Source organism: Diospyros lotus, chromosome 4 (genome assembly GCF_014633365.1).
Source record: "Diospyros lotus cultivar Yz01 chromosome 4, ASM1463336v1, whole genome shotgun sequence".
NCBI lineage: Eukaryota > Viridiplantae > Streptophyta > Magnoliopsida > Ericales > Ebenaceae > Diospyros > Diospyros lotus.
In genome coordinates, this window is record NC_068341.1 from 16,767,046 (window position 1) to 16,887,369 (window position 120,324).

Below are 120,324 nucleotides of genomic sequence, written 5' to 3' on the forward strand. Positions count from 1 at the left end.
GCAGGTGATAAAGACTCCAGAAAATCCACTACAGCTTACTTCTTCACAATAGGAGGTAACTGCATCAGTTGGAAATCACAATTGCAGCCCTTGGTTGCATTGTCTTCCACTGAAGCAGAGTATGTGGCAATCACTGACGCCTTTAAGGAAGCCACATGGCTTCAAGGCCTCCTGAAGGAAATCAACTTACTTCAAAGTAAGGTGGTGGTGTTCTCGGACAGTCAAAGTGCTATCCATCTCAGTAAAAATCCGATCTATCATGAGAGGTCCAAGCACATTGAGGTAAAATTTCATTTTGTCCGGGAACTCATAGCAAATGGCACTGTAATGATTAAAAAGGTATCCACTGAGAAAAATCCAGCTGATGTGGGAACCAAGATTTTGACTGCAGCCAAGTTTAAGCTTTGCTTGAATTTGCTGCACATTGATGTCGGATGATCCTTCAACTGACCAGAGCGATGATGGTAAGGAATGGAAGCATGCTGCACTATGTTCTGAGTATTTGGGTTCTCTCTTCCCTTGATGCTTCAAGGTGGAGATTGTTGTGGGTGAAGCATCAAAACGCTGTCGTCTTTTGGAGGGCATTTTAGGCAACCTCAGCAGTCCACATGGACGGCTGATGGATGGCCAGCTTGCAACCTAAAGACGCCGTCTGATACCCGACGCCCCTTGATTGTCCTTGCTCTGCCCGATACCTCTCTCGATTGTCCTCTCTACCTTTGCTGTTAATCGTGTTCTACGATTATCTAAGGACCATCGATGCTGCCTTTATCAACCTCAATCCCAGCCGCTCGAATCTCATATAAATGGTACAGTGCCTCGGGATGGTGAATACACAGAAAGATCGAAAGAAAGAAAAGAGAAAGAAGGGGATTATCGGGATAGGGTTTTTCATTTTGAGTAAGCTCTGTTTATCTCTGTATAGATTACTCCTCTCGTTGTAATCTCTGGTTCTTAGGTTTGCTTGTAATCTGTATTTGGTGATTGTGAGGTTGTTTTGTTAGAAGAACCATTGATGTACAGTCTACTTATTCGTATTCTTGTAACCCTACTCGATATAGTGCAGTGAGCTCTTTCTTACTGAGCTCAACGTGGACGTAGCCCATTTCGGGTGAACCACGGTAAATTTCTTGTGTCCTCGTTTTGCTTTTCAGCCCTTTTATTTCTGTTTAGGGTTTATGTGTTGATTGCTAATGGTTTCTGTTATGATTCTTGTTCTACCGAATATGTTTGAGATTCTGACTTGTTGAGTCTTCCGCTCTGTCCAACAGATGTTTATTCTAATATTCTAAAATTCTTTTAGAATTATAATTTTTTATTAATAATTACCTATCTCTTTCAAAGAATTTTTGAAAAGATTTTTGAATATTAAAATTATGTAGTTTGCGCGTTGTGTAGAGCACCCCCAGATTATGGGAAAATTTACAAAGCATTTATGAATCATCACATACATGTCTATTATATAATTGATTTGCGAATTTGTGATATCTCCAATTTTGAATCCTATTGCATTGTCTGCTTTTTATGTATTTCGTGTAATGTCTTCTTTTCCAATTGTTTTTAATTCAACTTTCTGCAGTTTGAAATTATATGAGAGTCATTGTATCATTCTTAATTTTTTTGGACACTTCACATAAAAAGATGTCAATTGTTATTACTAAAATATAACAATAAATTTATTTGAATAGAAACGTAATCGTCAAATTGGCTGAGCCTGTAAGAAAAAAAAAAAAAAAAACAATCAAAGGGCGTGGGGAGATTCTCGCGCAAACACTCCGATACTTAAGTCATATACTAAAAAGGATAAAAATTGTATTAAGAGCAGTATCAGAGTCATACTTTTTTTGTGACAAGTGTCTATTTATTTGCATGGGGATATGGAGTAATTTTAAGCAGTCCATGATTAGGATTCTTATATTTTGAAACTCATTAAGATTTTTATGCATGATGTTTATCCTAATATTTTGAAATCTTTTTATAGAATTTTTGAATATCGTATTTATCTAATTTGTGTGTTCTGCTGGACTCTCTGGTTATGGAAAAATTTACACATTTTTAGAGTAAAAATTTATTTTAGGTTTTTAGACTTTTAGTTTTTAATAAAATTTTGCCTATAACACAACAACAAGGATAGTATTGTCCTTAATGGTTGTGTTATTTGTACAACTAGGGTGTTAAAAAACAAGTAGAGAGATAATTAATGAAGGCGGTTGAAGTGAGACTAAGGATAAGTTTAGGATAATAAACTTGTGCTTGGAAAAACCCTATGTGATATAATAATGTAATCTATTATTACCATCGAAGTGGTGATTCAGTGGCTAAAAATGCGTTTGGCTAGAGATGAGTCCTAGCCATCTCTACCATCACCTGAATTTAAAGGATGAATAAACAAATGAAACGATGACGCCATTAAAAAAAACAACCAATTTATTAATTTGTAAATAGTACGCTGAGCGGAGGACGTAGATATTTTTGTGATGAAGTTGAGTTTGAATGAAATTCCATCCAATGCAACAAGCAGATCGACTACATGACAAACCTCAAAACAACACACGTGTAAGTGTGGAATTTGTTTGGCGTCTGTGGCGGCACCACCATGCACACCAGACGCAACCCAGAAGAGGAGAGTTCTCGGACGACTATGAATTTATCCACCAGCACAACACTGGCGGTTGAACGCCGTATACGTGTCCACTCCAAAACTCCCCAGATTTTTTCTTGGACCTTGCTTTCCGATTCTACAAATTGTGGCAAAACCCTTAACGCAAACAGAACCCGGGGAGAAGACTCACGGAGAAGAGATTTGCATCATTGCAACGGACGAACGCTTCCTTCTCGGGCGACGATCGGCTCATCGCTCTCAGGTGCTTTTCCGAATTCTCTCTCTTATGTTTGCGTTTCTAATACTTTCAAACCATTCCGTGCACAATCCGATCAAAACCTTCTTTTCCCTATCGTCTTTGTCTCTGATTGATTATGCGTAGAATCGATGGCTTGGCTTCTGTACGTTTCCTGTTTCCATTATTGTCGATTCGTTTTGTTTCTATCAGATAACTCTTCAAATTCAAGGAAAAATGGAGTCTTTGAAATGAAACTCAATTTGATATTGTGAATAAGGGATAAGGGTAGACATAACAGATCTGTTCCTTGTTAGAGTTGTTGTCCACAAATAGGAATTTCTAATTCACATGCTGATTGGCCACACCAATAATCTATTGGATGATGTAGCCAGATGATTAGAATTGTGCCCCCAGATTGTGTTCCACTAGAGTCAGAAAACAGAGTCCTCAGAGTGTGTGGCTGGTTATCTGGAGTAGTAACGTGGATGATTTCCGGCTTTATCTTGCAAATTTAGTGGATTATCTTATTGCCTTGTGCAAATTTATTCATACAACATCAACTCTTCTTTTTTTTTTTTTAATATTGTTTTCCCTTCATTTCAATAGGATTGATGTGCACGATTCGATCCTAACCGATTCTCTTCACAAATTGGTTTAATCTCTGTTAACTTTGCAGTCAACAATGGCAGATGGCCGTGAAACTGATAGGAACATCGAGATATGGAAGATCAAGAAGCTGATCAAGGCGCTGGAAGCTGCAAGAGGCAACGGCACCAGCATGATCTCTCTGATTATGCCTCCGCGAGATCAAGTTTCTAGGGTTACAAAAATGTTGGGCGACGAATTCGGAACCGCTTCGAACATCAAGAGTCGAGTGAATCGCCAGTCTGTTCTCGGCGCCATAACCTCTGCTCAGCAGAGGCTCAAGCTCTACAATAGGGTTCCTCCCAATGGCCTTGTGCTTTACACAGGCACAATTGTGACCGAAGATGGCAAAGACAAGAAGGTAACAATTGATTTCGAACCTTTCAGAGCCATAAATGCATCTCTGTATCTCTGTGACAACAAGTTCCATACAGAAGCTTTAAACGAGCTCTTAGAATCAGATGACAAGTTTGGTTTCATAGTGATGGATGGAAATGGGACTCTTTTTGGGACGTTGAGTGGCAACACAAGGGAGATGCTTCACAAATTCTCGGTTGATCTCCCAAAGAAGCATGGAAGAGGAGGGCAGTCGGCTCTGCGATTTGCCCGGCTTCGAATGGAGAAGCGCCATAACTATGTCAGGAAGACGGCTGAGCTTGCCACACAGTTCTTCATCAATGCTGCCACCAGCCAGCCCAATGTGGCAGGGCTAATTCTGGCTGGATCGGCCGATTTCAAGACCGAACTGAGCCAGTCTGATATGTTTGATCCCCGGCTTCAGGCCAAAATCTTGAATGTGGTTGATGTTTCCTATGGAGGCGAAAGTGGTTTCAACCAGGCCATCGAGCTGTCCTCGGAGATTCTAGCCAACGTGAAGTTCATTCAGGAGAAGAAATTGATAGGCAAGTACTTTGAGGAGATCAGTCAGGATACAGGGAAGTATGTTTTTGGAGTGGATGACACCTTGAAAGCTCTTGAAATGGGGGCTGTTGATACTCTCATTGTTTGGGAGAATCTCGGCATTACTAGATATGTCTTGAAGAATAGCTCGACGGGCGAACTTGTTGTCAAACACCTGAACAAGGAGCAAGAGGCTGATCAGAACAACTTCCGGGATTCAGCCACCTCCACTGAACTGGAGTGGCAGGACAAGATGTCGCTCCTTGAGTGGTTCGCTAATGAGTACAGGCAATTTGGCTGCACGTTGGAGTTTGTCACGAACAAATCCCAGGAGGGGTCTCAGTTCTGCCGAGGATTTGGTGGCATTGGGGGAATCCTCCGATACCAGCTTGATATGCGAGCATTCGATGACCTTTCTGACGATGGAGAATACTACGAAGACACTGAATAGCAATCAATGAGCCATTCCCCTGATCTGGTGCACGTAGACAGGGAAGAAGCCTGCCCGGATGCTGTTTATTTTTGTGCTTCTCTCTGCTGCCCCACCGATGCAGCACCAGAAGTTCCTACTCCAAGCATATTCCTGATTAAGGTTTTCCCAAAACTTACTTGCTACAAGTTCCAACTCGTAGTAGTTATAGCTTTCGTTCTTGATCTTCTTTCAACTTTTCTTTCTCTTTTGAACTTGAATAGGAAATTGCAGTGCCCACCTGATGATTTGAGGCTGCGGGATTAATCTTCTGGATCCAAGGTTCAAGTTGATGAAGATAACTACACAAATGACCAGAAACTTCTTTCACCTACTTACCACTCCCATTGTGGAAGTATTACTGCTGCTCTTTGAATAAGTTTTGTGTGCGCTTTTTGAGCCAAATATTACGTGCTTTTCCTGGGGCTCTTATGCTGAGCAGCTTATGTTATGTCCTTCTAAGGCATCGCACACACACACACACACATATATATATGGTATCCGTCTCACTCTAGCAGTGCTTATAATATATATGATATAATGGGTGTATTATTATCTCTATTTCACTCTATCAGTGCTTATGTTACGTGTTTGTATTTTCTGAAATGTAAACTCTTGTGCATTTAAAACATTCTGGTATGAATGATAAAAGGGTTGTTTGGCAGGAAGATGCCTAATACAGGGGGAATTCTTCTGGTCTCTGTGTACAAAAATAGAACGTTGGCTAATATCTTGGGAGGTTTTAGTAGGATTAAAAATAATTCAAGTAAAATTACCTGATTATCTCTCTTTACTTGTAAAATAAAATAATCTTGACAGCCCCAACACCTTAGAAGTGAATGACTTGCATCTAGTTAGCAAATTCGATGATGATGAAATTTAAGTTAGGGGCACTTAGGCTTGCCCTTAGAGTTCTTCATGTCCCTATAGCAAGGACACTCATCTTTGTTTCCGAAAGTTCCAGAAGGAACACAGTGACACTTTTCGCAGCAGATGCCACAATACTTGAGGCACCGTTCCTTCCGACCGGACTTGGAGCATCTCACTGCACACTTGCAGTCACACCAGCTGCTGCTGCCGCCGCTGCCGGTGTCAATGCCATCACGAGCAGCAGCAGGAGAAGAGGCAATACTAGTGAAAAGCCTACCTCCTCCTCCTCCATCATCCGAAGAAAAACACTAGGAGGAGTAGGAATATAGGAATAGGAGAGTAATGGTTTTCATGTAAATTCAATTCATGAATTGAAGTTGATGAAGGCCTTTTATAATAGACGCAATGAAGATGAAAATAGAATAGAATAGAATAGAATAGGGGGGTTGGTTACTCACACCATCCGTGTTTGCCCAATGCCCACCCTACCCAAATTGCTCCTAATATCCCTTGCGTAGAGATAATCATAATGTAAATGAGCTCTTAATTCTAGATTCTACATTACATTGCGCTCATGAATAAGTTCAAAATGGCAAGTCTGTTTGTTTATACGGTAATGGCGTTGCATTTCCCGGATTTGACTATAATTCTATGATTAAGTGCACAAGGTTGATTTTATATAATTGAATTATTTATAAGTGCATAAGTTAAGTTTACCCTAAATTAAATTTTGACGCCCAAAATTATACCTAAATTAGAGCTCTAATTTTGCATCATAAATAGTCTATCATTAATTAGTGTTTTTGTGGTTTTTTATTTCTAGTTTTGGGCAAAGTAGGGTTTATCTATTACAGATTGAATAATTCTATAAATGTGACTGTGAGGTGCGACTGCCATTGAGAATTAGCTCTGGACTCAAGTTTAGGTTTAAGTTAGGTTATTATTTTTTATAATACAACTGTTTTTGCCTTCAAGTCTAAAAATACAAGAATTTTTATTTAATTCCTTTAAAAATAAAAATATCAATTTAACCTCGGATCAAAATACATATGCTGGTTTGACACTTTGCCACTCTGTTTAATGATAAAAAGGGGGGGTTGGTTGTTTGTCGGCAGAAAAACTCCTCACAAAAGTGGAATTATTGTGTTGTGTGTGCAAAAATAGAATGTTGGCAAATATATTGAGAGGTGTATTAAGGATAAAAATAATTCAGGTTTTGGTTATGGCTTGACAGAAATCATCTGGCTATATCTATCAATTCCCTCTTTGTATGTAACATAAAATTAGCTTAGAATAATAATCATCTGAAGGATCGGACAGGCACAAAAAACAATTCATTATCTTGCCAGTTTAAAATATAATCTTTCAACAATTTTAAAGTACATGAGTTTAAATAGAAATCTAATAATATTTTAATAAGATTAAACCTATAAATAATATCTCTGAACAATCTTTGAATCTGAGACTTAAAACGGCGAGGGCTTAAGATTGGAGGATTTAAAATTTCAGAACTTTAAGTTTCAAGGTTGTACATATATGGTTGAAAATTTAAGGTTGGCTTGAACTCATGGGGAGATCCAGGGAGTCGGTAGGTAGTGGATTGAGTGAGATGCACCGATGATTGAGGTGATTTGAGGCTGGCACGGGTGCCGTTCTTTTTATTTATATTGATGTATGGACAGCTGAGACTAGCTCGAGTTGAAGCCCAATCCAGCCCCCGCAATTTGTTCCTGACTAAATTATAGTTGGGTTGACTTGATTTTCACCTGGTTGGGATAGGCAGGGTGTTGCATGCTGTTGTCTTTCACCAGACTCAGGCCAACCCACTATCAACTTTAAATTTTTAGTGTATTTTTTTTTAATAACAAGTTAGATAGTGTTTATTAATCAAGATATGGGGTGAAAAAGTTAAGATATGAAAAACATCATAAATTTTTGTCTTTTTTAATGTATTTGTTAAATTTATCTAATCATTTCTAAAAAATACCCTCACGTGACTTTTTATCTGACTTTTTATAAATAAATTTATCTGATCGTCCTCTAGATAAATTTATCTAATATTTTATAGATAAATGTAAATTACTTATATGACCCTTGTATAAAAGCCTCACCGATTTATTTTCTATCATGTTTATTGTTTATCTTCTTCTTCACATTCATCTTCTTCCTTGCAGTTATTGTTCATTTTCTTGCTTGCTATTGTCCGTCTGGCTGCCAATCTTCCTCACGTTTCATCTTCTTTCTCGCCACCAATCCGTCCGGCCATCGAACTGGTTGGCCACCTATCTTCCTTGCCTTTCATCTTCTTCTATCTCTACTATGGGTTAAATTGTAACCTGGTTGAGGCAGGTGTGGTTTTATGCATAAATATGTGGATGGCTTCTCAATCTCTTTGTCGATGGATTCATATAAATATATATATATTTATATAATAAAGGATAAGAATTTTTAAAAATATATAAAATGTATTAGAGACACATTTCGTTTGTGTGGCTGAGATGAATTTTAAATGTATCAATAATGAGATTAATAGATGTTCTTGCCCAACAATCCTCTCCCTAAGCATCACGAATGATTTGCCTCTCATTTACCTTCTGTCTCCCCACCTTCCTTCTCTATCTCTCTCTCTCCCTATCTTAGCTTTTGCCTCTCATTTCTGTGTTCACCCTCTCTATCTCTCTCTTCCTTTCTGTTCTCCTTCTTGAATTTTAAACATTTTGTTTCCTCTCTCAATTTTTGCCTTCATCAGAGCTCACTTTGATTATGGACCACTCTGACCACTCTCACCATTGTTTACTCTGACTGCGACATCACTTCGACTGCTTGATTATTCATTACATTAATTTTTTTATTTTTGTTTCTGTCTCTCCTCCCTTCTCTCTATTTTTGCTAACGGTTGTGTTTGGGAATGTCCTATTGTATTTTCAGTGTGTTGAGTTTGTTTTATTCGGAATACTTGGTAGTTAGTTTAAATATTTTATTTTTCCTATGAATACTTTCAATATATTTAAATTTTTATCAAATTTTAGGAACTGTTTAAAAAAAAAGTGAAAGTTTATTTTTCAAATAAATGCATATGTCTCTCTCTCTGTGTCTCAGGATTCAAAAACCAAATAAATCATTCATTCATGAATTTAACAAGCAAGTAATATATGCAGAAGGAAATCCTAAAAGAATATAACTAAGCATAGATTTCTGTGCTTCAATTTCATTTGCTATTTGCCACTTACCTGATGCTGCTGGTGGTCCTCCTGCTTCTGGATTTCTTGATGCAGTAAAGAAAATCAAATAAATAAACACACCCAAGAAGATTTTATTAAGGTAAATTACGCTCAACTTCCTATAAATTTAAAAAAATACAAAAAAAACTCTACATATTATTATATCATGTATATGTATATTTATATATTACTTGTATGTAATTGTTATATACATATGTTTTTACAGATTATTGTATAGATGTATATGTACATGTATGTGTCTCTCTCTCTCTCTCTCTGTGTCTCTTTACACATTATTATTTTTTTTTATAGTTAATTTGTTGTGAAGTTATTTAAAAAGATAGTGAAAGTTTAAATACATTAAAAATATTTATTTGGATCTATTTAAAAAAAAAAGTGAGGGTGATTTGTTTAGCTGATCTTCCTGCAATAAAAAAAATTAAACTCACACACTAAAAAATATGTATTTAATATTTTATTATAAAAAAATATACGATTCAAATGTAATATATTTGCTGTGTAATTCTAAAAGGAAATGGATTATTTTAACATTTATTTGTAATATGACAAGAGTGTTCATTTTTTTTTTTTTGCACCTTTTTAAGAGAGTATAATATTCTATGTTATATTTCAAAAAATTCTGGTGAATGTATATGTGTGTGTATTACTTTAATTGCCTTTATGAAATAATTATTCATTATTGCTTATAAAATGACTTTGTTATCTGTTGAATTTTTTTTTTTTTTGGTCATAAATTTATGTTTGGACTCTCCAAGTGATAAATAGTGATCTTGGTCCCTTAGGGTATAGTCACTCAATAGGGGGGTGACTAGGAGGGTATAGCCACTCAATAGGTCGTTTGGCTAGGGAAGTTGCACTAGGATAACTAGGTAGTTCATGTGAAATTTTGGAGTTGAGATTGTATAGTGGTTCCCGGATGCTTAGAGTGGAAGCGTGATCTGGAGAGTTGCGTTGGCTTGCCCATCTTAAGCTAGAATCGCGTCGTGTTGTCGAGTCGGTATGGTGGCATAGCTTTTAGAGAGATTGCTCTTTTCCCGTGGTAGGGTTAAGTGCGTGGGATTCTCTTGGGCTAGGCTTACCGGGTGTATTGGTTTATTTCATGTCTTGCATTCATTTATGAAAAATGTATTTTGAACTCTCACTTACATGATTTAGCATTTAATTTGGACTATGTTCTTGAAAAATTCAAACGTTCCAGGTGAAAGCAGCGGTGCGAAGAGAAAATGAATTGCCGAGGAGTGACGGCGATTAGAGAATGTTTTTTTTATTATGTCCTTTTAGTTATGTTGTTTATTTTGAGAACGTCATGTAAACGTTGGTGCAACTTTATATTATAAATAAAGTGGTTTCGGTTATGACATGTTAAGGTTTCGATCTAGCTTCCGCATTTGAGTTGGTGAACCTGTCTAAGTTTATTGATGGTTCATAATTGATATTCTGAGAAAGTGTAACAAGATCTTCGGGGAATGACTTTATATTGAGTTTCCGTTGTTTCATTTGGAAAAAAAAAATATCCCCGAAATCTTACGTTACGTAACGCCCTTCTGGGAAAGTAGGGTGTTACAATTGGTGTCAGAGCGAAGGTTTGAAATTTAAGGGACTCTAATTAGAGCAAGGGTTATTTGAGGATTATAGATTTCGTCGAAAATTTAAAAACTATCGATTTGAGGTCAATAGTTGAAATTCTTACGTGGAGTAATAGGATAACTAGTAGTTATCGGGAATAAACGAGATAGAAATAGTTCGGTTTGGATCGAGGATCCTAGGGATATTGAACTTAGGATGATTTGATAAGTGTTGTGGAGAATCGAGTTCAAGGATTTTGAGGATTGATTTTTATGATAGGGATCTCGAAATAAATGTGTGAGGATCGAGGTAGGGTTACCTCAAGGAAACGACTCATGGGAACGAGTCAAGTATGTTTAGTTCAAATGTTTACTTAGAGAATGAAGTGGTCGGGTGTAGGATTAAATCCTATAATGGTTATTGGAGATTAGGAATTTTGATTATTCTTTAATTAAGATTCAGACAGGGTACCTTTGATGGTTGTGGGACCCGAAAGAACGATTAGCAAGATTGAGATTATCTTTAAGTGAGATTTGCACTGATTAAGAAAAGTGTTTTTCTTTTCAGATAGTGAAAACTCGGAGAGTCATGGATCTTAGCGATCAAGGCAAGAGTGACAGTAGTAGCAGTCATCGCAGCCGCTTTGCGAATCATGTCACGAACAATGGACGACAAGAGGAGCAATCAGGTCCTAGTGAGAATAGACTTGACCGAATGGAAAGAATCTTGGAAGGCATGCTGACACATGTAACGAGGAACGAGCCGCCGAGGCATACCACTCATGTGTTGGATCAGTATCGCCGACAAAGACCCCTGGTGTTCAGGGGAAAAGCAGAAGACGACCCTTGTATGGCGGAGTTCTGGATGGAGCAAACCGAGAAGCTGCTCCAACATTTGCAGTGCAGTGACGAAGATAAAGTTAACTGTGCTACTTTTATGCTAGAGGAAGAAGCCGCACGATGGTGGCAATTAGCCTAACAAGCTTTGCAGAGGACACCTAGGCAAGTGGAGCAAGATCCAAGGCTAAGGCAAGCTCAACCTGTGATATAGGTAAGATTCAAGGAAGCGATTGACGCAAAATATTTTCCTCGGAGCTAGAGAGAAAAAAAGACTTGGGAGTTCATAAAATTGAAGCAAACTGACGAGATGTCGGTGACTCAACATGACATCAAGTTTACTCAACTGATAAGGTACGTGCCTATGTACGAAGTCAATGAGTGGCAGAAGGCACAGAAGTTTATGAGTGGACTTAAAGTGGGACTGCAGCAAGCTCTTAGCTCATGGAATTTGGACACCTACAATGAGGCGCTTGGTAGAGCCTTGTCCACTGAGATTAATTTGCTACGTGTGGGTTTGATTAGATTGGACGAGAGGAAGAAAGATCTGAAAGGTGGGGAAAATAAATCAGATGGAAGGAACTCCAAAAGCAATGAGCCATGTCCCCGATGCAACAAGGTACACTCAGGGAAACAGTGTTTCCAAAAACATGTCCGCTATTTTACGCGTGGTGAAGAATGACCCAAGGAAAAAGATTGCCCTAAGAATAAAGAGGCACCTCCAACCGGGAATCGAATGAGAATCACATGTTTTTCGTGTCAACAACCTGGTCACTACTCGAGCGAATGTCCAAAGAGGCAGAAGGTGGAGCAAGTGGGAAAAGCGAATGAGGCTCAAAAACCTCGCCCTGGACGAGTTTTCTATCTATCAAGTGATGACGAAGATATCTACTCGACAATGGAGAAAGGTACACCGAGTTAGTTCAATGTTATCAATTTTTGTGCAATCATGGTAGCTGAGTTAGTTCAATGTTATCAATTTCTGTGTAATCATGGCAGTTGAGTTAGTTCAATGTTATCAATTTCTGTGCAATCATGGCATATGCATTAGTATAAGAATGGGTTGAGAGAATTATTAGTCAAATAAAATGGGTTTTAAAAATTATTTTGGGAGTTGTGTAATCGCCTATTCAGAGCTACAACGGGATATTTTGGAAAATAAGAAAGATGTCTGGAAAGCATGGATCGTGTTAGGATGTAAGTTATAAATGATTGCTAAGGATTAGGAATGGTATTTAGGACATTTCAATTGGGAATTAATAGCGATAGTAGTGATACAATTATCACGGACCAAATTTCGAGGACGAAATTTACTAAAGGGGGGAGAATGTAATACCCTGGAAAGATTTGAGGTTATAAATGATATTTAATGACGGGCATAAATGAAATTTGCAGAAAAATGAGACTATAGGGTACACTAACGCAGTTTTGGACGATCGAATTAGTCGGAGGGAGTACCCCGGACCCTAGACGATTAAGGAAAATGATATAGTATCAATGAGTGATTTAAGTTATGATTTTTAGTGATGAAAGAAATTGGATTGAGAACAGTTTTCGGTACAACTGTCGACCGGGCTGAGAAAATTGAATCAACATAGGAGATGTCTAGAAGATCAACGAAGCATGTCAAGGACTAACATTTTATATATAGAACAACCCTTAAATGATTTCGAGTTAAAACGAATTGATTTATGGTCAGAACGACCAGCCGGGCCTAAGTGTAATTTTCTAATTTTGCCCGAGAGAGGTCCAAAACAGTAACTTTTTGAAAGTTTCAAGGATCAAATGAAGAGTACAAGACTTGTGGGCCTTAGTGATGGTGTTGGAAAGATCAGGGGTATCATGAAAGGGGCCAAAATAAGATTAGATGAAAACATGGGGTGAAAGTGCAATAAAACAAAAATTTGCAATGTGAACGCAAGGAGGATTTCGGTTGCCGCATTGCCACTGCACATGGAGGCCATTTCTGGCGATGGGACGGCCAAGGGTGGCTTGGGGAAGGTTGTATCCGGCGGTGTGAGGCTTGGGGACCAAGCCATGGCCGGCGATTGGTCGAAAATAGATCGAATTTTGGGTATAAATAGTGGCCAAAACTTCAAGGTTTTTGGCATCAAATAGCTCGCATTTTGGTGAGAATCGAAGGCAAGGGATAGAGGGCTTTTGGTCACGAGGCATCAAGGATAATTTTGGGAGCATTTTGAGGCATTTTCGTGTTCGTTTGGTGGCCAATCGAAGCTTGGCCATGAGTGGGAGGCGGACCGCCTAGGGCTGCCTGTAAATCAATTTTGGAGGGCTTTTTGGTGTTGTTTCAGCCTGATTTTGGTGCCATTGTGATCAACATTAAGAGGGCTTCAAGGGGGTACCTTTGTTTTGGCCATCGAAGCAACCGCCGGCGGCTGGTTCAACGAAGAAGATGGTGGCGCGTGCAGTCATGCGCTAGCCTTCACTCTCACACACGCGCCTAGCGCGTGAGCAGGGGCTTTTTGGTAATTTCAATTCTAAAATTTTTATTTAATTATTTTAGGATTTATCATGTTGATATATTTGGAAAAATGTTTGAGGAAATAATCATTTTGGAATTATCAAGGTGAAAATTGGGAGAAAATATAGGAAACTATGGAAAAATTGAGAAAAATGGATTTTGATGCTTCCTTAATTAAATATGATGTTTAAGGTGTATCTTGGCTTGAGGTTGGAAATAAATTCAGGTGTTTATGATTTGACACGCAAATCGAGGTTGGGCATGAGGATCGAGATGATCCGAATACGTCGAGGTGAGTGTTCTACCTGGAAAACTTGGTTTTAAGTTGTGAGTGTTCGCCCCCAAAATTTGTTTACTGTGAGTTGTTTACTACAAAAACTTGGTACTTATTCTATCTAAATGTATTGAGATTTCATGTAAAATGGTTTTATGCATTGAAACTGTAATCGGTGACGGTTGGTTTATGAGGGAGGTTCGTTCCTAAATATTTTGAAATTGTGCATTGCATTTTATAAAACTGTTGTTTATATGATGCATTGAATTGTGAAATGTAGCATTGTCTTGAGTTTTGTGTATACGTATGGAATGCCAGTCTCGGATGTTGTCTGGATAGTGTAGCCATAATTCTCCAAGAGCGTGACAGAATAATAGGGGTATTTGATGTTGCTGTGCATGTAAGGATAGCCGCTTTGGTTTCCGTGTCAGACTGTTTGGTCAGGGAAATTGCTCTAAGACGACTAGGTGGTCCATACTGTGTTGTTCATGTGAGATGTCAGCCTAGGATGTTGTTTGGATAGTGTAGCCGTAATTCTCCAAAGACGTGACGGAATAATAGGAGTATCTGATGCTGGTGTGCATGTCAAGATAGCCGTCTTGGTTTCCATGCCAGGCCGTTTAGCCAGGGAAGTTGCACTAAGATGACTGTCCATGTGAAATTTTGGAGTTGGGATTGTATGGTGGTTCCCAGATGCTTAAAGTGGAAGCGTGATCCGGAGAGATGCTTTGGCTTGCCCCTCTTAAGTTAGAATAGCGTGGTGTCGTCGAGTCGGTATGGTGGCATAGCTTTTAGAGAGATTGCTCTTTTCTCGTGGTAGGGTTAAGGGCGTGGGATTCTCTTGGGCTAGGGCTTACCGGGTGTATTAGTTTATTTCATGTCTTGCATTCATTCATGAAAAATGTGTTTTGAACTCTCACTTAGATGATTCAACATCTAATTTAGACTATGTCCCTAGAATATTCAAACGTTCTAAGTGAAAGTAGCGGTGCGAAGGGAAAAGGAATTGCCGATGAGTGACGACGATTAGAGGATGTTTTTTTTATTATGTCCTTTTAGTTATGTTGTTTATTTTGAGAACGTCATGTAAATGTTGGTGCAACTTTATACTATAAATAAAGTGGTTTCGGTTATGACCTGTTAAGGTTTCGATCTAATTTCCGCATTTGAGTTGATGAACCTGTCTTAGTTTATTGATGGTTCATAATTGATATTCTGAGAAAGTGTAACGGGATCTTCAGGGAACGGCTTTGTATTGAGTTTCCATTGTTTCATTTGGAAAAAAAAAAAATATCCCTGAAATCTTACGTTACGCAACGCCCTTCTAGGAGAGCGGGGTGTTACAGTTATGGATCAGGCTGAAAAACTAAATTGTCGTAGGAGACTCCCGAGAAGATAACGTAAGCTTTAGGAAGCTTCGGTTCATCGAGTAGGACAACCCTTCAAAAGTTTCGGGAAGAAACCAAGAGGTTTAAAATCAAAACGAAAATTTGAGCCTAAGTGTAATTTTTCAAAATTGCCTAAAGGGGTCAAAATGACATTTTTTCGAAAGTTTCAAAGGAGAAATGGAAAGATTAGAACTTGAGGGACTTAATGGAAATATTCGAAAGTTGAGGGGCTTTTATGAAAAAGGGCCAAAATAGAAAAGACAAAACAATGGGGCAAAAGTGTAAAAAAATGAAAATATTGGCCATGGAATTCGACCAAGCCACGAGGGGTCGCTAAAATCCACTGGGTTCGCATGGGGGGTGGTCAAGGATGGCCAAGGAGTGATGATAAGCCGACAATGGCCACCGGGGTGGCCGGATTTTCGAGAAATTTAGCCAAGAAAGCTGGCCGCGATGTCAAGCACTGCAACTTGCTTTTTCGATCGTGTGTTGATGCTTTTAGGTCGATCTAGGAGAGGTGAGGACGTTTAAGGCAATGGGTGAGGAGGCCAAGGCCATTTCGAAGTTCGGTTTTCGCCTATAAATAGAGCTCATAGTGGCCGAAAATTTTAGAGAATGAAAGCTCAAATCAAAGGCATTTTTTATGAGCTAAGGATAGAGGGATTTTGTTGCCCATGTGTTGAAATCCATTTCTAGAGAATTTTGTAAGCAACAAAGCAAGGAAGAAGGAGATCAGAGGCCTCATCGGAAACTTAGGAGGACTGCCTGGCCAAGACTTTGAGTCCTCCGTTGAGCCACTTTCGAGCCTCCTTTCAGGCTGATTCAGGTACCATGTTGAGCGATTAAGCATGTAGTTCGTCGTGGTGTAAAAATCCAAGTTTTCCGGTGTGCCATTGCTGGAGAAGATGACTGGCGCATGGGCTGCATGAGCTAGTCTCACTCGCCCCATCACGAGCTGGCACGTGCAGCCATGGAATTTCTTGCAATTTTTTTTAATATTGTTAGAAAATTATTTTAGGATTTATCATAGAAAAATATTTGGAAAAAAAGTGATGTAGGTATTTATTTTAGATTGTTAGAGAAATTCATTGGAGAAAATAGAGAAAATGGCAAGAAAAATGAGGAAAAATAGTTTTTATTGATGATTTAAATAATTATCTTGCCTAGGGTGCCTTGGGATTTGATGTGAAATAATTGGTGTGAATTTCAAAGTTGGCACAAAAATTAAGACGGTTGCACGCTTTTTGAGGTAACCCGAACTTTGTGAAAGGTGAGTGGTTTGTCCCCATAACCCATATACAATATGATTACCTTTCTATGCATGATATTCATGTATGTTATGATCATTTTTGTTATATTTGTTCATATACTGTTGCATGGGAAGTCGTGATGTATGCATGACATGATATTATTGTCATATTGAAATTCGTGCATGGGATTGAGATGTCACCCTAAGAGTGTAGCCATAATTCTCCAAGGGCAATTGATGGAACAACGTTAGGCTTATCCTGTAGAGGTTCGGGATTCTGCCTAGGGTTCCGTGCTAGGCTGGTGGGTTAGGGAAGTTACACTAGGGTATCTGTTTATAAACGTCTATACATCATTCATTCATTCATGCTTATATAACCCTCACTTGGAAGATTTCATCTTCTAATATTGGACTATGTCCCTAGAATATTCTATGTTCCAAGCGGGACAAGTAGCCGAAAGGGCAAGGAAGTGATCGAGGCATGAGCTTGACGGAAATTTTATGGGCCCCATGTAAGGTCAGGACCATCTATTACATTCAGTTGTATTGTTTAGGTTTTAGCAATAATTGTAATATTATGTCAGGTGGACGATGTGTATATACCCAAGTATGTTATGTTTTCGAGGTGTCTTACAGGTTCTGACCTTGCTTCCGCTTTCGTTTAAAGTGTATCACTCATTCGTTATGTTTGGGAGTATTAATGAATAAAGGTTATGTTGAGGATTTATTGTTGGTTTATATTTGAAAAAAAAAAAATCCTAGCATATATTAATGGCCTGGAAGGCGGAGTGTTACAGAATCGACGACGGATACAGAGGCAAGAATGGTCCAGAAGGAGGAAAGAGGGAGAAGAGGGAAGAAGAAAGGGGAAGAGGGAAACCTGGGCTCTCCATGGCCGCCGGCAACCATGACTGGGTGTGTGTATACATATATATGTGTATGTGTGTTTATATATACGTGGTGACGTGACAGTGCTAATAAGGATAATAAGAGTGACGTGGCATGACATGATGGTGCTGACGAGGTAAATTTAACCTCTCTTTTAATGACTGTTATGTTAGGGTCGAAAATATACAAATTAATTTGGTCTAGAGATGAATAGTGAGCATTTTTTTGTACAGGTCCTTAAGGCCATTTTTTTTATTAGTTCAGGGATGAAAAAATGCATTAAGCCTAAATAGAATTGTAAGTTGTAAACCCTAAATTGGAAAGCAATTGCAGTAACTTACTGAAGGTTTGGAATAGCTAGAGAGTGACCCATTGCCGTTCCAGTCATCGCCTCGTCATCAACCGCTGTTGTATCCTCCATGTCTGTTGTTGTCTCGCATCTCTTACCATCAGCGCGTCACCTTGGCTCGCCATCTCACCGTCGTCTCGCCGAAAGTCGTTGCATCATCTGCTCTCGCCTTGCTGTTGCATCCTCTGCTCTTGCTAGAAGCTTGTGGAGCTCCAGCCTAAGCTTGGGCTTGCCAAGGTTTGGCAAGCTCGAGTATGGTGGCGAGCTCGAGCCCAAGCTTGGCTTGTCAACTGAATTGATGAGACGAGCTTGAGCTTGAACTATGTTAACCGAGCTCGAGCCTGAGTTAGATTTGTCGAGCTGAGCCGAGTCAAGCTTCTCAAAGCTTAGTTTGGCTCGGCTTGATTGCGACCCTACTGTTTGGCTTATCATTTTTTTAATAAGCTTATAAGTTCTTTTACTTATAAGGTGTGTAAAGCTTAAAAATTGACTAGCATTTAAGTTGATAAAGCGTTTGCATAAATGCGCTTTAAGTTATTATTTATATATTTATATGTTTAGTTTGAAAAAACTAATAAGTTATTATAATTTAATAAAAAGACTAAAATGGACATACTGCTGAATAATACAAATAAAATTCATATAAATAATAATTTGTAATTAAAATAAATTATAAATTAATATTTAACTAATAAAATTGTTATAATTACATGTTAATAAATTATAAATAATTATTAAAAAATATACTAATACAATACTTTATGTTTAAATTTAAATTTAATTTACACAAATATTAAACATATTAATATATATATGTTAAATATATATCCAGACCTATAGTGAGGCCCATGAGGCTGTTGTGTCAGCGCCCATAAATTGTCATTTTTGGGCCCCATAATTTTTTTCTAAGCCCACCCCTAATTAGCGCCTTCTGCAAACCCTACTCCTTTTCTGGCTCTCTTGCCGCTCCCCCTCGTTCTTGCCCTCGCTCTCACTTGTTGCCTCGTGGCTCGCCCTCACCCTCGATCTCGCTCTCCCCTCTCGCTTGCTCGCTCTCTCTCGTGGCTCGCCCTCACCTTTCGCGGCTCGCTGTCGCCCTCGCTCTCGCTTAACGCTTGCTTTCTCTCTCTCTCTCTCTCGCTCTCGCTAGCATCTCGCCCTTGCCTCTTAGTCGGTAACTGGGGAGGTCGCATCTATGGCTACTAGCTCTCTAACTCTTGCTCTCGCTTGGTGACTAGGTCGCTCGCCTTTCTACGTTGCAATTTGGACTCTTTGGTTCAATCTTTTGAGGTTTGGTTCAATCTTTGGTGTTGTGTTCTATTCGGGGTTCAAATTCAATACTAGTAACAAAAAAATCTCTTGGTTCAATCTTTGGTGTTGTGTTCTTGGCAGGTAGGCAGTGACCACTGGCCAATAGGCATCCCTTCATACTCTAGAGACTAAGAGACTAGAGGTAAGTTAATTTATTTGATTATGTTTTATTTAATGTGTATTTTTATGTTGTTTTGACTAATTTTACACCTATAATGAGTTTAGAAATTATGACTTTAGGCTTTTTACTAATTGTTATTTGACTATTTCATTTAGTTAGGGATTGTCCTAGCTAAATTGTGTTAATTGTGATTGAATATTTGAATTGTCTATGCTAAAATTGTTAAATTTTCGATTTTATTCTTTGACATGATATGAATATTTATTTATTTTTTTGATATTTTATTATAAAAAAATAAAATTTAAATGTATACTACGATTCAGAGACTCATTTTACATTTCGACTTAGCGCCCCAAAATCTCAAGTACGGCCTTATATATATATATATATATATATATATATAGAGAGAGAGAGAGAGAGAGAGAGAGAGAGAGAGAGAGAGAAGAGGTAGTGGGTGGCGAACGATAGAAAAGGCGACAATAGAGGTGATGATTGGAGATGGAAACTACAAATTGGTGAGGGCCAGCCATGGAAGAAGCTGTGATGATGGAATGCAGAGGGATGAGAGAGTAATGTTGGAAATAGTTGAGTCGTTTGAGGGCACATTGGTAATTGACTTGGTTAATGAAATAAGCTACCAACAACTTATTTGGAAAAACTAGGGGTAGCTTATTGAAAATGTTGTTACAACAGCTTATAAGCTTGACAACATTTAAGCTTTTGGATTTTTAACAAACGGGTAATAAAATAAGCTATACAAGGTTTAAGTTGTTACAACAGCTTATAAGCGATCAAACCGTGAAGCCAAACACCCCTTAAATGCTGTTAAGCTTATAAGCTATTTTAACAACATTTTGAAAAAGCTACCCCCAGCTTTTTCAAATAAGTTGTGATAGCTTATATCGTTGACTAAGTTAGTTACGAATTTGCCCTCAAACAATTCAAATATTTATAACTTTATATCCCTTAAAACGTTACACTCTGTCATCCTTATTCTCTGGTCTTCTTTTCTCCACTATCGACTTTCATCATTACCACCTCTAGCAGATCAATTGCCACCTCCAGCCCAGCGTCGTCGCCTTCGTCATTGTCTCTAGCTTCTAGATCAACCGTCGCCTCCAGCCTAACATTATTGCTGTTGTTGTCACCTCGATCTCCTTCAGCCCCGTTGCTCCATCCCCTACCCTTATTTTTTCTCTCTCTCTCTCTCTCTCTCTCTCTCTCTTTCTATATATATATATATATATAAAACATATATATATATTTTAATGTCGCAACCTATATATTTAACATTTTTATGAATTAAACTTAAATTTAAATATAAAACATTTTATTAATATATTTTAAAATAATTTTATATAATTTATCAACATGTAATGGTAAAAATTTTATTAGTTGAACATTAATATATAATTTATTTTTATTAAAAATTAGTATTTTTATGAATTTTATTTTTTATTATTTAGCAACATGTTTATCTTAGTCTTTTTGTTAAATTTTGATAGTTTATGAGCTTTTTTAAATCAAACACATAACTATATAAATGACATTTTAAAACACATTTATTCAAAAGCGTTATCAACTTAAATGTTAGCTAATTTTTAAGTTTTACACACCTTATAAATAGAAAAGCTTATAAGCTCAATAGAAAAGATAAGCCAAACAGACTCTTTATATGTTTTATCTTTTCTCTTTTGTTCTTTTTTGTTTCTCTATATATCATGTTGGAAGCCTTCTTTTGACGAATGGTTATAATGGTCGAAGGTGTTGCAAAACATAAAAGCTAAACTATTTTATGCAACTCCAAAACTCGAGTACATCCAAACTCATAATCTCTTTGATATTTTTCAACTAACATCTTGTCACAATGTAAGAACTATAGTGACTCTAGTTATAGACAAAAAAAGTTAGAAATCTTAAACTCATTAAATTTTAGATCAAATATCTCTATCATATTTTAGAAATTTTGAGGTAATGTTTAGGTGAATTTCACCCGGTGCCTTCGGGGGCCACCGTGTGGATTCCACCTGGTGCCTTAGCCTTTCGGGTGAATTCCACTCGGGGGCCTTCAGGTGCATTCCACTTGGTGCCTTCTTTTGAACCTCGATTCCCTCTATGAATTTAGGATACAACACTAACAGATTTAGGTATTCATGCAACAAAACTATCAAATAAATTAAAGCACAAATCGTCATTAATGATTAATGGAGAGAGATGCTTATAGATAGAACTAGAGAAGAGATGCCCAATGACAATACATGTTTGATTTCATGAGAACAATTTGACCAACACGAATGTTGTCTTTTCAACATCTTTCTCTAATGTTTCCCTCTTTTCTTTCTCTTTATATCTCTATTTAATATCTCTCTCGCTTTCTAGAGCTATTATATAATGCACAAATTCGACAATGTATTGGAAGACTCATCATTGTCGTTAATTAGTCATTTTTAGAGTATGTTGAGGTGATTTTAGTCTAATAATACTATAATTAAGTTATTTTTCGATAACAGTTCATCATTGCTTAATTTTATGATTAAATTAATTATATTAATTGTCAACTTTGGAAAAATTGATCTACGATTTTAATTGTTTTTTTTTTAAATTTCTATTTTCTTCTCACACATAATGATGTGCATTTCAACAAACTTTGTTTCCCAACTTTTAGGTGAACGTAAAACACGAGAAATATGAATTGTGGACTGAAGACGATAAATTCTCTAAATAAACACTAATGTTTTAGTCCTTAAAAACTTTGGGCCACTTAAAATTCAGAGGAAAAGGGCCAAGTCGAAATTTTAAATTAAGACATGGGCTGCCCTGAATGGTCAGCCCACCCGTTTATATTATGAGCCTCGCCCAAGAAGCAAGGTGCGTAGCATAGGGCTGGTTAAGAGATAAAATGGAGCAAAAATTTCAATCCAACCTAAGATCAAAGAAATTCATCAAAGTTTTCACTGTGAAAATACTAAAAAATGGGTTGAGTATAATTTTTAAACGAAGACTAAAATTAAAATAATATAAATAAAAATTAAACTATAAAAAATTGTCCAAATTAAAACGGGCAAATTGAAACAGGCCCTTGTGCGAAACCAAAACCCTCTCTACCCTTGAGAGATCGACTATCAACGCCTGCCAGCACTCCATTGTCGCCATTGCCATTGTCGACTAGAAGAGAGAGGGAGATGAAAAATGAGAAAAAAAAATTCTTTAAATATAAGGCTATTTTGGTCAATTTTCAATGTTTATTAGGGGTTAACAAATGATCATGGATAAATTGTAACGTAACATTAAATCTTAAGGGTATTTTTTTATTTTTTTAAACTTTAGATATAATTTTTACAATTATCTTAAAATTAAAGGTATTGCATCTAATTTTTTTCAAAAAAAAAAAATGGAGTATATAATTACATTGGCATGTTGGGCTGTTCTTACCTGTTAAAACCCGCGCAAGAGTTTTGAAATGAAGATTTTGACTCCCTTGCGGGGTGGAGCCAGCATAGGCCCAGTGCGGGCTACGCACTGGGCCTTGGCCCGCCATTAATTTTGGCCCGCACTGAGGCCTGCCCACAAAATCTGCAAACCCTCCCACTCTCCTTTCCTCTTTCGCTCATGCGCCCGCCGCCAGCCGCCGCCCACCCCCCTGCCCTTCGCTCTTGCCTCTGTCTGGCTCGGTGGCTCCGTCGCTCGCCGGCGCCGCCTTGGCCTCGCTCTCACCGCCTCGGTCGTCTCGTCGCTCGCCCTCGCCGGCCGCCGGCTCTCCCCTCGGACCTCGGTCTCTCGCAGTCTCGATCTCGCTTGCTGCTGCCTCTCTGAGCTCTCTCGACTCTCTCGCAGCCTCGCTCCGTCGCTCGCCGGCTCGCCCCTCCGGGCTCCGGCCCTCAGTTGCTCGCTGTCGCCTGCCTGACTGCCTCTCCGGCTCTCCGTCTCGGACTCTCGGCCCTGCTTCACATAATCAGTGAGCAGCACAGCAGTAAGCTTCTGCTTCACCAATTTTTGTTGTAAAATATTTCTTTTCAATTTTAAAATTAATTAAGTGAACTTGAATTTTGTTAACTGATGTTGGGTTAATTGATGTTAGATTTCTCAGAAATAAGTTTGTTAATGTGATGTTAAGATTGATAAATAAGTTTATTAATTGCACAAGCGCACATAATTTGATATTTTGATTGTTGGAGCAATTATACTGGCGCACATAATTTGATATTTTGATTGTTAAGCCAATTGCATAGGTGCACATAATTTAATATTTTGATTGTTGAATCAATTGCACAATATTTTGATTGTTGGATCAATTGCACATAATTTGATATTTAGATTGTTGGATTAATTGCACAAGTGCACATAATTTGATATTTTGATTGTTGGATCGATCACATAATTTGTGAATTTATGAATTTATGTATTCTCTAATTATCATTTGTTATATTAAATTTGAAATAGTCATGGAGAGATTTTTAAAACAAAAATCTCCCTCAGTTGTAAAAGATGTTGATAGGGAGAAATTAAATAAATTATGTTAATTTTTAATATATTTATATTATTTTTTATTTTTTTCTATAATAAATTTCGCCCTCACTGAAAAAATTTCCTGGCTCCGCCCCTCTAACTTCTACGTCTCTCTCTCCTCTCTCCCCGAACTGAGAGGGTTTTTTTTTTTTTTTTTTTTCTGTTTAGAAGTGATACTTTCTTTACTCTTAGCTAATGGAATGAAAAGAAGAGAGAATCATCAGGCTTATTGCAAACAAAACCAAAAGCAAGATGTCAGGTTGAAATAAAAATCTCCTTGTTAGGCTCACTTACTTCCTTTGGGTGTGAATTTTTTTGATTATTTTTCATAATCTCTGATCTTTGGTTGCACCATCTGATGTTTGAATTCCATCTCAAGTGTTTCAACCTCAAATAGTTGTAATTTCCCACAACTTGAATTGGATACTGTTTATGGTGATTATAATTTTAGTATTGAAGAGGCATTGACGGTTCCAGATCTGGAATTTTCATTCCAAATTCCAGATCTACAACCAGCATTCTAGATTTGGAACCTTCTAAATGGTGGGACGATGGCAATTATTGAATAGAGATGATGGTGACATTAAGTCTCTCTCTCTCTCTCTCTCTCTCTCCCCGCCTCCCTCCCTTCCTTATACCGCAAAACCCTGATCTTCAAGGGTTCAAAGATCTTCAAACCTAGATCGATGGTGACACTACTCTCTCTCTCTCAAGCACCATCATTTATCTTCATCAAGCACCGTCATTTTTTCCTACATGAACAGATAAAGGCTTTAGAAGGATATAGAAATTTATAATTTGTTGGAACCTTTTGGAGCCGAAAGAGCCCAAATAAAGGCTTCAGAAAAAGTTTTGGAATTGAATTGGTGTTCTGGTTGCCCTCATCCTTTTCTTTGGTGGTCATTTGTACTTTTTGTGAAGTTTCATTGTTCTCGTTTGATAATTACTATTCTTGATGCAGCTTTCTCACCTTGTTGTCCTATTGAAACAGGAAGGCATCTAGGGCACGTTGGGAGGATATGCCTGCAAAATCGAAAAAGCTCTCAAAAGCAGCATTGAAGCTCTCATATGCTGATCAGTCTGCATCTCCTCCGAGCTCATCTTCTTCAACACCACTTCCAGGACCAGAAGTTTGTGAAGAAGATATATTGGGCTCTATTGATGAAGCAAGAAATAAATACCCATGTCTTATAGGAAAATCTTCCTTTATGGGTCAGGTTACTGATGTCAAGGCTGATGCTAAAGGCTGTAAGATATGGCTTTCAGAGGCTTCCATGGTTTCTTCCTCTCTTTCTCCTGGTTCTACCGTCTCGGTAATTCACTGTTGCACGTGTTTGCTACTTGATGCCTTGCTGTTGATGTCTGAATTTGACTTTACGCTGTGCTGTCAAAGCAACAGTCACTGATGGAAAATGGAATTGGGTGTTTGTTTTTATAACCTAACATACTTACAACAACAATCGCATGCCTTAATCTCACTAGATGGAGCTGGCCACATGAATTGACGTCCAGGCACATTAGAACAATAGAGCGACCCTTAAATTATTGTTGGTGAGGATATGTGAAATAAAAAATCCGGATTCTTTGCTGCCACCAGAAGCGTAAAGCTCCTTCCAGCACAACATTTTAGCTTTTGTAGAGCCTGGTCTCTTTAGGTGTCCTGTTATATCTGTAATTGACTGAAGCTTGAAGTGCCAAGTGCATTGTAATTCTATGCAAATGTACTAGGAAAAGGGGGTTTATTATAATATTTGAACATTTGTGTGTCTATGGAAAACCAATGCTGAATTGGACAGTGCCAAGTATTCTTTTCAATTTGTTTAATGCTCTATACATTTGTGTGTATATGTATTCGTATTATTGTCCGTTCATGTAGGAAAAAATGATGGTGCTTGATGAAGATAAGTTATTCCTACATTTATGTCCTCACATCTGTCGAGTTGCCAAATTTTTCATAATTGGAGACAAGCTAATATATAATAAAATTTGATGGGACTTTAGTGTAGGGCATGGGTATGAGGTGTATATTGCTAAAGGCTGCAAATACATATGAAATTACATGTATCTAGCCTGGCACTTCAATCCCACATTTGCTAGTTGAGACCATCCTTTTGGACACTATCATCATCATCATCATCACTTCTCTTTAGGTAGGGTTGGTTACATAAACTCTAGCTCTCTAATCAATTTTATATAAAAGTCACTTTGAAAAATTTAATCATTTTTACGTTGAGTGTGATAAGGAGGAAGACTTTTCAGTACTAGAAGTGTTGAGGGGATTAGTCAAACCTTAGGCAGAGTTCTTGTTTTAGGAACACCACAATAAACAATGTTTATACATGCTTTTCTATTATAATACACAACATCTACTTAAGAAATCGTTTTCCACTTTCTACATAGAGGAATTTTTTTTTTCTGGGGTACGAGGACAATGTGTAATGGTCTATTAAATGTCTAAAGTTGCTATTAACACAATTTATGATTGATATTTATGCTAGAACATTGTACTATCTTCTTTCTTGTTTCTTGTTTGATTAGTATTATTTTTTCTGCAACTACAACTTTTATGATGCTCAATTTTATATTCTTATGTTACTTTTCCTTGTTTCTTTGGTTATTTCGTCTATGTTTTTTGTGTGTAAGTGGCTAGTTTCAGGACTTTTGAGATTTTACACCTTTGCATAAAATTGTGTTTAATTTTTGTCGTTGATAATGGTTTTATCAATTCATTGACAGGTCTCTCTTCCATCTCCTAAGAAGAAATCTTCTAATATGTCTCCTCTCTGCTCAATAGCTGATGAATATGAAAAGCAATTTGGGATTGCCTGCAGCAATAAAATGGCTACTTTAGTGGGGAACTACTTTGCTTTAGCAACAGTTTATCCTTCTTGTAAGGTATGAAGGCACTTTCTGTGAGCCATTTTCATTTCTCATTAGAAATCTTGAAATTTGTTAAGATATTTTTGAACTTAGTGATGCTCTCTTCTAGTGTGCATATATTTCTCTTAAGATATTTGTTAAGATATATGTCTTTTGTTTTTGTTTTGTCAGGTTTTGATGAATGGAGTTCGGTTATCTTCAAACCTTTCATCTTCACTGGGTTGCCCCACTTCAGGGAGGATCATATTTGTTTCTCTTATTCAAAGTCAATCTGCAGTTGGTGTTAATGGGAACAGCAAGTTGCATAGCCCCTCAAGTCTTTCATCTTCTGATTGCAAGGAATTATATTTAGAGCTGGTTTACTCAAAAAATGATTTCACAAAGAACAGTGATATATTGTGTGGAACAGATTTTACTGGAAAGAGAGCCAATGGTCAATTTGAAAATGGAAAGATTTCATCCCCCATGACACCATCTTACTCTAAGTCAAAGCTTAGCTCTCTTGCTACTGGTCAGTTTAGTTCAACAAGATATGAAGAGTCAATATCAAGATCACCCAAACCAAATGTATCATCTTTTAATTCATCTGATGTGGCAGAAGTATTAGGAGATGAAAGTGCAAAACTACTTCTTGAATCTTGTGCCACTTCATGGTTATGTTCTCGTACTCTACTCCTTGGAAATTTTGTGACAGTTCCAATACTTTCAAAGTTTTGCACTTTTCAAGTTGTAGATGCTAGTGGAATTTCGGTTGATTGTACTTCTCAGGATGCCACAGAGAAATTTAATTTTGAATTTTCCTCTCATTGTTCTGATCTGATGAAGAATGTTAATGATGCTTTTGTGATAAACCATAAAACAAAAGTACTTTTATCTTCACCTTTGAATTCTGCATTAGAAATTCCACAGGAAAAAGGTTTACCTTGCCTAGAACTTGAATATGTTGATACTGAAGCTGATTGAGTGAATAAAAAGTTGGGTGGTTTGTCAAAAGAATATGCATTATTGAAGGATATAATAATTTGCTTATCAGCGAAAGACACTTTCTCAAGGTATGTGTTTAACATCCTCTTTAATTCAATGTTTAGATGCAATTTTGGTTTTGATCTCATCATTTACATAACAAGTCAAATCCCCAGGTTTTATGGAACTGACTTTTATGATATCATACTGTTCAAGGTCAAGACTGGGTTTCATTTTTCTTTTTCACATTAGCTTTCTGAATTTTGTGGAATGTCTATTTGTCCCTCTAGCTAGTTGCTCATCAAATGTCCTTTGAAGAACTTAGCTTGTGTCATTCATACCTTTTGAATAGAAGATGATATGCAATCTCTTTTGCTTAGTTTTGTGTGTTGATTATTTATGTAATTGTTCTAGTCTGGGTTTGCGGCCTACAAAAGGAGTGCTTCTTCATGGGCCACCTGGCACAGGAAAGACTGCTTTGATTCAAAATATTGCACGTGATACTGGTGTCAACCTTTTTACTGTGAATGGACCTGAAATTATTAGTCAATATTATGGAGAAAGCGAGCATGCTTTGGTTGAGGTCTTCAATTCAGCTAGACGAGCAACACTAGGAGTGGTTAGATTTCTCCAAACTCTCCTCACCCCCCTTGAAACAGAAAGAGAAAAAAAAAAAAGACAAAGCAATTCATTACATGATACCTTTTAGCAAAAAAAAAAATCTAGATATTGTTTCTAGTTCTCTGTTTGGTATACTTGCTATGCACTTTTTGATAAATTTCATTCTGTACTAATTGAACCATCTGTTGTTATTCATCAACATGTTGATTTTAATTAACTAAAAGTTATAGTATTCTATATCTTAACATTATGTTTTGTCTATAATGCATCAATTGAATTGACGCAGTTGTGGTATATCTCTTCCCCTCCCCCTTTCTGCATATAATATTTCAATGCATCTAGTGTAAGAGATGCCTTAGGATCATGTTACAAATTATGGATTGAACACTCTCGCTTGCCTACAATGGAATGTTGATTGTGTTAGTTATCGTAAAAAGGAATATGTTTTTTCAAACACTGTTTAAGTTTGTATCTTTAAATGTGGTCTCCTTTCCAGAATTCTTGATTTTGTCACTGACCCCTGATTTTCTTCACGTATTATCTAAGACACATAAATTATGCATGTGGCTTTGAAGGAAACTAATGGATTTCTGTTAGGCAGGTATTCATCGATGAGTTGGATGCTATTGCCCCTGCACGTAGGGATGGAGGTGAAGAGCTGTCCCAGAGAATGGTTGCAACTTTACTGAATTTGATGGATGGAATTTGCAGGACTGATAACCTACTTGTCATTGCTGCAACAAACAGGCCTGATAGCATTGAGCCTGCACTCCGACGGCCTGGTAGACTTGACAGGGAGATTGAAATAGGTGATCAGAAATCTAAGTTCCTTATTTCCTCAAGCTCTTACAAAAATATGATTATTTTCTGCTTGGCACTCCATGTTATTGTTCAGTCTTTATGGCATGAGGTTGATTTTTAACCTAAAAATGTGTTGTAGTCATTGTTGCTATCACTAGTGAATCCTTTGGTTAGTAACTGTGCTTACAGATTAGTTTGACAATTTTTTTATGAGCAAAAAAAATCAAGGGAGTAATTCTAGTAGTTATTACCTTGGGAGGTCCAAAAGTTGTAATAACCATAGAAAATGTTATCTTAAAATTATTACTTCAAATTTACTGTATAAGAATGTCGAAAAAAAGATTTCGCAGGGTTATTATTTGAAAATGATATAATAGCTTTTTTAAAGGCCATCTCCAATGTGAGGCTCCCCACTTAGCAAGGGTTAGGGGAAGGTTGTATTTGTGCATGACCTTACCTTCTGCTTTTTTTTGGCAAATGGGCTGTTTCTTTTAAGTAGAACATTTAAACTTATGGTTTCGAAGGGGTAACCTCATTTGTATCACTCGAACTTTTGACCTTTCTTAGATATTTGTTCAATTCCATCAACTGTCATGTACCAAACTATCTTAATCATGTCACACACACGTTGTCTTCAATATGAGCCACTCCGATCTTATTATGAAAAGTCTCATTTCTAATTTTATCTTTTCTTGTATGGCTACATTTTTATCTTAATATTTTCATCTTTGTTACACTAATATTTTGCATATGTTGGTGCTTTGTTGCCCAACATTCTGTGCCATGAAATTGAGCTAATGTTATATCTGTCCTATAAAAAGTCTTTCTTTGTAGATGTCTTAAAACTTATCTAAGGTACAAGAAACTCTTCATGTCCAGGTGCTTTATCTGTAACTGCTTTCCCAATGTTCTTTATATTTATGTTTTGTAATATCCCACAACATCTGTATGTCATCTTCAACTTGCATAACAACTTGTAGCCTTGAATAACGATCTACTTGGAATATTTTCTTTTCTGTCCGTTTATGTTTTGTGTTACCAAGCAAACATGGTTGAATGCCCTTCCAATACAATAGTTTGTGCTTTTGTTATTTTTTTCTTTTGTAGTTGCATGAGGTTCACATACTTTACACTTAGGTATTGCTCAAACACATGAATTGACTTGTACATACTATTAAAGGTTCAAATCCAATATATTGATACACCTTTGGTGTTTGCTTCCTGTATAATGTTTTACAAATGAAGTATAATGGTTAACAAATCCAATTTTATTAGAAATTTACACTTGGAAGCTGATGGACAACATTCATATTTTCTTTCTTTTTTTTTTTTTTTTTCTGGCTAGTGAACTTCAACATTCATCTTTTTCTTCCTTATTAATTATTATTATTATTTTAATAGCACAATTGAAACAGTGGGAAAGCTTGGAACTATGAAACTGACATACAATTACAAGTTAATCTTATATAATTAAACTTCATGCTCTTTGTTATACATGTCATAGTTAGATTTGATTTGTGGGGCCTTAGTTGGACATGTAAGAATTAGACTCTTTTATGGTTAGTCATTACTTTTACACAAGTGAGCTCTCAGATTGCTACCTAGAACTTTGTTTTGACCAACATTCATCTTTTCTTTCCTTTTTTTCCCCTGATATGTAAACTTCAACATTCTCCTCTTTCTTCCTTGTTATTGCCATTATTATTTTGATGGCACACATAATTTGTTGAAATAGTGGTAAAGCACGGAACAATGGAAATTGATAAGATACAACTACCAAGTTAATCTCATATAATTAGGATTTTTGCTCTTTGTTATAGATGCCATGGTTAGAATTAATTGGCAGGGCCTTAGTTGGACTTGTAAGGATAGATTGTTTTTTGGTTGTTAGTCATGGCATTTAAATAAGTGAGCTGAGCTCTCGTATTGTTTTGATCAATACTTGCATATGCAGGTGCTCCTTCTCCAAAACAACATTATGATATGCTGCTTGCTTGTCTCTCTAGCATTGAACATTCTCTTTCAGACATGCAAGTTCAACACCTTGCCACAGCTACACATGGTTTTGTTGGTGCCGACATAGCAGCTCTCTGCAATGAAGCAGCCAACATCTGTCTTAGGCGCTATGTTGATTTTTCAAAATCTGGTGATGCTTCAGATAACAGAAACTCTGTTGGGTTTGAGAGCTGTTGTACTGCTAGAGAATATGGCTCTTGTTGCGCAAATGATACACTGGATTCTGCATCTTCGTCTATAACATACCAGTCTATTTCGTCAAAGATAGAAAATGCTGTTGATGTTAGGGAAAATGAGGCTTCTACAGTAGAAGAGTTCAGTTTGGAAGTAACATTAGAAGATTTTGAAAAGGCTAAAATAAAAGTTAGACCAAGTGCTATGCGTGAGGTATGTTGAGACTTCATACTGTCTAGCAAAATGTAAGTAATCTGTAAAATGGGACAAGTCAAGCTTTCGATGGTTCATGACTCCTCTGGAGTAACTAAAGCATACAAACGATACAATGAATTTTTCAAACTTTGTCAATAGCATGATGTTGGCACACTAATTTCATATTTATAAGTTATCGAAATGATGAGATTCCAAGCTTCTTGAATATTTTTATTACTCCTATGTCTTTACTTTTACGTATAATTATTTTCTTAGACTTTTCAATGGCCGTTTGGAAGTTTATTTGATTAATATGTATAAATGATATTAGATCTTATTTGTTTCACTTCTAGGTAATGCTGGAGTTTCCAAGGGTTAACTGGAAGGATGTTGGTGGCCAGGAGGAGGTAAAAGCACAGTTAACGGAGGCAGTAGAGTGGCCTCAAAAGCACCAGGATGCTTTCAAGCGTATTGGAACCTGTCCACCAACTGGGGTTTTGATGTTTGGTCCTCCTGGATGCAGCAAAACGCTTTTGGCTCGTGCAGTGGCTTCTGAAGCTGGGCTGAATTTCCTTGCTGTAAAGGGTCCAGAGCTTTTTAGCCAATGGGTTGGTGAGTCTGAAAAGGCTGTAAGGTCTCTGTTTGCAATGGCAAGGGAAAATGCTCCATCCATCATATTTTTTGATGAAATAGATGGTCTTGCTGTTATTCGTGGGAAGGAAGGTGATGGGGTTTCAGTTGCTGATAGAGTTATGGGTCAACTTCTTGTTGAATTAGATGGTAAGTATTTAACCATAATTCAAAACCTTGTAGTAGAGGTTTTGTCTTGCTAGTACTAGGCTTTTTTTACCATGAGTGCTATCCTCTGCATCTCTTGAAATTGAAGTGCATCAATATTGCGGTATTGCTTGAGATTTGGCCATATTAACTAATTTTTTGAGCTTTCCTGGTCGAAGTTTTATTAAGCAGGAGTTGGGAAAGTACTTTTGTAGTATCCTAGATTTCCTTCAAGTCGCTTTAAGGAGACTCCTAACTCTATGGCAGTGAAGTAATATCAACGATCAAAATCTTTTTGTTCCCAGAAATTGTTAAGGCAAAGGGACAAGACAAAAATAGAAAGGAAAAATAATCTCCTTAAAAATTTTCCCCTATAATTTTTTTTCCATAAATGGTCAGAAATCTGGAAAGTTTTACCCACTCTCCCTTCTCTCATGAGTTTTTCCATCTATCCATGCAGTTTTTATGGTAGTTGAAATGAGAGAAAATTATTGTCTTTGCATGTTGTCTGCAGGCCAGCTACAGTTTTTAGGCATTTTTGCAAGATACTCAGTACTCTTTAACTTGAACTTGTTTATCTGCAAAACTGAATGGACTGTGTCTGTCAATTTAGGCTTGCAACAAAGGGCTAATGTGACTGTTATTGCTGTAACAAATCGACCAGATAAGATTGACCCTGCCCTTCTAAGACCAGGTATCACCAATCTCTTCATTCTTTGAAAATTAGATAGTGTTTATTCAACTGATAATTAAAATTTTGCCAGGACGCTTTGACAGACTGCTATATGTAGGGCCCCCCAGTGAAATAGACAGGGAAGATATATTCCGCATCCATTTGCGCAAAATGCCATGCAGTCCTGATGTCTGCATTAGAGAACTGGCTCTCCTCACAGAAGGGTGTACTGGGGCTGATATATCATTGATTTGCCGTGAAGCAGGTCTTGCAGCCATGGAGGTCTGGAGTTTTTATTGCGATTATGCATATTGCTTTCAGAATTATCATTGACATATTTTCTGCATTGATTATGTTTATGATACCAGGAATCTCTTGATGCTTCAGCAATAAGAATGATACACCTAAGGACGGCAATTAAGCAAGTACAGCCATCTGAAGTCCAGTCTTATCAGGATTTGTCAATAAAATTTGAAAGGCTTGTCTACTCTAGTACTAAAAGAGACGGTGAGGGTGTTCAGCCTTGCTCAGGAAGATCAATTTGGAAGTCTTTTTGGTAAGAATCCTCTTTTTGGTGATTTCTTTTTACTCTTGGAAGTGTTCAACTGGCACTGTCACCCTGATGGGGGGTTATCTCTTGGGTGTCCAGTGCACTAGCTTCAGGAACCAAATAAACTGCTTTTCTTCAGTGTGTTTAGTCTTTATGAACGCCCCCCAAAACTTTAAGGAGCTGTGTTAGATAGCTCCAAGTTAGTCTGAAGAGAAATTGCTCCCAGTCAATAGGCCCCACTCACTAGGGCTTGAGCTATCTGCTTGTTCATTGTCTTTGGTTTTGTAAACCAAGAATGGAATCCAAAACTTGAAAGAACAGTGCTGAGCAGTTTAGAGTGGTTTAACTTGTATATGCTTGTGTGGTTAGTCATTGGTTCCAGATGTTTTAGTTGTCTACTAGGTACTGTGGGTTGCAAATTGTGCACAGCCTTCCTATATGATGCTAATATTGCATACATGTAGGATTCCACTACAGGAACTCGTGCATTAGGCTACTAACTGTTATGAGTTCTTTAGTACTTCTGGGAGAATTTATGCTAGGTTGGTTTTCTTGCAGTCTTTCATTCCAGGTTGTCAAAAGTAACTGATCGTCCAATCTTATTCCTTAGGGTAGAATTACTTGACTATATACAGTTGGTCAATGAAGAAACTAATCTCTAAATTAGGCAATTGCCTACTTATATCCTACTGAAATTAGGACACACGGAGAACCTAGAACACAGTTGGAAAGATGCGGTCAAGATAATATCTCCTAGGAAAAGAAATGGAAATATGGAAACATAGATCTCGAGCAAATGAATCTTGGTATCTTATAACACTCCCCCTTAAGATTGTGAGTGAATGTCTTGCATTCCAATCTTGCTCAATAATCTTCGACAGGGCTAGGAAGTCCTTTTGTAATAATATTATTTGCAAATTGATCATTAGTAGGCACAAATGGGGTGCAAATCAGGCCACTATTTAGTTTCTCTTTTATGAAATGTCTATCCACTTCAACATGATTTGTTCGATCATGCTGTATCGGATTCTGCACAATGCTGATAGTTGACTTATTATCATAGTAGAGTCTCATAGGTGCTTTCCACTTGATTTTTAGGTCTTCCAAGAGTATATTGATCCAAAGTAATTCACATATTCCCAGGGCCATTGATTTGAACTCTGCTTCAGCACTTGACTGAGTTACAACACTTTGTTTCTTATTTCTCCAAGTCACAAAATTACCTCCTAAAAACATTCAATATCCTGATGTTGACCTTCTATCAACAACTGATCCTGTATGATCAGCACCAGTATAGTCCTCAAGAGACAACTCTCCCCCTTTCTAAACAATATGCGTTTACTGGGTGTCCCTTTTAAATAATGTAGAATAATGTACACTGCTTTTAGGTGAGCTTTCTTAGGATTATGCATGAATTGGCTTGCCACACTTACTGAATAAGCAATGTTTGGTTGTGTATGGAGCAGGATGAGATGCTAATATTTTGCCGAGTGACAAATCAGTTAGTTTTCATTTTTTTTTTTGGTGCTTGAATGACGATCAAATTAGTTAATAAACAGTTTTGAAGCCATCAAAAGGTTAAATTGCAAGGAATAGTCAAATATCTTACATTTGGAATGCAAAACAAATTCTATAGGGGCACAGGCTGTAGATCCTACATCTTAGCTTGGGCTTTAATGGGTATCCCTGCATGGACAGGAGTAGGGTTCAATCAGGCTACTGAAACAAATTCTGTATCCTTTCATTATCCAGCTCTTTTGAGGACGTTTGCCCCCTCCACTAATTCAAGTGATTGAATTTGGTAATGCAGGATGCCAGTGATATCTACTGTCTTGTTTTTCAGCGGATTTCTAGCTACACTTTCACAGAGAAAATCACCCTCGTATGGTTAGTCACGTTTCCACTGTAAGTTACTGTCAAGTTTGACAACCACCAGTCTGCAACACGCGCAAAACTTGATCCCGGAAACAAGAACCACCCATTCAGCACTTTGAAAGTGTTTTCAGGCACTGGAAACTGAAGATGCTGTTTCAAACTTGGCTGTAGTAGCGCGCCCGCACAGTTTTCTGGGAAATAATGTTAAAACAAGGTAGTTCTCTTGCCTTCCCCAATTTAGGATTAGTTTTCCAGTGGCTGGAAATTTGAAGTCGAAGAGGACTTTTTTGACTTCTTTGCTGCAATGGAAAATAATATTTCAAAAGCACATTATGTTTCATTTTACAGGCACACTTGCTCAATCAACCGATGTAAGAGTCGGTGATTGAGTAACCAGACTCGGTAACTCATTCAATAGCTCTTTTAGTTGTTCGCTTGAATTGCTTATCCAATGATCGGTTTTGTTTGATTGGATCAGCGGTTTTGTTTCATTGAATTTGCAGTTCTCTCAAATAGAGTCGTAGACTTGAATGATACATGGGAGTGCTAAACAAATAATAGTAGTAAAAGGTGAATTGTTTTTCTTCGATAAATTATTAGAGGGATCACCATAATGGTGTGGTGATGGGAAGTCTTTTTTGTAAGCAATTTTTATTCATTTTTTATATTTAGAGATTTGGGTGATTATTTATCATAAGATAATGACCATGACAGGGTTCAAATATGGAGGAGTTAATAATGTTATTATAGAAATTAAACAAGAGCATTGTTGCTGCGAAGAAATGAAATGTTATTACAAAATTGGCTCACTGTTAATGAGTGGAGTCAGGAGTGGGAGATTGAGAGATAATGCGCTGTTTATCTATACTAAAGGGTATATTTGATTATATTATTTAGAATTTAATTTTAATTAATAATTATTTATAAAATAAAAATTACTTTAAACTTTTGAAAAATAAATTTCATGGAAAGAAGTTTTAAATGTTTGTATCATATATATATTTTTTATAAAAAAGTTAAGAGTGTTTGATTATTTTTATAAAAAATTTATGTAATAATTATATATTTTTTTATGATAAATGTGTAATTAAACACAATAAGTATTTTTAAATTTCATATTTTTCTCTCTTTTTACTGAAGGAGGAGAAAAAACGATTAGAGGGTATCTATTGACGTGAGATAAATGGCAACCTCTTCCTGGTTCCTACTAACATCCTTCACTATCAGATAGAATGATTCAGGGACAATATTCTCATCTACTACACGTCTGCCATCTGTATTGGCCTATATTATATGGGGGGGGGGGGGGGTACATGGCCTTTATTTTTCAACTTTAAACAATCTTTTTAAAAATTTTCAGAGTCCCACCGCCCCAAAACAACCATGGGGTGTGCAAATGGACAAAACATCCTAAAAAGCTAAAACAAAGGTTCTTTGCATGGGGCGAGCAGCTCCGTTTGGACTTCTTCCTTTGCCACGTGAACCCCGTCTCACTATCAGCCCTCTAAATCCTGCCTGGCAATTTATTAATTTTACTTTTTTAAGATTGAGATTAATTCTCAAAAAATCGTTAACCTTCCATCAATAGTACACAAATATCATGATTTGAATGAATTATTCTCTACAATTTACCACAATTGAATATAATACATTACAAGAATTTTGGATTTTAGTGATGAAAATATTTTATCATTAAAGCCAAAAATCAATCACTAAATCAATTTAGCAATGGACAAATCGCTAAAGTCATCATCGCTAAATTTTTTTTGCGACAGATTTATCGCAAATTTAGCGATGGATTAGCGATGTAAATATTTTTGTCGCTAAATGTAATTTTTTAAAATTTAGCGACAAAAATATTTTTATCGCTCATACTGTAATTTTTTTTTTTAAATTTGGCGACGAAAAATTTCATTCCTAAACATATTAAAAATAAAAAAATTAAAAATTATTTAGCGAAGAAAATTTTCATCGCTAAGACAAATAAATAATTAATTAATTAAAATAATGATTTTACTAAAAAAATTAAAAACATATTTAGCGAAAGAAATGGGCTAAACTTGTGTCTCAAACCATTGAATGTATGATAGATCGGAGATGAATAACAATCTCAATATGATCATATTCAGCTTCAAATAGATAGCAAGTTTCAATAACTTCTGGACCCTTTGAAGATTAAGCATTATCACATTGTAAAAAAAAAAAAAAATTACAATCTTGGCATAAAAGAATGCAAATTGAGTGAGATTAAGTTAAGCTAATTATATTTAGTGTGTTCTATTATTATATACTGAATTTACACTATTATTGTTAAAATATAATAATAATTTCTTTTTATGTGAGAGAATGTCTCAATCAAGATGCAAGAGAGTGTCTCTTGACATTTTCAAGAAGCTTGTAAAGAGAAAAACAAGTTTAGGGCGTGAATGAGATCACCTGCTGTTGTTTCATGAAAAATTGGAAGAAAAAAAAATGAGGATTTTTTTTCGAAACAAGAGAATAAAAAGTTTAGCCACGAGGGCCAGCCTCATGGAGGGTGCTGGCCGCAGAGGCCAGCCTTGCAGGCTACGAGATAGTGCTAGCTACAAGGGCCAGCCTTGCGACTAGGCTGGCCGCAAGGGCAAGCTAGCAGCAGTTTGCAGTGAGCCAGGGCTGGTCGCAAGGGCCAACCTCATGGCTAGACTGGCCGCAATAGTTAACTAGCAGCAGTCTGCTGTGAGGCAGGGCTAGCCGCTAGTTGCCTCATGGCGATTTCGTGGCAATCTCCCTCTTCTTTTATTAAATTCGACCTATTCAATAATCGACACGTGTCAACACCAGACATCCTTAAGAGTTGTGCCCTATAAATACCCAACTACAGGACATTAATGAAGACTTCCAATTTCGATAAAATTTAGACACTTTGAATGCATATTTACTGTTTTCATAAATAGTCATTGGGATTCGAGATTAACTTTGACATCAAAGGGTCTTCATGGGAGAAAATTCTTGTGAGTCTTCTAACTCATTTTCTAAGTATCAACAGAACCAAATCCTTACGGCAAAACCTAGCGACGAAGGCAAAACTTTGCGGCGAAGACAAAACCTTGAGGTGAAGATAAAATCTCGTGGCAAAAGAATTACTGGCGAAGCCTTGTGGTGAAAGAGCTAGTGGCGAAGCCTTGTAGCAAAACCTTGTGGCGAAAGAGTTAGTGGCGAAGCCTTGTGGTGAAATCCTTGCGACAAGCATCCTAGCGGCGAACTCCCTTGAGGCATTTTCTCTTACGGCAACCTAAGTTCACCCGACACCAAGCTCGAGTAGACCCCACATCATAAATTTTAATTGTTGTATTTTTGACAACAACATCTACAAACCTTTTGATGCATAAGCCAATCTTGTATTCGAAGTGAAATTATATTTTCATTAAAATTGTGAGCATATCTTAGTTTAGGAAAATATTCTCCTATTTATAAAGAAAAAGAGATTGAAAAGGTAGTCTCTAGACTTCTTTCTATATAATACAATCTTTCGATATTGTATCATTTTTGTGATTTTTAAAATTTAAAATAATAAAGATTTTAACAATATTATGAGTTTTAAACTTTTTATTTATTTTTCAAATATAGTGTTTGTTTACATTTTGTACTCATTTAATAAATATTACTAATAATTAATTATTATATATTTAATATATTTTATATTTTATGCACATAAAATATATTAATAGATATATTTAGAATTTAACAATATTATGTTTTTTAAACTTAATATATTTATTTAAATTAAAAATTTTAAATTTTACAAATTAATTTGTTTATATTCATCTCACGTTGAAATGTATATTTAATTTTAATTTTTTTATATTTATAAATTAATATATTTAATTTTTTTTATAAAATTTAAATATTTATCTCAAGTTTAAATATTTATAAATTAATTGATAAAAAAATCAAAAAATAAAAAACAAATTAAAATTAACTACCCATTGAATATTCTGTCGTTAAAATTATTTATTTATTTTTTTAATTTAGCGACGGATTAAATTTTTGTCACTAATTAGAAAATTTATCTTTAATTTTTTAAAATTTATTTTTAATTTTTAAAAAATAGCAACAAAAATTTAGTTTGTCTCTAAATTTAGTGACAGAAATAATAATCCATCGCTTAATTTAAAATAAATAAATTAATTTTAATATTTACTTAAATAATGAAAAAATTAAAAAATAAAAATTTAATTTTAGAGATGAATTTAGAGAATCTGTCGCTAATTTAGTAATGGAATATAAAATTTGTCTCAAAAATTAGCGACAAAATATGTTTTCCGTCGCTAAATACATAAAAAAGAATTAATTTTTTTTAATTTTTAGTGATGGACAATTTTTCGTCGCTAAAATTAGCAACAGATTTCATATTTCGTCACTAGGTCAGCGACAGAATGAAATTTCCATCATTAATTTTCAAAAAAAATTTGTTTTTAATTTTTTTTATTACTTTAGCGACGAAATATTTTTTCGTGGCTAATTTGCATTGCTAATCCATCGCTAATTTTATGAAAATTTTTTCCTTTACTTCGTTGTAATTCTGTCGCTATTTCGTGGCTAAATAGTGATAAAAAAAATTTTCACTAAAACTCAAATTTCTTATAGTGATAGAGACATCAATCTCAACATTTTTAACTGAACACACAATTTTGTCTGCGTGTAACGATGATATTAGTGATATTAATATTACTGCGTTGAATATCTTTCTAGAAAGATTATGTACTTATCTTGCAGCAGATAAAATGTTTGAAGATAATGAAATTGATCCTACAATTACAAACAGATATCCTAATAAATGTTTAAATTCATTGGATACGACTGCGCTGCCAACTTTTAAGTTAGAGTTGAAAGTTGTCTTATAATATTGTTGAGAAAGATTGCACCGAAAGATGAACTATGTAATAGTATAAGATTGATGGTTATTAGGTGCAACACTCGCATAATATAAGCTTAAATTTTAACTGGAGAAAAGTTTGGCAATTTGGCATTCATACTAAGGATATCTTTGACACCATTTTTGTAATACCTGAGAAATTTGGGTTAATTAAAAAGAAGCAATTTATTAGAGAAATGAGATTTCAGAGAAAATTGGTATCTGAATAGCTAGAAAAATTGACCAAATTGACTATCGGGAGTGCCCTGGAGCCGAGATACCAAAGAAAAATGATGTGGCATTAATGAGCACCCCGAGATAGGATTTATGGTGCAGAAAGAAATCAGATCGGGAACAGTTTTCGGTACAGCAAAATAGCAGCTGCCAATTAGGCTACAATACCGAATTGTTATAGACGACTTCTCAGAAGTCAACGGAGGCTTGAGGGGGTTTCGATTTTTTATAAGGAACAACCCTTCAGTGGTTTCAAGAAGAAACGAGAAGGTTTGAGGCCAAAACGAAGATTCGGGCCTAAGTGCAATTTTTGGAAATTGCTAGAAGGAGGCCGAAACGATATTTTTTCGGAATCCTCAAGGGTCAAGATGATGTTTTAGGACTTGAGGGTCTTAAATGCAATTATGGAAAGTCAAGGGGTTAAGTGGAAGAGGGCCAAAATGAGAATACCAAAAGTCCAGGGGCCAAAATGCAATTTTTCAAAAATGGCTAGCATGGGTGAATCTGACCGGTCGGCCATGGCCGAAATTGGGCATTGGGCTAGCACGAGGGTGGTCGTAGGACCAACTTTTGTAAAGGCCTGGCCGACAACAGCCATCATTGTGGCCGAAAAAGTAAGAAAAGTGGCCGAAAGTTGGCCAAAGTGGTGCACGCTTGCAACTCGCTTTTGTGATCGGATAAGGGCACCTCGAGGTCAATCTAGGGTAGGTAAACCTTCCTAAGACAGTGGGTTGAGCGGCTAAGGGCGTTTGAAGCATCGAAATGGCCTATAAATAGGCATCCATGGTGGTCGAAAGTTGAAGGAAATGGAGCTTCAAATCGACCCAATTATTGAACAAATTGGTCGTCCAAAATAAGGGGCTTTTGAAGCCCATAAGTGGTAGAAGTATTCTGGAAACTTTGAGGCATTTTGGAGCAATTTTGATGGGGTTTCGGGCCTCGCTGGAGATGGGAAGTGGTGGTTTCGGCCAAGGCTTTAAGCCTCCGGTTGGACCCCCTTTGGTGGTCCTTTGGGGCATCAAGATAGCCCATGGTGATCGATTCAAGGAGAGGAAGAAGCTGGTAGAAGAAACCAGAATCGCCGGCATGGCCGGCGCCGGAGAAGAAGGCCGGCGCGTGACCTTCGCGCGTGGCCTCCACGCGCTGCCTTCACCCGCAGAGCCACGCGCCAGCCCATGGGGGTGCGTGCAAGGGCCTAAAAATTAGTGAAAAATCCTAAAAATTCGAGAAAATTATTTTATGGAAGTTTGTGCAAAAAGTTTTGAAGTTGGGGTTCCCGATGTCTCAGTTTCCGCACCAAAGAGCCTCATTTTGCATGAAAACGCAACATCTGGGTAAGTCCAGTATTTTTCCTTTGAATTTTATAGCATATTATGAATTTTTGTGAAGATAGATTTGAGGAAATAGTCTCGATGTAATTATTGAGATTTTTAGAAGGAAAAATGAAGAAAAATAGGAAATAAATGGAATATGGAGGATATTTAGTGATTAAATATTATTTTATGATTGAGGAGATCGAGATTATGTGATTGATGCAACTTTCGAGAGTTGGCACGAAAATCAAGGCGGGCACGCATATCGAGACGATGCACGCTTTTCGAGAAAATGTAAGTTTATCTCATAAGGTGAGTTGTTCTACCCTAAGTATGATTTGGTGAGTGATTTTATCCCTATAACTCATATATGATATGATTTCCTTGCTATGCATAATATTTACGAAAGATATGATTCATTTTGTCATACTGCATGAAAAGTCGTGATAATTACATGGTATGATATTATTGTCACGTTAATATTTGTGCATGGGAGTGGGATGTCGCCCCTAGAGTGTAGTCGTAATTCTCCAAGGGCATTGAGGGAATAACGTTAGGCTTATCTTACAGAAGTTCGGGATTTGCCTAGGATTCCTAGCCGGGCTTACGGGTCAGGGAAGTTACACTAAGGGCAAATGTTGTTCATGTTATTACATCATGCATTCGTATATAGGTTTTAGACCCTCACTAGAAGTTTCATCTTCTAATGGGTTATGCTCTTGGAACATTCCACGTTCCAATTTTAGACTTGTAGTTGAGGCAGGGAGCAGGTTGAGATATGATGGCGCGGCCGATGGATCCAGCAAGTTGACTCGGATATTTTTAACTGATATTTTATTGATGTTTAGCCTTGTTAGAATATTATGGAATCTCCATGTATTTATGTATTTCAATATTGAGGATATGATGTTAATTATGGTACGAATTCTTATGTTGTAAATAAAATGAGTTGATTATGTATCATATCAGGTTTCGATTATCGCTTCCGCATTTTTAATAATTTGTTGGGGGTTTTGTTCGGGACTCGGTACTTAAGGTTTAAATTATGTACCGGGAAAGAAAGAAAAAAATAAATTATGTATGTTTTGGGCCCCAGCATAGTGACACGCTCGGTAAGAGAAAAGCGGGGTGTTGCAATTTTCTTTAGAAATGTCTTTCCAAATAACAAGATATCAATTTTCAGTCCGATTGACATATGCCTTGACCATTAATAAATCTCAAGAACAATCTATGAAATTTGATAGGGTTGATTTACGCATACCATACCAGTATTTAGCCATTGACAATTATATGTGGCATTGTCCAGATGTATATCCTTTGATCGTATAAATATTCTCCTCCTTAAAGATGGTTTGGATTCTACTACAAATATTATTTATCTTGAAGTGTTATTGTAGTATTCTATGTAGATTAAATCACGTTTTATGAAAAGGTAACCATGTAGATTTATTTCTATTGATTATATATCTTTTTTAGAAAATTTTAGTTTAATAATAATTTTAAATATGAATTTTTGTAAGATTTGATCGAAAAATCTATGGAGTTTAAAAGGAGAAATATAACTAGTTTGTTTTGATGGGGATGTAATAAGGTAATTCCAATCTCAAAGTATTTTGATATGTATATTTCCAACAAATGTACTAATCTATATTCTTTTTATTTCTACAAATTACCAGATTGTTGTGCATGTTCCTCATTGGGGATCTATACAAATTGATACAAAGACTTTTTGAAAAGTAATGAAGAGGAAGTTTGGGCAAACACGTGTTTAAAGATATTTTATTGACATATCTTTTGTAAAACATACATATTTTGGAAAGCTTTAACCTACTTTTTGCAAAGTTTTAACCCACTTTTTTTATGTATGACAATATAATATTTATTTTTCTTATGTAGTTATAATTTGATGTCAGTAACACTAACTGGTGTGTATTTTAAGTTTAATTTCTTTTAGATTGCAGAGTATTGACTGTTGTGCATTATTTGATATTTAATTTTTTTAATATTTGATTTGTTTGGAATTGTAGAGTACAAATTGGTATTTAATTGTAGAATATAGGCTGGTAAAACACTTACTGATGTGTTTTATTATATAAATTTAGTAATTTTTTCTTTTTATTATAAAACGTTAACAAGTATACAATAACTTTAATTTTTTTTTTTTGTTCAGTGTTTATAATTTTTTTTTATTTTTATATTTTGATTTACAATATTAATGAACATTATCAATTTTATATATTTGTTTTTTATTTGAGTTTTGTAGAGTGTTTAATACAAGTAAAATTATTACAAATTCTTCACATATTTTAATATAATACCTATAAATTATAACTATATTTTAATCTTAATATTATTTACACCATACTTTTAGCATGGGCATATGTTAGTATATATATATATATATATTATAGAGTGGGTTTTCTTTCCCTCAATTTTTTTTGATCATCACACATTTTTCCATTCCTATGCATATTCATATATAAAATCGTCTTTTTTGATTGAGTTATAGATTGAATTTTTTACGTCTCCCCCCTCCCCATCTCTTAAAACATATTTAAAGTAGAATGAATCTGGTAAGCTTTTAAATTAATTTTATATTTTATTTATATTTTTTGACAATTCACATTAATCATAAAATACTATTTTAATTATAAATTTATTGTTGATGTTAACATATAATTTTGAATAAATTTGAGAATAATGATATTTTGATAAAAAAAACTCTTATTTTGATACTTATCTTATAAATTAAAAATATATAAAAAGAAAAAATATAATTTTTAATAAATTCCAAAAAAATTCTTAAAATATTTCACAATCTATCTTGACTATTCTATCATTTCAATTTGACTTTCCCTTTATCAATCCCATTTCCAAGCGCAAAGATGCACCTGGGCATCCATCCTTTTGCGTCTATTCAATTTTACTTTTTCAAGCTTTCACTTTTTGATTTCAATCAGTATTTGTATTACGAAAGAAACTGTCAATTAATATATTATATAAAAATTGAACCCAATTCGTCGCGGCTCTCTTATCTTCCTTTTCTTCAATTTTCTAGCCATTGTCACTGACATCTATCTGTATTTGTTCTTTCTCAATCCAATTTACTTGACAACTACTCTACTTGTCTTCTCTTTAGCGATGATATTTTTCTCTTTATCCTCCCTTTGTGTGATCTAAGAGGTATGTTTCACATTTTTTTCATATGATATATATTTTTTAATTTTCTATATGAATGAATGATTAATAAATAGTGACTTTCTATTTTTTTTTATTTACTCTTAAATTATCAATTAATTTTGTATATATATTCTAATATTTGTGATCTTTCTATTATTATTATTATTATTATTATTATTTTTAGAAATAATCTCTCTATTTTTTTTGTGTTTCCTAAATTATCAATTAATTTTATATATATTCCAATATTTGTGAAGCCATTAGTCATCCTAAAAGAATTGTATTTAATAAGTTAGGAATTTTTTTAATTTATTTTTGATTAATTACAAATTAATGAAAATACTTCAATTTTCAATGAACAACATCAATCTATACCAATTGTTACTGTTTAATTTTTGAATTATATAAAAAATTTATTATATTAATTTTTAAAATATCAACCTTCCCAATGTAAATTTCATTCCTGAATTCGCCCCGACCTGATGTGGCGAGGAGTGCATGCTGACGAAGCCGCCGGCCAGCGGAGGCGTTCAGCTCGGCGGGGCCCACTACTCTCTTCTGCCGCCGCCTCCATTGTCCATGTGCTCTCGACTTCGATCATTTTCTCCCTGGGGATCAAAGTGCAGGTTTTGTGGAGTGGACGCCAAGAAATCCAATCAACACATCAAAGTTTATTTATTTATTTATTGATTAAATTAATTCATTTGTTATCTTATCATTATTTATTGACTGATAGTGTCACAGTCTCGCACGATACTTTTTTTTTTATTTGTACAGTGTGGGATACTTTAATACTCATATTTTTATTTAAAAATTCTATTTTAAATACTTATATTTTAATTTTTAATTTCAAATTATTACATCCAAAAATTGCACTCACCTTTCTTGAGAATAAGTAAAATTATATACAGAGATAATCTGTTATCCACGTGTTATCTGACGCAAGTATGCAAGAGAATAATGAATGAGCTCCCTTCTAAATTTGTCTATATCAAATAAATATTATATTATCTGATATAAAAAATATAATATTTTACAAATTATACATATTAACCTTTAAAGAACATAGGATGATTATTTTGTCCCTAATCTCTCTCCCCTTCTTATCTCTTTCCACTCTCCTTAAATATATTTTTATATTATAAAAATATATTATAATTATCAAAAATATGTATAAAATATATTCTAAATACAAAATTAACATATATGTTAATTACCAAAAATATATACAAACTAAGAATATATTTCAAATTACCTATCAAATATAAAGATAATATATATTGGTTAATCATAAAAAAAAACTCATCTTTTATTGTATTTTTAATTATATATCAAATTTTTAATTTTTTTAATATTATGTTTAAACGTTCAATTTGTATTGATTATGTACTCTTATCAATATATCGTTAAAAGGACTGTTAATCTCTAACATGTCATTTTCAATTAAATGACTTGATTTATAAAAATATTAATTGGTCAAATAAGTTGGCTTGAAATTTCATATTACTTTCCTTAAAATCTCCTATTGACTAAATATGATGGACCAAATTAGATATTTGGGTGATGCCAATCAAAAATTTGATACATTCACCAAAGTAAATATATGTAACATTCAAGATTATTAGTTTTTTTAACGAATAATTCTTAGGAAACACTAACCCTAGTACAAATTTAAAATAAGGGTAAATAGCAAAAAAAAATGTAAATCTTCTTGTGAATTTGCAATTTTATCAAATCATTTTAATTTTGGTAACTATATCCCAATCGGCTCTATTAGGTGTAATTTTATTTAATACTTGAAATCGATTTACGAGGTATATATAATTGTTGACGTAGCATGTCACGTGTCATAAAATAAAAATATGAGTAGGACTCACATGTATACATAATAAAAAATAAAATAAAATTTAAAATGACTAATTTGAATTAATGGGTTTTATAGTTAATGGGCAAGGTTTTATTTTTTATTTTTTTATGTGTATATATGAGTTTAACTCATGTTTTTATTTTTTATGACATGGGGCGTGCTACATCAACAATTATACACGTTTCGCAAATCGATTTCAGATGTTAGATAAAATTACACTTAATTGAATCAATTAGAATTTAGTTGCCAAAATTAAAATGATTAGATCAAGTCATAAATTTGGGAAAAGGTTTAAATTCTTTATTTTTTTTTTTTGCTATTTTCCCTTAAAACAAATGGAAAGTTTAACAATGGTATTGAAAAAAAATTAAAAACTTATCTGATTTTATTAACTTTTAAAAATTTTATGCGATATAGTTGACCTCAAATATGATTTTATTAACTTTAATTTTTAAAAACTACTTTCTATAGAGGCTACTAAAATTAGAGTTGTCAATAATATTCTATAAGTAATATATGCATTTAGAAATGAATCAACTCTTTTAATTTATAATATTTTGTATTTAATTTTTTAATAAAATATTTATTATTAAAAAAATAAATATATATATTACAAATTTTTAAAATTAGAAAGCTTTCAATTTTGAAGACTTTATGCCCTGGCATGTATGGCTTCACTGTTGGGCCAACCTGATTATCATGATAATTAAAGCAACACATAACCATCATAAAGTAACACATAATAAACCATCCATCAGCCAGTACTGAATTTGTGAACCCACCAGACCATATGTAAAGTCTGAGAGAAAACAATTCAATCCAACTCAAATTACAGACCAACATGCACAAGGCAGCCTTGATATAATATTACATAGTTTGCCAGAGCAAATTGCAACTTATATATATATGATTCAGACATTGATTGAGTTTATTCAGTCAGCCCCACACTTGAAAGAGTAGTGTTTACGCAACCAGCTGCATCCTTTCTTTTACAAGAATCGGCCGGTGGGACAGCGGCAGCGGTAGGATGGATCTTCCTGAAGATGCCGCAGAGGCAGCCGCCGGAGTCCTTCATCGCTGCCGTCCTCGTGGTCTCATCATGATGATGATCTGCAGCCTTATCCATGCTCTTCATCTTCTCCCTGTGGAGCTTCCTCATTACATAAGCTTCAGCGAGACTAGAGCCAGCCATGGAAACAACTATCCTCCAACCAGTTGATAAATTAATGGCTGAACCAGTATATATATAGAGAGAGCAAGAAGTCTGGGCTTGGGGAGCAAGGAATCAAATTAATTTGGGAATTTAGAGAGAGCTTAATTTGTCGTCTGTTGCTGTGTCAGTGGGCCGGGACAGGTTTTGTGGAGTGGATGGCAAGAAATAGAATCAAAGAGAAGATCGGAGTCTCATGAACGTAGTATGGTTGGTATCCGAATAATATATTACAGCCAATAATATAAGTTTGAATCATGTCAATCACAGTGTGAGAGTTTCACTCTTTTACGAGAATGACTCTTTATAAGTACTATGCATTATATTTCCTATCTAAGAGACCCTCGTATATCGTGATTTATCCCTCTTACGCACATGAGATAGTCGTTGATGGGTGTTTAAGGGGAGAGAACTCACCTTCTGCAACCAAAACAGAAGAGTGGATTTTGATTATGTGTTACCATCATTCCTCTAACTCAAAAGTCAAAAAGTATGGAGGTGGGACTGCAATACCACGTGGGGAAGCGATTTCAATTATAAGAATTAATTAGCGATTGAAATTAAGGAGGGTGGGTTAATAGAGTTGCATGTTTATTGCGCTCATGGGACAGTGGTCTCAAATCCTAAGGTTTTTATAGATAGAGTGGTTGGTCTTAGAGAATTTTCTACGGCCTACAAAATAATTTGTATCACAAAAGTAATAATTTGGTACAAAACTAATAAATGCTAACACTTTTTTTTAAAAAAAAAATTGTATGAACATAGTGGGTTAATCAATCTTATTTTAATTTCATATATTACAATAGCATTGGCATCTCAGGTTTTATAAAGTCAACATGTGTGGGCCAAAGATTTAGAATGACAGACATCAAATCAAATGCGTTGATCTCACATTAAATATATGTGTACTCGCTATGATAGCAAACATTGAAGAAAACCTAAAAAAGAGTAATGCTACTCATGGAGAAAAGTTTAGAAAAAGTTTTATTGAAATATTTTAATTTATTTTTTATTTAAATTTTTATTTTTCTCTTTCTTCATTCTGAAGTTTGCTCTCACTCTTCTTTTTTTTTTTTTTAGATTACGCTCCATTACTGACACACTCTCCCTCTCTTTAATAGTAGTCGGGAGGGGGTGGTAGTTTGGTTGTCAACAAAAAACTTCCTAACAAAAGTGGAATTCTTGTGTTGTGTGTGGATGTGTACAAAAATAGAATGTTGGCCGCTTACAAGTATAGTGCAACGGTAAAATAAGAAGAAATTATCGTTAGGGCCAGGAGTTTGAATCTCACTCATGTTCTAGAGAGTTTGAGCACTGTCGGGGGCTACAACGTGAAAAGGTTAAAATGATTGATACTGAGGGGGTGTGAGCATATTGAGAGTCAATTCTGAGTGTGTATAGAATGTATTTGTATTCGAATTTATCTGAAGAATACATCAGAAGAGAAAGTCACTAATTTCTAGAGATTAGTCGGGTGAATCTCGAAGACCCTAGGACAATAAAAAATATATATATATATTGGCAAATATATTGAGAGGTGTATTAAGGATAAAAATAATTCAGGTTTTGGTTATGGCTTGACAGAAATCATCTGGCTATATCTATCAATTCCCTCTTTGTATGTAACATAAAATTAGCTTAGAATAATAGTCATCTAAAGGACCGGACAGGCACAAAAAACAATTCATTATCTTGCCAGTTTAAAATCTAATCTTTCAACAATTTTAAAGTACATGAGTTTAAATAGAAATCTAATAATAATATTTTAATAAGATTAAACCTATAAATAATATTTCCACTGCTGAACAATCTTTGAATGGGAGACATAGAACCGTGAGAGTTTAAGATTGGAGACTTAAAACTTCAGAACTTTTAAGTCAAGGTTATACATATATGGTTGAAAATTCAAGGTTGGCTTGAACTCATGGGCAGATCGTGAGACTTGGTGGATAGGGGGCTGAGTGAGGTGAGCAGAGGACTGAGACGATTGAGGTTGATATAGACGGCGTTCTTTCTATATATATTGATATTTAGAATGTTAAAGACCCCCCCATCCGTCCCTGGCTAAACCATAGTTGAGATGACTTGATTTTCACCCCGTTATTAGATTTAGATTTTTAGTGTAATTTTTTTTTTTTAAAAACAGCTTCCGTAGTGTTTGTTAATCAAAATATATGGATAAAAAAAATTAAAATATAAAAAACATATCGAATTTTTGTCTTTTCTAACGTATTTATTAAACTTATCTAATTATTTTTAAAAAAACCCTCACATGACTTTTTATTTGAATTTTTACAAATAAATTTATCTATCTCTTTTAGATAAATTTATATAATATTTTACAAATAAATATAAATTACATATATGTTCCTTGTATAAAAGCCGCACCTATTTCTTTTCTCTCTTGTTTATTGTTTCTCTTCTTCCTCATGTTCATTTTCTTCCTTGCAGTTATTGTTCATCTTCTTGCTTGCCACCATTTGTTCGACCACTGATCTTCCTTACTTTTCATCTTCTTACTCGTCACCGATCCGTCCGGCCACCAATCTTCTTGGCCATCAAATTGTTTGGCCATCTATCTTTCTTGCCTTTCATCTTCTTCCATCTCCACCTCGTCTTTCATCTTCTTTCATCTCTAACATGGGTTCACTTGTAACCTGGTTGGGGCAAGTGTGGTTTTATGCATAAATATGTGGATGGCTTCTCAATCCCTGTGTCGATAAAATCATATATATATATATATATTATAGAGTGGGTTTTCTTTCCCTCAAATTTTTTTTATCATCACCCATATTTTTCCATTCCTATGCATATCCATATATAAAATAGCATCTTTTGATTAAGTTTAGAGATTGAATCTTTGTTGGGAGATTCAATTTTTTAGGTCTCCCCCCTCCCCATCTTCCATATCTCTCTTTCCACTTTGATATTATTTTTTGAATTATTTTATTTAATTTTATATTTTATTATCTAATATGAAAATATATTTTGACAATTACAATTATAAATTTAAAAAATATTTAAATTAGAATGAATTGGTAAATTTTTAAATTAATTTTATATTTTATTATTATTTTAATTATAAATTTTTTATTGATGTTTACATACAATTTTGAATAAATTTAATAATAAGAATATTTTAATAAAAAATCTTATTTCGATACTTATCATATATATTTAACAAACATATAAAAAAAAGTATAATTTATAATAGATTTCAAAAAATTTAACAAACAATCTGATAGAAATCTTAGAATGTTTCCCACTCTTATCTTGATTATTTCATATTTTAATTCGAAAAGTATTTTAATCTTATTTTAATATTTTTTTATCTTACTTATTTTAACAAATATTATTTTAATTTAAAATAAATTACAGCTCCTATCAAAATTTATTACGCATAACTCTTCGCTCCTGATTATAACTTATTTATAAGTAAAAATTGCAAGTCCAACATTAAATTCACTTAAATTTTATTATTAATTTTAAATAAAATTAAGTAATAACTTATAATTTAAAGTTGGAATTGTTTTAAAAGTCAAAATACATTGAAAATTTAAAATTGAAGTGGGTGGCTAGGATCGAGCATCATTGCAATTCATTTCAATCTGACCTTCCCTTTTATCAATCCCATTTCCAGGTGCAAAGATGCAACTGGGCACCCATCCTCTCCCGTCTATTTAGTTTTACTTTTTCAAGCTTTCACTTTTTAATTTCAATTTCAATTCGTCTCAATCTCAATCTCAATTTTGATTTTAATTGTTATTATGAGAGAGACTGTCGATTAATATATTATATAAAATTTAAACCCAATTCATTACCACTCCGTCGTTTTCTTTCTCTTCAATTTCTTAATCATTGTCAATGACATCGATTTGCATCTATTCTTTCTCAACGTAACCTACTTGACAACTACTCTACTCGCATTATTTTCAATGGTGTCATTTTTCTCCTCATCCTCCTTTTATATGATTTAAGAGGTATGTTTTGCGTTTTTTTCATATGATATTTTTTTAAATTTTTTGTATGAATAAATGATTGATAAATGGTAACTTTCTATTTTTCTTGTTTATTCCTAAATTATCAATTAATTTTATATATATATTTTAATATTTGTAAAGTCTTTAATAATCTTAACAGAATTGTGTTTAATAGGTTATGAAATTTTTTTAATTTCTTTTTTGGTTAATTGTAAATTAGTGGAAATACTTCAATTTTGAGGGAACAAAATCAATCTACCCCGATTGTTATTATGTTATTTTTGAATTATATACAAATTTTATTATACTAATTTTTTAAAATTTCAACCTTCCCAACGTAAATTCCTGAATTCGCCCCGACCTGATGTGGCGAGCAGTGCATGCTGACGAAGCCGCCGGCCAGCGGAGGCGTTTAGCTCGGCGGGGCCCACTACTCTCTTCTGCCGCCGCCTCCATTGTCCATGTGTTCCTGACTTCGATCATTTTCTCCCTGGGGATCAAAGTGCAGGTTTTATGGAGTGGACGCCAAGAAATCCAATCAACACATCAGAGTTTTTTTTTTTTTTGATTGATTAAATTAATTCATTTGTTATCTTATCGTTATTCATTGACTGATAGTGTCACCGTCTCGCACGATACTTAAAAGAACAAATAAAAAGACTATTTTGTCCCTAATCCTTCTCCTCTTCTTATCTCTCTCCACTCTCCTTAAATATATTTTCATATTATAAAAAATATGTATAAACAAATATGAATAAAATATTTTCTAAATAAAAAAATAACATATATGTTAATTACCAAAAATATATACAAACTAAGAATATATTTCAAATTACCTATCTAATATAAAGATAATATATATTGGTTAATGTGAAAAAAAATTCATCTTTTATTGTATTTTTAATTATATATCAAATTTTTAATTTTTTTTCAATATTATGTTTAGACTTTCAATTTGTATCGATTATGTACTCTTATCGATATATCATTAAAGAGAAGTTGATCTCTAACGTGTCATTTTTAATTAAATGACTTGATTTATAAAAAAATTAATTGGTTGAGTAAGTTGGCTTGAAATTTCATATTAGTTTCCTTAAAATCCTCCTATTGATCGAATATGATGGACCAAATTAGATATTTGGGCGATGCCAATCAAAAATTCAATACATTCGCCAAAGTAAATATATGTAACATTTAAGATTGTTAGTTTTTTAACGAATAGTTTTTGCGAAAGACTAATTGTGGTACAAATTTAAAACAAGGGCAAATAATAAAAAAAATCTAAATTTTCTTGCAAATTTGCAATTTTATCAAATCGTTTCAATTTTGTCAAGTGTATCTCAATTGGCTCTATTAGATGCAATTTTATCGAACACCTGGAATTAATTTACGGGATGTATGTAATTGCTAACGTAGCATGTTAGTGTCATAAAATAAATATGAGTGATACTTATGTGTACACATAATAATAATAAAAAAAAAATTTAAAATGGCTAACTCGAGTTAATGGGCAAGGTTTTATTTTTTATATTATTTTTTATTTTTCTTATGTATACATATGAGTTTCACTTATATTTTTATTGTTTATGACACGTGATGTGCTACGTCAACAATTACACACGTCTCATAGATCGATTTTAAGTGTTGGATAAAATTGCACTGAATTGAGTGAATTAAAATATAGTTGTCAAAATTAAAATGATTGAATAAAGTTGTAAATTTGCAAAAAGGTTTAAGATTTTTTTTTTTTTTTGTTATTTTCCCTTAAACCAAATGGAAAGTTTTAGCAATGGTATTGAAAAAAATTAAAAGTTTAGTACATAATTGAAAATATGGCAAAAAATGAGTTCCTTTTTTGGGTAATTAACCCTCTGTATATAGAAAGAGGGGTTGCCGGTGGGGGGGGGGGAGAAAAGCTTGAGGGTATCAAAGAAATGAGGGAGGGAGAAACGATTTTCATAACAGCCATATGATTTGTCATGCCCCATTGTTATTCAAATCATCAGCAATGGGCTGGCTACTTCTAATGAGCCAGCTAGCTAGAGGTGGGAGGAGATAAAGAAAAATATGTCGTTGTTGCTTTCAACACTGTCAATTAAGGAAGGGATACGTTTTGGTTAGTGACAGTGATAAAAGTGAAAAAGAGAGGGAGAAATATAATTACTCATGAATAAAGAAGAAATTAAGAAAGGTCCTCCTTTATTATAAACTTCCCAATCTGAAGCCTGCAGCTCGTTATCATCATGATAATTAAAGCAACACAAAACCTTCATAAAGTAACACATAATTAACCATCCATCAGCCAGTACTGAATTTGTGAACCCACCAGACCATATGTAAAGTCTGAGAGAAAACAATTCAATCCAACTCAAATTACAGACCAACATGCACAAGGCAGCCTTGATATAATATTACATAGTTTGCCAGAGCAAATTGCAACTTATATATATATGATTCAGGGTTACAGACATTGATTGAGTTTATTCAGTCAGCCCCGCACTTGAAAGAGTAGTGTTTACGCAACCAGCTGCATCCTTTCTTTTACAAGAATCGGCCGGTGGGACAGCGGCAGCGGTAGGATGGATCTTCCTGAAGATGCCGCAGAGGCAGCCGCCGGAGTCCTTCATCGCTGCCGTCCTCGTGATATCATCATGATGATGATCTGCAGCCTTATCCATGCTCTTCATCTTCTCCCTGTGGAGCTTCCTCATTACATAAGCTTCGGCGAGAGTAGAGCCAGCCGACGCCATGGAAACAACTATATATCCTCTCCTCCAACCACTTGATAAAATTAATGGCTGAACCTGTATATATATAGAGAGAGAGAGAGCAAGAAGCCTAGGCTTGGGGAGCAAGGAATTAAATTAATTTGGGAATTTAGAGAGAGCTTAATTAATTTGTCGTCGATCTGTTGCTGTGTCGGGACAGGTTTTGTGGAGTGGATGGCAAGAAATAGAATCAAACATACATTGGTAGAAGACTGGCTTTTTTTTTTTTTTTAATTTGTATAAACATAGCGGTCTTATTTTAATTTCAAATTACAATGGCATTGGCATCTCAGATTTTATAAAGTCTTAACATGTGTGGGCCAGAGATTTAGAACGAGAGACATCAAATCAAATGCGTTGATCGCACATTACATTAAATTAAATTAAACAAGGGATGAGCTTGAGGATGTGAGTTGCTTGCCTCTATCTATGGCTGGAATTTAGAGGACCAAATGAAGAAGAAAGCACGTTTCAGCAACTGGATTTTGATTTTGACTTGGCTTCTCTCTCTCTCTCTCTCTCTCTCTCTCTCTCTCTCTCTGCACCAAATTAAATTAAACAAGGGGAAGAAATTTGATGTTTATGGTGGGGTCCGTGAAGGATGAAAGATATATGCTCAAAAACTTATTATATTTTTGTTTCCATGCTTGTGTGAGTATTTTTATTTTTTTATTATTTTAATTATACTTTTAAAATTATATTTTAAAGTTAATTTAGCCTCTGTATTTTAAAATTCTTTTTCTAACATTTTAAAATACACCTAACATTTTATATCATACAACAAAACTAATCTAATTATTTTATATTTAAAATTTTTGCTTTAATGAAATCTTACCAAAAAAAAAAAACTAGTGCCCTTTTGATTTAATCATCGGCCTTAATTATAAGTATATGCTAGCAATTATGATGAAACAAAACAAGCTTATAATTAAGGACAATAATTGCACTTAGAAATCATGCCAATTCTTAATTGCAAACTCAACAGCATTGCATTGGTGGTGTATGATTTCTAACTGTGACAAAAGTACGTAGGAGGCTAAAGACAAAATATTGGAGGAGGACAAGAGAAAATGGAAGCCGACAAACAAAATGTAAATCTGATGGATGGTACTAATTTAAGGAATTTATTTGAAAAGATTTTGGAGCCTCCTTGATGCTTCAATGATGGATTGTGTGTGTCCAAATGCTCCAAGTCTAATGAACTCTTCCCCTCCCGGACCAAAGCCTCTGCCTGGAACTGTTATTATGTGTGCTCTCTCAAGAATCTCAGCAAAGACATCCCAAGATCTCAAGCCTGGAAATTGAACCCAAATGTAAGGCGCATTTTTGCCACCATATACATTAAACCCGAGCGACGAAAATGTGTCGAAAATGATCTTGGCATTCTCCTTGTAGTGATCAATTACAGCATTCAAGGCCTGGAAAGGAAATGAAAATAGAGAACCAACCACGCTGTAACGAGTTGTAAATGGACAAACCAGTTGAGCTTAACATGCTTGTTTGATTGGAAAGCAGTCGAATGATGGGAAAGTTTGGAGGCAAAACAGTGGCAATATTTGAAGGAAGTGTAAGCTCATCTGCGACTTGGAACACTAAGTAGAAGAAATCAGGGAAAAAGACTGGAGGGTGTTTAATAGTTTAGTTTTGAGAAGTGGATGGAGTGGAAACTAACCTGGTAACCCTCTGTGGAAAGGCATGCTAGACCACCGGCCTGTGCAATGCTAGATGCGCCATTGAAGCAGGTGCATATGAGGCGGTTAAAATCTTTCAAGACGGGAATCCTGTTTGCATATAACAGCTCTTCAGGGACCACAGTCCAACCAAGGCGAACGCCCGTGAACCCAGCAAATTTGGAGAAAGATGAAATCTCAATGGCAACCTGTAGAATGAAAACCATGTAAATGTAAATGTAATATGGGAAGGGCTTGGCTTTCGACATGTTCGTTCTGGTAAAGTAAAGACAAGGCGAAGGCAGGCCTAGCCTCCAAGTTATATACCTCTGTGGCACCGCGAATTTTGAAGATAGATTTCGGGCTTTCATCTGTGATATAAGCAGCATATGCAGAGTCATAAATGATAATGGATCCATTAGCTCTTGCAAATTCCACTAGCTGCTCCAGTTGTTGCTGTGATGCAGCATAACCAGTTGGATTGTTAGGTGAGCAGAAGAAAATTATATCAGTCTTTGGGGTGTTGGATAAGTCGGGGAAGAAATTATTTTCCGGCCTGCAGTTCATGTACACTATGTTCTCATACTTGCCGGTGTCCTCCAGGAACTTGCCAGCTTGACCGATTATAACTCCCGTGTCTATATATGCCTGTTTCAGAGCAATTTTCATATTCCCAGTGGAGTGATAGGGTTCAAATTTCAGACAGATTTTGAAGTGTAGTAAATTTAGAGAGAGAGAGAGAGAGAGAGAGAGTTGAATTGTCATCTATATATTATTGTAATAAAAACCTGCCAGGGATGACACTCGAACATATCAATTGTCACGTAAAAAAGGACTTTGTAAATTATAATATTACCGGAAAGGATGGGTCCTGCACTGCCATTGTCACATTACATCCCATGAGCATCTGCAGCCCGAAAAGATAGGAAATGGACAAAACAAAATACAGCAGAAAACAGAGAAAAGAAAAGTCAGGACCAGGAGGACCATTCACCTGTTTTTTTTTTTCAAAATGAAAATAATGTAATGTTATCTCATATGCTTTTTATTTGACAATGACAACCTGTTCGCTAAAAATACGATACTGGGATGCTTAATTACCTGAAGGCGAGAAATGTCGCTTTGCGCCCCATCTGATACAAAAATCTCACTGCTTTTTATACTCGTATCTTTGTAAAATGTTTCTGCGATTGTATCTCTTAAGTCCTGCCAATGCGACAGATTATTTTGTCAAAGTTCCGGCATGTTGACAGCAAATCAGACGAGGAAGAGGGCAATTGATATGGCAGCTTACAAGCTGGGCTAAGAGATGGAACATGTTTGTTACGCACTGCTATAAAGCAGGATACATGCTTTCCTTCCATTAGTGACAAACTGAGAAGTTGGCTAAACACGCAATTTTAATTGATAATCCTTTAGAAAAATGGTCTGCTAGAATAAGATTTTATTGTTTGTCAACTCCAAGAAATAAGCTTGTACAAAGTGATCGTTGAGTGTATTATGCCTGCTTGACTTCGAACTGATAGAAGGCACAAAACCCCAACCGCACACCTCATTAGGCAGCAATGGCACTCCCTTTTCCATAGTTAATTTCCTTTAACGAAGGGTCTAATTAAGCTATTCAATCTAAACTGAGCCAAGCTTTGGCGAGCCTGGTTTTGCTTCCAACTTTGTGTTGCAACGATTTGATACCATGAAGAACTATGGCAGTTGGATACTTCCGGTTTGTAGGCACATATGAAGGGGATGCTTTAGCACTATTGTGCATATAATCCTTTGGAAGTCTCATAATTCGCCATCAGAAGTGTATGTTCCATCCAATCAACTTCATGCTACCATGAAAGTGTCACTTAGGTCATGCCATACAAGAAGTGATAGAAGAAACAAAAGCTGGTCCATGCATAATCACCCACAAAATATCTAGATCATACATAAGGACAAAAGAACGAAAAAGGAACCGAGCACCAAAACTACAAACAAGAAGCAAATGGAGCTTTTAGCAGAAAATGATGAAAACAAGTAATCGTTATACTACCATGTTCCCTTGCTCTGCTCCATACCCTTTGTAACCTTTGACTGTTGATAATGCATGTACATGCTGCAAGACAGAAGAAACAGATTTATAAATGATGATCCTTCATTGACATTATGGGGTTCAAAATAGCACATGATGTAGTAGAAGATATCCCAATTCTGTTCAAGGACTCCAAAGGCTGGTTGTGAGCATGAAAAATGAAAGCTCTGAGTACAAAGCAAATTGCCCCTCTATGCCTATTTGCTAACGACTACACATTCATCAATCATTATAGGATTCATGCGATTAATATGGCTGAAGTTTTTCCCTCAGATTTTGGTGCTAGGTTTAAATATTACTATAGGTAAAGTTATTCTTTCGCATGAAACTATAAAGCATAAATAGCCTTTGTATATGTATGGAATGCTACCACGTTGAGTCCAGTAGTACAGTAGTTCAGCAGGATAACTCCTGGTTAAGACATAAGTAAATAAATTCTCTCAATATAACTTCACAGTTTTAGTTTATAAATAAGATGACTACTTATCAAATAATTCTGGGATCAAATAGTCGTTTGTTATCAACCAAGTTACAAGGTTTCAACTCATCGTCTCTATACCACATGAGATGCGCTTAGAGAGATGGTTGATATGCGTCTTCCCATGTCAGCTTTCAGAAACAATAACACTCTTCAGTTGAACTAACCAGAGCTCCTTGGGCCAAATTATAGCATTTTATCTTTTGAAGTCCCCGAATTGTAGGAACATGTGGTCTAGACCAAGGAACTGAAGACGTGCCGATAATTTCAGTCCATCAAGTTGCGAACAAAAGATATTAAACGAAATCAAATACAAAACTAGCACTTCCCCTCCAATAAATAAGAAAGAAACACTTCTAAGACAATAAATGAATTGGCTGTATCCGGTTCAGGAAGCGAATAAGTCACCTCTGCCATAGCTGCTGTTATGATCTCCGGTATAGGCTCTGTAGTGTCACCAATTCCAAGTCTTATCAACTTTGCTTGTGGATATTTCCGTGCGTGCTCCATCTCACGCGCACATATCTGGGAGAAAGAACATGCCATGATAATATGAACAACGCCGTAGTAATCTTATGAAACGGGAAGGTGCACTATGATTAGCATCAAATAGGTGGTTAAACATGATTGATTAGGAGAGCTTAATATATTATCACCAATGTAAAATGAGAAATAATGTGCTCTGGAATTAATCAATATAACATACTGAGTAAAATAGGCCATAGATTCTACTGACCTGTGGAAACAAGTATTGATTTCGCAGATTCTCCATATTGGTGTTACGGGGAACATTAGTGCAATGACCTGTGATCACATTGCATGCATGTTAAGCATTTACATAAAGAGTAAAAGAATAATCAGAGTGCTGAAAGTGAAAATAACACATCTTAAATTTAATTGAAAAGAGTATATCAGAAAACGCCCAAGTATTTTTTTTAGCCAATCCAATGACAAGTTGATGTCCTGAAATTAATGCAGTGGAAGTACGTACCAATCCTTGTCTCGGTTTCCACAGATTTCACACTGGAAAAAGAAAAACTGGATGTGAGTTGACATAAATATTGCGATAAACTAAATAATATGAAGAAAGTAGATCAGGTGTATGAAGGAAGTGCATTTTTTCTCCATGAATTAATTATAATCTACACAACAGTTACCTGGTCCCGGGTTGCATGAGAATCGCGCCTGGCATGCAAATGCCAGACGACAACTGTGAATGATACATGATATAAATTCGAAAGGGTTATGATGGTATCAAATTCCTTACAGTTCACACACGGCACTGGATGTGGGACTTGATGCATCAACAGCAATTTATATACTTACCGTGCCATGTCAAGCCATAAGCGTGGTGTAAATTTCTTCGAAGCTGCTCCTGCCCTAGCAATTTCTAAGTACAAGTCCCAAATAGAATATCCTTTTCAAGTTTTTTCTTTTTCTTTTTGGTGATCACAGGTTGTTGGACTACGACATCCATTGGCACTTCCGTCCAACATTGAATGGAATTGCCCAGACTATCTTCCACACTCCCCCCAGACTATTTTCCACTCCAATAATGTACATGCAGTGAACTAGGAGATAATAGAAAGCAACAATTGAACATTATTTTATAGTTATAATTGTCAGCAGAATCTGTTAACAAGATAATTAAATAATTATTACAAATACCAAAATTGCTGCAAATATCAAGTAATAACTGCAGCAAATAATCAGGGTGGATCTAGAAATTTATGTAGGGGGAGACTGATTTTTTTTTTTAACATATAAAACTATACATCATAAATTTTGGGGTGGGCTATAATTTTTTTAAGATTAATTTATTATTAAAAATTATTTTTTATATTATAAATTATTTTTTTAATATAAAATTAATTTTAATTGTGAGCCCAAAGCAGCTCAAACGTAGATCTGCCCTTGTATATAAAGCTATGCCACTTAAATCCGGGATTATCAAGAAATTAATTAAAATTCTCTTATTTTTTTATATCCATTCTCTATTTCCCTGCATTCTTTTCTTTGTTTTCTACATAAATTCTCTCTTTTCTCTCCCTTTCTTTTCTCTTTCTCGATTTTCAACTAGAAATCCAAAATTCAAAATCTAGGGTCATGACAAGTCAAAATATTTAATCCAAATTGGGTACTTTTCCTGAATGTTCCACTACCTTATGAAGTGATCAAATTTCTCAAAAATGTTGCCATAATACTAGTTCTAGTAGAAAGCTGGTAGAGAAGTTCATGAAAGCTATATGTAATGTGGGAAGACATAAGAGAACCAGCTTTGCAAAGACAAATTCTAATTCCCGCATATATAGGACATTTTCCTGAAGCCCATGCGAGGAATACTGGCTGCCATAGAACCTTCTAGCAAGCTAACTTGTGTGTTCAAAAGCCATCGTACGTAGTAGGCTTGGATTACCTAGAAAAAATTAACTGAAAAAAAAAACTTGCCCGTCAAAAAATAACAATAATAATAGTAACGAAGCCCAACATCTTCCTAGCAAATATTTCCAACTATCTTCGACTCCGAAAGATCAAGTCCCAATTTTCTGGCATCTTGGCTCCAAGCTACTTTCCGTGAAATGTCAATGAAGATGATGCATGTAGACTAGTAGTACAATAAAAACAAAAACCATGCAAACAAACTGGTTTCAGTGACTTGCAAAGGAACAGTCCTTTTCTGCCATTTTCCAAGTGCTTCTAATCTTTCACTTGGGATAGGGAATCCTACCACCCCATAGAATAGTCCAAGAAGGTTCATCTTTTCCACAAAATGAATCTGTCCATTTCCCTATCTATAGCACGACCAACTCACTAAACCAATTTGGTCCATAACACACAGACGTAGGGAAAACAAATAACATTGCCTGTCTTATCCTATAGCTGAATGCAGCCGGGCTCACAAAATTTAAGGCTCCATTCTTTTTGTTGTTTTCAGTTTATTTTAAATTTTTAATTTTTTAAAATATTAAAAACGTATTTACTTTACTATTTTTAAAAATATATTTTCAAATTGGTCCATAACACACAGACGTAGGGAAAACAAATAACATTGCCTGTCTTATCCTATAGCTGAATGCAGCCGGGCTCACAAAATTTAAGGCTCCATTCTTTTTGTTGTTTTCAGTTTATTTTAAATTTTTAATTTTTTAAAATATTAAAAACGTATTTACTTTACTATTTTTAAAAATATATTTTCAAAAATAATTTTTTTTTTTTGAAAGAAACTGTTTTGGGTGTTTTCTGAAAACACCCAAGGGAAAAACATATACCCCCTCCCTCCAAAAAAAATCTCTCAAATCTCTCTTCTTTTCCTTCTCAAGTCTTGATCATTGATCGCACCAACCATCCCCATCACCACCACGAGCCACCATCAATCTCGCCTGCCACCACTATCACCATAGCAAGCCACCATCAACTACCCCGTTGTTTGATCTTGCTAGTTGTCTTTTATCTTCTCTTTCTTCTCTTGTTAGTTTTTAAGTATGTTAGTTGATGGGATCTTAGATGTCAAATCGCCTTTGAACATCGGAAATCACTGGCCACGGTGGCCAGTGACGACTGGTAGTGCGTATATAGGCAAGTGGGTCGAACGTTTAAACTTAGATCTAAGGAGATTTAACTGTTGGATCTTGCTGATTTTGGTTATGTTGGTCAATTAGCCCTTTGGTGTCGGGCGATTGCCTCTGATCGTCGGAAACCACCGACCACGGTGGCCATTGACGACTAGCAGTGCGTTTTTCACTTGTAACAGAAAATTAAAAATTAGATTTACAAAAATTCAACCATTAAATTTGACTAATTTTTGTATATGTTAACCCCCTTGATTTGAAGTTTCTAATTGTAGGTTCTAATTGTGTGAATCTCAGGCTAACAGTGGTCGCCGACAACGAAGAAGGTGTAAGGCGTCGGAGAAGAAGAAAAGAGAAAAAAAAATTATTATTAAAATTTGAAAATAAAATTATATATTTATTTAAAGTTTAAAAAATGTAATATATATATATATATATATTATAATTAAAAATATAGGATAAGATATAGTATATTATTAAGTGTATAATTTAATATAAATTATTGTTAAGATGTATTTTAATAATTTATTAATCAAATTTATTGTTTTATTTTAATAGTAAAATTTTATTAAAAAGAGTTAATTTTGTTATTTAATAATTAAATTCATTAAATAAAATATCATAAAATAAATTTTTTCAAAATTCTAAAGGAAACGCATTTTATAACTTTTTATTTTAAGAAACAATTTTTTATGGTAAAAAGATCGCGTTTTTAAAAAATTTAAAATATAAAAATAAAAATAAATTCAAAACTGAAATAGAAAAAAATCACCTAAAATTTGGCAATGGAACCATTTGCAAGCTACTCCAGGCTTGTTTGGCGTCATCAACAGGCTGCTGCAAAGTGTCGTCAAAGTCTGCTCCATGCACCAACCAGTCTCTAACTCAGCAGAGGCCGGAACTCAACAATCTCAAAGAAGTATTCCTTCCTTCCTTACCCTTCAATTATACATCTCCAGAACAAAAAGTTGCCATCTATGATTCTCCCGTAATTTTTCAGACTATCAATGATTTCAAAAGGGGCAGCCGAACATCACTAGAAAGATCATCATCAGAAACAGAAATCGCACACTAGTATTGACAGAATGTAAGAAAATGAAACAAAGAGAACAAAATCAGAAATTCATTATTAGTTACAAAAGAAAGAAAAATAATACCCAACAACAAGCCCATCTTTTAGTTACAAGCCCATCTTGTAATTCAGTTTCCCCTCGGCTAATTTTGTAATCTAATCTTGTGTAGTCTTCAGTTCAATGACGGCTACTCAATTGGATCCATCCCATCTATCTTTCCCCACCAATTTCACTGTTTCGAATGATTTTCTTTTTTCTTTTTCGTTGGTCCCATTTTCTGCCTTATATTGCCCTCAAACACAGTTCGAAGTTACAGCTAAATAGAAAAATAAACAAAATTTTCATCCAGCCGCAATTTCATAAACTTCATCAAAGATCTTCCGAAGATCAAATTACAACATTATCAAGGAATTTAACAATTGTTCCTTGCAAGAGTGATCTAAACTCATGTGAAAAATTATCAAAACATTTTCACTGAACAGTCAAAAAAAGTCAAAGCATCTTTCTCTCTGTAGGAGCCCCAAAGAAAGACAACGGGAGGGAAGATGAAGCAATCAAGGAGGGATGGCGACGCGGCCAACATGATCCTTGATACTTGTGTACAAGAATTCTATGCCTGACAATAAATTCTAGCACATCCCTCCCAGGTTAAGTTGCCTGAATACAAGTAGCTTTTCATTCAAAATCTGAGTGCTTGCGCCTCACTTGTCCAGATTGAAGTATATTGCTCAAAGATTCGCCAAGATTGACTCAACCAGCAGGTCTCTCATACTGTTTTCTCAAGAACAATGCACCAGTTTGACTTGTCATAAAATCGATCAACAATTACTGCATTACTGATATCAGAAGCTAACCTGCAAAAAGTAACCCAGAAAAAAGAAAGGATGAGGACATTAAACATACCCAAGAACAACAAAGCATGCCATATCCAAATCAGCCTCCTCTCCAACCAAAAAAAAGAGGAATAAAAAGATAAATAAAATAAAAAAGGAAAAAAAAGGCTATCACAAAGGGGTGAAATTTATATTGAAAAGAAAAACCTACACAAAACTGGTAAGGTGAACATCAAACTTCACCCATTTCAGTAGTAATATGAAGTCCAATAGAGATATTATGGTTCAGTATGAATTTAGCACCCAAAGTGGTTCTTAAATATTTTATTAATTATTTTCCTAAAATTTCAAAAAGAGTAAACAAAATTGAACTACAATATAAAAATAGTGAAGTTAGTCAAGACAAAAATGTACAAGTGAGACATAATGTTACTAGAAACACAGTATTACATGACTAATTTTAAGAATCAATATTGCATCAAAGATCTAACTGGTAGAAACTCACCAATTATGTAAGGCAATTGGGACCACATTTTATCGCTTTTAGTTTACTTTATTTCCATTATAAGACAAGTGAGACACAAATAAGATGGTTTGAACTTGTAAAAAGATGACCAATAGAGCTCCTGTGAGGAGAATGGATGGAATGGAACAAGTCTTCAAAAAAAGGAGGTTGAGGAAGAACAAGAAAAACTTGGGAGAGACTCTTAGGTATGGTATGAATAGTAAGGGACTCATAGAAGAGAAGGCCATAGATAGAAATGATGGGCATGCTACAACTCATGTAGCCAACCCCACACGGTGGGATTAAAGCTTGATGTGTTAATATAGTTTATTTCCTTTCGTGTTGCTCACGTGAAAATAATCAACATTCTAGGTAACAAAGAGTAAAATCACAAGAAGTCATTTAGTAAGGTATATTAACTTCAACTATTTGCAGGATTCACATATAGAAAAACATTGTGAAAAAAAAGATTTTATAAACACAACAACTCAAGAGAAACATGCACTTGCCTTTCAAGTTCACCTTCACTGAACACATGGTAATATCTGTTATACACTACTGCACCTTTTTTATCATCTTTCTTTGCCAAGCCGTTTGCAAGGGCACAAGCAGAAGCTCCACTGACTTCAGCACGGTGATAAGGTAAGTGCCAAGGGACAAAAAATTCTTGCTGGTTTTCACCATTTTTCCCATTTCCACAAATGACAGAATGATTTTTAATTTGAGAAGAAAACTGCACAGTTTCTGGCAACTTCTTACCCAAATAAGTCTCCTTCAAGTCAACATGTTCGCCCAAATTATTTTCCTCGGCTTCTGGGATACTTTCCAAGGTGAACGGGGTAGAAATGCGCATCCGGGGGCTACTTGGTTCTACCCACTCCTCTAGATACTTCTGCGTGAGTGGAGTCCATTTGTTAACCAGTGATCTATCCTCTTGTTCAACAGCCCAAACAGTAATCAGCACAAAACCACCCTTTTTAACAACCCGAACTAATTCATCTATTGCTTTTTTCCTCCTATTCTCTGTGCTTAAATGATGTAACACAGCAATAGAAATAGCAGCATCACCATAGCCACTCCGGTAAGGAAGATTTACGGCATCAGCAACCATAACTTCATGCCCTCTGTCTGCACAAATTTTGATGAGAGGAGCGCTAATGTCACATCCTATAAAGAAACAACCAGGATTCAATCCCAAATATTTCCCATTTCCACATCCTGCATCCAAGACAAGAGACCCAGGAGGCAAAGAATTCAAAAATGTGGCTACTTTTGGCCACTTGGCGAAACGAGTGGAACTGAAATGGGGAGCAATTGCATCATAAACACGGTGAACATACTTCTTTTCAATCTCTGGGGTGGACTGAACACTTGAAGATGAACATCTCTGGTTTGGGTCTGTCATTATAGTATGCTCAATGTGAGCTTCTCCATTAGAGCAAGGAGTACAAAGACCAGAAGCACTATCCTCTTTGACTTCATTCATCATTCTGAAAGTTTTTGGATGACACGCGCTTACAAGAGAAGAGAGGATGACCCAACATCCATTAAGAAATCTCCTTGTTCTTCTAACATCAGAACAACCAGTTTGAAGCATAGACAATAATTAGTTGTGAGCCTGCTGAAAGAGAAGAAAAAATAAAAAACAAAAGAACAGAAGGCTAAATGCAAGTCAAGGCCCATCCTGGCAATAAGGTCGAATTCATTTCTATTGTCACAAATGGGCCAATTTTTCAATGAGGTTCTAACTTATAAGTAGGATTTTAAAACCAAGCATCCAGCTTGTACAAGAACAGTTTGATATCTAATGATCCCTTATAATTTTTCTTACAAGGCTACAAAGAAAAACAACTCCCTCGAGGTCAGCTCATGACCAGCCAGATTAAAGATTGTCTACAACTGGCTCCAATTGTTAATCAAACCAAACAAGAGCACCTCTTGACTCTTGAACACCACACTACTGCTCATTCATAGAGGCTTACTAAAAACTACTCTCAAAAAGAAAACATAAGTATTAACTGTCAGATTCTCGATCTGACAAGAGAATTCTCAATTACTTGAGAATGGCTGTCGCGAGGGAAATAGAGAATGTAGGGGGAAAATAATTGAGAAATAGGGAGAGAGAAATGAGAGTTGAGAGGGAAAGAATTGAAAAAGAATTGGGAGAGAAATTGATGTCCAAATTCATTCAACATAACCAGCTTAGGCGCGAATCAGTATTTTTATACTGATCTGGGCTGAGTTAGGAGCCAAAACGGTTGCCTCAACTTGTCCACATGCGCTTACAACTGTCTAACGGCATGTTGGAACATTCCTCTAGTTATGCCAAACAGGGTCTCATTATTACAAGCAATAACAGCTTAATTACAAAGACTACTTAGCTAACTACCCTAACAATCCCCGCCCCCCCTTAAAGCATTTCTTGTCCGCAAGAAATGTGTAGCAAGCTTGCTGCATTAGGGAATTGCTAGAGGAGTTCTAGCAAATATTCCCATGTGTTGTTGTCCAAGTGGAGAGAGGACCACTGGACTAGCACCTCCATGAGAGGGGCTCCATTTCGATGGATCACCTTTTTGTCTACAATAGCTGTGAGTACTGCATCTGTTGGGGTTTCTTCCATCATAGGAGGCAATGTGGGGGTGGATCTCTTTGTTCCAACAGCTTTCTTGAGAAACGAGACGTGGAAGACGGGATGTATCCTGGCATCTTCTGGCAGTTGTAGCAGGTAGTCTATTGCACCTATCTTCTCCAAAATAACAAATGACCCATAATACTTGGGGCTCAGCTTGGTGATGGGTTGTCTGGTCAGTGTCGAGGTGTTGCTGGTTAAGCTTCAAATAGACTTCTTCCCCTACTGAGAACTCCTGTTCACTCCTCTTGTTTGCCAATTGCTTCATTCTGTTCTTGGCCTTAGCCAATTCTACTTACTATTCTCATCATGTCCCGTCTTTGTTACAAATAAGCCTCCACTGCTACCACTGTAGTGTGTCCTCCTATAGCTGGTAGTAAGTCCAGCTTGTAGCCATAGAGAGCCTCAAAGGGGGTCATCTTGATAGAGCTATGGTGGCTTGAGTTGTACCACCATTGGGCTACTGGTACCCATTTGTGCCATCCCCTAGGTTGTAAGAAACTTAGGCACCTTATGTATCCTTCCAAACACTGATTAACTCACTTCGTTTGACCATCCATTTCCAAATAGTATGCAGTGGATGTTAGAAGCTTGGTGCCTAATGTTCTCATGAGTTCCTTCCAAAAAAGGCTAGTAAATACCTTGTCTCGGTCTGATATAGACTGTGGGACTCCATGCAACTTCACCACATTTTTCGTGTAGGCCCTAGCCACTTCTTGTGCTGTTGTAGCCATAGAGAGCCTCAAAGGGGGTCATCTTGATAGAGCTATGGTGGCTTGAGTTGTACCACCATTGGGCTACTGGTACCCATTTGTGCCATCCCCTAGGTTGTAAGAAACTTAGAAACCTTATGTATCCTTCCAAACACTGATTAACTCACTTCGTTTGACCATCCATTTCCAAATAGTATGCAGTGGATGTTAGAAGCTTGGTGCCTAATGTTCTCATGAGTTCCTTCCAAAAAAGGCTAGTAAATACCTTGTCCCGGTCTGATATAGACTGTGGGACTCCATGCAACTTCACCACATTTTCCGTGTAGGCCCTAGCCACTTCTTGTGCTGTAAATGGGTGGGATAACCCTATAAAGTGGCTGAACTTAGTGAATTTGTCTACCACAACCAAAATACATCTTTTCCCTCAAATTTTGGGAGGCCTTCTATGAAGTTCATGTCGTGACTCTAGGAACAATAGAAGGGCATTATTGTAATAGGGTTACAATAGTCTGTAAGGAGATATTTTACAAGTTGTTAGAAGCACATGGGTGCTGTTAGAAATCAGTTAGCAGCTAGCTAGGCCTATATAAAGGCTACTTGTAAGAGGTTGGATATGACGTGAAATGAAACTGAATTTCCTTTTCGTCTAATTTCTCTATCCCTATCTCGTTTCTTCTCTAATTCCTCTCTCTTTTTGCTGATTTCTCCCCCTCCTTCAAGTTTTCAATTCTGATTTCTCCCCTAATTCTTATCACAACCCTAGCTAACCCTAGAAATGTGACAATTGGTATCAAAGTAGTACCATCCTCGGCTGTGTTTCTATTGCGACTCTGATTTGAAGGCCAATCCGACTGGGGCTAGGCAATGTGCTGCTCACTTGGATCAGAAGGTGATTCCAACCAGAGCCGACAGTCTTGCAGTTGGACAGAGGTGGGTCGGCCGACAAGCACGCTGGAGAAGCGAACAGACGTTGTTCATGAGAAGCGGATGGTGGCGTGACACGAACGAACCTCATTCGTGAGAAGCGGCAGTCCGTCGGAGAGTTAAGCGGACCACCAGGCGTTCGCGACTGTAGCAAATGTTCCGAAGGGGCACGAGTCCGTCGGAGGGTGAAGTGGCCCGACAATATAAGTCACGATTGTCGATGAGCTAGGAGCGAAGCAACATTCAATCGATTTTCAGGAAGTGCGACTGAGAAAGCGGATTCATAACAGCCAATCGTTGGCAACTACAATGGACTTTCTCCACCATTGTCTTGAGTATACTTCAACCTTCATCCATCAAGCATTTGACTTTCATAGATGAACTTCTCCTGCTCTCATCTTGCTCTCATATGACCTGCTGCATAAACCTAATCACTCAAAAAAACACAATCACATCAAACAAAACAATGCTGAAAAAACATAACAATGGATCACCTTTGAATAAATTTCAGCTGCAATAACTAAACTTGCAACTCTCATTAGATATTATCCTCAAGGGATTTCCTAATGAACATATTCCTAACACCAATATGATTGATATACTACATGGTGGGACTAAAGACTAAGCCAAATGGACTGACTGCCCATTGGCTATCCCAACTTTCTCTACCTAGACATTCCTTTTAGGGTTCCAGTTATACAACCAACAACCTAAAATACATAACTTCCTGTCTAAGTACACTCCACCATAAACCAAATCCATACTTAATGTTATTTCTTAATCCCAAATGTTTCAAACTTTTATACAACATCACAACAACAGTGTACCCCACCCGGATAGGCCTTATCACTGCTAGACTTACTCATAGCTCCCATATTCGGCCTCTTAGGCTTTACCACTGTCTCTCTTATGTTTGCTTCAAAAAACAAGACTACTCGACCTCTTTTTCTTAACTCTCCTCTAACTACCAGCCTACTAAGATATGCTTATGTTTGGAAGACCTAGGCTGCCTCAAGCTGTCCATTTCTATTCCAATCTCTATGCCTTTGATTTCCAGCTTATCCTCTATCCCACACTCTCAAACACTGATCTAGACACTCAGCTACACCTTGAGAGTTCTATTAGGAGAAAAATATCAACAAAACTGCCTCTCAATATACTAGGCATACCACTGGAATACACAGCTTTTCCATGCACTCATTTTTAACCCCTTGGACCATCATAAGAGACTCCAATTCTTATAATATTTTGGCTTAAGAATTACTCAACTCATAGAAAGACCTTCTAAGCAATAAACCTTACTTACCTTTCCCTCTAACCTCTAATCCCTTGGGCTACTCTATAAGACCAATTTCTCTCTTAATTTTCCATGGATACTAGCTGATTAGTGACACCTATTTGATACAAATTAAGCCTTCATGCGCTGCTATAACCAATGGCCATGTCTAGCCATTTTCCTAGACTTTTCCCATTTCCCAGCACTTCCTTAATTTACAAGTAGACACTACAACAGCACTCCACCCCTTTAACCTAAGGGATATTCCATTTAAGTCCAAGTTTAATTTTCTCCCCAAATTTACATGGCTCCATGCCATTCATTTGGACAAGAGTGCATCCCTCTTCTATATATAGAGATTCTATTTTCCAGTCTATTCCTTAGCACTCAAAAAACAGTGCATAAGACTCCTTAAACCCAACATTCCATACCTCACTGGTAGATTACTTGTGGTTCTATCTTTTACCCATCCTAGGCAACACTAGTCCTTCTATTCCCTTGCTCATTATCTACGAGATGATTCTATTTCCCTTTCCTTGCTTAATCTAGATTTTGATCAACATGAGCTACTCCATACAAGACAACACTTGCACGCACCCTTTTCCTCTCACTGTTCACAAGGACCCTCACTGCAAGAACCAAAGCTATCTTAAACACTAGCTTCCTCCCTCTCACAATCTAGCCCAAGCTTACCCAATGAATATGACCAAAAAATTTCCAGATTTCCCTATTGCTATACTCTGGTTCATAGGTTAGTTTAAGAATTCCCAAAGGATTCTCCTTGCTGTTTTTCTTTACACAACATTCCAGATTCCATTCCTTGCCCTTAGCATCAGCTGATTTTATGCCCTATTGGTAGAGTTTTCCCACATAGGTAAGAGCCCTAGCTTTAGAAGTCCTAGGCATACCTATTTTACAACTCTACAATACCTAACCCTTCCATACCAGAAGCAATTTCCAGCAAGCTTATTTTAATTCCAGTAAGTTCATATATGCTTGGGAATTTCTTAGGGACACACCATCTCCACTAGGTTCACCTCACCTAGCTCCACCATGAGACAAGGCCTAGATAGGTCACCCTAGATCCTAAAACTGATCTCTAATGGGCTTTTGACATATGCAAGGTCTGTTTTGGAGACTTCTACATTTGGAAATCTTACCAAACTACATGGTTCCTATTCCCTTATACTTGCAAAATTTTCATCCCCATAATATCCTTAGCCTTAGATACTTTTATTTGTCCTTGCTCAACATGTGAGCTATCCTGAAGAAATGCCCCAACCTAACTTCTCATGGGCTATCTTTAGTGGCTGCAGCTTATCCACAGAACCTGCAAGCATGCACCACATAACCTCTATTCTTGAGGGTTGCTTCCATCTCTCTAAGAGATCCTAGCAACTCTTAGGACTCCAATTCTCACTATCTAATTATTCCTAAGGACATTAGGCTTTCTATTAAAACAAAAACATATTTTACAGCTTCTAAAAGAATGTGGAATAGCTCCACCATGCATCCTATTCTCACATCTCCAATCCCTTGATACTTTACTCTTGATTATTACCTACTAACTTATCACCTACTATGACTCTATAGATTGAAAAACCATTTCATATGATGAGTCCACCCTAAACCTAGAAACTATGCTACTTTTCCAGCATTTCTAGACACTTATAGGGCATTTGCACTCAGTCAACCTCACACGCAAATGAAGAAATTCCAGGGTTTTTCTCAAGGAGTTCACTCTTTCTTTTTGGATAATTCTTCTTAATATGTCCCTCATCATGACAGTGATAGCATCTTATCATTTTCTTGCCATTTCTAGACTTTGACCTAAACCTACCCTTAAATTTAGGGTCCCTGTTTTCTGGTCTAGTCCTAATTGTAAGAGCATCATGTATAGAGTTTTTACCTTCAACCTTATGCTGTAATTCTTTGGAACTTAAGGCTCCAGTCACATCATCTAGAGACAACTTGTCTCTACCATGTTTTAAGATGTCAACAAAGGTTTCATATGACTTTGGTAGAGAGTGCAATAAGACTAGGCCTTATCCTCATCATCATATTTGATGTCTATGTTCTCAAGATCCAAACATAATTTGTTAAACTCATCTATGTGCTCCCGTAGTTTCTTACCTTCATCCATTCTAAAGGAGAAAAATTTGGTTTTCAAATATAACCTAGTAGACAGGGTTTTAGTCAAGTAAAAGGTCTCCAATCTTTTCCAAAGGTCTGATGTCGTGGTCATTTTGGCCACTTCCCTTGAGACTTTGTCCCCTAAACATAAAATCAAGGTGTTAAAAGCTTTCTTCTCAATATCTTTCTTTTCTTTTGATTTTTCCTTTTTCTATTCTTCAGTGGAGGTTTCAAGCAGTGTTTCTTCCTCATCTAAAGCCTTTTCTAGTCCTAGATTTCCTAGTAATGCCCTCATTTTCATCCTCCAAAGGCCAAAATCATTCTAGCCATCAAACTTCTCAATATCATACCTAGTTGCAGCCATTTATAACATTGTTCTATGATAGATATTTAAACAGATGAAAATCTTGAAGATTCTTGGACTAATCTTTGAACCTAGGGATATGCTCTGATACCAATTTGTTAAACTAGGACTATGCAGAATTACCCTTAGAAGATATTGGCCTCTCTCAACACTCCCAAATCCTCCCGATGATAATAGGAATTGAAATAGAAAACTTAAGCAATCAAATAGAAAGAAAATAAGAACAAGAAACAGAAAACAAACCACACAAACGCCAAGATTTATCCTGGTTCAGTTTCCTTTGAGGAAACCTACATCTAGCCTTCAAAGAGCACCCCGAGCAGTCTTATTAATCAAATAAATCCGACCAATACAGCAGCAAGATCTCCCCCTATTCCCGAGTACAAAACAACAACTTCTCTCCCAAGATTACAAAGCTAAATCAGAACTCTTGCCTTCCTCTCAGAGAATACAATGCACTCATTACAATAGAAGAGAATAAAATGGCCGCACACAACCCCTAACACTCTATTTATAGAGTGGGCGGTTTTCCCTAAAGAAGACATTAGATATTTACAGTTTAACCACCCCCCCCCCCAAATTTCCATTAATTACAGTTTGAGATATAAACTTCTATCTAATTCTTCAATGGCCCTCTAGTACACTGCCATCATTCACTGCTACTGCCATGATCCTTTTATACCATATACTCAAGACAACATTTCAACAGACTTAGGCAACTCAAGCAGGAGAGTTTAAAGGAAGTACGCGACTTAGGCGAATTCTAGTAACTATTGGTGCGTACTTGGAAGCGAAGCAAGAGGTTAATTCTCGGCCGAGAATTCCGATTCTAGTAGCAGATCCATTTAGCCTCAACTGTGGTTTCAATTCGGTTTAAGGGAAATAGTACCAAAGACGGTTGACTTTCATAAATTGATTCTAATGCCTGGGGTGATAGACGGCTATGGTAGCATTGAGGTTTGGAGTTCGAGAGGCAGACTTCGTTGGCAAGCTAGCTAGGCGAATTCCAATCCATTTAGGCTATTGCCAACCCACGTGGTTAATTTCCAAGTGAGAAAGTAGCCCTCAATTCGGACGTTTGAATTTGGGAAGCGAAGCAGGGTAGAAAGAGCTTCGGTTTCTTGGCATGTGGCTTGTTCTGCCCATGAAAGTTATGCCAAGATAGGTAGTACGCGCATGAGGCCATGGGAGCTTCAATTGCAACAGAAGAATGTTGCGTTTCCAATTGGATTCAACAAAAATCATGAGGAGTTTGGCCATAATCATGAGACATGGGAAAAGAAAATTGATAATCAGTTCAGTCAAAGGCGCAAGGAAATGAGCAATGGGATACATGGAACGTGCGAAGAATTCGACCGTATGTTACACGAGCTGCTGCAGGGGTTTGCAATGATACTGACTAAGAAGTATCAATACCGCTTTTCAGCTAATTTCTTCGATGAATATCTTGGAAGTTGTAACCGAGAGGAATTCCTTAAAATGGAATAACCGAAAGGGAAGTCAAGATGGCGGGAAACTGATTCACTGCTGACCTCCGAGCATGTACAAAAGGAGTGTTTTAATTTTGGTAGAATTATCAAGAAGGACGACTACAACATCAGAGATGATATTGGTGGTGAATGGCATTATCCAAAGAGAATCGATAACAATCAGATAAATAAGGCAGCAGATGCAAAGGGACCATCAGATATCTTTGAAAAAGAAGTTCATGTAGAGGAAAAAAGGAGTTGCTGAATTCATTGCATGTAATCAGAGTGGCGCAATGGATATTGGGGCTGGAGTCTTTCCTCAAATTTCAGTCTTGAAATCTGAGGCGTCCTGGCCTTACCTTCCACCAATCATGTTCCTGCTGCTGGAGATAAGCTGATGGAGCAAAGGTGTGTAGCTGGCTTATGCTACAAATGTGGGGATAGGTACTTCGTGGGTCACAAGTGTAAGAGGCAACTGTTGTTGTTGGAAGGAGAAGACAAGGATACTGAAGAAGGAGAAGAACTATCAGAAAACGAGAGGGAGGATCAAGGGGAGATCTCTTTACATGCCTTGAAGGGGGTGAACAACAATAAGGTTATCAAGGTGGAAGGAAGAGTAAACAATCAGCCGATCATGGTTCTCATAGATAGTGGGAGTACTCACAGCTTCTTGGATGAAGTTGTGGAAAGAAGGCTGGGGTGTGAGGTAAGCCTTTCCCATCCCCTATCAGTAACGATTGCTAACAGCAACAAGGTGATGAGTCAGTCGTCTTGTAAGGGCTTTTGTTGGGAGATGAATGGGGAAAAATTTTCAACAGATCTGAGATTGCTCAAGTTAGGGGGTTGTGATGTAGTGTTAGGGGTGGATTGGATGAAGGAAGTCTAATCAGCTTTGATTTCAATAAAATGGAGGTGACTTTCGAAAAGGATGGCAGCAAAAAGGTCCTGACGGGCAATCCGGAGGTGGGAGTGTGTAAAGTCATCTCGGGTAAACGGCTGCAAAGAATGTTCAGGGGTAGATTTCCAAAGGTGGCTCAACTCTTGTCCCTCCATGTAGTGGAAATTTCCAAAGAAACCACTAAACAAGAAGGAGAGATATGCGGGGTGGTCAGCAGTAAGACATCCAACCAAAGAAAGGTACAAGAACTAGACTCTCTTAATCTACTTTTGATTGAGTATAAGGACCTCTTTGCTGAACCCCACTCCCTTCCACACAAAAGAGCTTTTGATCATTCGATCAACCTGAAACCTCAAACCGAGCCTATGAACCTAAGATCATATCGATACTCCCCTAAATAGAAAACTGAGATTGAGCTACTTATCAAAGATATGTTAAGCAAATCTATAATCAAAGCCCAGCAATAGTCCTTTTGCTTCACCCGTTTTGCTTGTTACAAAAAAGATGGTTCGTGGAGATTTTGTGTTGATTACCGACAATTAAACTCCATAACCATCAAAGACAAGTTTTCAATACCTATAGTAGAAGACTTACTTGATGAACTTAAGTATGCCACTATTTTTACCAAATTAGATCTTAGGTCAGGTTATTATCAAATTCGGATGAAACCCAAAGATATTTACAAAACGGCTTTCAAGACTCATCAAGGGCATTATGAATTTCTTGTAATGCCTTTCGGTTTGACTAATGCCCCAGCTACTTTCCAATCCTTGATGAACCGAATCTTTGAACCCTACCTCCACAAATTCATTTTGGTGTTCTTCGATGATATTCTAATCTACAGCCCTTCCTTTGATCAACACATCTACCACCTAAAAGTCACCTTTGAGGTCCTTAGGTTCAATCAATGTATATTAAAAAGTTAAAATGTGCCTTTGCACAAGAACAAGTGGAATACTTGGACCACATTATATCTAAAATAGGAGTGAGCACAAATCCTAGCAAAGTGGCAGCCATGTTAGACTAGCCAAGACCCACCAGTGTAAGGGGGCTTAGGGGATTTCTGGGGCTAACTGGCTACTACTGCCGGTTTGTCAAAAAGTATGGAATTATTAGCCGACTCTTGACCAAATTATTGAAAAATGATGGATTCCATTGGAGTCAAGAGGCAGAGAAGGCGTTTGTCGACCTTAAACAAGCTGTCAGCAATGTTCCAACGTTAAGCTTGCCGAATTTTAGCAAGCCCTTCATACTTGAAACGGATGCGTGTGCTAGTGGAATCGGGGTTGTTTTGGTTCAAGAGGGAAGACCCCTAACTTTCCTGAGCCAAGCCTTGGCACCTAAGCACCTAGGATTAAGTATATATGAGATGGAATTGTTGGTTGTATTGATGGTTGTGGATAAATGGCGCCACTATTTGGAATGAGGTATATTTGTGATCAAAACAGACCATGAAAGTCTGAAATTTTTATTGCAACGACTAAATACTCACGTACAGCAAAAGGGTATGACAAAACTAATGGGGCTAAACTATTCTATTCAATATAGAAAGGGGAAGGAGAACAAGGCAGTCGATGCCTTGTCAAGGTGTTTTGAAGGGGGCCAAGCAGCTGCTTTAACTGTGGTGATTCCAAATTGGTGCCAAGAAGTTAGTGCAAGCTATGAAGCAGATGGGGCAACTAAAGAATTGTTGTAGCAGTTAGTGGTCGACCCGACGGCTAAACCAGGGTATACTTTGGTAAATGGCATCATCAAGTATCAAGGAAGAATGGTTTTGGGAAATGACAGAAGGCTCAAACACAAGGTGATTGATGCTTTGCACAATTCACCTATGGGAGGGCATTCAGGAATTGTCAATACTTATCACAAAGTGAGACAACTCTTTCAATGGCCGGGATTAAAAAAGGATGTTATGGAGTTTGTGATGGGGTGTGACACTTGCAAAAGGTGCAAAACAGAAAATGTGGCCTATTCGGGATTATTGCAGCCATTAAACATTCCAGGGGGGCCTTGGGAGAGCATCTCCATGGACTTCATTGAAGGATTTCCAAGGTCAGAAGGGAATGATTGTATTATGGTAATAGTGGACCGATTCACCAAGTACAGCCACTTTAAATTGCTAAGATCTTCATGGATCAAGTAGTAGCATTGCATGGAGTGCACAAGGCTATAGTATTGGATAGCGATAAGATTTTTACTAGTCTGCTTTGGAAGGAGTTAATGAGATTATTGGGGGTCAAGTTCAACATGTCAACCGCCTACCATCTAGAATATGATGGGCAAACAGAAAGGGTAAACCAAAGCCTAGAAAAGTACTTGAGGTGTATATGTTTCCTGCAACCAAAATCCTGGCATAAGTGGCTGGCCACTACTCAGTGGTGGTACAATTCCAGCCACCATAGTGCCATCAAAAGGTCTCACCTTTTGATGGCACTTTATGGTTACAAACCACCACTACTTCCGGCAGTTGGAGAGACATCTTCAGTGGCAACCCTAGATACCTACCTCCAACAAAGGCAGCAAGCTCTACAAGAGATCAAGATCGAGTTGGCAAATTCCAAGAACCGAATGAAACAATTCGCGGATAGAAAGAGAAGTGACAGGCAGTTCCAAGAAGGGGAAAGTGCATACTTGAAGTTACACCCAAGGCATCTGAAATCCCTATCTCTAGGACCTATTTCAAAGTAACAACCCAAATACTATGGTCCATTCCTCATAACTGCCAGGGTGGGTAGTGTGGCTTACAAACTACAGCTTCCAGAAAATTCTAACATTCTGTCATGACCCAAGATTCCATAAAAGGGCATTATAGTAATAGACTTAGCAAGTTGTTAGGAGATATTTTATAATGTTGTTACAGCACATGGATGCTATTATTTTTGTTAGATGAAGCCTATATAAAGAACCCATTGTAAGAGGAGAAGATATGCTTGAATTGATAATTGAAAACTCTCATTCTCTCTCTAAGAATTCTCTCAAATCTCCCTCTCATTTCTCTAATCTGCTCTCCCTCATTTTCTCTCTAATTTCTCCCCCATTCTTCTTCAATTGTCCCTCCAATACATTCTACTCTTGACCTTAATTCAATCGGATCTTTCCAATTGTCTATTTCAACCCGTTATAAACCCTAGGTTCATGACAAATGGTATCAAAGCAGTCAATCCTTGGCTGTAGATTTGACTACAGTTGAAGGCAACTACCGTGGTGGGCGGTTTCCCTTGGCGATTGCGGTAAGGCGAATTTCAGCAGCAAGATGGCCAAAGGAATTCCGATTGGGTCAAGGCTACTACTTTTGGATGCGGGTAATTTCCAACGAAGGACTCTCGGTGATGAAATCTAATTAGAGACACTACTGTCCAAGTTTTGAAGACGAAGACGACCCTTGAATCTCGGAATTGATTCCAACACACGAGGAGGTGAGATACGGCCACGATTCTCAGCAACCCAAGCGAATTCAAAGAGCTATCTACTAATGGTCCTTGGCCCAGAAGGTCGTGACTGGAGTGGGTGACAGAGGTCGATGCTAATGGCTAGGAGGTCGCGACTGGTGCAGGAGTTCCAAGCGATCATGGTCTGATCAGGCAAGGAAGTAGGTGTTGCAGTCGAGTTAATTACAGTAGGTATGACGATTGTGCAGCGGTGGTGCAGTGGGTGTCGCAGCTATTTTCAACGATCGATGATTGGGCAGAACCAAAGGAAGGGTCTGAGGTGAGTCCAGCAGTCTGGGCGAACGGATTGAACACCTCTGAACGAAAATATCACCCAATCGGGATTGGAAGGAGTTCCATTGACTCTTGGCTGCAAATCTCGATAATTCTTACTCGTAACTGGCGTGCAAAGCGGGTCAAGCGACTTCTGGCTTGAATCCGACAAAGTGTATCGACTGCATCGGAGTCGATCAGCATAGAAGACAAATTCCGTTGGGCGATTGTGGCGGGCGATTCTTTCCAAAGCAAAAAAACAAGGCAAACCTAGAGAATTCCGGCTGAATTCCTCCGACCAAGAACTAGGCAATTGCAATTGGGCCCAGCCTAGTGAGACGAGCAAGGCTAGTAGTGTTCTTAGCATTAAACGAGGTCCACGAACGGATCTGGGGGTGCAAGTGACTTGGTGTTGTGGGCAAGCAAGACCAAACAATTCCGATTATTTTGCTGAATTGAGGCCGACATAGGTGAGCTTACAACAGTTTCTTTGGTGACTGCTGACATAAGCATTGAATTGGAAGGCAGGTGGCTCATCTTGTTGAGAAATTGAAGATCGTTGAGGGTGAGAGGCAATCGTTTATCCTAGGCGCTTGCTGTGAAGTAGATAACAAAAGGAGACGAGGTCTCAATTGCAACCGAATGATGCTGCATTTTCAGTGGCTAATTTTCAAACAAGATAGCAGCCTCAATTGCAGCAGACCAGTGCTGCATTTTCAATGGGGTATCCAACTCGTGAAGCTAGGGGAGCAATGCATACATAGGGCAGATGAGCCTTCAATTGCAGCAGAAGAAAGCTTCCTTTTCAGTTGGAATGGAGCCTCAATGGCAGCCAAAGAAGGCTGCATTTTCAGTTGGCAGCAACAAGGAACAGAAGAAGAAGATCAGCCAAGTTGACAAGTAAACAAGAAGTGTAGTACATGAATCGAGCAAAGAATTCGGCCAAATGATACGTGAAAAGTTGTAAGAGTTTGCAATGATACTATCTAAAGAGTATCATTACAATTTTCCCGGCAAATACTTTGATGACTATCATGGAAGTTTTAACAATAAGGAGTTTCTTAAAATGGAGAAGCCGAAGGAAAAGACAAGAAGGTGGGAAACTGATTCATCATTGACTTCTGAGTATGTGCTTGGGTATTTTGAATTAGGCAGCAATATCAAGAAGGATGTTGGCAGCATCAGAGATGATATTAGTGATGGATTACATCCTTCAAAGGGAAGATGTAATGAACAGATCGATAGGGCAGCCAATGAAGAGGGATCATGTGATATTGCTGAAAAAGAAGTCCAAATAGAGGGGAATTGCAGCCAACAAAAGGGAAAAGAAGTTGTTGAATTACTTGCAGGGAATCAAGAGATCATAACTGAAACTACAGTCATCATTAAGGATGTTCTAAGTGATAATCGAGGAGGTCCAAACCAAGAAATGATTGGGGAAGTCAATCAAAAAACAGTACTGATGGGATCTAACAAGAAATTGGGAGACTTTGACATGAATCCGGCCACAGCTGCTTTGCAACCAGCTCTACAACAATGAAAAGAGCTAATACCTCGTCAGAACTGGCAGTTAAAAAATGAAGGATTATTAAAGGAAGAGGAAGCAAAGGATTTAGTAGATAAGCAAGCTATAAATCATGTGGGAAAAGATGGAAAGGATGAAGTACATATGGCAGTCGCTGAGAAATCATTGGCAAGGATTAAAGTGACAGCAGATCCTAATTCTAAGGCTCACAGACAACCTGGGACTGTGTACCCAAGGCAAGTCTATAGTTTCCCAAAGTTGTATGTACAGGGTGTGGTGGATATTGCTGAAACAAAGCAAGGCCATGGGATGAACGAAAATAGATTAAAGGTTGCTATGGAGGTAGGTATGTCATCCTTCCTCGTATTGGATGGGGGGATTGAGTGTAATTGGACAGCCATGACTTGGGTGCATTGGACTTGAATTTGATAAAGTTTCTTCTGCTGGAGTCTTACACCAACTTAGTCTGGGAATTAATCTTGAGAACCTACAAACGAAGAAGAAGAAGCCTAGAAGAAGAAAGAAGGAAAGAGGCATGATAAAGATTGAGAAAGCTGGAATTGGTTAATAGCAGTGACTAATTGTTGAAGTTCTTGGGGGAAAGAACTCTCTCAAGGGGAGGGGAATTGTCATGACCCAAGATTCCATAGAAGGGCATTATAGTAATAGACTTAGCAAGTTGTTAGGAGATATTTTGTAATGCTGTTACAGCACATGGATGCTGTTATTTTTGTTAGATTATATAAAGGCCCCATTGTAAGAGGAGAATATATGCTTGAATTGATAATTGAAAACTCTCATTCTCTCTAAGAATTGATAGGATTCCAATAGAATTCCAATACAATCCAATATCAATATATTCCAATCCCTTTCAACAGAAAAACAAGAAGGAAACAGGGCATTCGAGAGGCCCTAACTCTCCCAATTCTCTACCAAAAGCTCGCCCTCCAATTCTCCATCTCCTATCCTACTTATACCCCTTCCCATGCTTTCCTAACAGAATTCCCCATTCACACTGCTGATTATTCCTTCAGCAGTGTGGATTACAACTTTACCCCTCCTTCCCCATGCGCACATGCTAGTTGTTACACCTGCATGTGCGGTCCCCTTAAATCCAGCCTCAAGCCTTCAGTTACTTGTTACGCCTATGATAGGTTTGTTGCACCGGCAGCCTATCATTACTCCCCTCTCGGACTTTCACCTTGTCCTCAAGGTGAAAAGCTGGAAATTGTTGCTGAATCATGTTGTAGGGCTCCCAGGTTGCCTCTAACGGTGGTAAGCCCTTCCACTGGATCAGGATATCCAGCCCGCGTAAGTTAGAACCCTTCCCAGGCCGCACTCCCAACACCGCTTCTGGTTCAACCTTCATTTCTAAGTCAGCCTGCAGCTCGAGGGGAATCTGCTCCATTGCACCGAGCCTGCCCTTAGCTTCTTTCAGCTAAGACACATGGAAAACCGGGTGAACCCGGCAGTTGACTGGGAGTTTAAGTCTATAAGCCATTGACCCCACTTTCTGCTCAATTTCAAATGGCCCATAGTACCTCGGAGCCAGCTTCTCATTAGGTCTGCCAGCTAGGGACTTCCTTCTATACGGCCTTAATTTCAAGTAGACTAAATCACCAACTGCAAATTGCACATCCCTTCTCCTCCGGTCAGCCACCTTCTTCATAATCACCTGAGCTCGTTCCAGCTGGTTCTTGAGCTCGTCCAATGCTAAATCTCTCTCCAGCAACTGTTGTTCCACTGTTGATACCGGGGTTAATCCCTTGTCAAATCGGATCAAGGTTGGCTGCTCCCTCCCATAAACAGCTTGGAAAGGAGTAATCCGTGAAGCAGTGTGGTATGAGGTGTTGTACCGCAATTCCGCCCGGCAGCCACACATACCACCCTAAAGGCCTTGCTGATAGAAAACAGCGCAAATAAGTCTCTAAGGTCCGATTGAGTACTTCCGTTTGCCCATCTGTTTGCGGGTGGTAGGCCGTACTACGTTGAAGCTTAGTGCCTTGAAGTCGAAATAACTCCTCCCAAAAACGACTCATAAACACCTTATCTCGATCCGAAACAATAGTCCTAGGCATACCATGCAACCGTACTACCTTTTTTATGAAAATTCCAGCTATTGCTCCAGCTGTAAAGGGGTGTTTGAGACCAATAAAATGGCCGTATTTGCTGAGCCTATCTACAACCACCAATATAGCATTCATATGACCCGATTTTGGTAACCCGTCAATAAAATCCATGGCTATATCCTCCCAAATCTGACAAGGAACCGGAAGAGGCTGCAAAAGACCCCCAAGAGATAAGGACTCATATTTACTTTGCTGGCAAATGACATACCTTTCCACATATTGGCGTATGTCTCGCTTCATGCCTGCCCAAAAAACACTCGCAGCAATCTGCTTATAAGTCTTTAGGAACCCGGAATGACCCCCTACACTGCTATCATGACCCTCTTGGAGCACCAAGGGAATTAGGGAAGACTTCTTAGGCAGGAACAACCGCCCCTTATAGAGGAGTTGGTCGCCTACCAGCTGAAAATCTGTGCTGTAAGCTGGATCCGCCTTTAATTTCTGTATGATCCCCTGTAAATAAGCATCATTCTCCATTTCTTGGACTAGCTGATCGAGTTGCACCACCCTTGGCACCGTTAGAGCAAATAGAGCTGTTGGGTGGCTGATTCTCGAAAGGCTATCTACAGCCTTGTTCTCCATTCCCGGCCGGTAGTGTATCACAAAATGGAAGCCCATTAGTTTTAGCATCCATCTTTGATAATCCGGGCTCACCATTCGCTGCTCAAACAAAAACTTCAAGCTTTTTTGGTCCGTTCTTACTATGAACTTCCTTCCCCAAAGATAATGTCTCCATTTCTGGACTGCAAACACCATGGCCATCAACTCCCTTTCGTAAACCGATTTTTTTCTCTCCGATGGTTTAAGAGCATGGCTGTAATATGCAATCGGTCTATGATTCTGCATCAACACTGCCCCTACTCCATGCCCTGAAGCATCGGATTCAATTATGAGGGGCTGATTGAAGTCCGGTAGTGCAAGAACTGGCAGCGACACCATGGCTGTTTTGAGCTGCTGGAATGCTCATTCAGCCTCTCCATCCCAACGAAAGTTGTTCTTCTTTAGTGTCTCGGTGAGGGGCCATGCCATCTTACCATAATCCTTCACGAACCTCCTATAGTACCCCGTAAGACCAAGGAATCCCCGCAACTCCTTCAAGGAACTTGGCGCTGGCCAGTCGATCATGGCTTGCACCTTGCAACGATCAGCTGACACGCCTTGTTCGGAGATGATATGGCCCAGGTATTCAACCTCCAACTGCCCAAAGGAGCACTTCTTTTTGTTGGCAAACAGCTGATTTGCGGCCAGCACTTTCAGCACACAACGTAAGTGCTGCAAATGTTGGTCAAAATTTTGGCTATAGATTAAAATATCATCAAAAAAAACCAACACAAACCGACGCAAATACTCCCTGAAGACGTCATTCATCAAATATTGGAAGGTGGTCGGGGCATTTGTCAATCCGAAGGGCATGACGAGGAACTCATAATGGCCCTCATGTGCTCGAAAGGCGGTTTTTGGTTCGTCTCCAGCCTTGACTCGAATCTGGTGGTAACCAGATTTGAGATCCAATTTCGAAAAAACCTTCGCGCCATGTAGTTCATCCAGCAATTCATCAATGATTGGAATAGGAAACTTGTCGGGGATTGTCACCTTGTTGAGAGCCCGATAGTCTACACAAAACCGCCATCCCCCATCCTTCTTCTTAACGAGCAACACCGGGCTAGAAAAAGGGCTAACACTAGGTTTGATAATACCAACTGCCAACATCTCTTGTACCATCTTTTCGATCTCATTCTTTTGGAGATACGGGTAGCGGTAAGGCCGAACACTAACCGGGGGGGTGTCAGGTAGGAGATTGATGGCATGATCTCTGTTTCTAGTGGGTGGCAGTCCCATTGGGCTGGAAAAAACTCCTTCAAACTCAGCCAATAATTCCTCCAAACTTCCGGGCAGCCCCACTTGCAACTCATTGCATTCAGCAGCCACCTCTCCAATTTCCAACAACACTCCCTTCCCACTCTCCTTCAACGCCTTCATCATAGCTTTTAGGGAGACTAATGTTTTACTTAAGCTAGGATCACCCTGCAAAGTCACTGCCATCCCCCCTATTGAAAACTTCATGGTCAGATTCCTCCAATCCACACTCATCATACCCACCGAAGCCAGCCATTTCATGCCAAGAATGACATCCGAACTTCCTAACTCAAGGGGAAGGAATTCTTCCACTATCTGCAAGTTATCCAAGGACAATTTGACCCCCTTGCAAACTCCTGCACTTTGTACCGCCATTCCAGTTCCCATTATCACCCCATATCCCGCCGTTTCCGTCCTCGGTAAATTCAAGCGTTGCACCAACTCGGAGGAGATGAAGTTATGGGTTGCTCCCCCATCCACCAGAACTACCACTGGCTGCCCTTCTATGAGCCCCCTTAGCTTCATCGTTTGAGGGGTAGTTAATCCAACCACTGAATTCATAGATAATTCAATCACCTCTCTTCCATATTCCACCCCTTCGTCACCTCCTTGCTCCTCCTCTTCTTCTGCCGCAGCCTCGCCTATTTCTTCATCATAGAGCATCAGCACTCGGAGCTCTTTGTTCTTGCACCTATGGCCAATCGAGTACTTCTCATCGCAGCGAAAGCAAAGGCCCTTCTCTCGCCTTGCCTTCCACTCAGCCTCACTAAGTTTCTTGAAAGGAAAATTGCCACCATTACCTGCGGACTGAATCCGGAGGCCTGGCTGGTTCACGGACCTTTGGGAGGAACCCACACCTTTCGCGGGTACCGGTGACAGCCGACTCGCGATTGCGATGGTGGAATAATCGCTCTTAGTTGACCCAGCTGCCCGATGGTAATGTTGAAGAGCTAAGTTCTTGTCCTCAACGTTTTGTGCCACCACCATAATTCGATCAAGCCCCCGCGGCTGTAATACTCTGATCTCGGCTCGTATCTCTAGGTTGAGGCCGTTGAGGAATTGGCCCTCCAACAACGCCTCCGGCATATCAGATACTGCCACAGCCATGGTCTCAAACTTCAAACGATACTCCTTCACCGATCCCCCCTGCCGAAGAGCCAAGAATCGCTCCTCTAACGACCCCTCCTGAGTGGGGCGAAACCAACTCAGAAGTCCTTGTTCCAGGCCCTCCCAGCTCCGAATTCCTCTTCGCCTGGTCTCTCATTGAAACCACGACAGCGCTGGACTTCAAAACACAAGGCTGCGGAGTCAATCTTCTCTTCATCCGTGAGTTGATTGACAGCAAAATACCTCTCGACGCGAAAGACCCACTCATCTGGATTGTCTCCTTTGAAGAGAGGCATCTCCAATCGTCTTCCACGTAAGTCCGCCCGGTACGCGCCCCCACTACCCCCTCCCGGATTGCAACCCCCCTTAACTCCAGGGGTTACTTCGGAATCCAAGGTGAATTCCGAAGGCCCTTCCCGCTCTCTAGACTTGTTCTTCCTTTCCCGCTCCAGCTCATCCCACCTCGTTCGCATGAAAGCGAACTGTTCAAGCAGCATCGTTACATTACGCTCCACCGACTATACATTCCCTCTAATGTCGTCGACCCCCCTTTGGACACTTTCCACCGTCGACTCCAACTCGCCAACACGCTCTGTCAAGTACTCAATCAGGTGCGGATTGTCTCTGATACCAAATTGATAGGATTCCAATAGAATTCCAATACAATCCAATATCAATATATTCCAATCCCTTTCAACAGAAAAACAAGAAGGAAACAGGGCATTCAAGAGGCCCTAACTCTCCCAATTCTCTACCAAAAGCTCGCCCTCTAATTCTCCATCTCTTATCCTACTTATACCCCCTTCCCATGCTTTCCTAACAGAATTCCCCATTCACACTGCTGATTATTCCTTCAGCAGTGTGGATTACAACTTTACCCCTCCTTCCCCATGCGCACATGCTGGTTGTTACACCTGCATGTGCGGTCCCCTTAAATCCAGCCTCAAGCCTTCAGTTGCTTGTTACGCCTATGATAGGTTTGTTGCACCGGCGGCCTATCAAATTCTCTCAAATCTCCCTCTCATTTCTCTATTCTGCTCTTCCTCATTTTTTCTCTAATTTCTCCCCCATTCTTCTTCAATTTTCCCTCTAATACACTCTACCCTTGACTTTAATTCAATCGGATCTTTCCGATTGTCCATTTCAGCCCGTTATGAACCCTAGGTTCATGACACATTCACCCAGTATTTCATGTTTCTCTTCTCAAGAAATTAGTGTCCAAACAACAAGTCAGCCCCACCTTGCCGAATTCTATACAAGGTGAGGACCAACCTAAAGAACCTCAGGCCATTTTGGATAAAAGAGTGCTCCACAAGCATGGAGCCCCCATTACTCAAGTATTAGTCAACTAGTTGGGTCTACACTCAGATAAGAATACCTGGGAATACCTCCCAGATCTACTCAATCAGTTTCCACGAGTGGCAAGCCTTCTTAGTATTTCTTGAGGACAAGAAAAATTTTGATGAGGGGGGGGATTGTCATGTATTAACATGCTATAAGGGGAATTTGCTGTAATTAACGATAGTTAAGGGGTAAAATAGAGCAGTATGGTAGTAGCTAGCTATGAGGGTTGTACTTAATTAGTTGTTGCATTAGTAGTAGGTACATTCTCATGCATGTGGGCGGTTACAGCATATGGGAGGTAAGGAATCCAGCTATATATAGTGTTGAATTTTCTCCCACGGATATATATGAAATATTAGAGAATCTTTTGATCTCTTTTCTCTCTCTCTCTCTCTCTTTCTGCATTATCCTTCTCTCTTTCTTTCTGTTTCTTTGATTCCAATTCTACTGCTTGATCAAGAGCCGTTGTCCGCTTCGGGAAGCTGACAAGCTTTAAACATCATCTCCTGCAAGGAGGCCCCCTCTGCTACCTCTTGCACCGTTTTCGGCCCTAGCACCTGCACTGCCGACCTCCATTCATCACCTAATCCCCCTATAAAACTAGACATAAAATACTCAACGGCCAGATAGGGGTTCCTGTTTAACATCATGAACTTGAGTTCCGCGAACTTCGTCTGGTACTCCAAGACCATCCCCTCCTGCCTTAGATGGTTGAATTCTTGCACTACATCCCATCTGCCTCTCTCTCCAAACCTTTCACACATCCCTTGTGCGAAGTTCACCAAGCTGTAGCTCTCCCTTACTCCGAACCAGCCTTGAAACCACACATCTCCAGCATCACGAACGTCGGTCGAAGCTAAAGCCATCCTCTGATTATCCACCACAGGGGCTTAACTCTCACAAACACCAGCAATTCTAGCTTAGGTACTAGAAATCCCGAATGGTGCTAGTGAATTGACATCCCTTGCCTCTTCTCCGACACATACTCCCTTACCAGAGCTGGATCTCCTTCCAACAATACCGCACTGGTGCCTATTCCCGGAAGAATTGGTGTCGATCGCTCCTTGGGCAGAAAATCAGGTCAAATTCTTATCTGAGATTAGCCTGAAAACATCAACATGAACCGTTGCAATTGATCGCGTAACATGTTCCCTCACTTCTTGCATTTCTTCCCGGATCTGCAGACGCATATCTCCTCTAAGTCTCTCGGCCAATGCGTTCAACTTCCGATCCACCACTGATCGTACATTCTCCTCTAGCGTATCCACTCAATCTTGAATCTCTGCCACTGACACCGAGACTTGCTGCAATTGTATCTCCATTTGCTTCATCCTTGCACCGTCAACCATTGCTTAATCAATTCACAAATTCCGACCAGACTTGCTTAATTTGTCAAATTCTCAATCTGATAAGAAAAATTCTCAATTACTTGAGAATGGTTGTCACGAAGGAATTAGAGAATGTAAGGGGAAAAGAATTGAGAAATAGGGAGAAAGAAACGAGTGTTGAGAGGGAAAGAATTAAAAGAGAATTGGGAGGGAAACTAATTTCCAAATTCATTCAACATAACCAAGCTTAGGCGCCGGTCAACATTTTTATATTGATCTGGACTGAATTAGGCGCCAAAACCGTTGCCTCAACTTGCCCGCATACGTTTACAACCGTCTAATAGCATGCTGGAATATTCTTCCAGTTATGCCAAATAGGGTCTCATTATTACAAACAATAGCAGCCTAATTACAGAGACTACTTAGATAACTACCGTAACATTAACTTGTTCAAACACAACAGTCAAGTTTCTCATCTCCACATTCACGCCCAATCTTCCAACAACCAAATTGAAGTGAATTCCAATTTCTAAATCAATGTCAAACAACGAATAGCAAGTTAGTTCTTATTTATTGAGATCATTTCAAATGATGATACGATACCCAATTTCTCAGGCAATGGCAAAACATGCGATGTCACACACACACACACAGAACCTGGTCCGGTGGTGTGACAATAGGCAAAAGGTGCTGTTACGGCAGACAGTCTACAATCTTCTTTGCGTAATCTAGTTGATAATTGATACAATTCTCTTCATTCTCCCAATAAGGGCATTCTATTAAATTGGATTTCAATACATCTCATTCTTGCAAATGACATGCTCCAAATTTAATGTGTGTTTTTCATTCTTTTTGAACAGTTTTATCAAGTTTTATAACTTGCGTTAATTATGACCTACATTTCTTTTGTTTAGTTTTATTTACTTTTACTACATAAATCAATTACAGAAAATAAGATATCTTCTTAAAACTCATTCCACTAAAGAAAATGTCAAATAAGACTACAAGTACAAATTTAGCTTAAAGTGAGAGAGGGAGGATTTGCTTGCAAAAGACCTCATCTAATTCAATTAAATGACTAGTTGAACGCTTCACAGTAATATCAGCGCATCTCGTTCGAATTAAATATAAAACGTAGTGCACGTAACAAACACTGAATCAAAAACTAATGCTAACAACTGAATATATACTTATAGAAAAAATCGTAGTTAGGCAAAAATTAAATAATAAAGACAATGATAGGGGAAACAGAAAGAGGCCTAAACCCTAACCGAATGCATAAACAAAAACTTTGGAAAGTAAAATCAAAGAAATGGACGGGTAAACAGCATGATTTTGCGACAAAAACTTAAAAATATAAAAATATTATGAATAGTAAAAGCAATTCAATCTCATTGAAGCTTATAAGCCTGAATTAAAAGCATCCGAGACAACATAAACAAATTCAAGACAGGTTTCTACGATTCAATACGGGTAGAATAGAAAACAAAATCTATACATCTACAACACTGTGAAGCAATGGAAAAAAAATTTACAGATCTGAGTTCGATAAGAGAGCAAATGGAGAGATCGAGAAACGGAGAAAAACGAAATCGAGAAAAGGCATTGAATTTGGGGCGCCTTGAAGTGTAACGGCTACAGGACCAAAATGGAGAGATCTATAAGACAGGTTTCTACGATTCAATACGAGTAGAATAGAAAATAAAATCTATACATCTGCAACACCGTGAAGCAATGGAAAGAAAACTTACAGATCTGAGTTCGATGAAAGAGCAAATGGAAAGATCGAGAAACGGAGAGAAACGAAATCGAGAAAAGGCAATGAATTTGGGGCGCCTTGAAGTGTAATGGCTTCAGAACCAGAATGATGCGATCAGTAAGACAGGTTTTTACGATTTAATACGGGCGGAATAGAAAAAAAAAATCTATACATCTGCAACACCGTGAAGCAATGGAAAGAAAACTTTCAGATCTGAGTTCGATGAGAGAGCAAACAAAGAGATCGAGAAACGGAGAGAAACGAAATCGAGAAAAGGTAATGAATTTGAAGTGCCTTGAAGTGTAACGGCTTCAGGACCAAAATGGAGAGATCTGTAAGACAGGTTTCTACGATTCAATACAAGTAGAATAAAAAATAAAATCTATACATCTGCAACACCGTGAAGTAATGAAAAGAAAACTTATAGATTTGAGTTCGATGAGAGAACATATGGAGAGATTGAGAAACGGAGAGAAACGAAATCGAGAAAAGGCAATGAATTTGGGGCGCCTTGAAGTGTAATGGTTTCAGAACTAAAATGGAGAGATCTGTAAGACAGGTTTCTACGATTCAATACCGGTGGAATAGAAAAAAAAATCTATACATCTGGAATACCATAAAGCAATGGAAAGAAAACTTTCAGATCTGAGTTCGATGGGAGAGCAAATGGAGAGATCGAGAAACGGAGAGAAACGAAATCGAGAAAAAGCAATGAATTTGGGGCGCCTTGAAGTGTTATGGCTTCAGGACCAGAATGGACAGATTTGTAAGACAGGTTTCTACGATTCAATACGAGTAGAATAGAAAACAAAATCTGTACATCTGCAACACCGTGAAGCAATGGAAAGAAAACTTACAGATCTGAGTTCGATGAGAGAGCAAATGGAGAGATCGAGAAACGGAGAAAAACGATATCAAGAAACGGCAATGAATTTGGGGCATCTTGAAGTGTAATGGCTTCAGAACCGGATGGAGACCAACGTAAGAAGCAGGAAGTCCCCTTGGCTTGATGTCATCATTTTTGTTATTTCTTAAATTTCGGACCAGCCCTTTACTTTATTGAGTTTTACAGAACAACCCCTTCTTAGTTACTGGGGATGGTGTAACGAATTTTAAAAATAGAGTGGATAGAAGGGTAAGTAAAATAAATCTCCCCTTAGATAAAACATAATTTTGGGAATCTTAAAAAAATTCTTGTAGTTTAAATTAATGTAAAGAGCGATAAGTAATTTCTATTAATAAGTTCAATTAATAAGTAATTTCTGTATTATCGCTCTTTATATTAATTTTAAACTACAATAATTTTTTTAAGATTCCCAAAATTATGTTTTACCTAAGAGAAGATTTATTTTACTTATCGCTCCTTCCACTCTAACTTTTAAAATTCGTTACACCATCCCCAGTCACTAAAAAGGGGTTGTTTTGTAAACTCAATAAAGTAAGAGCTGGTCCGAAAGACAAGAAATAACAAAAATGATGACATCAAGCCAAGGGGACTTCCTACTTCTGACGTTGGTCTTCATTCGGTTCTGAAGCCACTACACTTCAAGGGGCCCAAATTCATTGTCTTTTTTTTTATTACGTTTCTCTCTGTTTCTCGATCTCTTCATTTGCTCTCTCATCGAACTCAGATCTGTAAATTTTATTTCCATTGCTTCACGGTGTTGCAGATGTACATATTTTATTTTATATTCTATCTGTATTGAATCGTAGAAACCTGTCTTACAGATCTCTCCATTCTGGTTCCGAAGTCGTTACACTTCAAGGCGCCCCAAATTTATTGTTTTTTCTCGATTTCGTTTCACTCTGTTTCTCGATCTCTCCATTTGCTCTCTCATCGAACTTAGATCGGTAAGTTTTCTTTCCATTGCTTCATGATGTTGCAGATGTATAGATTTTGTTTTTTATTCCACCCGTATTGAATCGTAAAAACATGTCTTACAAATCTCTCCATTTTGATCCTGAAGCCATAACACTTCAAGGCACCCCAAATTCATTGTCTTTTCTCGATTTCGTTTCTCTCCGTTTATCGATCTCTCCATTTGCTCTCCCATCGAACTCAGATCTGAAAGTTTTCTTTCCATTGCTTCATGGTATTGCAGATGTATAGATTTTTTTTTCTATTCCACCCGTACTGAATCGTAGAAACCTGTCTTACAGATCTCTCCATTCTAGTTCTGAAACTATTACACTTCAAGGCGCTCCAAATTCATTGCTTTTTCTCAATTTCGTTTCTCTCTGTTTCTCGATGTCTCCATTTGCTCTCTCATCCAACTCAGATCTGCAAATTTCTTTCTATCGCTTCACGGTATTGCAGAAGTATAGATTTTATTTTCTATTTTACTCGTATTGAATCGTAGAAACTTATCTTACAAATCTGTCCATTCTGGTCCTGAAGCCATAACACTTCAAGGCGCCCCAAATTCATTGCTTTTTCTCGATTTCGTTTCTCTCCGTTTCTCGATCTCTCCATTTGCTCTCCCATCGAACTCAGATCTGAAAGTTTTCTTTCCATTGCTTTACGGTATTCCAGATGTATAGATTTTTTTTTCTATTCCACCGGTATTGAATCGTAGAAACCTGTCTTACAGATCTCTCCATTTTAGTTCTGAAACCATTACACTTCAAGGCGCCCCAAATTCATTGCCTTTTCTCGATTTCGTTTCTCTCCGTTTCTCGATCTCTCCATATGTTCTCTCATCGAACTCAAATCTGTAAGTTTTCTTTTCATTACTTCACGGTGTTGAAGATGTATAGATTTTATTTTTTATTCTACTCGTATTGAATCGTAAAAACTTGTCTTACAGATCTCTCTATTCCGGTCCTGAAGCCATTACACTTCAAGGCGCCCCAAATTCATTACCTTTTCTCGATTTCGTTTCTCTCCATTTCTCGATCTCTCCATTTGCTCTCTCATCGAACTCAGATCTGTAAGTTTTCTTTCCATTGCTTCACGGTGTTACAGATGTATAGATTTTGTTTTCTATTCCATCTATATTGAATCGTAGAAACCTGTCTTACAGATCTCTCCATTCTAGTTCTGAAACCATTACACTTCAAGGCGCCCCAAATTCATTGCCTTTTCTCGATTTCGTTTCTCTCTGTTTCTCGATCTCTCCATTTGCTCTCTCATCGAACTCAGATCTGTAAATTTTCTTTCTATTGCTTCACGGTGTTGCAAATGTATAGATTTTGTTTTCTATTCTACCCGTATTGAATCGTAGAAACCTGTCTTGAATTTGTTTATGTTGTCTCGGATGCTTTTAATTCAAGCTTACAAGCTTCAATGAGATTGAATTGCTTTTACTATTCATAATATTTTTATATCTTTAAGTTTTTGTGAAATAATCATGCTATTTACCCGTCCATTTCTTTGATTTTACTTTCCAAAGTTTTTGTTTATGCATTCGGTTAGGGTTTAGGCCTCTTTCTGTTTCCCCTATCACTGTCTTTATTATCTAATTTTTGCCTAACTATGATTTTTTCTATACGTATATATTCATTTGTTAGCATTAGTTTTTGGTTCACTGTTTGTTACGTGCACTATGTTTTATATTTAATTCGAACCAAATGCGCTCATATTACTGTGAAGCGTTCAACTAGTCATTTAACTAAATTAGATGAGGTCTTTTGCAAGCAAATCCTCCCTCCCCCACTTTAAGCTAAATTTGTACTTGTAGTCTTATTTGACACTTTCTTTAGTGGAATGAGTTTTCAGAAGATATCTTGTTTTCTGTAATTGATTTATGTAGTAAAAGTAGATAAAACTAAACAAAAGAAATGTAGATCATAATTAACGCAAGTTATAAAACTTGATAAAACTGTTCAAAAAGAATGAAAAACACACATTAAATTTGGAGCACGTCACTCGCAAGAATGAGAAGTATTGAAATCTAATTTAATAGAATGCCCTTCCAGGGAGAATGAAGAGAACTGCATCAATCATCAACTAGATTACGCAAAGAAGATTGTAGACTGCCAGCCGCAGCAGCACCTTCTGTCTGTTGTCACACCACAGGACCAGGTTCTGTGTGTGTGTGTGTGTGACATCGCATGTTTTGCCATTGCTCGAGAGATTGGGTATCATATCATCATTTGAAATAATCTCAATAAATAAGAACCAACTTATTATTCGTTGTTTGACATTGATTTAGAAATAGCAATTGCAATTCACTTCAATTTGGTTGTTGAAAGATTGTGCGTGAATGTAGAGATGAGAAACTTGACTGTCGTGTTTGAACAAGTTAATGTTACGGTAGCTAGCTACGTAGTCTCTGTAATTAGGCTGCTATTGTTTGTAATAATAAGACCCTATTTGGCATAACTGGAAGAATGTTCCAGCATGCCATTAGATGGTTGTAAGCATATGCGGGCAAGTTGAGGCAACCGTTTTGGCGTCTAACTCAGTCCAGATCAGTATAAAAATGTTAACCTGCACCTAAGCTTGGTTATGTTGAATGAATTTGGAAATTAGTTGCCCTCCCAATTCTCTTTTAATTCTTTCCCTCTCAACACTCGTTTCTCTCTCCCTATTTCTCAATTCTTTTCCCCCTTACATTCTCTAATTCCCTCGCGACAACCATTCTCAAGTAATTGAGAATTTTCTTGTCAGATTGAGAATTTGACAAATTGGTATCAAAGCAAGTCTTGGCCGGAATGCGTGAATTGATTAAGCAATGGCTGATGATCCAAGGATGAAACAAATGGAGATACAATTACAGCAAGTCTCGATGTCAATGGCAGAGATTCAAGACTGAGTGGATATGCTAGAGGAGAAGGTAGGATCGATGGTGGATCGAAAGTTGGACGCATTGGCCGAGAGACTTAGAGGAGATATGCGTCTGCAGATCCGAGAAGAAATGCAAGAATTGAGGGAACATGTTACACAATCAATTGCAACGGTTCATGTTGATGTTTTCAGGCCAACCTCAGGTAAGAATTTCACCTGATTTTCTGCCTAAGGAGCCATCAGTGCCAATTCTTCTAGGAATTGGCACCAATAACCGTAATGCAGGATCATAGGAGTTGGAAGGAGATCTAGCTCCGGTAAGGGAGTATGTGTCGGAGAAGAGGCAGGAGATGTCAACTCACTCGCACCATTCAAGATTTCCAGTACCTAAGCTGGAATTGCCCGTGTTTGAAAGAGTTAAGTCCCGATGGTAGATAAGGAGATGTGAGAAGCTATTTCAGATCCATCAAATGGCGGAGAATCAGAGGGTGGCTCCAACTTCGGGCTACCTCCATGATGCAGGAGATGTGTGGTTTCAAGGCTAGTCCAAAGTAAAGGAGAGCAATAGCTGGGAGAACTTTGCACAAGGGATGTGTGAAAGATTCAGAGAGAGTGGCAGATGGGATATAGTGCAAGAATTCAACCGCCTCAGGCAGGAAGGGACGATGTTGGAGTGCCAAACAAAGTTTGAGAAACTCAAGTTCATGATGCTAAACAAGAACCCCTATCTAACCAAAGAGTATTTCATGTCCAGTTTCATAGGGGGATTAAGTGATGCATTGAGGTTGGCGATGCAGGTCCTACGGTTGAAAACAATGCAAGAGGCAGCAAAGGGGGAAGGCCTACGAGGAAGGAACATGTAAGAATTAGAGTCAGAGTCAGGTATCCAACATTACCCCCAGCTTCCCAAAATCTACAAAGCAGAGATAAGTTGGTAGAACAAAGGAGGCTAACTTAATCGTGTTTCAAGTGCGGGGAAAAATACACACCTAGGCACCAGTGTAGGAAGCGATTGTTGTTGCTTGAGGGAGGAGAAGAAGAAGAGGAGGAAATGGCTGTGATAGGAGATGAGAAGAGGAAGGCAGTGGAGTTATTTCCTTGCATGCAATCAAGGGAGTAGCTAATAGCAAGATCATTAAAGTTAAAGTCGATAATGGAGAAAAGGAGACCAGAGAAGGAGATGGGAAAGGATGACAGAGTGTAATGTTTTAAGGGATAGAGTTGTGAATATTTGAATTTTTTGAAGGCAAATTTATAATTAACTTGGTCAATGAAATAAGCTACCAACAAATTATTTGAAAAAGCTAGGGGTAGATTTTTCAAAACATTGTTAAAACTGCTTATAAGCTATCAAATCTTAGGAGATCTAACCGGAATCCTCTAGAATTCTGGAGAATTAAAGAAACATAGAGAAGGGACGAGAGAGCAAAGAGTATGGAGATAATTCCGAGAGATTGAGAGAGAATTGAGAGGGAAAGGTGAGAATGAATTTCAATTCAATATCCAAATGCTTTTCCATGTTGGGGGGGGGGGGGGGGGGGGTCAATTTATACCCTCACTCCCAAACAGAGCAACAACGCCTAACTACTTTCTGTTTTATTCCCTTCCTAATACTTCTCCACTTGCATTCTTACATTTTACGCAAGTACCCTTCTAGGTATTGTCAATACATAACAATACCCTCCCATTGAGATATTTCTTGTCCTTAAGAAATGGTTAGGAGGCTGGCTACTCGCGGGAACTGAGTTAGAAGGTCCGGAAGATACTCCCACGTGCTATCATCCTTATGTTTATTGGACCACTGCACAAGTACTTGCAGGATTGGTGCTCTGTGCTAATAGATCACTCGTTTCTCCAAGATAGCTGTTGGTTCTTGTGTCGCATTAGTCTCTCCTACTTCCAGAGGTAGCTGGGGGTTCACCTGATGTCCCCCTATTGCTTTCTTCAGGAGTGACACATGGAAAACCGGGTGTATCTGCGTATCCTCTAGTAGCAGGAGTTTGTAGGCTACCCTGTCAATCTTGCCTAGCATAGGAAATAGACCGAAATACCTTGGGCTCAGTTTGGATATGGTACCTTTAGCTAGGGACTTTAGGTGAGGACCCTTCAATTTCAAGTATACTTCTTCCCCTACTTCAAATTCCATGTCACTTCTTCCTCGGTCGGCCAACTGTTGGAGGATCTGTTGTCTCTCCTGTAAGTGTTCATCTACTGTTGCCACACTGGTGGGTCCCAGTAGTGCTAGTAATAGGGGTGGCTGGTAGCCAAAAAAAGCTTAAAGGGGGGACATTCTGATGGTATTGTGGTGACTTGAATTATACCACCATTGTGCCACCAAAAGCTATTTGTGCCAGCTTTTAGGATTCAAAAAACACAAACACCTACGATAGGCCTCCAAACATTGGTTTACCCTTTCCGTTTGTCCATCTGTTTGAGGATGATAAGCAGTGGAGAGGTTTAACTTGGCCCCTGAGGATTTTCACAAGGTTTGCCATAGAAGGCTAGTGAATATCTTATCTCGGTCAAATATAATAATCTTTGCGACCCCATGCAACTTCACCACCTGATCTAGTAAAATCCAGGCCACTTCTTGGGCAATGTAGGGGTGAGTGAGGCTGAGGAAGCAGCCAAATTTTGTGAACCAATCTACCACCACAAGGATGCAGTCTCTACCTTCCGACTTGGGCAACCCTTCTATAAAATCCATCGACACACTCTCCCATGCTTGGTTAGGTATAGGAAGTGGTTGTAAGAACCCCAGGTAGGCTATCGTCTCGTGTTTGCATCACTTACATACATCACATGCTAAAACAAACTGCATTACTTCCTCTTTGAGTTCGGGCCAACAAAATAATTGTTTTATCTTATGGTAGGTGTTCTGCACTCTCAAGTGTCCCCCATAAGAGACTCGTGCAATGCCTGGATTATCTTCTTTTTCAACTCTTCACTGTCTCCTATTACAAGTTGGCCCTTATACCTGATCACCCCATTCTCATAGGTATATCCCGGTTTACTCCCTAGCTCCACAATCAGTTGCTCGAGGAGGCCCCTGAGCCGTGCATCCCCTTCATAACTCCTCGTTACTTCCTAGCACCAATTAGGTATTACTATAGTGATAGAATTGCCATACCTTCCTCCATGCATCGGGACAATGCATCTGTTGCAATATTTTCCTTACCCTTTCTATACTGAATGACATAGTCTAATCCCATAAGCTTGGTCATACCTTTCTTTTGTAGATGGGTGTGGAGTTTTTGCTGCAACAAAAATTTCAAGCTTTCGTGATCAGTTTTAATGATCAACCTCCTCCCATCCAGGTAATGCCTTCACTTATCTACTGCAAATAGCACTGCCAACAGCTCTTTTCAATAGATGCTAAGGCCTACATGCCTGGGGGCTAGGTCTTGGCTTATAAAAGCAATGGGTCTCCCTTCCTGCATGAGAAGGGCCCTTATTCCCACTCCACTTGTGTCAGTCTCCACCACAAAAGTCTTGTCAAAATTAGGGGGAGATAGCATCGGGGCTTCACTCATTGATTTCTTCAACAACTCAAACACCCCCTCAACCTTCGGACCCCATACAAAACTATCTTTTTAAAGTAAATTGGTCAACAGTTTGTTGATTCCTCCATACCCCTTTACAAATCTTCTGTAGTAGCCCGTTAGTCCTAAAAATCCCCTCAAGGCCTTAAAGGATGTCGGCCTTGGCCAGTTGTTCATTGTTGCCACTTTGTTGGGGTCAGTGCTCACCCACTACCCAGATATGATGTAACCCAAATATTCCACCTGATTTTGGGTGAAGGCACACTTTGACCTCTTGATATACAATCCATTGAATTTGAGAATCTCGAAAGTAATCCTTAAGTGTTTTAAATGAAGGTCAAAGGTGGGACTATACACCAAAATGTCATCAAAGATAACAAGTATAAAGTCTCTTAGGTGGGGTTCAAAAATCAGGTTCATGAGTGATTGAAAAGTGGCTGGGGCATTTGTTAGGCCAAATGGCATTACAAGAAATTCGTAGTGGCCATGGTGGGTTCGAAAGGCAGTCTTATGTATATCAAGGGGGTTCATCCGGATTTGATGGTAGCCAAATCTTAGGTCAAGCTTAGTGAAGATGGTGGAATGTTTCAATTCATCTAGCAAATCTTCAATAAGGGGAATTGGGAATTTGTTTTTAATGGTAGCTTCATTCAATTGGTGGTAGTCAATGCAAAACCGCCATGTACCATCCTTTTTTTTTTTACTAGCAACACGAGAGAAGCAAAGGGTCTATGGCTAGGTCTTATGAAGGATTTTTTAAGCATTTCTCTAACCAAATTTTATATCACTGTTTTTTGGCTAGGAGGATATACGTAGGCACATATATTATTTGGTTCGGTGTTGGGTTTTAGGTAGATGGTGTGGTCTATAGGTCGAGTTGGGGGTAGAGATTCTGGTTTTGTAAACAGATTCTCAAACTCAGTAAATGGTATATTAAGAAAGAAAATTTGGTGTACCTCTAGGTTAGCTTGAGGGAATGTGCTAACCGTCAACATGAATTCTCCCTTTGCCTCCAACTCCTCATTCTTTCTGTCAGTAGCTTGGATTGAAAATAGTTAGGCTACCTGATTCATCTTTTGTTTGAACATCTTCTGTAGTCTCCTTCTGTTATCATCTTACAAACCCCTCATTCCTTGCTGCCCGTCAGTGTCATTAGTTTTCCCTCCTTCTCAAACTTCACCTCTATCCTGTTGAAATCAAAGCAAATTGGGCTGACTTGTTTCATCCAATCCGCCCCTAATACCACATCGCAACCTCACAGTTTAAGAAGCCTCAAATCAGCTTCAAACCCTTCTCCTTGCATCTCCCAACAGTATCCAGCACATACTGCTTTGTTGATGACCTTGTTGCCATTTGCTACAGTCACTGACAACGGTTGAGTTTGGATCAAGGGGCACTTTAGCCTTCTCGATGTTCCTTCATCCAAAAAACTGTGGGTGCTCCCACTATCGATGAGGATCATTAACCTACTGTTCTCCACTCTTCCCTCCACATTTATGATTTTGTTGTTCGTCAACCCTTTCAGGGCATGCAGGGAGATCTCTCCGCTGCCCTCTTCCTTTTCTCCTTGCGGTTGGGGTCCTTCCTCCTCCGCTTATACCATCTCCTTTTCTTCCCCTTCCAGTAGCAGGAGTTGCTTCCTACACTAGTGGCCAGGGAAATACTTCTCCCCACACTTGAAACAGAGGTTGGCCTGTCTCCTCTGCTCTATAGTCCTCTCATATTGGTTAGTCGGTGCAGGCAGAGCCAAATTCTTTCCCCCTAGTGATCATCTACCGGTCTCCCTACCATAATTTCTCCCAATAGGCATGTTTCCATGAGCAACTCCTTTCGCCATAATCCTCTGTTTCCTTATTAGTGCCTCCATAGTCTGTTCCTGGAGCCTAGCGCTATCAGCAGCATGTTTTAGGGCCCTAGGGCGGAGCACCTATACCATTGGCCTTAGCTCCTCGTTCAAGCCACTTATGAAGCTTGAAACGAAGTAAGCTTCCATCAGGTAGGGGTTGTGATTGAGCATTAAGGCCTTGAGTTCCTCAAACCGTAGTTGGTAGTCTAGCACCGGCCCTACCTATTTGAGTTTGTTGAACTCTTCCGCACAACTCTCACACAACTCCTCCACGAATTCCTCCCAACGACACTCTTCTCTAACTTTAGGCCATCCTTGGTACCATGCGTCACCAACATCATTAAGATACGATGCGCCACGGTTACCTTTTGCCTCTCGACCACTTCATACCATTCAAACGCTCATTCACATCTTCTAATCCACCAACACGGGCTGAGGCCAATGAACAACGGAATTTCCAACTGAGGCAAGGGCATACCTGGTTGGTTATGACCAGCTTGATTCTTTGGTCGCCTTCTCCATCCCAATTCTGCACTCTCCTCATCGCCTTCAGAGGTTTCTGGTAGCCTCTGATTCACGCCCCGCCCTTACGCCATCAATTCCATTCGCCCGAGTAGTATGGGATCCACTCTCTCCCTTGGAGGGAACTCAAGAGAGAGGTTCATTTGGTTCTACCTCGTGAACATCACCACGAACGTCTGCATTTGCTCCCTTAACTGGACCCCCAAGTCATCACAGATCTGCGCGACTGTTGCCTCTAATTTCCGATCAACTGCCAAAATGGCCTCATGATTTTGATTGGATCCCAATTCCAATTGATCCACTCGACTCTAGAGATCATTAACCGTGGATCCAAACTGCTGCCCTGCGTCTCCAAACTCTTCATTCTAGTATCGTCCACCATCACCACCTTCGTCCAACCACCGCGGCCCAAGAGAAGCTCTTATACCAAATTGTTAGATCTTAGGAGATCTGACCAAAATCCTCTAGAATTCTAGGAAGAATTCTAGAGAATTAGAGAAACAGAGAGAAGGGAGAAGATAATAGAGAGTACGAAGATAATTTCGAGAGAGTGATAGAGAGAGAATTGAGAGGGAAATGTGAGAATGAATTTCAATTCAATATCCAAATGCTTCTCCATGTGGGGTGGGGCGTCAATTTATACCCTCACTCCCGCTTACAAAGGTTCCCGCACAAACTGAGCAACAATGCCTAACTACTTTCTGTTTTATTCCCTTCCTAATACTTCTCCACTTGCATTCTTACATTTTACGTAAGTACCCTTCTAAGTATTACCAGTACATAACATAAGCTTAGCAACGTTTAGAGGGTGTTTGGCTTAGAGGTTTGACAGCTTATAAGTTATTGTAATAGCTTAAACGCTGTATAGCTTATTTTGTTACTCGTTCGTTAAAAATCCAAAAGTTTAAACGCTGCCAAGCTTATAAGCTATTGCTTTTCAATAAGCTACCCCCCATCTTTTCCAAATAAGTGGTTGGTAGCTTATTTCATTAACCAAGTCAATTACCAATTTGCCCTCAAACGACTCAACTATTTCCAACATTACTCTCTCATCCCTCTGCCTTTCATCATCGCAGCTTCTTCCATGGCCGACCTTCATCAATTTGCAGCTTCCATCTCCTGTCATCGCCTCTATCTCTGTATATATATATATATATATTAATGTCTATTGTACTAATATATTTAACATTTTTATGAATTAAACCTAAATTTAAACATAAAACATTGTATTAATATATTTTTTAATAATTATTTATAATTTAACATGTAATTGTAACAATTTTATATGTTAAACATTAATTTATAATTTATTTTTATTAAAAATTAGTATTTTTATGAATTTTATTTGTATTATTCAACATGTCCATTTTAATCTTTTTAATAAGTTCTTATAGCTTATTAACTTTTTCAAACTACACACATAACTATATAAATGACAACTTAAAGCACATTTATGCAAACGCTTTATCAATTTAAATGATAGTAAGCTTTTAAGCTTTACACACCTTATAAGTAAAAAGGCTTATAAGCTTACTAAAAAAAGGGGTAAGCCAAACAATAAGGTTGCAATGAAGCTGAGCTGAGCTGAGCTTTGATAAGCTCGACTCGGCCTGGCAAATCTAAGCTCACGCTCGAGCTTAGGCTCTAGCTCGAGTCAAGCATGGAAGCTTGGCTCAAGCTCGAGCTCGGTTAACATATAACCGAGCGTTAACCGAGCTCGAGCTCAGCTCATCAATTCAGTTGACAAGCCAAGCTTGGGCTCAAGCTTGCCACGATGCTCAAGCTCGCCAAACCTTGGCAAGCCCAAGCCCGAGCTTAGGCTTGAAGCTCAACAACCTTCTAGCTAGAGCAAAGGACGCAGTTTTTGGCCATACCTTATAGTAAGATCAACGAGAGCAGAGGATGCAGCGACAGTCGACGAGTAAGTAGTGAGAAGGCAAGGCAAGGTGAGGTGACGCACCGATGGTGAGAGATGCGAGGCAGAAACTGAGATAGAGGATGCAGTAGCAGTTAGCGGCAAGTGGCACGATAACGAGAGCAACGAACACTCCAACGAGGTGACAATGGGTCACTCTCTAGCTACTCCAAACCTTCAGTAGGCTGCTACAATTGCTTTCCAATTTAGGGTTTACAACTTAAAATTCTATTTATATCATATAAATTATAAACTAATTCCACATACACCCTTATTTATTTTATTCCAACCCTTATAGTTTTGACCTATTTTCACATACATAGAAAGAAAAACAGAAAAAGAGTTAAAAAACGTACTGAATCTACGATAACTGAGATGAAAGAGCCACCATGGAAATTTGCCTTCGCTAAACCGTCGAACTAGGGTTTGTTCGTATTTCCCCCTTCTTCATTACAAAGATAATATAACTGAAGCTATGAAGAACAATGCGAGAAAGTAGAAAGAAATTTGGGGGCAGTTAGAGGAAGTTATCGAAGGTCACCTTCCAAAATGTTCTGATCAATTCAGGCGAAAGGCGTGAACCCGAGGAATCCGACGAGGTCCTTGGGGTTATGAACTTGTGAGGCGCCGCCGATCCAAACGGGGGACAATGGCGAGAGCTATGTTGCAGAGCGAGTGCACCCTTGCTTCTTTATGGCTCGTTTTGGCTTGCGGTCAAAGTAAGGTAGATGGATCTGGAGGCCATCACCAGTAGGCGATGGATCTCGAGGCAGCGGAGGCGTAGAGGTAGCGAGAAGGCCGCGATGAAGCTGGAGACGGCTTCGGCAAGTTGAGGGGGGCAGCATCTTCCGCCATTACAATTAGTTTTTTTTAATATTTAGTTATTAAATAAAAAATAAAATAAGTTATAAAAATAATTTTAAGAATTATTTTAATTAATAAAAATAAAATATTGTACAATTATAATAACTGATAAAATAATTTAAATTATGATAATTAGATAATAATTTAAAATATGATAATAAAATAATTTAAATTATTAAATCAAATTAATATTTATTTTAAAATGTGATTATATTATAAATCTAATAATAATGATAAATTAGTTTGACATATTGTATTCTTTTATATTATTTTTTGTTTATAATTAAAAAATTTAGTCAATAATAACTAGAAAATAGTATATTAACGACAACTTATTTAGTCTGTCGTTAAAATTTATTTTATAACGAAAAGATTTATATTTATTCATTAATAATATTACATTAACCATCAAAATTAATGTTGTTGTTAGTCTTTCGTCATTAATGCCTCCTTTTTTTTTTTTGTAATGTTTGTTTTAGGAATACTAAAATCCCTCCTGGAGGAAGTTTGTAGGAAAGTTTTGTAGAAGTGAAGGCCTTGCACCATGAAGTAGCATGTCGTGTGGCTCACCTTGTAATACCCCAAGAGCCCAAAGAAATGTAGTATATATCGAAGATAAATAAGGAAGAAAACAACACCAACTGGATACATTTTAAGCTAAATGTAGGCAAAGAACTCCCGAGTTAAGCGTGCTTGAGCTAGAGAAGCTCAAGAATGGATGACCCCCTGAGAAGTTCGCGTAGACCTATCAGGGTAAATTGTTCCGGTTCTTCCTATCGCTCGATGCGGGATGTTACAGGTGGTATCAGAGCCGACCCTTGGTAACGGCGAGCCGATGAGAGTGAGGAGTGGCGCCGGGGCGCCAAGGCCTAAACAAAAAGCGGCTCCTGGTAGGCTTCTAGGATGACAGCCTTGAGCCTCCAAAGGGGAGAAGATCTAGGACCAGTTGTAAGGTCGCATGACAAGGATATCATATGCTCAAGGGGTGAGAATGTAAAACCTTAAAAGTCCAGAAAAAAAGTAGTATATATCAAGGATAAGTAAAGAAGGAAACAACATCAGCTGGATACCTTTTGGGCTGAATGTAAGCAAAGAATTCCCGAGTTAAGCGTGCTTGAACTGAGGAAACTCAAGGATGGGTAATCCCCTGGGAAGTTCGTGTAGGCCCATCAGGATAAGTTGTTTTGGTCCTTACTATCACTCGATGTGAGATGTTACACACCTTCTCTAGAAGGACTCCCTAGATCACTAAGTCCTCTGGGAGAGATTCCTTTTGAGCATGTCCGATAGCTGCTTGACATTTGTCTTACCAAATGTTCTCAGGCCATGCCCCTATAAATACCCATCTCCACAACAGGAAAGGAGATTCCACTTCTGGTCAATTGACATCATTAACTCTAACTTCATATTCTACATACCTAGCACACGGTGCACCCGGAGGGATCTCAATGTCCACACGAAACAATACTCTTATTCCAATACTAATTTAAACATCGATGGACATACAAGAGAGAGGAATCTTCGTGTGCCTTTTAACATGTATTTATGAACTCAATTCCACTTGGAGCATGGAAGTTTCACTCGGAGACCCAAAGTTAATTGTCAATGATCCACCCAGAGCCGACATTCCTCCCAGAATGGGCCTTCCTCCCAAAACCCTCTTTCCTCTTGAAGTGAGTCATTATCCTAAAGCCCTATTGTCCTCTGAGAGTCTTATTCCTAAAGTCTTCTTTTCTCCAAGGGGGCATTTGATACGGAAGAAGTTTTTAAATTCTTGGGATTCATAATTTTTGGAATGCTCTTGAAAATCTTAGATTCCTAGGATTTATGTAATTCTATGTTTGGTTAGATTTAAACATTCTCAAAAATGTTGAGTATTCTTTTCTAGGAATCTTACATTCCTATGTTTGATTTAAATGCAACATTCTTGGAAGTTCATGTTCTTTTTCCAAAAATTACCCTTATTTGATTTTTTGTTTAAAAATGATAAATTCCTTCTATTATATAAAATATTAGGACCCACAACATCTTTTGAAAGTTAAAAATGTCATTTTTTTTATACATTATGTATATATAGCATGTGTATATATATAATATTATAATATATATACATAATATATATGTTTGTATGAATATCTATTTTAATATATATATAATATTTTATAATAAATAATATATAATATATTTAATATATAAATATATATATATAATATGTTTGTATGAAGTTATAAAAGGATAAGGGGTGTTTTAGTATTTTTCTTTGTTAAAAAAATTTTCAAATCCATGGAAAACTTGGATTCTCAACCCCCCATGGAAATCTTTTTATGGGAAAGTTGCTTAAAAATCATTCCCAAAAATCCTATTTCTCAAAATTCTTTTTATAAAAAAGAATATAAATTTTCAACTTAACATTCCCAGAAATCTTAAAATTTTTCTTGTACCAAATGCCTCGAAGAGTCTTAATTCTAGAGCCTTATTTCCTATTGGAATCGACATTCCTCTTGGAGCTTTCATTCTAGAGTCACATTTCCTCCTAGAGATATCTTCCCTGCCAAAGCTAGCTCGACGACTTGTACCTTAATTGGACTTGACTCTATCCTAACAGGCAAAAATATGGTACTAGAACATCCTACTTTGCCAAGACCAATACGTTCCCACCTCACAAATTTTAATCATTGTATTTCAATAACAACAGTTAATTTTTATAATTTGCAGTGAAATCTTAATTTTCTCTCTCAAAAGTACTCATTTTAAAGTATTTTCATTTTCTTGGTAACCAAACAAGATTTATGGATAATCAAAATAAAAAACTCACATGAATATCATCAACAAATTCAATAATGATCTCAAAGCAAATCAAATTAAAATTACCATATCATTTTGAAATATATATATATATAAATTTTAATTTTTTTCCCAACAAAAATTAAAATGATCTTCTAATTTACACGACATTACACATTTCATCTTGATTCAGTCAAGGCCACGATATCAAAGATGATCATCAAAATAAACTTCAATACCCTTTTCTTAGGATTATCTAATATTGCTCAAATAAAACCTCCAAGAAATAGAAAATACAGATTGATTTGCTTCATCAATACCGAGATTTGGGGGCCCTGAGGCGAAATGGAAAAATGGGTCCCGAATCGTAGAATACATTTAAATTTTATTTTTTTATAATAAAATAAATAAATATTTATACCATATCAAAGAATAAAATTAAAAAATGTCTAAATTATAAATTAAAAACTACTCTTATTCCCTCTCTTTTCTTTTTCTTTTTTGAGCTCTAGACATATATTTAGGAAACATAATTTGTGACTATTGCTTAAACCTAACAAAAGTTAAAAGAAAAAAAATATTATGACAATACACGACACATTTAAGCAATAATAATGTTAAACTTAATTTTTATATCTAGATTTGTAATAATATGAAGAAAAATAAAATGAACAAGACACTCTAGTTCTAGCTTCTAGAAAATAGTTGTCATATATATTATATAAACGAAATGAAATAACAACATCAATAAAATTAAATTTGCTTTTGCCAGATTCAGCCAACATCAATAAAATAGATATAGGCAAGCTATCCAAATCTCCGAATACAACATAAACGAAACAGATTCAGCCAACATCAATAAAATAGATATAGGCAAGCTATCCAAATCTCCGAATACAACATAAACGAAACGAAATGAAGAGCAACTAACCACAGAAACTTGAAGCAGATCTGGGTTCTGTAGTTAAGAGCTTAAGAAAAGCAGATCTGAAAGACTGAATCTGATGAGCCAATCAGCAATCGAGAGGCGGCGAGCCACCACCAGCAACAGCGAGCCACGGAGCAAGAGGCAAGAGCGAGGCAGCGAGACACCGGCCACGAGGGCGAGCCGGCGGCGGCGAGGGCGAGCGAAGCGACGGAGGGCGAGCCGGCGAGGGTTCGAAACTGCGACCGTGCGACGAAGCGACGGAGCGAGAGAGAGGCAGTGAGCGACGGACCGACGGTCGATGGAGAGCGAGCCACCGGCCACAAGGGTGAGTGCGAGCGACGAAGTAGCGAGAGGCGAGGGCGAGGGCGACGGAGGGAGTGACGGAGCGAGAGTCGAGAGAGGCAGGGCAGTGAAAGCGAGAGAAGGAGAAGGGTTTAGGGCAGCGGCGAACCTTTGCAGAAGGGGAAGGGGAGGGGGTGTGGACCGTGGGCGGCTGGGCCTGGGGCAATGGGCCCTTACCAGAGAGGGAGGCGTCCAATTTATGAGCCCCAAATACTCAAATTTTCATGGGCCTGAGGCAACCGCCGCTTGGGCTCATGAAAGGTCCGGCTCTGTGCTTCATTATTGATTGCTTACAGCAACAGGAAAATTGTTTTCCAATTTAATCCAATTGTGATTTGCTTATCCATTTCCACGTCCATATCCACTGTATATATATATATATATAGAAAATAAAAAAAATCAAAAATAGATATAACTGTATATATATGGCAGTAGCATGATGTCTGTATAGCTGGCTCTCCAAAATCTTCCTCCTCTCTCTCTCTGCAACTCTCGTGGATTCATTTTCATGGTTCCAAACCCCTATATTGTCTCCGGAGATGGGCGATTTCATCAGTACAGAAAGCTGCTTCGACCTAACCCAGGATATTCAAGCGGTGATCTGTGCCGGCGGCGAGGGTGGCAATCAGATAAGGAGGGAGAAGATCGAGACTTTCCCGCCTCACCCTCTTCTACAAAGAGCTGTTTGTAGAAGAGGACAATATTGCAGAACAGACTGTGCAGCACGAGGAGGAGAAGGGTGAAGGTGGCGGAAAGGTGAAGGAAGAGGTCTTGGCGACGGTTGGTGGCTATGGAAGGAAATGGTATAACTTCAGTGACGTGAAAATGAGCCCCTGTCTGGTTGGCATGTCGGTACCAACAATTAAGCCTATGCCCTTTTAGATTATGCTTATAAATTGGTTGGTTTGGTTCATTCATTGTTATATTTTCGAGGGATTGGGATTGGGATTAGGATTAGGTAATTAATTAGATTGCATTTGCCATTATGTTTTAGAATTCAAATTTGATGTATGGATTGAGGTCACCAAGTTAAAAATGTGACATTCATCGCTTCCTCCCAACATTTATCTGTATATGAGTTGAATTTGGATCACAGAATCCTTCTCTATATTTATTTTATTTGAGTTCTTTTTTTTGTTTAATTATTTGTTTCTGTTCTTCTTGGAGTCAACTAACAAGCTTTTGCACTGATAAAAGGTTAAGTTTGGAAGAGGTATTCACAAGGAAAGGTCCTAATTGAATTTCCAAAAATTCAATTATTTGAGCCCATTTTATAAATACCTCATAATTTCTTTTTCTTTTTTTTAGCATTTTGATGTTCATAGGCTATTTAAGATCCCTCCACTCATGTGGGTTGGGTTCAAGGCACCCTCTGCAAATATATATATATATAGAGAGAGAGTGGTGGAGCCAAAAATTTTAGATAGAGTGGGCAAAAATTAAACCCTAAAACTCTATATTATGTCTAAAATTAAATAATATAAAAAAATTAAAAATAATATAATATTAAAATATATATATCAATAAATTATGCAATCGACGTATTTTTATATTTTAATAACGTCGCATAATAATATTATTATCAATTTTATTAAATATCTATTTTATAATATATACAACTAAGTTGTCGTTCAGTCATTAATCTCTAATTTGATTGCATAGTCGAGTTTTAATAAACTTCATAACAGACTATCATTTAATCATTAATCTGCAATTCAATTACGTAGTCGAATCTTGACAAATTTCATGATAGAAAATATGTTTTCTGCCATAGTTTCAAATATGTAATTGACAAATTTATAACAAAAAATAAAAAAAATTAATCCATTTAATTAAAACATTGTTAAAGAAATGGTCAATGGAGGTTAACATACACAAAAGAAAAATAAGTCAAATTTTCATATATCTTATTTTTATTTTTAGCTAATACTGAAAAAAGCACTAGCAGTTGCCACCAGCCACAATGATCGATGGTTTTCGATGATCAAAGACAATCACACGATACCCTTATTTCCATTGATCAACGTACACAAAAAATCAATAAAATCTAACGGTTAAATTTCATAAGTCTAAACTTAAATTTTTGGTCAAACTCAATGCGAGTAAATAGACTGGGAATTGCCACCAGTCATCGTGGTCAATGGTTTTTGGCAATAAGAGGTAATCACTCGATACCCTTATTTTCATCGATTAATATATTCAAAATTTAGAATTTTTTAATTCAAGGTGGGCATTTAGAAAAAAAAATAAAAAATACAAAATTATTATATATAATAATTTTTTTAAAAATACAGGGTGGGCAACTACCCATCTTGGTTATATGTGGCTCCGCCATTGTATATACATATATATATATATATAAATAAACCCTAAGTCCTAAATTTTAAATTCTAAATTCTAAAATAATCTATTTTATTATGTTAATAAGGGCAAGTCCTTAAACACCTCCTAATTTCTCTTAGTATTTTGATTTCTATGGGTTGTTTAAGATCCTTTGCACTCAAAATTAATTTTGTTTTGATTAAAAAAGAAGAGTTCTAAAAAATAAATAAACACATAAAAAAATTGTTACCCTTAGGCACCTAATGAATCCTACTATCGTGCCATAGAATTTTAGAGCATTCACCTAGAGGTATTTCGATCATTAGGCGTTTAGGGGGTATTTCGGTCATTAGGCCTAGATATGTGAATCTCAAAAGTGGTCCTGAGTTGGAACATGTTTTTTAAGAATAAATTGTGGTCAATCAATAAGGGGTCAAAGTGCAAATGACCAAGCTTAGCGGGGTGAAAGTGTGATAAAGGAAAGAATGGTAAGGGTATAAAAAGAGGAAGAAGACAAAGGAAATGGGGACCTAAGCTCTCTCTCTCTCTCTCTCTCCAAAGAAATTGGGCTCTCGCGAGAAGGAGAAAACTTCTTTCGGAGAGCACCTCGCTCCCTCGGCAGCATCCCTCCCAGAGGCTTAAGTCTCTCAGAGAGAATTCTTCTCTCGACAATCTCCGCAAGGGAAGCCCCCGCAGATGCAACTCGCTCTCAGCAAGGCAAGGCCTCCCTTCGACGGCCATGGTAGCTCTCTCGACAAAAGCTACCTTCTCTTAGCAAGGCAGCAACAACCCTCTCTAAAAGGGCTACAGGTCTCTCGGTGATGGCTCTCTGTGGCCATGGCATCGCTCTCGGTAAGGCAGAAATTCCCTCGGTCGTGGTTGTCGTTTCCCATCGGCAAGCTCCCTCACGGCGAGGTCTATCGGAGAGACCTCTTACCATGGTCTCTCAGAGAGAATTTTCCCGAGACCTCTCGGAGATGAGCTCTCCGAGAGCTTCCGGGAAGATTTTGCTCCCAGCCGCCTCTCTCTGTTTTCCTCTCTCTCTGCAACTAACATATAGTGTGTATATATATATATATAGCTTGTATACTTACGTGAGTAATAGCCAGAAAGATGGAAGCATGGGCTGCGATATAGTGTGATGGCACCCCAAGCTATTATGATAAACCCTCCGGTCCTTATATCCCATTATGTCCACACAACAATATATATATATATATATAATGCTTATGCATATACTTAATGTTTAAATAATAGCACACGTGACATGCCTATAGTATATAATATGATATGTTTATGTCCATAAAGTGCGATGTGTCCTTAAGGGAATAGTGGTCAAGTAAGTATTGCCTCGAGGAACCTTTCATTAAGCTTAGAGTTGTGCCCGGGCAGATCCCTTAGAGGTCAAGACCTTGCTTTGGCAACCCGTCGTAAGGCCCACTTTCTCCTAGAGGACCCCTTAAGCAATTTGATCCACCGGAAGGGTTTCTTCTTAAGCCTATTCAAATACTACTAATGTGCAAGTTTATCCCTAGCACCCTATAACAGTATCATGATTGATCTTCTTTTGTTGAAAAATATATAACTGTTTTATATTCAATGATAACATGCTTTACTTATCTATTACACTTTCATATACATACTGAATTAAGCATCGGAGGGCATACGCATGTGAGGAATCCCCATGTGCCTTTTAACTTATTTCTATGAGTGCAGATATGTCCCAAACACAGGGGGCACTTCCAAGCACTCTAGAGGATGCTCCCAGAAGTCTACCTACAACCATGGTTAGTACACTGAGCATCAAATCTCCCCAACGCCTATCTCCACCAGCAAGCTCACTCTGCCAGCTGTCAACCTCACTCTGTCTCAATTTCAGCTTTCTCTCACTACAAATTCTATTATCATAATTTTCGGACTACAATAATAAATAAGAAGACATCGATTTTGACTAGACATATGCATCTATAGCAAGACTTCTATTAAGTTAATTGCTAGTTTATGCTTGTAACAAAGGGTTCAAGTTATATTAAATTGATGTCAAAAGTGTATTCCTAAATGGGTTTATCAAAGAAGAAGTTTATGTGAAGTAACCTCCAGATTTTGAGGATCCAATCCATGGGAATTATGTGTACAACCTTACCAAGCCCTTTATGGATTTAAGCAGGTTCCTAGTGAAACTTTAAACAATTTTCTCATTAAAAATGATTTTAAGAGGTGGAATGTGGACACCACTCTATATATTAAGAAGAAAAAAAAGGATATTATATTAGTCTAAATTTATATAGATGATATAATATTTGGATTAACAAATGATAGCTTATGCAAAGAATTCTTTCTACTATTGTTATATGCATTTCCCTCATCACCACGCATGGGCCAGACTCGGTCCGATAGACCGGCCCAATCACCCAAGGCCAAGAAGGCCCGGGCGACCTTGTCAAGGAAAGTCCAGCCTCCACCAAAGATCCGGAACTCGTAAAGCGAGCATATGGCGAGCTCCCAGTAATCCCCCAACGAGCTCCAAGCAATCGACTAACGAGCTCCTGAAATATCCTCCAGATCGCTGGCCCATCCAGGTCGCTGGCCTAAAACCTCCAGCTCGCATGAGTGGCAAAGCTGCTGAGAAGTCAGAGGTAGGATCCGATCACTTTATCTGTAACAGCCCATACCCCTCGTAATGAGGATCCCACTCCCGGTCTTGTGAAGGCGATAAGAACTGTTTGTCCCCCATTATACAATCACTGTATTTTTATATATTATCTAAATTGTAAAAGCCCCTCAGTATAAATGAGAGTCAAAGAGACCGTGAGGGGCAAGGACAGGAAGAATAATCAGATATCGCCACTCTGAGAGAATAATCAGACGGCGGTCGTGGACTAGGCATCGTTCTGGCCGAACCACGTAAAGATTCTGGTGTACACGCTTGGAATTTTTTTTTTTTTGGGGGGGGGGGGTTTCCTTTCTTCTGGGTATTTTTGGATTGACTCACCGCGGCCCAAAACGAATCACGGTCGGCCGAAATTGAACATCGACATTTTGGCGCTAAAGGAAGGGGTCGCTCTGATCAATAGCCATGGCTAGAGGAAGGAATACTCGAAGTTCCGAGGCGGCGGTCGACCCACCTGAAAATCACCACGACCGACCACGAGACTTACCACCAAATGGAGGACCCGTTGCCCCGACAACCGATACTCCTTTGCCGCCGCTCGCCGGAGACGCTCCCAGTATACCACCACGGGTCCTTGTCCAGCCTACTATCCAAATCACTGGGACAGGGACGATCCGGGACTGGCAGCAGCGCCAGGAAGTATTGGAGAATACGGTAATGCAACTCGCTGACGCGATCAGAATTCTGGCCCAAGCTCAAGCACGGGCTGTCCACGACCCACTGGCGTAGCCTCGCAGGGTCCGCCAACCGCGGGAGGAGAGACACCCACCCGCGGAAGAAGATATCGGGGATAACTATCCGTCCCCAATTCACCGCTCCCCAGTCCGAGAAAGAAGCAAGGCGATCGCAAGCCCAGCAATCAGTAGGACCGGACTCAACTGTGGAAGAGCTGTATCAAAGGGTGCGACAGCTGGAAGAACGACAAGGAGTCCGCAGCCAGAATAATGGCCGTGGGGATAGGACGCCGTTCACCAGAGAGATTGAGCTCGAACCCCTGCCTCGGAGGTTTAAGGTCCCGAGCATGCCACAATATAATGGGGACAGCGACCCCTATGATTACCTGGATGCGTACAACGTGCAAATAGATCTACAGACAACCAGCTCGCTGGCTAAATGTCGCGCCTTCTCAGCAATCTTAGGAGACATCCCCCGAGCTTGGTTCAGGAGCCTTCCGCCTCGTAGCATCAACAGCTGGGAAGAGTGCCAACAGAGGTTCCTTAACCAATACAGGGCTCTAAGGAGGCAGCTCGCGCCACCTTGCCACCTCGCCACCGTATTCCAGAAAGCAAACGAGCCACTGAGGGATTACATCGCCAGGTTCAGGCGCGAGGTGAGCAACGTCGAGGATCCCTCGGATGAAAGTATCCTAACGGCGATCTCCGCCGACCTCCGAAAAGACGGAAAGCTCTACGAGAGCATCTACCGAACCCCGGTCAAAAACCTGGGGGAATTCTATGAACGAGCTTCCAAGGAAATCTGATGGGAAGACGCCTTCATGACGAAGAAACCCGTCGGGTCGAGAGAAGAAGCTGGGGGCCCCAACCAGAATAAGAGAAGGCACAACGGAGATGCCGGAAGAGAAGCTCGGGGGGAGCGCTCGAGCAATGAAGTGTTCAAGCGAGCTCGGAAGGCAGAGGGAGATGAGCGACCTCGTAGATCACAGCGCTTTGATAGCTACTGTGCCCTGTCAGACCCCCAAGAAAGGATGTTCGCCATCGAAAGGAACAAAGAGGAATTCGGGAAGCCCAACCCGTTAAGAACCCCAAACAAATTCCGAAACAAAGAAAAATTTTGCGCATACCACAATGAGGCGGGTCACAACACCTTGGAGTGCTGGGCCCTAAGGGACGCCATCGAAGATCTGATAAGAAGAGGTCGCTTGAAAGATTACGTGGTGCGGCCGACTAATCAACCAAGCTAGCCGCCGGTACAGCAGTAGCCCCCCACCGATGATGACCAATCACCGGCTGTACGAACCATCTACACGATCCATGGCGGGCCCCACCTCGCTGGATCCTCCCACAAATCCCGCGACAAATACATACGAGAGGCCAACCATGTCTTGCTAGCAAGATCGGGCGAACAGCCGGTTCCCGCGAAGCGGCCTAGGGGTAACCCAATCCCAGAGAAGATGTTTTTCTCGGAAAAAGACGCTAGAGACGTCCATTGGCCGCACAACGACGCACTCGTTATACGAGCCCAGGTCGACAACTCCGAAGTGCGAAGGATAATGGTGGACACGGGCAGCTCGGTAAATGTAATGTACAGAGCATGCTTCGATCAGATGGGTTTGGGACCGGAACAGTTGAGCTCGTCCCCAGAGCCACTCTATGGGTTCACGGGGGACGCAGTGATTCCCGTCGGTCGGATCAGCCTTCCCCTCACCATCGGGGATGCGAACCGCCAGGCCACTACTTTGGCAGAATTCCTAATAATTGACTGCCCCTCAGCATACAACGTCGTACTTGGAAGGCCGGCGATGAACGACCTGGATCTAGTCACTTCAACCAGGTCGCTTACGATGAAATTCTCGACCCCCGACAGTGTAGGGTGTGTACGAGGCGAGCAGCACCTCGCAAGACGTTGCTATGAGGACGCCTTGAAGATGGGAGCAAAGGGAAAGAAGGTAAATATCATCGCAAAGGTCGGCCCGCGATCAACCGGCCAATGGGAGGACCTGGATCCCCGCGAGGTTGACTGCGAAAAACCCACTGGTCCCATGGAAGAGCTCGAAGATATCTCAGTCGGCGAGGCTGACGAGGAAAGGCACCTCAAGCTAGGCAAGAGTCTAGCCCCCGTGGTAAAATCCCAACTTACAGATTTCCTTAAAGCTAACCTTGATGTATTCGCATGGAACCACGAAGATATGGTGGGAATCGCCCCAGAAGTCATGTCACACAGGCTCAACGTAGATCCAAGCTACAGGCCAGTGCGCCAGAAGAGGAGGCCAATGACTCCGGAGCGTTATGCCGCTCTTAAAGAAGAAGTGGACAAACTCTTGGCAAATAATTTCATCAAGGAAGCCTATTATTCGGTCTGGGTGGCCAACCCGGTCCTAGTAAAAAAGAAAAATGGGAAGTGGAGGACCTGCATCGACTTCACCGACCTGAACAAGGCCTGTCCTAAAGACAGCTTTCCTCTCCCCAGAATCGATCAGCTCGTGGATGCAACGGCTGGTCACCGCCTCCTCAGTTTCATGGATGCCTATTCAGGCTACAACCAGATCCCCATGAACCCCACGGACCAAGAGCACACCTCGTTCATAACCGACCGGGGGCTCTATTGTTACAAGGTCATGCCCTTTGGATTGAAGAATACTGGCGCGACCTACCAGAGGCTGGTCAATACGATGTTTGAAACACTGATCGGAAAAACCATGGAAGTATACGTTGACGACATGCTGGTAAAATCCGAGCAAGTGACGGACCACGTTTTCGATCTAAGAGAAACGTTTAGAGTCCTCAGGAGATATCAGATGAAGCTCAACCCGCTCAAGTGCGCCTTCGGTGTAGCCTCTGGAAAATTTCTTGGGTTTATGGTAAACAACAGAGGCATTAAAGCCAACCCAGACAAAATTAAGGCTCTGCTCGACATGAGGTCGCCCATAAGAAAGAAGGAGGTGCAAAGCCTCAATGGTTAGGTCGCGGCTCTGAGCCGTTTCATTTCAAAGGCAACTGACAAGTGTGCCCCGTTCTTTGAGCTTCTAAAAAAGGAGAAAGACTTCAGATGGACGGAAGAATGCGAGTTCGCATTCCAACAACTAAAGGAGTACATGGGACGGGCCCCATTGCTCGCCAAACCTAAGGAGGGAGAGAGGTTCACCTTGTACTTAGGAGTATCCCAACAGGCTCTCAGCGCGGCCCTCGTTCGGGGGAAAGAATGGGTGCAGCACCCCATTTATTACGTCTCCAAAAGCCTAATCGATGCAGAAACAAGGTACGCACCAATCGAAAAATTGGCTTACTGTCTAATAGTGGCATCAAGGAAGCTGCGACCCTATTTTCAAGCTCATGAGATCGAAGTCCTGACCAAATACCCATTGAAACAAATCCTCCAAAAACCAGATACCTCAGGCCGCTTACTAAAATGGTCTATTGAGCTCGCTCAGTTCGACATAAAGTACAAACCAAGGACGGCGATAAAGGGTTAAGCGTTGGCAGACTTCATTGCCGAGTTCACTGGGCCAATTGACGAGGAGCCGGAAAACCTGAAAGGACCGTCCTGGGAACTATACGTCGATGGATCATCGAACGAACAAGGAGCGGGAGCCGGGGTTATGCTAATTAGCCCCGAAGGTCACAAAATCCTCTGCGCCCTGAGGTTCGGTTTTTTGGCCACCAATAATGAGTCCGAGTATGAAGCCTTATTAGCAGGACTCCGCCTGGCAAAGGAAATACGAGATGAATTCTTGGAGATCTTCAGCGACTCTCAGCTAGTTGTCAACCAGGTACGGGGAGAATACCAGGCCAGAGACACGAAGATGGCAGCATACTTACAGAAGGTACGCGAACTTTTAGCCACTTTCAAAAAATATGAAATGCATCAAATCCCCCGTTCCCAGAACTCTCATGCGGACGCTCTGGCTCACCTAGCAACTGCCCGGGACGCAGAATTCTTGGGGGACATACCTGTCAATTTTTTGGCCACCCCGAGCACGGAACAACGAGATGAAACGCTACTGATCACGGCGCCACAAAACTCATGGATGACCCCCATCTTGGAGTATCTGCAAGACGGGAAACTACCGGAAGACAAGCTGGAAGCACGTCGCCTGCGAGCTCAAGCCGCCCGATATTGCATCTACGATGATAGACTGTACAAGAGGGGGTTCTCAGCCCCGCTCCTGAGGTGCATTGACGGCACCGATTGCCAGGCTGTGCTAGAAGAAATTCATGCAGGCCACTGCGGTAATCATGCAGGGGCACTCTCTCTGGCACAAAAGGCCCTCCGACAAGGGTTTTATTGGCTCACCGTGAAGCAAGATGCCATAGAGACGGTCAAGAAATGTGAGAAGTGCCAAAGGTTTGTCAAGGTTCCGCGAGCTCCGCCGGCTTACCTGCAGTAGATGAGCAGCCCTTGGCCCTTTGCCATTTGGGGCATGGATCTAATCGGGCCGCTCCCCACGGCTCGCGGAGGATGCTAACATGCCATAGTGGCAGTTGACTACTTCACCAAATGGGCAGAGGCCAAAGAGCTCGCACAGATCACCAGTGCGAAGACACAAGCGTTTACATGGGATAACATAATCTGCAGATTCGGAGTGCCACAGCAAATAGTAACGGACAACGGAACCCAATTCACCAGCGAGTAATTCATCTAATTCTGTGAGTCAATGGGGATTCAAAAGAGTTTCACCGCCGTTGATCACCCCCAGGCCAATGGGCAGGTCGAAGCAGTCAACAAAATAATCAAGCAGACCCTGAAGACAAAGCTTGAGGCTAGAAAGGGGGCCTGGGGGGATGAACTGCAAACAGTGCTATGGACCTATCGGACAACAGCCCGAAGCAGCACTGGAGAAACCCCATTCTCAATGGCGTATGGGTCGGAGGCTATGATCCCCGCTGAGAATAAAGTGGCCAGCCACCGAAGGGCCACCTTCAGCTTAGATCGCAATAACGAGCTACTGGCGGCTAATCTGGACCTGCTCGAGGAATCAAGAGATGTAGCTCGCGTAAGGATCGCCATTTATCAACAAAGGGTGGCACGATACTATAACAGGAAGGTCCGAATCCGACGTTACAACGTCGGAGATCCGGTACTACGCCTGGTACTCCCAGGAGCACGGGCGGCAAGCGATGGCACCTTAGGTCCTAACTGGGAAGGTCCATTTATCATCAAAGAAAACTTGAATAACAGAGCATATCATCTGGAAAACATGGACGGTCTCCCTCTCCCACGAGCTTGGAACGCAGAACACCTTCGTCTTTACTTCAGATAAATATAATCGTTCTTGCCTATGCTCCGTCTTTTTCATTACGAATTACTTTCATGATTCTGGTAAGAATTTATGAACTTTCATTACACTTTATTCTTATTGGTATTCGATTGAATGCCCCCGTAATGAGGGGTCGAGAAGCCATGGTTTGCAAGCTGAGGCCTAAATAACCTAGCCACGGTGCTACAGTCAACGGCTTAACCGAGCATTCACCTTGGTCCCTCCCTCAGGTCGTGGTTTGCAAGCTGAGAACCAATCATCTTGACTTTATGTCATGGGTTGGAACCTACTGAGCAACCAGTTCCACAAGTAACCCCGAGCTTGGGTTCGCTAGCCGAGGTCCTTTTATCTTGGCTTAAAGCCATGGTCTGCAACCTACCTGGGTGTTCCCTCTTAGTTCAAATAAAACTTGTAAAAGCCATTGGGTGTTAGCTGAGGCCGTAACGCGATCTACCTGGACACATATCCTGGCCGTACAAGTCAACGAGATAACAAGCCATGGTGTGTTAGCTGGGGTCACTCTATGACCCGCCTGAACATATAACTTGGTGGTACAGGTTGCGCTTTCACTAGCTGGGGTCCTCCTATCTTGGCTTAAAGCCATGGTCTGCGACCTACCTGAGTGTTCGCTCCCAATTTATTGAAAACTTATTAAAGCCTCAACATGCCAGCCGAGGCCATGGTATAATCTCATATCCTAGCAAATTTTGCATATTGGACCCTATCAGCTGAGGTCCGTCTTAACTTGGCTAAATAAGACCATTCACGACCTACCAGGCACACGCCCTATAGCGAGCTTCTCAGCCACTACATGTTAGACGAGATCACAAGGCTATCCGACTTTACATATATCTCGGCAAGGCTCTCGTTATTTCGTCAAAATATGCTGAACAGGGTTTCCAGGAAATTACCTAAGTATGAGTGTTCGCGCTGATTATTACAACTATCATCAACGAGCTAGTTAAAGAGCGTTAGTCTACGAGCTGATAAAACTCCGGATCTACCTGGACCTATGTTTGAACAGTTCGTTATCAAGTTACATACTCAAAAGTTTCTTATCAGTGAATCTTTCAAAAATACGGGAGCTTTGTTGAAATGATTTTCAAGTTATACCATGAAGAAGTTACTTTCAAGTCACCTCATCGAAATTGGTTCAAGAATCGTTATGCCAAAACCTCGTCAGAGTTAACTTGAGTTCGCGAAGAAATCTGAGGCAACGTGCACAAAATGCCAATTTTTATTATTAGATGAAGCTCACGTTACAAAAAATATATATATATATACATGTGGGAATCCTAGCTAAGAGGGGCGTTTGGTTCTACAGGATCAACCTCGACAGGGCGAGCTTCAGCAGATAGGGTCGGCTGGAGATCGACCTCGATAGCCCTGGCTGGACAAACCTCGGCAACCTCCACAGGAGGCTCCGTGGCAGTCTCACCAGACTGAGCCGCGGCGACCCCGAATAGCTCGGCCTCGACCTGAGGAGCTTGTGTTGCGACCAAAAACGAGTCAAGGGGACTGGCATCGTTAGCGTCCTCCGCGGCCTCAGCAGCATACCGAGCTACCTCCTCGACAGCCTGCGCACCAAAGAAGGAGAAATCCATCTCAGGATGGTTCACCCAAAGGGTGTACAGAAATGCCGAGCAGGTGTCGGATCTG

The 120,324-nt window shown here is 38.4% G+C and overlaps 4 protein-coding genes and 1 pseudogene across 9 annotated transcripts; 2 read left to right on the forward strand and 3 right to left on the reverse strand.

The window, feature by feature from the left end:
* The first annotated feature begins 2,592 nt into the window (after window positions 1-2,592).
* On the forward strand, window positions 2,593-5,535 carry LOC127799519 (eukaryotic peptide chain release factor subunit 1-3-like). Of its 2 annotated transcripts, none has more exons than XM_052333622.1 (3): window positions 2,593-2,864; window positions 3,517-4,977; window positions 5,079-5,535. In XM_052333622.1, the coding sequence occupies exon 2, from the start codon at window positions 3,523-3,525 to the stop codon at window positions 4,834-4,836; it is 1,314 nt and encodes a 437-aa protein (XP_052189582.1). In that variant the 5' UTR covers window positions 2,593-2,864; window positions 3,517-3,522; the 3' UTR covers window positions 4,837-4,977; window positions 5,079-5,535. The 2 variants fall into 2 exon arrangements, with proteins under 2 accessions (XP_052189582.1, XP_052189583.1); XM_052333623.1 differs by having other exon boundaries at window positions 5,089-5,535.
* A 203-nt stretch (window positions 5,536-5,738) lies between these two features.
* On the reverse strand, window positions 5,739-6,352 carry LOC127799700 (peamaclein-like). Its single transcript, XM_052333923.1, has 2 exons — window positions 6,290-6,352; window positions 5,739-6,032 (listed from the first exon to the last, which is right to left on the reverse strand). The coding sequence occupies exons 1-2, from the start codon at window positions 6,350-6,352 to the stop codon at window positions 5,739-5,741; spliced, it is 357 nt and encodes a 118-aa protein (XP_052189883.1).
* Window positions 6,353-24,051: 17,699 nt separating this feature from the next.
* Window positions 24,052-36,157, forward strand: LOC127799516 (calmodulin-interacting protein 111-like; annotated as a pseudogene).
* Window positions 36,158-54,483: 18,326 nt separating this feature from the next.
* Window positions 54,484-60,429, reverse strand: LOC127799518 (probable LL-diaminopimelate aminotransferase, chloroplastic). Of its 2 annotated transcripts, none has more exons than XM_052333621.1 (10): window positions 60,287-60,429; window positions 60,121-60,152; window positions 59,866-59,933; window positions 59,538-59,654; window positions 58,613-58,675; window positions 57,679-57,783; window positions 57,434-57,484; window positions 56,905-57,033; window positions 56,580-56,786; window positions 54,484-56,325 (listed from the first exon to the last, which is right to left on the reverse strand). In XM_052333621.1, exons 1-10 carry the CDS (start codon window positions 60,352-60,354, stop codon window positions 56,032-56,034), a joined length of 1,134 nt encoding a protein of 377 aa, XP_052189581.1. In that variant the 5' UTR covers window positions 60,355-60,429; the 3' UTR covers window positions 54,484-56,031. The 2 variants fall into 2 exon arrangements, with proteins under 2 accessions (XP_052189581.1, XP_052189580.1); XM_052333620.1 differs by having other exon boundaries at window positions 56,905-57,225; window positions 60,287-60,424.
* A 3,671-nt stretch (window positions 60,430-64,100) lies between these two features.
* Window positions 64,101-107,910, reverse strand: LOC127799350 (tRNA (carboxymethyluridine(34)-5-O)-methyltransferase). Of its 4 annotated transcripts, none has more exons than XM_052333304.1 (3): window positions 107,399-107,910; window positions 65,619-66,674; window positions 64,101-64,625 (listed from the first exon to the last, which is right to left on the reverse strand). In XM_052333304.1, the coding sequence occupies exons 2-3, from the start codon at window positions 66,596-66,598 to the stop codon at window positions 64,538-64,540; spliced, it is 1,068 nt and encodes a 355-aa protein (XP_052189264.1). In that variant the 5' UTR covers window positions 66,599-66,674; window positions 107,399-107,910; the 3' UTR covers window positions 64,101-64,537. The 4 variants fall into 4 exon arrangements, with proteins under 4 accessions (XP_052189264.1, XP_052189263.1, XP_052189262.1 ...); XM_052333303.1 differs by having other exon boundaries at window positions 65,619-66,677; XM_052333302.1 differs by having other exon boundaries at window positions 65,619-66,727.
* Between the last annotated feature and the right edge of the window lie 12,414 nt (window positions 107,911-120,324).

Excerpts from the sequence above, each read along its gene's own strand:
- LOC127799519 (XM_052333622.1), top strand. The coding sequence starts at position 3,523 with ATGGCAGATGGCCGTGAAACTGATAGGAACATCGAGATATGGAAGATC.
- LOC127799700 (XM_052333923.1), bottom strand. The coding sequence starts at position 6,352 with ATGCAACGCCATTACCGTATAAACAAACAGACTTGCCATTTTGAACTT. Across the intron at positions 6,033-6,289 it reads AACTTATTCATGAGCGCAAT|TGTTTTTCTTCGGATGATGG; the intron begins GTAATGTAGAAT and ends TACTCCTCCTAG.
- LOC127799518 (XM_052333620.1), bottom strand. The coding sequence starts at position 60,354 with ATGTATCATTCACAGTTGTCGTCTGGCATTTGCATGCCAGGCGCGATT. Across the intron at positions 57,784-58,612 it reads GAGCAGAGCAAGGGAACATG|GACTTAAGAGATACAATCGC; the intron begins GTAGTATAACGA and ends TCGCATTGGCAG. Across the intron at positions 57,485-57,678 it reads GCGACATTTCTCGCCTTCAG|ATGCTCATGGGATGTAATGT; the intron begins GTAATTAAGCAT and ends TTCGGGCTGCAG.
- LOC127799350 (XM_052333302.1), bottom strand. The coding sequence starts at position 66,706 with ATGCTTCAAACTGGTTGTTCTGATGTTAGAAGAACAAGGAGATTTCTT. Across the intron at positions 64,626-65,618 it reads AGTGAAGGTGAACTTGAAAG|GTTAGCTTCTGATATCAGTA; the intron begins GCAAGTGCATGT and ends TACTTTTTGCAG.